At 35.3% G+C, this 132,004-nt stretch overlaps 1 protein-coding gene across 2 annotated transcripts; it reads right to left on the bottom strand.

Annotated features, from left to right (window-relative positions):
• Positions 1-25,538: 25,538 nt before the first annotated feature.
• Positions 25,539-131,541, bottom strand: LOC149780470 (uncharacterized). Of its 2 annotated transcripts, XM_089937426.1 has the most exons (9): positions 129,725-131,541; positions 101,015-101,116; positions 66,127-66,194; positions 51,922-51,984; positions 49,671-49,801; positions 45,636-45,687; positions 43,757-43,825; positions 41,879-41,898; positions 34,294-34,432 (listed from the first exon to the last, which is right to left on the bottom strand). In XM_089937426.1, exons 1-8 carry the CDS (start codon positions 131,223-131,225, stop codon positions 41,881-41,883), a joined length of 2,004 nt encoding a protein of 667 aa, XP_089793552.1. In that variant the 5' UTR covers positions 131,226-131,541; the 3' UTR covers positions 34,294-34,432; positions 41,879-41,880. The 2 variants fall into 2 exon arrangements, with proteins under 2 accessions (XP_089793550.1, XP_089793552.1); XM_089937424.1 differs by lacking the exon at positions 41,879-41,898 and having other exon boundaries at positions 25,539-34,432; positions 129,725-131,520.
• Between the last annotated feature and the right edge of the window lie 463 nt (positions 131,542-132,004).

The raw sequence follows: 132,004 nt of genomic DNA, 5'->3' as shown, positions 1-132,004 counted from the left end.
CAACTAATGATGACAGTGGGTAAATCTAGGTCATTCAGTGGATGCTGAGAAGATTTAATTCTTCTGAGTTGTATACTTTATTCAGCGATGGAATTCGTACAGTCAGTAATTCACTGACAATTTCTCCCTCCCTACTTATTGATAGGTATCTTACGTAATATATAATATTACAGTTCATTCCTTGAATAAATTTGGATGAAATAGCTCTTACATTTTAACCATGAATGGTTTGAAATTTCTCCCTCCGCATACAATGTGTTCTCTTGTGGAATAAAATAACTTTGGCAAATTCCATTTCAGTCATTTCCATTACAAAGTCTTTTGTTAGGGTGTAACTCATATATAATCTATTTCCAATCTTTTTGTTAGGGGAACGTTTCTTCCATCGTTATCAATGTTTTCTTTTGTGGGTTAAAATAATTTATACAGAATCCAGCACAACAAATGCCGACTTGGAAGTCCTAAGTAAATTACAATGGAGTGAATTTGCTGTGAAACCACCACTATCTTTTGCATGTGTTTTCTCTATTCTCTTGCCTGTCGTATAACAGGCACACGGAGTACTTGGTACTGAAAAGGTGTTGATTTGCTTTGACCTCCTACTTCAATGGTCAGTATGTTTTCTGTTGGTTTGAAATAATTTGAGTAATATCTTTCCAAGCAAGACTTTCTGAAGACCCAGTAAATATGCTCTCCTCTGGAATGAAATAATTTGTAAACTATATTCCCAATTTATGATAATCATGTCTTGATGGTCTTTACAAGAATACAATATTTGGGATAGAATCTTCCCAAACCAAAGCCATTTGAAGGTCTAGCTTATATTGACTCCTGGGGAGAAATAGTTCAGACTCTATTTTCCCAATTCAAGATTTTCTAATTGTTTGACCAATATGGCCCTTTCTGGAAAGAATGTATTTTGGAAAGTAACTTCCCAGTTTATGATATTTGTGGCAGTATGTTCCTACTCCGAAGGCCATATATAAACTCCTCTGGAATGAAATCGTTTGGAAAACATTAAATAGTTGGAACAGTATCTTATCTCTCAAGATCTTTTAAATACCAGTTTAACATGCTATCGTGTGAAAATGAATAGTTGATAATAGGTGAAAACTGTTATATGTACAAAGACCTGAGAAATGGTTACACATTCCCCAAACCGTTTCTCAAGAGTACATTTATAACTGCAGTCAGATTGTATTTACTCATATTATGTTATGTACAAACTTTATTTTATTATGTACTTTTTATCACTCGCATCTTTCCATGAAAATGATAGGGGAAATTAAAAAGCTTGTTATGTGTTTGAAGGCATATAGACGTGTGAAGCACGATAAAACTTAACTAAAATAGTGTAAAACAGTTCCATCTGTTTGTGTAATTCCCAAATAGGAAAATAGGTAATTCCCAAATAGGAAAATAGGTAATTCCTAAATAAGAAAATAGGTAATTCCCAAATAGGAAAATAGGTAATTCCCAAATAGGAAAATAGGTAATTCCTAAATAGGAAATAGGTAATTCCCAAATAGGAAATTGCAGATATTAAGTTGTACACGGCTTTTACATATTTCAAGGATGGATTAATTTACTTTATTAGGGTAAGGTTCACAATAGCAAAATTTTCTACAGATTCAAGATGCTATTATTGATTCTCTGTTCAATTGTCTCTCGGAACAACGTGACTGCAGCAACTCAGGGGCTGCCACTTCCTGTTTGTAGGGTATGTTTGAAGCATTGTTTTAATTTGATTTGCCATGTTCACTCCACTAATGTAGTTTTTGCAATGCTTCACAGCTGATGGAAATTTCACTTGAATAAATTTCCTACATTACTGTACTTCTAGCTACAGAATCATGAATAGTGATTGTGTCAACTGCACCTCTAGCTATATAATCATGAATAGTAGTTGTGTCATCAACTGCACCTCCAGCTATAGAATCCTGAATAATGGTTGTCATCAACTGCACCTCTAGATACAGAATCATGAATAGTGGTTATATCATCAACTGCACCTCCAGCTATAGAATCCTGAATAATGGTTGTCATCAACTGCACCTCTAGCTACATAATCATGAATAGTGGTTGTATCATCAACTGTACCTCCAGCTATAGAGTCATTAATATTGGTTGTTGTTAACTGCTCCTCTAGATACAGAATCATGAATAGTGGTTGTATTGTCAACTGCACCTCTAGCTATACAATCATGAATATTGGTTGTTGTCAACTGCACCTCTAGCCATACAATCATGAATAGTGGTTGTGTCATCAACTGTACCTCAAGCTTTAGAATCATTAATATTGGTTGTTGTTAACTGCTCCTCTAGATAGAGAATCATGAATAGTGGTTGTATTGTCAACTGCACCTCTAGCTATAGACTCATGAATAGTGGCTGTATTGTCAACTCTTGTTAGAAAGTGGCCCATTTTGTCATCCCTTGATGCTAATTACCGAAATAGTTTTGCCCAACTTGAATTGGTCCTTTACTTTTTTAAAATTCCTTTGGTGTTATATACTTGAGTGTCTTAGCTTATTTGATTACTATGCTTCGTTCCCCTGTTATTGGTGTTCACATTCAGTAACGTGTAACAGAGTTTTAGTGACACAAAATGCCTGTCAAAGTTGACTAACTGGTACATGCTTTCAATGCTTTGAATCAATATTCCAAGTATGCATGTGCCTAGCACAATGTTTCCAAACCTTCTTGCAGTGCACTGCTTGTCTTGGATTAACAGGCCTGATCTAGCTTTCATGTTTATGCAATGGAAAACTAAATCAAAGGCCTGTGGAAAAATTGAAGTGAAGCAAAAATGAAGCAACCCAGAGTTTGTGATACTAAAGCATTATGTGAGGACTGACCAAAGACAATTTAATAATGAAAATATACCATGTCAATTCACATACTTAAGGTCAACAAAAGAGAAATTTATATTAGTCAAGAAGAATGCTGTAAGACAAAATTATATATTAGCTGAGCATCATTTTTATGACACGTACATTAAGACCTCATCATTTCAGTGATGTCAAAATTGTCAAAAGGGACGCGATCAAAACATATCTGCTTGATCCAAACAAACCCCATTTGTCATAGTTTTTGTTGGTATTTATTTAAACTGATATCAGCAAATTCTCTACACACTCAGGTATTGTCTGTGCAAATCAAGACCATATACACATAAAAATCACTGGTGTATCAATTTTCCAGGTCTGAACACATTTATACTTTACTCTCAAATTTGGATTATTTGACCGCTTATAGCTGTCCGCTAAATTTCACCATTGATGTATCAACACTGACTTTCTATCTGCATTATGTAGTCTTGAACTGTCATTCACTGCATCAAACACTTCAATTTTTGCCATTGGACTAATGCATTAATAGGTCTTAATAAATAAAGAAATAAAGAAAGAAAGAAATACATTTTTCAAATGTACAGCATCCTGTATATTATACTTTCCCCTGGAATAAAAGATTTTGGCAGAATCCCACTCAACAAGTACACACTAAAAAGTTATATGTTAAACTGTGTTTCTGCCAAAATCATATTTTGGTTGAGCTGTCCTTTCTATCTCACTTTCACCACAGCTATACCAGGTTTTTAATCAAAAGAATCACAAGCCACCATGGACCACTTTTTATCCATTTTTTACGTGCAATACCTTAATAAATATCCAGCCTTTGGCCTTGAACTCTCCAAATTACAGTAATAATCTTATTGTGTACACGTCAACCATTGTGCAACTGTTGTTATGCAGCATACATCCCTGCATCTGTTCATGTACTGGTGGAACAGTTCCAGTCTCTAGTTGACTAGTTTGACCAATATCCAAATGCTGGTAGAATCACATGCATGCATGCGAATGGCACAGCATACATTATCTCTCCATAGTAATGAAAACTTGTTCATAAATTGCTTTCACATGCTACTTTCCTACATAACAGAGGTCAAGAGAAATAGTTTGGGCAATATTTTTACAACCAAAGTCAGTAGATGTCAGTAATAATAACAGTGTTAATAAAACCAATTTTTGCAGCAAAGTATGTTTCTTCAATAATACTTGCCACGTCATAACATGCTAGGAGTACGGGCATTACCTTTCACATCCACTCCTTTCAAGCTACAAAAGACATTCACATTTTTTTAATGTTTAGCATCAAAAATGCTAATAAGATTTTCTGCTTGCTGAGATAGAAGTGTGACGAGTGGTCTACCACTGCCATTTCCAGTTTTTTTTTTTCTAGCTTCAAAAGATATTCATGACATCTTTTAACTTGTGCTAATGGTTTCTTTTTAAGATGGAAGTCAGATGAGAGTAGTTTCCCTTTGATTGCGGGCATCGCCCCAAATCCTATTATTTCTGAATTACTAACAGGGAGAATGTGCACAATCTTCAAGGAATGCTACCCTACCGTGGGGATGGTGTGCCCATATTATTATTATTATTATTATTATTATGTAAGTATTATTGAAGAAACATATTTACTCCAAAGATTGGCTTCTTTGTTAAATATGTTACCTCATCATAATATAATACGTTTAGAACAAAGGTGTGAGTCAGGGGAATTAAATCACCCTACCCTGGTGTCTGCATTTTCAAGATAAAGGTCTGCTCTCCCTTGGATGGGATCCTGTTGTTAGCAACAAAATTGGGCATCGTCTTGATAGAAATAACAATTAAGATAGAACAACAGGTCATGTTGAAAGGCACACGTCTCACTGATTCGGCCTGTTGTAGCTAAGGTGACTAGGAAGCAGGTCTTTTACAAAGAGTGAACAAGAGAGGCTGTAAACAGTGGCTAGAAGGGTTTCTCATTCAGCTACATCAGAACACACTTCAGCAAAAGGCCAATGCTATTGGTGGTCACATTTCAGAATTGGCCAGAAGTCAGGGAAGGCTTTGCTCAGATCTATGTCTGCCATTTTGTGACAAAATTTGAAATAATGGAATGGTGCACCCTGAGTGTGATTGGAGCTAACTTTTCAAAATGCCATAGGAGGATGGTAGCTGTTTGTGGTACCTAGGACAGATGTCTCTGCTTGCACCACTTGTAGAAAAGTTTCCATTGTCCCTCATTACTTTTCGGATATGGTGGGCTGTTTTACCTGAGCAATTCTGTCCATTATCTACATAAAAGACAGACTGTTCTGTGTGGGCATGTTTAATATGAACCAAACATCTCTGGTCTGGGATGGAAAAGCTGCATTCACAGTTGTTTAAGCATATGGGAAGAAGACACAATTTTCCAGGAAATATCCACTGCTATTTTCGCAAGGTTATTGATCCATGATTTATACTCCAGTCAAATAATGTTATGATGTCCATCATTTTCACACAATAACTCAAGGTGTTGACTATCTACGTTTACCAAACATTGATTATGGATTGCCCATGTGGTTAGGAGATACTGTGACTGAGAAAAAGAAATATGGTTTCCTCACAATAACTCTTGTTCTTGCACCATCTACATTTACGAAATGTTGTGGATAGCTTGCACTTAAGGAAGAACTCTTTTGGTTTGGGGGATAAAATTCAAGGTCACTGTGATGGAAAGAGGGTTTCCACATAATAGCTCGAGTACTCCACCATCTTCAGGTACCAACCTTTTTGCATGGCTTACACTTAGGTTATGGGCAAACCCTGTCAATTTTGGCCTGAAAAGGTCAAGGTCAATATGTCTGAAAAAAGAACAATGATATCTGCACAACAACTTCAGTTTTCCATAATCTGTGGCATCCAAACTCGGGATAACTTCCTCCTGGTGCAAGAACACTTAATTTTGGAGTTAAAAGGTCAGAGGTCAATGTCACTGTCACTGAAATAATAAAAATGGTTCTGCACCATAACATTAGTTCTGCATAAAATGCCTCAACCAATCATTGTTGATGGCTTGCACATAGAGTAAGAAGACAATTGGTTTTGCGGTCAAGCGTCAAGGTGACTGAATGAAGAAAAATGGTTTCTGTACAATAACAATATATCACACTCCAGCACCCAGCCTTTTCTATGGCTTGCACTAAAGGCATGGAACTGTCGCTGAAGAAAGAAAAAAATGGTTTCAGCACAAAAAAATTAATTTAATGTACATAGTGGACTAATAAATACTGGACAGGCATATAATGTGTCATTTACAGTAACCTTAGTCCCACTTGAGGGGAACAATCAGGATTATTCAGAACTCTGATTATCTTGCTTTCAAGACTTTACAAATTGAACACACGTAGATGAGGGAAAAGGCATATGCATCAAGACCATTCAATTCAGATAAAGGGCCATGACTGCACAAGCTTTCAAATCTGAGACTGGAATAATGGTTGAGAATTTGGCACTCCACATCATCACAAACAGTTCCATATGAGGTCAACCCTAATGCATGCAGATTTGACTAAAACTCAAGAAGTTAATTAGATTATTCAGTGTGACTGATTCCATTGAAACAGTGATTCTGCAAGGCCACTGAGCCTGCCTGAAATGTAGCAGACTTGAATGCAAATATATTGATGAGACAGTCACAAACCAGGGGCTGGGAATTGGTTTGCAATAACCATCTGGTACATTTCATGATGTTCAAGTTTACAGAGCAAACATGAATATCCTATGCAGACAGTTTGGGAGCAGGAATTCTCCCATCCATTTGAGACAGGGGTGCTTCAAACAGACCAATGCTTTACTGTCCAGAAGCAATTTCCACGAATTCAAGATAAGAATATTAGTTATTTTCAACTGCTGAGAATTGAAACCATGTCTGATGTTCTTGAGCAATAAATAGATTTTCAAAATGGTGAACATGGTGGCTACATTTGATGTAAGATTTATTTAGGAATAACTAGACATGATATAATAACTTTGGATATCGACATAACCCTCCAATCAGGAGATATAACAATCACAAGGTTTTCGAGATGGATACTATGATGGCCATATTGTACTTCTAATCAGCACCATTTTCATTTATGCCCAACTAGACGGGAGGGGGGGGGTAGTTAAACTCTACGTCAATATGACCCTCCATCCAGGAGAAGTAGCAATATAAAGAGTTTATGATGGCTACCATGGTAGTCATATTCTATGTAAATTGGCACTATTTTCATTCAGGACCTACTAGACGTCATAAAAATCTTTCTGTGAAAATTCCATGTCAATATGACTTTCTGTTCAGGAGGTGTAGCAATTAACAGAATTTTAAGACGCTTGCAATGGTGGCCATATTGAATGTCAGCTTGGCACATACTTCATTTAGGACCAACAAGACATTGTAAGAAGTCTTTAAGTGAAAGACCCAAGTTGATATGACCATCGATTCAGGCTGGAGCCGCAGTGGCAATTAATGCTGGTATTGCTGTAAGGAGTGGAAATATACCACCTGTTTTAATTGAGCCTTTAATCGCACCCGCAGAGAGATTAAGTTTGATTCCTGTTTTTGATTGTTTAGCGCTGTTGAAGTGTTTAAGTTGACGTTCTGATAGTGATAATTTATTCTGACCACCTGTGATTTGATCTCGCTTTAGTCATATTTTCATTCCGCAGTTCTTTGTTGAATTTGATTGAAGTTTTTTTTAACTTGACCAGGATTCAGACTGACACTAACGTGGCTATATGACATTTTATAAAATACTCGTGTTTCTAAATAACGTGGATTAAGGTAATATATTAAGATTTTCAATTGGTGCATCAACGACTCTCGTTCGACCACTACGACCTTCAAGTAACATTGCTCTGTCACCGAGTATGACCGCAATTGCTCTGTAATTAACACCACCACCTGTATTTACACTGGCTCTAAAGTGTATATCAACGATAGATTGTTTTGATAAATAGAGATGCTCCAGCGAAAAGTAATAAATTGGATATCGATTTTTGAAATCATACTGTGAGATCTGCAAACCAGTATCCACATTTTGATCACGCCCCATAAGCGTCATTAACTGATGGTATACACGTGCTATACGATTTTGTTCATAATTTAGTGTATATTTTCTGCTGGTTATTGTTGTCCGTTTATCCGTTAAAAAAAAAACTCAGTAACACCCAATTTGTCAAATATCATACGGGAGTGAGTTTTTTGAGTTTACTCGATCATAATTCTGAAAAGCAACAAATATATGTCGCGGTGCAGAAACACTTTGCTGTGATGCTATGTGCCACGTAAATTGCCCGTTAACGTTAGGTTGTATACAATCCGTAGTTGTTGTCAACCATGCCAATAGAGACTTACCACCTGCATCCATGAAAGCTAATAATCGCTGTTCTTCTGAGATCGTTGGAGTCATTACCGGCATCCACAATGAAAGTTTTGTTAGTATTACCTTACCGGGATCACCAATAGGTCTCCAGATAGCGTTGTTGTAGGTAAACTTTCTCACAAGAGCAACTGTGTGTTCAGCTAGAAATATAACTTTTCTAACATTTCTGCAAAATCCAAAGATATGTGACAGTGGAATCGCGCATGAAAAATTTCTACGATTTTTGTCCAACATTGCTCGGCATGTTGAAAATCCTAAGTTGAAATTTTGATTAGAACCATGAACCACCGGCGCAACATCTGCGTCAGTGTTATCGGCAAAATTTCTTGGCCGTTTTATATCATACTGATTGTCCTCGGGGGCATCTGAATTGTCTTTTACAAACATCATTGTGGGACCAGCTGATCTTGTCTAATCATCAGAGTATCTTGCCAATCATATTACTGTTGTGGCAACGTCAACATCTTTCTGAATTGTCTCGATATTTTTTCCATCGATCATGTAGGTGGCGCTATCAAACAATGCCATGACGCCGTTGTTGACAAAACCAACTCGTACTTCACCTGCATATTCAGCATCATCTGTTTTTATAATTTCACCTTCTACCTCAATAAAAGACTCAGCGGGTAGAAAGTATCTGCTTGTATCATGAACTTGCAATTAAATTCTTCCACTCTGATTTGGTATTCGTGCGTCATAAGAATAAAATTGATAATCATGCATGGATTCATCTTTAAGGACAGGTGCTTCCAAATCAAATGCTGTATCGGATATACGTTTGAACATTTTATTATAATTATTTTCGTCTAGCACGTTGATATCTCGCTCGGGAAAATCCGCCTCCTGATATTAAGCTTGAAATATTATTCCCTGCTTCACTTGGTCCTTGATCCACTAGCGATGTCAGTTTCTGATTTGCAGCCTGATTTATTATTTTACTAACACTTGCAGGCATAAATTCAGTACTTGGTAATTTTACTGGTTGCTGTGGTCGGACCGCTTGCTGTCTGCGTAATCGTGTTAATCTTTCTTTAGCCGCTGTAAATGCTTTACCAGCAATATTGACGATTGCACCAGGAACTTTCTCACGAACAACGTCAATAGCTTTCATCGATAATTGTTTTACAATAGACGCTACTTTTGGAGCTAACCTTCTGAATAATCCTTGAGTAACATCACCAAGTCCATCTCCGTAAATCGCTGTGTAGGTTGGTAATCGTGAGTTTATTGCTCTGACCATTACAGGTCCATGATGATTACTGTGTACGATCATCTTATTTTACTGTCATTTATCTAATCACTGTGATAAGTCTATTAGTCAAGGTCGTCAATAAATTCATCGATAAGTTCCCGGTAAATACTGATGTCCATGATACCACCTTGAAATAATCCCCTACAAATATCAGCTGCTTCATTAATTATTTCCGAGAAATTATTACCAGCTCGTTTTTCTCCAACGAGAATTTCTAGTCGTTCTATGTCGGAGAGAATATTGTTAGGACAAACAACAAGACCACTTCCCGTAAAATCGCTATCAGTAGCGCCGGAAGGATCATCATGAGATTTTCCTTAGAATCTTTTTTACTTGATAAAAAGAGATAATTTCTTTCTCCGATTAATTTCTTTTTTGCTCAATTTTTCTATTTCTTGTCTCGTTTTTTCCATTTTTTGTTCCTTTTCTTTTTAAAACTCTTCAACTGCTTCCCTCCTCAATGAAGAAGGTAGTTGTTTTTCTATTTGTTGCACAGGCGGAGGAAGTTGATATGAAGATTCTTGTTGTGATGGAGGAGGTTTTTGTTGTTTTATTTCTTGCTGCGGTGTAGAAAGTTGTTGTTGTATAAATAAAATATATCTATCTATTGTATTAATAAAATAAATGTATATAGTACCACTATTTCTGGCCTGATGAACTCCATAGTGTATGCGATGCATCCATTTGTACCAGTTATCACGACCTATAACATCATTTGTATATTCGGATTTTTTTTAAAAAAAATTCGATTGTCATAACTTTGCACAGCGTACGCAGCTAGATTCCTTACGTCTTTAATGTTTCTTATGACGTTAATACTTTCTTCGGTAAATTTATCGTTTATATCAACTCTGGCCCTTGCTTGTTCTGTTTCTGGTACACGATCTTCGATATCTCCTACTCCAGTAGGAATTTCTTCAATTTCATCGATGGGAAGTGGAGGCTGAGCATCACCTATTTTAGCTGGAAGATCCCGTAAAATCGTTTTTTGTTTGTTTAGTTCGTTTTGCTATTTTTTCAGTTTGTTCAGCAGTTTCTTTTGATACTGGAAGATCCTCCTTAATGGCTGTTACGACTTTTTCAGTGGCTGTTGTAACGGGTTTAAATAACTGTTCTTTGCCTTCTGCGTATTCAACTTGGACCTCTTGCCGCGCCTGTAGGTTTTTTTTTCTGAAAGAATCTCTCACAGGAAGAAATTTCTTAATTGCTTCTAGTCGTTCTCGGGCTAATCTATATGTATAGGAATCAGGATGAACCATTATTATGATATAACAAATGATGATTTAATTACAGCAACAGAGGGGGTGTGACCTCAAGTTGGTTCAATTTCGTAATATTTACATTTATCTTGATAAGTTTTCAGTCCAGAAAAAAAAGATTTTTTTTTATATAACCCAATTAGAGAAACCTCAGTGTGGTTAGATTGCCTTGTTTATGGCTATTTGCGCCATCTTAATCTTGTTTTTTACGAAGGCTTATTTCGGTATTTGGACCCTTTAAAAAAGTGGTCTGTTCACCCCTTCTGCTGCTACATGAATATCCTTTCCAGACAGTTTGGGGGCAGGAATTCTCCCATCCATTTGAGACAAGAGTGCTTCAAACAGACCAATGCTTTACTGTCCAGAAACAATTTCCACAAATTCAAGATAAGAATATTAGTTCTTTTCAACTGCGGAGTCTGATGTTCTTGAGCAGTAAGTAGATTTTCAAAATGGCGAACGTGGTGGCTACATTTGATGTAAGATTTATTTAGGAATAACTAGACATGATATAATAACTTTGGATATCGACATAACCCTTCAATCAGGAGATATAACAATCACAAGGTTTTCGAGATGGATACTATGATGGCCATACTGGACTTCTAATCAGCACCATTTTCATTTATGCCCAACTAGATGGGGGTTTAGTTAAACTCTTTGTCAATATGATGCTCCATCCAGGAGAAGTAGCAATAGAAAGAGTTTATGATGGCTACCATGGTAGTCATATTCTATGTAAATTGGTACTGTTTTCATTCAGGACCTAAGATGCTTGCAATGGTGTCCATATTGGATGTCAGCTTGGCACAAACTCCATTTGGGACCAACTAGACATTGTAAGAAGTCCTTAAGTGAAAGACCCATGTTGATATGACCATCGAATCAGGCTAAGAAGCAATAACATTTCAAGATGGCTCCTATGGCAGTTCTGATAATTATCTTGTGTTGACTTACCATTTAGAAGAAATAACAATAACAATTTTCTTTAAAGTTTGTGAATACATGAACACATCTACCATTTTTTTCTGAAGATGATGCTCCTTCAAATTTTCAAAAATTAATGAAGATAGTTTCCCAGAAAGGTTTCATTTCATGCAACATTGTAACATAGTATTTTAGTCACTTTCTGCAGCTTGAATCACCATTCCGGTGGCCTAAATGGTTATAGCGTCCACCTTGGATGTGGGAGGTCACAGGTTCAAACCCCAACCGAGTCATATCAAAGACATAAAAATGGTACAAGCAGTTGCATCATCTGGTCCTCAGCATTAAGAGGTTAGTGATAGGACTGGTCGGCCTGGTGTCAGGATAATCTGACTGGGTGGGACATGATGCTACATGTCTGCGACATGATGCCCTTGTGCTAGACATCACTATCAACTGTCCATCTGCAGACATCGTAGCAATAAGACTGATTCTTTTTTTAAACTACGTTAAAAATCGAAGTTGCCAAAACACGCAGTTTGAATCAGTCACCAAGTTAAAAGCAACAACTTGAGAAAAGTTTGGGCCTTTACAAAAATATTTGTCAAAACTATCACAAGCATCAATTATAAAAAAAAAAAAACATGCAGCTCCACATTTATCTTTTTTGCTTCTTATTTGAGCATCTCTGCTTTCGTCAACACTTCGAACAATATAATTTGTTTTGGTAAATAGCCTCTGTAGAATAACGGTCCCTTGATGGAACTGACACTCTTCTGGATAAAAGAAATTTCCAAGAATTCAAGATTAAACCATAAGTACACGATTGTACCCCTCGTTGTTTCGTCTCTCGCGCGAGTCTATGTGTAGGAGTTAAAACAATCATATCTGAATTCTGAAATAATTCGATTGCTCGGGTCGTCTTACCAGAACCCCCAGGTCCGTTCAGATAAACCGTTTTATTTCTGGTTAATGGATCGTACACCGATGGTACAGAAGATAGCTTTAATGTTTGATATTTTTTATAATAAATATCTTTAATCGCAACATCAGCGGATTCGGAATAATCGAGTATATCCTCTTTTTTTATTCTCCACGAACCCCACTGTGCACAAGTATCGATATGTAGTTGTTCTAACAATCCTGAATATTTTTTATTGATATAAAACGAGTCCGTGGCAACTCTGACAGCAAACTTAGAAACCTTATTTATCATCGATAACAGATTTATCGAAACGTATGCGAGCATCGATGATCTTAAATGAGTATACTGAGGTGACTCACCGTCCATGTAGCTCACAATTGTACCTAGTTTAGTTCCATTTGACAAGAAAGTTATTTCTCGACTTATAAACGTGTTTTTCTTCGTTGTATCAGCGATTATAAATCTAACTCAGCATCGTCCATGATCAATCTTGCACAATGTCGGTTATGATCGTATGATCCTCCTTGAGTGAACTTGCCAATTATTTTTCTGCCAAGATCTTTCGTAATTTTATTTTCGTAAATCTGTTTTATCCGGATTTTCATCATCAGAATACTGTTTTTGTTGTGGTAACCAAACTTCGGTTTGTTTCCGATATGATATAATTGCTTCGCTGATCGTCAACGATATTAACATCGCACAATCAAGCATATATCGTAACAGTACTACTGGTGCCCACATTTTTTTCTGAAAAATGTTTTCCAAACCAAACATAACAAATTGGATGAAGTCCCATAGTAAACTCGAATGACTCGATACGAGCGAATCCAGTCAGGTCAAAATCCGGTAATGGTCCATTTATTGATACTCGTGTCATTTCATGCGTCGGATGACCGAATCGCTCAAAGTACACAGAACAATCTCCGTACCCGAGAAAACTTCCGGGATAACACGCGACCATATCAACCGAAATAACATCTCTGTGATCGTATTTAGTATTCCATAATCCACCGTGTCCGTATTCGACACAACTGGATATTATGTCATTGAGAAAATCAAATCTAGTTCGCTTCCACGAATTTTTCTTTCTAGCAAAATGAGCCGCAACTGACGGAACAGTAAAACAGTTGCTCAATAGTTCGTCAGTATCATCAGTATATTGCAGTGCAAGATTTTTCATTTTTTCGTGGAGAAGATCTTTTCGATAAATAACGCCAATAGGTCGTACAAACTGATCAAATTTATTTTTTCTTCCACGCAAGAACTCTGACATAACCATACTGACACAGGATCGTCTTTACTTATTTCGTTAATAAAATTAAACATGTCTCCGCGATAAATTTTAACAGTTCGATATCGTGGAAACACTGTTACTGCTCTAGTCCATGTGTGTGCGTTATGATCAATAATTTCGATCGAAGCACCTTTTGATTTATATTTTGATTCAAACAATATTTCTCCTGTTATAGTCGCTACGGTTATTGGGAACTTTAGTTTTTTCACTAGTTCAGCCACATCTTTGATTGACGCCCCGGTATCTTTAACCATTTCTCCCCAGGTGTTTATTATTTTACGTCTTTTATCCGTTAAGCCGTTTCCACGAGTCGAAACGGTAAAATGTTCTGTTACTCGTTCAGCCACACAGTTTATTTTTGAAAATTTCATCGGCGCCAGTTTATCAACGTTGGGTTTTTCATTTATCACATAGATTCCTTAAATAACCGCGGTCACAGGATACGCTCGCTCATAATACGGTTTGTCAGTGCCAGTCAATAGACCTGGTTTAGAATTATTACTTAGTACGACAGTTTTTTCACCCTTGTGCACAGGATCATATTTGTCACGGATAATCCAATTACCTGTTTCTGTTAGCACGACAAATTTTATTCTGAAAAGATATTTGCGATTATCAATGTAGTTAATGATAGTTGCTGCTCGTTCGTCATTCATCGTAGCGTCGATGACACCGTTACGTATAATCTTGAACGTTGACCATACATGAGATGCACCATCTGTGTAAAATTCTTTCTTGGCGCCGTGAATTTTATTAATCAAGCTTTTATTTTTCGGATCAACCAGATCTCGCATCGGTAGGTCGGGAGATACTCTGTCGAGATGAAATTTATCCACGCTCCAGGGCTTGATTTGGGATAATCTATCGAACTCGCTCATATTATATTTCAGACAAGTATTTAAATGAAAAATATTATATATAATGTCTCAGTGCAAATGGTTGATGATCGGCTCATTGACTCGTTGTAATAAATCCTGTAAAAATGAATTCTGCGGACAACATTCACAATCTGTTCGTAATGGTAGTTTAGGACCAATACCGTGTCTGCGATGTGGTGCTGGAGTGCGAGAAAAAACACAATTATGTGCTCGTTGTGGTGGTAAGCGGTACAGGGAACTTAAAAGGTATTATGATAAAAAAAAATAATGACAGTGATAGATCTATAAAATCCGTAGAGGACTATCTAACTAAGTTTTCAGACAAAATTATGATTTAAACAAATACTATTATTATATAAATGGAGCAAAATATGAACGAGTTTGTGAAGCATCCTATCATCAAGAATTACGAATCAAATCGTAATGGTGTCATCAGAAATTGTCAGAAAAAAGTACCAGTTGGTTATATTAATAATCATGGTTATCTATTGTTTACTGTTGGGAAGAAATCTTATCTCTGTCATCGATTTGTGTATGAATGTCACAAGGAGTTGATCAAAGACGGTCTTGTGATCGATCATATTGACGGGAATCCTCAAAATAATGATTTATCTAATCTTCAAACTGTTACACAGAGTGAGAATAGTACACGTGGTAATACTGGGAGATGTAAAACAACCGGAAAGAGGGCGGTAAAATCTACAAACATAGAAACTGGCGAAGAAATTATATTTCAATCAATGAATTTAGCTGCGAAATATTTTAATATTAATTCACCCTCAGTACAGAAAGTCGCGGAAAATATATATAAATCCACTTTTTCCAAGAAATATAAACAAAGAATCATGTTCCAATTTTGTTAATGAGATAAATCGTCAAATTACCTCGAATTATATTTCTTAACTATTTATTTAATATTTGGGTCTAGAGTGCACGAGCAGACTACTTACCTGAAGAAGGGGAATAACTCCGTTGAGCAACTCATGTAATTGAGTTACTTCCCTTTGACCGTGTCACGGATCCACATACGTGTTTACGATCGTAAGCGGAAAATTACTGTAATACATCTATTTCAAATTTGCGATGTATTCATGCATGTCAGTTAACCATTGATTTCAATGTACATGGGAGTTATTTGGATGTAAACCGCACTTATTTAATTTTGATCTGTCAAGAGCTGGCTAACGGGAAGAATATCAGTTATTTTCCGTTGTCTTACAGGAATAGTATCAATTATCTCCCTTATATCAGTGACTGTATTTAGCACAAAGAATATATTTATTATCAGTTTTCCTGTTTCGCTACGATGTCAGCAGTGTGGCAATTTGGTTCATTTTTTGATTACTCGTGTTATAGTGCTGCGATAATAACAAGTAGCCGAATCGTTCGGTTTTCCTGGTTCGCTACGATGTCTAAAGTGTGGCAGTTAGCCAGAACGTTCTTCTGGTACATATGTTATCCCGAAAAATAACTAACTTTTTAAATCTGACTGGTACGTTTTACCTGTATTCAGAACTGAGAAGTTTCACAGAAATAAAATCAATTATCTTCCCTATTATATATCAGAGTGACTGTATTTAGCACAAACAATATATTTTTTTATTATTATCGGTTTTCCTTGTTCGCTACGATGTCTACAGTGTGACAGTTAGCCAGAACGTTCTTCCGGTACATATGTTATCCCGAAAAATAACTAATTTTCTAAATCTGACTTATTAAGCAGAAATACGTTTTATCTGTGTGCAGGACTGAAAAATTGGTTATACTTATATATTAAGTAGAGCTAGAGAATTCTTCAGTGATGGTTAGCTATATAATAACTTTTAAAGCGTATATAATCAGATTAAGAACTGTGGCGCAAATGGTAGCGCAGCTGACTCTCATTCTGGGGGTCTCCAGTTCGAATCTCCTGACGGGCATATATTGTCGATGGTACCTATGGTAGGGTTTTTCCTATATAAAAATGGGGGCGTCAGCAGCCCATGTACATCTCACACTACGAGTGCGTTTTATCAGCCCCGGAATTTTCTCCTGGGGGGTGTACATGGCGCATAGACAATCTTCTGATTTCGTTTCGGTTAGAAAAATTCTCCGGAGATATGTCTATATGACGCCCCCAAAATAAACAGTAGCGTGGATGCATACGTCACATGGGTACCCACAAAAAAAAACATTCAGAAAGAATGTTGGCTAAAAGAAACGATCATGGGATGCCGAGAAAAGACCATAACAAAGGTCTCAACCGACAGAGTCTCTGGACAAAAGTCTCAAAAGTCTCATGGAGACACACAGGCCAGTGCAGGAAAACCCATGAATGATAACCGCTCATCATGCTACTGTTCATTTTTGCTAAAATTTATTTATTCTGAAATATTTTTTATTTATTCTGAAATATATATATTTATTTATTCTGAAATATATATTTATTTATTCTGAAATATATATATTCATTTATTCTGAAATATATATATTTATTTATTCTGAAATATTTTTATTTATTCTGAAATATTTTTTTATTTATTCTGAAATATTTTTTATTTATTCTGAAATATTTTTTTATTTATTCTGAAATATATATATATATATATATATATATATATATATATATATATATATATATATATATATATATATATATATATATATATATATATATATATATATATATATATATTCTGAAATATTTTTTATTTATTCTGAAATATATATATTTATTTATTCTGAAATATTTTTTATTTATTCTGAAATATATTTTATTTGATTGATTTGAGTACCAACCACCCCATCAAAACAAACAAACTGATTGATTTACATGATTTTAAGTACCAACCACCCCATCAAAACAAACAAAATGATTGATTTACATGATTTTAAGTATCATTTACCCCATCAATTTCTGAATAAAATATTTCAGATTATAATAATTATTTCAGATTATAATAGTTATTTCAGAATAAATAAGATATTTCTGAAAAATCATTAAAATTTCACATACAGATTCACTATCAATTCCTCTCCCCGTAGGTCAATTAAGTGTCTTATGTGGTCAGTTAGTTTAAAATTTATTCGTGTTAACATATTATTATGACACCGCAGATAAACAGGATTGGTTGGTACTTGCACGATCAAATCCCCAGGGGGTACTTGTGGTGCGAACGTGTATAAAATGTATCCTTGTTGAGCCTGATTTGACTTTCCAAGATCTATTTGATAGCTGCCATCGACTACATCACAAACGAGATTAACCGCGATTGTCGATGTTATATTAACTACTCCTGGTGAAACATGTCTGCCGCCGCCGTATGGATCGTTATCATGTCTGAGAACAAGCGGAAGTAGGGCTATTTTTCTCCATGATTCAATGACTTTAGGAAAGTTCTCATTAATAAGATCGTTCAGTAATTTTACTAGTTTGTCATCATTAAATCCTGGTATTACAAATGCTGGTAATTGTTGTTCAGTTATTTTGTAATGATTGAGAAACAACCGTTTAGGGGTCGTTGTTGTACGTAGTTCTATTTCATCACCGTGGAGAATTATATTCCAAATGACAGTTTTATTGACGTATCTAAGATCTGATATAACCTGATTTAGATGTTTTATCGTCTCAACGATTTGTTGTTTCCCATCATCACTGTAGTATTCTGTAATATCAGAAAAGAAATTTCGTAGTTTGTTGATTGATTGTCTAAATTCAAAATTAACAGGATCGAAATATGACTGAATAAATCCTTCATTGATGATTGGATTCATTTTATCATCATGGGTATACAAATGATCTATTATTTTAGAAAGCTGTTCACCATCAGGAGCAACAGTAAGAAAAGCAATTACAGTCTGTCTCCACGGGTATTTGCCTGGATATTTCGCAGCTGTTATAAATTTCTTTTCATTTATTGTAAAATCATCCCGACGTGGTTCTGGTGGTCCATGATATTCTGGCAGGATTTCAGGCCAACCTAGTACTGATCTTATCGATGATTGATAAATATCAACGGCGTAATCAGGAGAATGTATCTCAACCGTAGAAGATAGCGTCGGCTCATGAACTTTAATTAATATTTTTGCTTCTTTTCCCGTTATTGATTTTATTCTGCGCGCAAATTCTTCATTGATCTCTTCAATATCATAACTACCAGTTGGTATTCCAACAACGACCCAGTCAGGTGTTCCATCATCTTTATTTTTATTAGCAAAATACAAGCGAATTATTTGCTGGTGTATCATTAAATAATTTCGATCTGATATTTGGCCAGCTGTGATATACTCGTAATTGTGCTAATGCAATTTCTTTTACTGGAATCGCAGTTGGAGAACTGACGTTAAATTCAGGATTAATCGAACTTACTGAGATCATCGCTGTTTTCAACGGAGTTGTGTTTGTCACGATCTGCTGGAGTAGCTCTAGTGATGTCATTATTTAATATACTTGTGCCTTTAATACCAGCACAGTTGTATATTTTAATCATCGTTGTAAACTCAAAATCAGATATAATTCCATCATTAAGACCTGCTGATAACAACGAAGATAACTTCGAGTATGCTACTGTCGCCGTGTGCAACTTTATCATGTAATCTGATAATTTTTTATTCGTGCAAGTACTTATCTTTTTTGCAATGATATTTAATATACCTGCTATTGATGTTGTAGCTGAAATACAGATTGTTACAGCTATTGGTGCCATTATTGTTATCGTTGATAATAATATGCCGGTGGACACAATAACAACAGCGGATACTGAATAAACGATTACGTCAACGATAACTAGTCGTCGTCGATATTTCTTTATTTTTACCGTATATTGTTCGACTCGATTTTTTAAGTTCGTTTGCCATTCACGTGCTTGATTGTACCTATATGATACTGAGGTACTCATTATATTTTATACAGTAACCAATTGAGGTGTTTCAGCTACAAATTCTAGACACCACCAGAAAGATGCTGCGGTTAATTTCTTATCAGCTGCTTCGAGAATAAATACTTATTCGTTTCCGCTATTTAATATGATAGACACAACTCCAGAAAACCTGTCGGTGGAATGACGCCATGGGTACGTTGTAAAAATCTCGAATTTTGCAGCACTAAACACAGACAGCCTGTACACGCCAGTGACCGTTGCGGTACATTTGATAGTTTTATTTTGCTGTGACCATGTTGCAAATCCAGATGACACCGTGCATACGATATTGGTAATATGCCCGGGAGTTATTCCTGCTGAAATTTTAATCAGACTAATTTTGTTAACGATATCAGGAATTCCACGCACGACATCTTCTAATGTTTTTTTAGTTGTGTCTAGGTTAGTTTTGATATCAGAGAGTTTTATGTCAACGGCGTGCGGAGTGCCGAAGAATTTATCTATGGATTCATCGGTTTTTTGAAAATTTCTTTGAAATCTTCCAAAAGCGCCTACGTGCACATCATTCTCTGCCCGCAACGTGGATAATTTACCATCTACGGTATTGTAGTTGACGTCAACGTACTTTTTTGTTGAGGCATCTTCGTCGGATGTTGGATCTCTTAACACTGTTATCTTGTTTCCATTCATGCTGAGTTCACCTGTCATTGTGTCGCCGGTGTTTCTTACACGATTAGCAACGCCTTTTGCAATTTCATCTCTGATGGTTTTAAGCGATATACTTGAGTCCCTGATTCTACCGCCGTCAGTAAACACAGGAATGTTATCCGTGACCGCACCGAGTACTCGTCGAACTATATCATTCCATTTGTTATTGCTAGTTTTTAGTTTTCCGTATCGGTCCTGAAAAAGAACGACCTCATCTGGGTCAACTCCAGCCAGGTTCGTAATATCAGCGAGTTCATCTTTAGTCGCGTACTTCGACAAATCAATGTCGGATTTTTTTTTTCTTACTGGTAGAAGACGATCTTCCGTAAATATCAACCATTATAATTTAAGATCTGTTTAAAACGAAGCGGTTACTTGTATAGTCATGCACGACTTTATAAGGTGCCGCGGAGGACTTTGATATAGCGTCGAGTACATTAATTACTTCACTGCCACATATTGGCGGATCCGTCATTGTTTGTGTTGGTAGCGTTGAATACCAAACCGCTGCGTGAAGTGGCGCGACATACTTGGTAAACTCACGAGGTGGAGCTAACCCGTACGAATCAAAATAAACGATTCCACGTGGATCAATTGCGTATGCGGTCCAATGAGTACCAGGTCCTGAATTATCATCGAGATTAATAATACCTGTTTGAGCACTGTTTGGTCTGTCCGGTAATTGATCTCGCATAAAAACACCTCTGAAATTTTTTATTTTTAGTTGTTTAACAGCATCAAGTAAATCAAAATTTGATGCTGGAATCAACGAAGTGATCCTGGAAGCCTTAGACCTTTTCCCCAGCGAGATCCCGGTAATCTCAATCCGGTCCCTCTTTTTTTTAATCCTCGCCCTGTTGCTTTCTTCAGAGCCATTACAGCAGCGGTTCCAACAGCACCTAATGCGGCTGCTTTTGCTACGGCAGGTGCCGCTTCAGCAATTAATGCTGGAATATCCGCGAGAAGTGGAAAAATACCGCCTGTTTTAATTGAGTCTTTAACCGCACCCGCAGAGAGATTAAGTTTGACGCCTGTTTTTGATTGTTTAGCGCTGTTGAAATGCTTAAGTTGACGTTCTGATAATGATAATTTATTTTGACCGCCCGTGATCTGATCTCGCTTTAGTGATAATTTCATTCCGCAGTTTTTTGCTGAATTTGATTGAAGATTTTTAATCTGACCAGGAGTCAGACTGACACTAACGTGATGATATGGCATTTTATGATAATACTCGTGTTTTTAAATAACATGAGTAAAGATTTTCCACTGGTGCATCAATAATCCTCATTCATCCACTACCACCTTCAAGTAACATTGATTTGTCGCTAAATATAACAGAAACTGCTCTGTAAGCACCGTGAACAACTGGTGGACCAGTTACGGCAACAGGAGGTTGTGTTACCTGAGCTCGAAAGTGAATATCAACGACAGATTGTCTAGATAAATCAAGATGTTCCAACGAAAAGTAATAAATCGGATATAATGTTGTAAAATCTAGTTGTGATATTTGCAGACCAGTATCTATATTTTGATCACGTCCCATAAATGACATCAAACGATGATATGCACGCGCTACGTGAGTTTGATCAAAGTTTAACAATATATCTTCAGCTGGTTCTTGATGTCCATTTATCCGCAAAGAAACCTCATTAACTCCAAGTTTATCAAATATCATGTGACTACGTGTTTGTAAACTCATTCGCGTAAAATCCTGAAAAGCAACAAATATATGTCGTAGTGCGGAAACACCTTGCTGTGAAGCTATATGCCATGTAAATAAGCCATTAACAGAACTTTGGATACTGTCTGTGGTCACTGTCGTTGTTGTTGTTGTGGGGTTTAATGCCATTTTTCAGCACACGATAGGCCATATATGGCGGCCAGTATTAATGGTGGAGGAAGAACCCGGGAAAACCCCGGAAAGAACCACCGACCCACGAGAAGCTACTGGCATGCTTTCTCACATATCTACATTGGCTGAATCTGAGTGGTCACTGTCAGCTATGATAACAATGATTTACCGCCTGAATCCATAAAAGAGAGTAATTTTTGTTCCTCAGCAATTGACGGAGTCATTACTGGCATCCACAATGAAAGTTTTGTCAGTATTACTTTACCATCATCACCAGCAGGTCTCCAGAGTGCATCGTTATCATCACCCTTTCTTACCAGTGCAATTGTATGTCTAGCCCCGAAGATAACTTTTCTAACATTTCTGCAAAATCCAAAGATCTGGGATAATGGAATTGCGCATGAGAAATTTCTACAATTACCTTTTAACATCGATCGCCGTGATGAAAATCCTAAGTTGAATTCTGGATTAGAATAATGAACAACTGGCCACACATCAGCATCAGCGTTATTGGCAAAATTTCTTGGTCGTCTTATACTATACTGTCTGTAATCTGAGTGATCATAAGTGTCTTTGGCGAACATCATTGTCGGACCGGCTGATCTTGTATAATCATCTGAATATCTTGCTAGACCTATTATCGCTGTGGCAACTTCAACGTCTTTTTGAATCGATTCAATATTTCTTCCATCAATCATGAATGTGGCACTGTCAAACAACGCCATAATACCGTTGTTAACAAAACCGATTCTAACATCACCTCCGTACTCAGTATCATCTGCTTTTATAATTTCACATTCTACTTCAATAAACGCTTCGGCGGGTAAGAAATATCTACTTGTATCCTGAACTTGTAATTCGATTCGACCACGTTGATTTGGTTGTCGTGCGTCATAAGAATAAAATTGATAATCGCGTATTGGTTCGTCTTTGAGAACGGGTGCGTCTATATCAAACGCTGGATCGGATACACGTTTGAACATTTTATTATAATTGCCATGATCTAAATCATGGTCGCCTTGACTTGCCAAGGACACGAAGACCGCTTCCTGCTATTAAACTTGAAGCTACATTTTTTTCCGCTTCTTCAGATAATTCCACTAGTTTTTGATTTGCGGCTTGATTTATTATTTTACTGACATTTGCTGGCATAACTTCAGTGCTGGCCAGTTTCATTGGTTGCTGCTGTTTTCTTCGTACTAATCGAGCTAGTCTGTCCTTGACAGTCGAGAACGCTTTCCTGGCAAGATTACCAATAGCGCCAGGAATTTTATCACGAACAGCCTCAATAGCCTTCATCCCTAATTGTTTTGCAATCGGTATTGCTTTTGGAGCCATCCTTCTAAATAGACCCTGAACAACATCACCAAGTCCATCTCCGTAAATTGTTTTGTAATTTGGCAGTCGTGAGTTTACTACCCTGACCATGATCGGTCCACGTTGAGCAGTGTGTATAATCATTTTTATATACTGATTAATTAATTGTTTAGTCGCTGTGATAATCATCAGCAATTTCATCAATAAGAGAACGATAAATACTGCGATCCATAATACCGCCTTGAAATAATCTTCGACAAATATCAGATATTTCATTGGTTATTTTTGAAGAATTGTTTCCAGCTCGTTTTCCTCCAATCAGTGTTTCTAGTCGTTCTACGTCAGAAAGAACATCGTTAGGACAAGTAATGAGACCACTTCCCAAACCACTTCCAGTAGAACCTAATTCTTCTGAAGATTTTGATGGTTGTCTCATTTTTTCTACATCTTGTTTAAATTTTACATACCCTGGATCACTAATATCAGCACTCGATTTTTTAGACGCAAAATATAATGCAGGAAGCCAATTTCCAGGACCCATTAATCTAACATATTCAGGTTTCACAGATTTTCTCTGTTTTCATAATGAAACGCCAGCAATATTAACTAATTTATCTCGGTCAGTAAAAATATTAAGAGCTTCATCGGTAAACACATCTACAGGTTTAAATGTTTTTTCTGGTTGTTGTTGTTCTGCTTTTGATTTTTTAAGTTGTTGTTTTTGTTTATAAAGCTCTGTATCAATAAATATTTTAATTTTTCTAGTAATTTCATCGAATTTATTACTGCTGACTCGTTTTTTGTTGTAACGTATACGATATATCCATTTGATAAAATCTTTATCTTTTGTATTTTTAAAAGTGGGTTTTAAAGCACGGGATTTATCAAATATATTAAATGCTATTTTTTCAAGTAAATCATCTCCCTCAACTTTCATAATTTCTTCGATAAATTCTTCATTAAATTTTTTTATTAATTCAATGTTTTCTACTACTGGTTTAGACGCAAGTTCTTTTTTCACGTCGGCGATTTCAGTACGAATTTCACCAATACCCTCAAGTATTTCTTCATCAGGTTGAGGTTGAGCTGCAGCTATATCAGCTGGAAGATCTCGTAAAATCTTCTTTGTTTTTTTAGTTCGTTTTGCTATTTTTTCAGTTTGCTCTGCGGTTTGCTTTAATACTGGAAAAATACCCTTTTTCCTCTCCTTATCATCCTCCTCAATATCTCCCCATATAGCTTTTTCAGCAGCCGCTGCAGCTTTTTCAGTAGCTGTAGTGACGGGTTTAAATAACTTTTAAGTGTCTTCATACTCAACTTGTGATTGTTGCTGTGCTTGTAGGTTTTTTCTAAATGAATCTCTAAGAAGAAGAAATTTCTTTATTGCTTCTAGTTTTTCTCGAGCTAATCTAGCAGTGTATGATTTACTAGCCGGTGGCATCTATTAATATGATGATTAATTATAGCAGCAGAGGGGGCGGGGACCTCCGGTATGTAAACACAACTCTCGGTCAGGTACGTATTTACCTTATTTTTTTATTTATTTGAGAAGAAGCTTATACTTTAAGCAAATTAGGTTTCAGACAAGTGGTCTGTTCGCCCCCTCTGCTGCTCGCCGTTACAGGAAAACCAGCAGAAATGTAAGCAATTTAAGTACATGTACTTGAAGTTTAGTTACTCAAATCAAATTTTTTTTTTAGTTTTTAAAATTTGTAAGGGTTCAAAGCTGATGATCTTATCTCCTCATTATGACACTGTTGTTTTGAAATATAGAGTTGACACAAGGTTCCTAATGTGGGTTTCACGTAAGTAATTTGAGCCAAACAGTAGTCATATTGGACGTCAGAACAGCCCCATTTTTATTTAGGTCCAATGGCACCAATAACATTCCTGAATGGAGAGCCATTTGTCCCTATTCACCTACCACTATATGTGTCTGTGTGCATGAATGCACCTTCATTAGTACTTCACTTTAAGATCCAAAATAGGTAATTATCAGATCTTGAATAAAAAAAGAAAAACATATCTTTCATTCACTTTTATTTTCAGTAATTACATTTCAACAGGCATATTCTTTTTTTAAATTTAGTACTGCCCAATTTTCTCACCACTGAAAAATATAATGCAAATAATGCTGATACAGTGATGATGATTTGCATTCTTTTGCCTGCTTAAACAACGAACGAAAAACATGCACTGAAATGTCTCAATCGACACCATTGTCTCTTGTCCCTTTGACTTCATTTTACTGTGTAGTGAAATGAAAAAAAAAGCTAATGTTTAGGCCCATACAAAATATGAAACAAATATCAGCTAGAGGAATAGTGAACAATTTGCTCACATGAATATTTCTCACTGCCTTTCCTGTACCCTACCCCTACTCCATTATGGAGACAAGTTTAGTGTCAGAAAAAGTCCATAGCTTATGCATAAATAGTGCAAGTACAATGACTGGTCAACATGCATTTCTTTTGATGATGACCATAGTGTATACTAAGTTTCACAGCAATCCACTAAAACCTCAAAGAGCAGTTGCATTCCAAAAATTCTGTCATACACTGCTTCCTGGGGTAATTAAACAAAGGGCAATAACTCTTACATAACTGAAAGGGGCACAATGACTTGTCAATCTACGCATCTTTACATAGTGCCCGTATAATTTACCACGTTTCACAGCAATCCATCAAACACTACAAGACAAGCTGTATTCACAAGAGTATATTTTACACTGCATTCAGCTGCAGGACAAAACAGGCAATTTTACTAACAAAAATTCTCAAAGCAGTGTGGTTTGTGGATATGTGCATTTTCAGCTGATGACCAAAATATATACTAACTTTCAAGCCAATCCATCAAAAAACAGCAGGATTAGTTTCTACAAAATAACAAGAGTCCCATGAAGGTACTGATGCTCTACTGGATGAAATGAATTTCCAGGAATATCGTTTTTAACTGCTAAATGTTGAAACCATCTCCAATCTTCTTCAGCAATAACAAATTTTCAAATTAGCTGCTGTGGTGGACATACTGGACTTTAGATTGGCATCCTTTTCATTTAGGACCAAGTAGACATCATAAAAAGTCTTTTACTAAAAATCCCATGCTGATGCAGAGGTGAGTAGCAATAATGAGATTTCAAGATGGCAGTTACAATGGATGTCAGATCGGCACCATTTTCATTTAGGACCAAGAAGATACAAGTCTTTTAGTGGAAACCCCATGTTGATATGACCATCTGTTCCTGAGGAGTAGTGATAATATGATTTTTAAGATGGTCTCTACTATGGATATTTTGGAGTACAAACTGCACCATTTTCATTTCGGACCAACTAGACCACGAGATGAATGTGTGTGTCAAGTTTCATGGCAACCCTCTTAAGTAGTTTAGAATTAGTAGCGATATCAAACTTGTTATAATGGATGCACAATCATCAGATGACAGACAACAGACCATCCCATAAGCCCTTTCAGTATAGCTAAAATCAGAAAATTGTTATAACAAAAATCTGGGAAGCAAAGTGATTTTTCAGAAAATGACCATAATATTTACCAAGGAGCATGGCAATCCATCCAAAACTAGGACTAGTGGTTCTAACAAGGCTGTACTGGACTGAAGGATGGACAGACATGAGGATTACTATATACCCCCATCTTAAGGGGTGGGGTATAATAAACTTGATACAAATGAAAGTTTTCCTCATCTCTTTATTATCTAATTATTTTTCTGGGACTTGTAAGTATAAACCATTAGAGGCCCATTTTCAAAACATGTCCTTCACACAATTATTTCTTGTGCAAAACTTTTATTTTGAGTTATGAAAAGACAATGTTTTCAATCATAAAAATAATTACATTAAAGGAAGAGCAGTTATGCCAAAGAGTTGACATACCTTTAAAAAAAATAAAATATGTATACCCCCACTGCAGGCATTGAGACTTAGGCGCTAAAGTCCAAACATTAAAATATTTTATAGAATAAGAAACACTGTCATAATTACATGTAGATATGCATGCATGCATGCATGCATGTATGGAAGGATGTATGTATGTATGTATGTGTATGTACGTACGTATGTATGTACGCATGCATGCATGTAATGTAATGTAATTAAATTTGTGTCTCTGAGAAAGTTTTTGCATTATATTGCTAATGAGGTTTTCTTTAAAAAGTTCAAGACCCAAAAGCTAACAAGTGTGTTTCAAAACTCTTGCCCTAAAAGCTAATCAGGTCATCTACATACAAATGTCCCTGCCAAATTTCATCAGTCTCAGTTGAGTTATGATGTACAAAGTTCAAAATAATCTTTTCAAGGTTGAATTTGCATACAGACAGACAGAACTAAAATCAAAACCCTCTCTCTAACTACGAACAGTGGGGGCATAAAAAAAGTTCCAAAAACATTTTAACCTGCAAAGTTAGGAAAAAGAGACATTTTTTACAATTTCCCTATTCATTCCTAATGTCTTGGATATATTGTGTTTCACAAGTATCAAACATAATTCCAACTATCTGATACTGATTTTAGGTTGGGTTCCCTCAACAAAGTGAACTGATCTACATAAGAGAAAGAACAGTACTAAGGATTCAAAAATGACGAAAGCTAAAAAATTTATACAGATCATTAATATCGAACATTAAAAGCAGATCTTTAAATCGTCAAAGCAACCTTTCAAAACACAAAAAAGTCGCATTAAAAAATAAATAACAATGAAACTGTCATGATTAAGAACATTTATGAACTACTTGTATGTAGCTGAGACTAAATGACTCAAAACTAAGCGATATAAATATTGCATAGATCAACAAATGTATTTACAGATGAATCTGAAATTTAGCCATGTTTAACTGCAAAGCAAATGCTTGTATGTGAACAAACCTTTAAAATATGATAACATGAAAAACCATGAGGGATGATTGTTTCTTTGAAATGCAACTTTTTAATGACAAAAAAAACAACGTGCAATTCATCACTTGTGGCAGTCACTTTGATTTTACATATTTGATTTTACTCTTGAGAATATATATATATGAAATTTCCCATTAAAGATAAAAATTCATGTTTCTCAAAGACAATAATTTATTTTGTGCATGACTACAAAGCACTATCAATCGATGTTTTGAAGATTTGTGACTATATCTGTCCATCACAAGATTCAAGACCATGAAGGTCATATTTCCCTTATTTGAGAGACCCCTAAGAAGCTTATCTTGGCTTGATCTCATCAGGAATGTTGCTTAGTTACTTTTCTGTACTATTTTGCCATGCATGTGGTTGTAAAAGACAGCCACAATGGCTCAATGATTAGAATGACAGACTTGTGTTCAGAAGGTATTAGGTATCCTTCCCAGAGTAAAGGTAGCACAGTTTGTAGACCATAACACTCATAATCCAAAGGCTGCCAGTTTGATACCCACCCAGGCCAGCCTGGGTTGGATACCTTGATGTGTCCTTGGGAAATGCTCTTTATCAGCCATTTTCTTGGCATATGTTACCAATAATGTGTTAAAAGTGTTGTTACAACCAACAACCACCAAAATAAAAATTGATTACTTCCCTCACCAAACCAAGACAGCTACTGTGGTTTGCTTCTATGCAAGACTCTTTACTGTGATTATTTTGTCTTGATGAACAAAAGACCAATTCATCAATTTTTCCTGCAACAATACATGCTAAATCCCATAACAATTTAAAGTAAGCACTCTGCTGGAGAGATCTGCATCAGTTCCAATTTTCATAATCATATCCATCACACTAAGACATCCAGTATGGCTGCCACAGTAGCCATCTTGAAAATCTTGTTTTCAATACTCTTCATGAATCAAATTGTGTTCCGTATATTGAAACCATCCATAAAAGTTTAATAACCTAAAGATTTAAAAAAACTTACAATTCATAAATGTGCTGTCCAGATGCATGACATGCAGTTATGTTATGGAGAAATTAACAAAAACATGGGCATCTATTACAACAGTGGTTTTTCCATACTTATTGCAATGAACACGAATGTCTTGCACATTTTTGCAATCATATCATAGACTGTTCAATTACAGCCTTGAATATTTTTGTCATTGTTCAATTATAGGCTTGAATAATTTGTCATTGTTCAATTATAGGTTATTGCAAGTCCTAGAGTAAAAGCATTCAGGCCTTTTGTCTTGCTTTGTAGCTATGGAATGTTTAAACAATTGAGAAAACATCATGACCAAACAATCTTTGACATCTCTATCAACTGTCACCTCTGATTTAAACTTCCTTGATAACATCTTACTGACTGTCTGACAACAAAACAATATGTAAACTAGATCTTATGAACTTATGTCTACTTTGTCAAAGTGGGTTTTTTAAATAGTAATTTAATGTCTACATAAATTTAAGACAAGCTAATTTATTGATATTTGAAGCCTATGAACAATGTCCATTTGTTCAGAGTATGTACCAGTTACAATCTTTTTATCTACAAGATATGTCTGACAAATATTAGGATCTTAGGATCCCTGATACTTTTTCATCTGATATTTTTCTCACCATAATTCCTTTTCTGAGGATTTCCTATGTAATTCAAATATGTAAATACTTCAGGGTTTCCCGAAGCTTTTGTTTTAACATATTTGTTTACTTTTGGTAAGTTGTTTCCTCCCTTGAAAAAAAATGACAAAAGATAATGCAACACTTTATCTGCAAGACATCAAAGCCAACAATACACAAATTGCAACTAACAGTGATACCCATGTCTTAATTGACAAATAAAACCAATATTTTTTTGAGAAAATATTTTAAAATTTGTTTGGTTATATTTATTGGTGGATTGGCATTAATTGTTTAAATTCTGAATAAAGCTAAGTCACTTTCTGTCAAAACTTTATCTAAATTCTGTTAAGCTCTTGTTGCAGTTTTATGAAGTCAGTAAAAGTTTATCTATTGTAAGTAACAGCAGTCACATTTTATTGCAGAGTGGCATCATTTCATACAAACTCATCAGTCCTCTAGGCCAAAATGGTTTCTGTTAAATCCTGTTGGTCAGTTAAGAGAAGTCAATTTTTCTATTTTATAGTAACAACACTTGCATTTTACAGTAGATCAGTGTCATTTAAACAAATTCTGAAGATCTTCATACCAGGATGATTTCTCATAATGTAAAGTCTGCTGAGCAGGTTTTGATGTTGTTGTAGGGTTTAACGCCATTTTTCAGCACAAGATAGGCTATACATGGCGGCCAGTATTAATGGTAGATGAAGACCCCCGGAAAGAACCACCAACCCATGAAAAGCTATTGGCAAGCTTTCTCACATACCCACATTGGCCAAACCCCCCGAGAACCCATGCAGACAGCGGTGAGATGGCTGTGATCCGTAATGGTGAGCACTTTAGACCACTTGGCCACTCTGGGCCCTGTGCAGGTTTTGAGAAGTTGCTTAAAAACAGACATGTTGGATGATGGATCAGCATTTACCAAACAAACTGAAAATGGATTGATGCCAGATTACTCTCAATAAAATCATGTGCAAAACTGTCACATGGGTTGTAGTTTTTTTTTTTTTAAATTTTAAAGATGTAAATAAATGAACTTATGATGCACAATTATGCCAAAAGCTTAACTTGGTTCTATTATGGTCAGGTGAGTTAAAAATAAATTACCATTGAAAATACACCATAATTAGTGCGAAATATTTAGAAAAGTAGCACATTTCTAGGATCAGCAATTAATGTTGGTAAACTCTTTAGGTACAATGATAAATGGGCACAACATTAATATTTCTGATTTGCACTGAATCCATGGGCTATTCATGTTGCGCTTTACAGAAAATCTGTAACCAACAGTAGTCAACAGCAGCTACATGATCCTAGAAATGTCTGCTCAAGATTCTGGAAGAATCATGCTAAAAATACAACAAAGGCAATAAATACTTCACACAACCTAAATGAAATATAAAAGCTATCACAAAACAGTGAGATCTACATGTAAACTGTCAAAAACTGCATCAATATTTCTCAGTAAAATGTGATTGTTTAAGTGTATGCTAGTTCTTGGTAACAAGTCTTTCAGAATATTTCTTCAAAGCACTTAATGCAACTTGTATCTATTGATGTGTGCTCTGTGCTTCGAAAGCATGATTCAATATAATTAGTCATGATGGATTTGAATATGGATCACAAATAAATTATCTCCTGATTCAATATATTATGCAAAACTTTCCTCTAGCTTGAGATTGTCACAAAAGTATATTTTAGTTTTATACTTACTAAATAACATGCAAAATAATGTCAGAAAGGTCACTTCAAAATGATGTCCAAATTAAGAGAAACTTATTCCAAGGTAAGTATAATTATTCTAATAGTCTCTAAGGAAAATAATTATGAAAAAAACACCAAAAAATGATCGCTTAAACAAATGTGGTGCATACTTGTATGTCCATGTCAGAATCTTAGGTCACAAACAACTTTACCCATCAATGACAATACAATTCAAGTTTCATCCACAACGATGGTAAACTTTTATTTCCAGGAGACATCAATTTAATGGAAACAAATAAATGCCTCCAGTCTGGCAACAGAACATTTTCTTTCAGATTCTCTCCTTCATAGATGAAGTTAAAGATCATATAGATATAAAAACACAGAAACAGAAAATATAAGCAAAAGGATTTTGTATGGCAAAATCCTAAGTTGTATTTTATTGCCTATAAATTCTGTCCAACTGCAAACAGTGATGAACCCGATCTCCCATCATATTCTTCATATAATTCCCAGTAAATTGCATAAACCGTGATCTGCCTGTGCATTATGTGACTGTATATCAGAATCTACTGAATATGCTCTCATACAAGGCAGGTCAAACTGAAACAATAAAGACCCTGATCTGCCATCACATAATGCACCTACAATTTAGAGTCTTAGTCATTTGTTCTACTTGTTATTTCTAACCAACAGCATAGACCCTGCTATGCCAGTGTGATGTCAGATCTATGTCCAGTGCTGTTTGCAGTTGGTAGTGGTGCACTGTACACAGTTTAATAAATTACGGTAACAAGTACTAAATGTCAAGAACAGTAAAATTTAGTCATGTTCACAAGTTACTAAAAAGCTGACTGTCTAAAAATATTTGATATGTGAGAAAATTGACTTCATCAGTATACTGATCAATTTAATGTATACACCCATAACCTTATGCTTTTTGTAATGTACAGCATCCATTTGAAAAAAGGACGTAAATGGATACACAACAAAAATCTACCTGGTATTTCAACGAGTAACATCTACCAAATATGGTATAATTTTGATTTTATATTCAAGTTCAACACATGTTATGTTCTTTGTAAAAAAAAAGAAAAAGAAAGTACAACAGCAAAATACTATAAAGCGGATTATTGTCACAATTATGACAACATTGTGTGCTTCCAAACTCACTGTCACAATAATGACAACATTGTGAGTTTCCAATCTCCAGACATTTCAGTTTGCACTACTGTCCTTTAGGTATTATTTCCCATTTTTGATTTATATTTACATGTACCATTATATGAATTTTTCAAGAATGATCGATTTTCGAAGACAAATGATTGATGCTGATTATGGTGAATATAGACTCCTGCAAAAAATAACCTGCTATGAAAGAGCTCAAGATTTATGTACTTTAGTTCAATAAAACAAGATGAATTTTGTGTTGAGTTCTGTCCCCACCCCCAATGCCTAAACAAGACCTGGGCTAAAACTACTGAAACACAATGGAAAAGCTATGATTTACTGTACCATAATTAAATGCCCACATAAACGAGGACCGATTTAGTTAAATGAATGTGACAATTTTGATCCTAAGAAAATGTACTCATGATAATATTAACTTGAACAAGAAAACAGCCTGGCTGTAATCAGGCTTGAGAGGAAATAATGGAATGATGGAACTGAAGCCCATATCATGACACTTCACAATAAATAAAACTAATAAATAAGACACTGATACTGTATGCCATGAAGAGATTGCTTCTTGTGATTGATTTCAAGGACGCATTAAACATTCTGAGGAACTAGGACACAAATACGAGTTTGTCGGATGAATTATATGCAATGAATGTTTGCCTGCAAAACAGGAAACTCTTACTTATTGCACAAAAAAAGGCATGCTGTGAAATTTCAGCAACTTAATTCACATTACAAAATCTGCAGTAAATTCTTTTGGCGATAATGCAAAATAATGAGTAACTGTACTTCTACTGTTTTGCATTACCCTGTTAAAAGCGACAAGATTTTACCAAGTCTACCCCCAATAATTCATATTTTTGCTTGCAATAAAACATGCAATGAATACAGCAAGAAACATTCCCTGCATGGCAATGTTGAAAACATGATATTTTTGCTAAATTACTTGACATAATGACTCTCACACAAACACTTTCTGAAACAAAATGGAATTCCTTGCAGTTCATGAGAATAATGAATGATAATGGATTTACTTTCAATGGATCAGAGATCAGTGGTTGTGTACTTCAAACCATGTGGCTTTCCTGGAGGAAGAGGTGGTGGTGTAGGCGGTGGTGGAACCTGAGGTTGTGGCAATTTGATATACAGATTAGAGTCATACTGGTTACAATAGATACCCTGCTGATCTCCATTTTGATTGGATTCCTTAATGGACTGATGACTGGATCGTGGTGGAAGCTCAGGCTGCAAGCTTCCTGATGATGATGATGAACCTGAATGAGGAGGGTATGATGATAATGGTGCTGGTGTTATTGCAATACTATCCCGATGACTACCACTGGGGATTTTGTTCAGGATGTTGCATGTGTACGGATCCATGTAAAATTGCTCATCAGGATATTGCAGGTGGAGCCGGTTTATGTGACATTCATGGCAGAGAAGATGTTCACCTAGTGGGTAGCAGCGTTTATCAGGCTCATCTGTCAGCTGCATACCACATTCCTATAAAGCCAAAAAAAAAAAAAAAAATTTTTCTTATCAAAATGCGAGATGTGTACTTAGGTTTCAAACAAATGCAGCATACACCTACAAGCATACTACTTTTCCCAAATGAGTAATAAATCTTTGGATACCAGGCAAAAATCACAAATCATAATCATTGTGTTTTTCACAAAATTTCTAAAATTGCTCATATCTTTTTTCATATTACTACTACAATAAATTCTCACAATACATAAATGGCCAGTGATAACCAAGCAGCAAGTCTACCATTTCTATTTCATCCACTAACACACGGCAAGAGCCACACCTTAAAGGAATACAGACAAATTGAGCTGACTGTCACTGTTTTGAAATAAAAAGATCTGATAATTTTGAAAGATAGAATTAGGAGGAAAAAAATCACCTAGTACATCAATGGAAGAGAGCCAAAAATGAGCATACTCATGCATTTATATTTGTCAAGTAATTCTAGTTGTTTAATATGAGGATGGATTCAATAAGAAAATTCATACATTCACTCAGACATTTTAAGCATGACATAAACGGAATCAAACAAATTTGATGTGATTTTACTGCCACATTTTTTCAAATAACCATCATGGTTATTGTGAATTACTGTCTGTCCATCTGTCTGTCTACTCTTAAACCAGTAGGTGGAAATTCCCTAAACCTGGCACATATGTTGCCAATGCAATAACCACGTGCAAGACGAGTATGTATTTTGGGCCACCCCCTTCCATCAATGATTGTGACAAATTATATATTTAAAGTGCAGTGTTCATTCTAAGCTCTGCCACTGACCATTATTTTTAATATCTGGCAAATGAAAGATGCCTCTGTAGTGTCTGTAGGACACAAAGTCCCTAGAAAATAAAGATAAAAGATCATTATTTTTTAGCTCTGCTTTGCTGAACCAAGCACATATCATAAAAGCATAGATGACTATTGCTGAGTTTTCATTCACTGAATCAAACATACATCATTAAATCATAGATAACTATTGTCAAGCATACCTCAGGAAACAAATCACTACTGTTGAGTTTTGACTCACTGAATCAAGCATACTTTAGGAAGCATGAGTCACTATTGAGTTTTGACTCACTGAATCAAGCATACAAGGAAGCATGTGGTGGATGATCACAGACAGAATACCAAAAAAATAGCTGATGAAATTTTCTGCAAAAACCTTTCATCTTAAAAACAGAAAAAAGTGTTGACTCAGTGTCCAAATTAAAATTCTCACCCATGGGAGATGGTTACTTGAGCATAAGGAATTGAATTCCTGGCATGCAAGGTTTACACTTGAGCATAAGGAATTGAATTCCCGGCATGCAAGGTCTACACTTGAGCATAAGGAATTGAATTCCTGTCATATATAGTCCATGGCAGGAAAGGCTTGTGATGCAATATGCTTTAATTTTTGTGGATAAACAAGAAACAGGTACAGATATTTGTGATCCATAGTTTCTAGTTGACCACACTTTTTAACCCATAAGGGTCCCTTGGGTTAAACATTTTCCATTTCTGTAATGAACACTTCATCTACTTTTTTGTATATTTTTGTCCATACTTTACATACATACTTATCACAGGAGGACACTCGAGATACATTAATATTTTTTTTTTTCAATCCCTGGGTCACAATCTGGAAAGGGGTGGGAAGGAGAGAGAAAAATATAACAAGACCGTGGTCCAAATCTTGACCACACAATCAAAGCACTGCTGTCAAATGTGTGACCCTGACCCCAAGATAAAATGGGAAGTGTAGGCATGCTGCAACATTAATTGTCTTGGCTTCATAATGATTCATCCAATAAATGAAACAACTCCATCAAGAAGTTTAGGAAATACAAGAATATGATCTTATTGTTGTTGTAGGATTTAATGCCACTTTTCAGCACAAGATTGGCTATACATGGCCACCAGTATAAATGGTGGAGGACGAACCTGGGAAAAATCCCAGAAAGAACCACCGACCCACAAGAAGCTACTGGCAAGCTTTCCCCATGTAACTACACTGGCCGAATCCAAGACTCCTTTGTGATCTTAAACCCAGAAGCAAGAACAGTGTAGAATGAAAATTGTCTTTGCTTGTTCATGATTCATCCCAAATATAAATAAAATACATCAAGGTGTTTAGGAAATAAAAGCAAATGAAATCAACTTTAAAAACCGGTAACAAAAATTTTCTATGACTGTGACCTTGACACCAAAGCAAATGGGGTGAGTGAGCATATCAAACAATGAATCATCTTAGCTTCATAATGATTCATGCCAAGTGTGCTGAAAATCTATCTAGGGGGTTTAGAATATAAATGCAAATAAAAAAACGTTAACCAAAACCATAACAGACTGTTTGAACCACCGCTGTCTGAAAAGTGACTTCTATGTCTTGCTTCTCACTAATGTGGACACTGCAAAAATTATGGAGAACAATTGGGCAAAAATTATGGAGAGCTATGGGCAACAATTATGGAGAGCGAATAGGCAACAATTATGAAGAGCTATACAGCAACAATTATGGAGAGATAAGGGGCAACAATTATGAAGAGCTATAGGGCAAAAATTATGGAAAGCTATAGGGCAACAATTTTAAAGAGCTATAGGGCAACAGTGTAAGAGAGATACAGGGCAACAATTATGAAGAGCTATTGGGCAACAACTATGGAGAGCTATAGGACAACAATTATGGAGAGCTAGAGGGCAACAATTATGGAGAGAGATATAGAGCAACAATTATGGAGAGATATAGGGCAACAGTGTTAGACAGATACTGGGCAATAATTACGGAGAGCTATAGAAGTAGCTAGTTTTGAACAATGACAGGAAAGAATAAGGTTGATGGAGAAAAAGCTCCATTAGGAAATGATCAGGCTCTAAAGATTAGGGCTCTTTATATGTTGTGTCTAGTGGGCAGTGAAATCTAAGAAAAACTGCAAGCAATCAGAAAATCAACCAGTAGACACTGAGAACTATGGTAGATAAGCTGTCTATAGTTTTATGATATTACATTAGACCCCATTATTAATTAGACTCTAACAAACCTAACCCTTCTATCTAAAAGACTCGTGAATCTGGTCCAAGCACCCTGCTTAACATATAATTACAACAAGTAATTTGTATAGTTATGCTTGCATATATTTAATGCAATATCACATATACTTGCAAGAGGAACATGCAGCAATCGTTACAAATTCCTTAAAGAAAATTACCATATATACTCACTTATAAGCCATGTCTAAGTGCAAACTGCATAGACCCAGATCTGCTGTCTCATAATGCACTGGCAGATCTGGGTCTATGAAGTTTGTTAAGAATAATCAGTAGAATAAATAACATAAACCCTGATCTGTTGGCATATTATGCAATGACAGATCAGGGTCTATATTGTTAGCAGTTGGTCAAGACATGTAAATAGATATGGTAACTACTCTTATGTCATATCAACAATAAATACAAACAGTTATTCAATCAAAATGAGTACATCAAAAGACTGGTACTCCACCTGTGTATCTTAATGAATAAATTAGACTAATTTATTTATCAAATGTAAACATTTAACTTTACAATACAGTAACATATTCTCATTATTTATCAAGTCTTTTCCACGAATTTCCAAATATTTAAATAAAATCAATTAAATAAAATCTGAAATAGGAAGACCAAAAGAATGTTTTATGTAAACCACCACCAGAAGCTTTGCCCATAATAACTCCACTGCATACAGGTACATGTATACCATGTAACATACAAACTAAGAATTTCTTCTTTTCTGACCACAATGCTGCAATTAAATCAGTAATGAGTAACCTGTGATTCATTTCTGTCCTATAGAACACATCATGCAATATTTCAAAGCTAGTCTAAATATAGTTCTGACTAATATTAGGAGGTATTTTTTGTTTACTTCAATGCACTGTTTATTACTGGGCCACTCATACATACTTGCATGTCCTTTAAAATCTACTTGTGCCGCTCAATGAAAGACAGTATTCAGTATGACTCTTAAATTTCCAGTCTATATTTCAGTGTTGTCAAAGAAAAAGCGCTAAACTGCCTAAAAGATAGTTTAAATCAATGGTTTAAATTCACAAAGTGTTGTGTACATTTACATGGAAAAGGTATCGACTCTTATTAAAAGGAGCATATATAGTAAAACATCTGTGTCAATTTTAACTACAATCAGTCTTTTGATATCTCTTTAACAAGACTTGTAAACCTGATTATATTATTAGCAACCTTTCAAACCACACAAAAAAGAATTATTGGTTTTTGCTGAATCTTATAAAATGGGTTGTGTCTTTCAAGAAATTTTATAGTAATCAACATCTGTCTAATATATATTTAATTTCTTACTTGTTCAGGAAAAAGAAAAACAAATTCAAGAAATAAACAGTTTCTCCATAAGAAATCACAATGTTATGAATTTTAGTACATTTAAGGCCATAACAGTGTTACAAGCAACATTAAGTGTGGATCCAGTTTATGCATTGGTTTTGGTAAAGCTGGCAAAAACTTCATTATGAAATTATTAAACGTTACAAATACAGCTGTTATTTCACATTTTCACAACAAATATGCAGATTTTAACAAACACAAAACTCATTTACCCTCTTGGAAGAGATGTTTTAATTTACTGAAGTCTTTTTAAATCCGTGCAACACATTTGTTTGTTTCACGTTAACAAGCAAAAGCAAAAATGCTGATTTTATGAACTAGAATTATATTACATAGGTTGATGTGAAATGAAAATGAAGTCTGTTAGATATTAAAGCCAACTCGCAATGTATTTACTAGTCATCATTACATGGTTTGAATCCCATGTACCAGGTATACTCACTTATAAGTTGAGTCCAACTGCAAACAACACAGACCCTGATCTGCCATTACATTATGCACTGACAGATCAGATTCTATGTTGTTTGTTCTACTGAATACTCCTAACAAATTACATAGTCCTAGAACTGCCAGCATATTATGCAATGGCAGATCTGAGTCTGTGCAGTTTCCAGCTAGACATGTCTTATAAGTATACGTTGATTTGTACCCAAGCAATATGTCAGCAAGCACCAAAAAAAATTCTGAAAGTGGAAATTGTTTTGACAATAATGAATTGGTTAAAGTCACTTGTGGAGAGTTCCATTTTTTTTTACACATGATGGATTATTTTATTTAATGAATAAATTATATAAATGTACTGCCATGTAATAAAAAACCTTGTGATTTATTTTCCTTCATAAGCAAGTTCAGAAAATAAGTTTTATATCTCTTCTTCTAGGACTTCTTGAAAAAAATGTGCAGACTAGCCAGAGATCAAAACACAAAAAAATAATTAAAATTTACAAATATTGAACAAATTTTGCCAATGATAAATAAAAGAGGTGCATGGTATAACTGGTATACTGTTTTACTGCATTATTTTTTCTGGTGGTACAAACCACAGTACTTTTTCACTGTACCAGTACATCAGTAGTTTCCACCAGCCAGGAATGTATGGAAATTCCCGAAGAATATTGTTCTGACTTTAATGATATCAATGTGTTTTCATTATTTGTGGCAAAATAGTTTATAAAAAAATCTCTTTTTAAAAAAATGGTTTCATCTGTCATAAATTAATGGTGACAAATATAATTCTATTTATGATCCTTTAATCACATCTTTGAAACCTGTCACGTATGCCAACATGGTGGCCAAATTAACTGCAAAACAGATTCAGGCTGAATCCAAATTTCATAAAAATACTGGATTTAAAAACCAAACCAGATAAAAGACAAACAAAAACACATTATGTTTTAGTTATTCACTAGCATATGTGAATGTGTTAAGTATATGTATTCCTTTGTAAGACTCTGAACCATCCTACGATTTTCAGGAGTGCACTTGTTTTATGTCTGATGTATACATAACTTCTCAAGTCCACTAATATTTTCTCGTTTGTTGAGCGTTTAATGTTTACTGGACCTATCAGACAAATGTCTTGCCAGGGTGCTGGCATCATCATACTCAAAGTTTCCTTGCCTAACAGATCTTTACTAGTGTAGCAACAAAAATGTAGGTTTCAGTAAAAACACTTCATACTTGTATCAACAGGCACTCTAATGTCAGCACTGTTTTTTGTTATTGCATCAGCTATAGTATAAGGATGTAAGCTGTCATCCCATTGTAGTAACAGCTTTTATATCACAACTTATAAAACAATTAACATATACGTAGCAAATCCATCTACTTTCAGGTAATGGACATTTAATTATCAGAGGTGGGAGGGACTGTGATTTTCTTTTAAGCTGAATTTTTTTTCTTTTCTTTTATCTGAAGATAATTCATATATTTCCTAATATCATAGATATATTATGCTGCTATTCTGCTGTAAATCAAAGCAAGATATTTTCCAGTTACTGACAGACGGAACTAAACAAAAATATATCAGGCTCCTGCCTCACAACATTAACTTGCTGGTCCCTAATATAATTGTGATATACCATGGTACACAATTTTTGGCACTACCCAGCTCTAATCAATACATCTTCACATAAAACCCTCATTCATTAATGTTGTACCAGATAATACATGTTCAGTGCACACTGCAGCTACATACAACAGTATAAAGAAAATAGCTGCAAGGAAAATCCAAACCATATAATTAATGGATTTGATACTATCTCAAATATACACTTAAATTAAAAGAACAAATTTGAGATATTTCAAGTGGTTATGTTCCTTTTAAGTCAATGCTCTGGTTTGGAATTAATTTCTGCATTAGGGGACAATACTTTATTTAAATGTATGTAACACCCATCCAATTTTGTGATCAGCGTTGACTGAGAAGATGTGCTGGTTCAGTGGTCAAGGCATTGAATTCATGACCAGAAGGATACAGGTTTAATTCCCACCATCAGATCACCCTTGATTGGCAACCGGGTATGTCTTTTTACCATCAGATCACCCCCGAATGGCAACCATGGTATGTCTATTTACCAAAAGATCACCCTCGATAGGCAACTATGGTGTCTCATTACCATCAGATCACCCCTGCCTGGCAACCAAGGCATGTCTTCACCTGCCTAAGCACAATACAACTTCATGTGTTACAGTGCCATAAAACAGCGAACCAAACTGTTCACACAAGAATTTCAAACATACAGTGTCAGCCCTTATCTGCCAGTGCAATATGTGCTAGGAAATTTGTACTCTTCCACTTTATAAATGGACAAATAATGTACCCACATTTCTGTTCAAAATAATCCATGTGAATGCTACACAGTAACTCCTCCAATCTTCAAAATATTTTTAAAAAATCCAACCTTAAAATCACTATAAGGTGTCCATGGCATCCCAAAAATTATGTATTGCTATACACTACAACCGAGAACATTCCAAGTAAGTATGCACTCAAGTCAAGACAAAGGAGAGAAAAACGTGCTTTATATAGTATCTTTAAAATCTTACTTTCATCTCAGTCCAAGACCCTGAAATGAAGTGCAGACCTTTAGACTTCCGCAGTCACAATTTATCTGTTCTTACAAATTATAAGAAAATAACTTCTACACAATTACAATACAAATTTTGGCATTCATTTTTAAAATGAGACTGGAAGTGAATAAATGTATCATTGTAAACATGGAAATAATTATCCTGCTTCTAAAAGAAATACTAAAGAATAAAATCTTGTAGATATTTTATCATGAAGAATATTACTTTTGGATGCTACAAAATACTGCTTAGGGCTCTCAAGTAGCAGACAAGTATAAGTAAAAAACGTAATGTTGGGGACACCCAGACATCTGAAAAATCTGAGGAGGGTAAATACTGCCAGGGACACTCAAGCTTCACACCAATAAAAGAAAAAAATACTGCCAAGGAATCTCAAAGTATCAGACAAAATGATTAAAAATTTGTTGTTACTCTACAAACTCTTTGCCACCTCCTGGTGTCAAATATATAAAGTTGATGTAAATTTTATTTTTAAAAACCAAATGCATTCCCTAACAATGTGTCAAATATTAACTTCTGTGGCAAAGTGTTCAGACTTTTCAAGACACTGAGGAAACTGTTCGATGATACTACACTGAACCATTTCAGAGTTTTAAAATTAGATAACAGTTATAATTAAAGCAGCTCAAGTACATGTGTATAGACAGGTGGTAATGTAGTATGGATGTATTAATGTTTAACAGCCTGTCAGCACAGTAATGGCTATAGGGTACTGCTCAAGTTAATGTTCTAATAATATAAATATAAAGAATTGCATACAAACTTTAAAAGGATAAACCTTTCTAAAAAAAAGTAAACATGAAATACTGCAAGAAAAATAATAAATGGTTAAGATGTCAACATTCTGTAAAATGTACATAAAATTAAAATAAAAATTAAAATCCTTCAATACCAAATAGAAAGGTAAGTTTCTGTAATATTCTTTCAGTCTACATATAAAAACGTGTACATTCTGTAAAATGTAAATAAAATAAAAGATAATGGTTTTAAATATAAAATCCTTCAATACCAAATAGAAAGCTAAGTTTCTGTAATATTCTTTCAGTCTAATTATCAAAACATGTACATTCTGTCAAATGTAAATAAAATAAAAGATAATGGTTTTAAATATAAAATCCTTCAATACCAAATAGAAAGGTAAGTTTCTGTAATATTCTTTCAGTCTACATATCAAAGGATTTGTAATTCTTGGTCAATCATTTTCTAATCTGTAGAGGAATGAGACTAGTGTTCCAAAGATTACTGTCTCAACTGAGATATGCATTTTGCTATGCAGTTAAGAGGGGAACACCTATAAACATGTTACTATTCTGGTAACACAGGTGAACATGAACACCTGTAAATATATTATGTTGCTGGCACTTAAAAATGTTGCTGGAAATTAAAATGCTGTGGTACCCGTGTCTCACCATTAACAGGTGAGACAACCTATGTTATATATGAATGAACTATGAAACACATCTCAATACTTATCTTTACTTTTACCTTGTAGTAATTTAATGTTTACATTTATCTGGAAGGGTTTATCTTTGTATGTTTTTTTCTTCATTCTTTACATCTTAAAAAGTTGTAATCAGCACAATATAGTCATTATTGTGCTGACATGCAGTTCAACCCCAAGAACCTACAGACATACATACAGACATACATCCCAATATATCAATTAATTAATCAGTATCTATTTTCAACAGTCTGAGTTTATATGGAGAAAATTACATAAAGGTGTTTGTAAAAAGTGAGATAATTAAAATGCTACACAGCCTAATGGATATGTGTGGGATGGGGTGAAAAGTCTTTGTTCTTTTCTGAAATAAAGGTCTTGTATAAACTCACCTCACAGTGGTAACAATCAACATGATAATCTTTGTCCATGGACACCACCCGCACTGTCTCCTCTGTGCCCTGAAACATTAACTTTATATTGATACACATGAAGACATGGAACATTTTCTCATTGAAACACCTCCCATACTTGCCTAACTTGTGTTCTTGCCTTATCAAACTTTATGTTTGTCTTTACTACTGGGCATCTTGTCAGTAATTGCAATATAAATGTACCCAAATAATAATATCCCATTGATATACTGATGCATCTTATCAGTAATGAAATATAAATGTACCCAATAATAATGTCCCATTGATATACTGATGCATCTTATCAGTAATTACAATATAAATGTACCAAAATAATTATGTCCATTCGATATATTGATGCATGTTATTAGTAACTGCAATATAAATGTACCCAAATATTAATGTCCCATTGATATACAGATGGATCTTATCAGCAACTGCAATATAAATGTACCCAAATAATAATGTCCCACTGATATACTGATGCAGGTTATTAGTAACTGCAATATAAATGTACCCAAATAATAATGTCCCATTGATATACTGAAACAGGTTATTTGTATTTGCAATATAAATGTACCCAAATAATAATGTCCCATTAATATACTGATGCATCTTATCAGTAATTTCAATATAAATGTACCAAATAATAATGTCCCATTGATATACTTATGCATCTTATCAGTAATTGCAATATAAATGTACCTAAATAATAATGTCCCATTGATATACTTATGCATCTTATCAGTAACTGCAACATAAATGTACCCAAATAATAATGTCCCATTTATATACTTATGCATCTTATCAGTAATTGCAATATAAATGTACCTAAATAATAATGTCCCATTGATATACAGATGGATCTTATCAGGACCTAAATAATAATGTCCCATTGATATACTGATGCATGTTATCAGTAACTGCAATATAAATGTACCCAAATAATAATGTCCCATTGATATACTGATGCATCTTATCAGTAATTGCAATATAAATGTACCTAAATAATAATGTCCCATTGATATACTGATGCATGTTATCAGTAACTGCAATATAAATGTACCCAAATAATAATGTCCCATTGATATACTGATGCATCTTATCAGTAATTGCAATATAAATGTACCTAAATAATAATGTCCCATTGATATACTGATGCATGTTATCAGTAACTGCAACATAAATGTACCCAAATAATAATGTCCCATTGATATAGTGATGCATGTTTCTGGTACTAAGCTGAATGTCTGACCATGCAAAAATACAGTACAACTAACCCATTATGAAGTAATATTTTAAACAATGTGCATGTCAACTTTTCTCTTAACTCTGATGACTATTTTTGTTGTTATTTCTGTGGTAAAATCATATCAGATAAGGATGTTGTTATTTCTGTGGTAAAATCATATCAGATAAGGATGTTGTTATTTCTGTGGTAAAATCATATCTGATAAGGGCCTCTTGTTGAAGACCAGCACACATTGGTTTACCAAGTACAACCAGCTACTTGGTAAAAAGCTTGTTTTGCACATTTGGGGGAGGGGATGCAGTTGGGAAGTTTCCTAAATTAGCGGTATAAATGCAAGCAAATGTAGGTCACAGTTACCTACTACTTTCATGCCACAAGAAATGTTGCATGTAAAGTCATGAAACCTAGTGTGCACTCATCATGGATTACCTGTAAATATTTATGAATCCATGAAATGGTTTCAGAGAAACAAGTTCTATATACCAGTGTAACAATGCCACCTATGACTATAATAGCATCAACAAAAGGAATAATAACTCTGTCAGACAACTACATCTTTGCCTGTGTTGTACAGAGGAGAAGATAATCCAAATAATGATGCCTTACCTCCACTGGTGTAATTGCCTGTCCACATGCTGCACACTTAGGAGCATATACCCTAAAAAACCAAGAACTTCATTAGTATCAAATGGATAAGACAGAAACTGACCTATTTTGTTGGCTATAATAAACTTTATAATGATTTAACAATATGACTATCACTGAGTAACATGCAATGCTGTTGAAAAATATGATAGATATAATGCAGGCTGGGGCTGGGGGTAACCGCCACTGCAACTACTGTATGAAGAATGCAATTTTCATCTCCTTCCAGTTATGATCCAAACACATTTTTTCCCAACTTCCACTGGAAGCACTGAAAATAATTCTCTTTTTTTTATCAATGTATGAAAATTGCACTGTAATGATCATACAATGTAATACTTTCAGCATCTGTAATGTTACGTATAAGTTACTCAGAACTGACTTCATACAACTTTCACTGAGAAGAATGTGCAGACAAACCTCTACTGACACAGGCAGAAAAGCTCAGGCTAATAGCAATGGGTGCTTTACAAAGGTCCTACTAACTACAATATACTTAGAATGACCTTAAACAGCAGAAACAATTTGGGCAAACAAGGTAAGGAGATGGGGAATCAGAAGCCACAACTCCTCTAAATGATGTGGTAGAGTATTGGAAATCCAGTTCTTCAAGGTTTTATCAAAATAAATTTACATGATAAATCTGGCTGAAATCAAATATTCCTTCATAAAGTTATACAGCTATATAAATGACAAGGTCAAGGCTATAAATCCTCTACATGATAATGTTCAATGCAGGAAATTAAACTCATGCAAGATCTTGACAATAGAAAACTGCAAGCCAAAATCTGACAATACTTATTTACGGAATGCTGCCGAAATCCAAGTCAGCAGGATGGATAAGTATGAGCCATAACTCCTCTACATGAAGGAACAGAATGCTGGAAATACACTCATTCAGTGGCTCATTAAAATAAGGTTTCATCAATACAAGGCAACATTTTGAATCTGGCTGAAATCCAAAGACCTATCTGCATTGTTATGCTGCTGAAACCAAAGTCAAGAATAGAGGCAATAAGGAGCCAAAATAGCTCATGTAAATGGCATTAAAAAATACTGGAAATCAGATTTATTCAAGGCCTTATCAATAAAAAACAGCACATCAAAAATCTGGTGAAATCCAAAGAATCCTAGTAAAATTATGCTGCAGAAACCAAATTCAGCTGGATGTATGTATGTATGCACAGCGAAACCCTACTACAGCATGCTTTGTTCTAGCACAAAATCAGATATAACATGATCATGCCATGTCCACCAATATTTCATAAAAAAATATTTACATGAAAATATTTCAAAGTATGAAAATGTGTAAAAGGTTCATGATTATTTTGGGATAAAGATTATTTATTAATTCAAAAATAACACGGTCATGGCAGGTCTCCCAAAATTTGACATTAATTTCACCAATTTCTTGAAGTTTTGTACCAAAATAGACACAAGTTTGATTTAATAATTTTGGCAAAAATGTTTTGTATTCTTGAATAAAACAGTTTCTTGTGACTGCAATCTTTCTTTATAGGAATGTTTGATAAACGTTTCTATTTGTGAATATTTATTTCAAATGTGCCAGTAGTCAAGCAGTGCACTCTGTACTTAGTTTTTTTTTTTTAATGATGTCTGCTCATAAGTGTTAATCATATTATCATTGATCCATGAACAATAAAGCCCTTGCATCTTCTCTGTGTTTGTCTTCAATGCATTTTTTGTGCAATCACTGCTCAAACAAAAGCCAATATATGTTTGCTCATTAAACTGCATACACAACCAAGCACCAGTCAATGCGGTAGTTGATAGAAGATTCTCACTTGATTTAATAAATCACAAGTAATTACTTGTCATCAGAGTCAATCCCACAGCTAAACATTGTTCAAATTAAGGAGGAATAATTTATAAAACATCAACAACAACAAAAAAGCCATATACACATGGATTAGCAGTGTTTTTAGACAATTGCCACTCAATCAGTTGACCAGTGAATAATGTAGTCCATTCCCTATAAAAATGACTCCACTATTGATGAACAATTATTCATGCTGTTGTCAATGAAACAAACAGATGTCAAAGTGTTAATTTGTGTTTACTTACATGGGATAACAGTATACATGTAAACACAAAGCTTTAACAGTTAAAAAGAAGCTGGAAGCCCTGGATAGGATCAAAATCCAGTGTTAAACAAATACAATTTGGATGATATTTAGGTGTTCACAAGTCAACCATCTGAGGATGGAGGAGCAACTGAAAATTAACAAGTTCCCCCCCACCCCAACAAAGTATTCTGATTCATAGCAGAGAAATTTTTGCAGTATAAAATTTATACAGACACCATTTACTGACCTTGGGAAATGCACATGCATTCATACTCAACCTATGTGCTTCATCTTTCCTTGAGTAATTTTGCTATCATTCATTGTATTGAATAATGACAAAATAACTCAAATATTTTACTTGTGTGTGCATATTATCAATGGAATTGTTGTGGATTCACCCTCATGCATGCCACGAGATCAGCTCATGCTATACAGACATATATATATATATATATATATATATATATATATATATATATATATATATATATATATATGTATGTATGTATGTATGTATGTATGTATGTATGTATGTACCAATGCATGGTTCTCTGATTAAAGAAACATATTACATATGCTAACACTACATCTGTATTTTGTCGTTTAAATATGCATTCATTTACGATAGTAACTGTGCCAATGAAGCATGTAGTTTTTCACCCACTTTTAGTAAACCCACGCCCTCATTAAATTTTGGTGCAAGCATAAATTTTCTTCAGCTGACTTGGTTGGTTATAGCATGATTATATATTACGTATATAGTTTTACAGCACATCAGCATAATCCTGGCTATAGTGCAGAGCATATTAAGGCATTCAGCAAAACAAAGGTAACAGCAAAAAGTTTTAAAATCCCATTCATTTAGTGTAACAGCTCCAGTGGCCTAGTGGTTAGAGTGTCCTCAGATGCAGAGGTTGCAGGTTAGAACCCCCGACCGAGTCATACCAAAGACTTATAAAAATGGTACTAACAGCTACCTTGCTAGGCACTCAGCATTAAGAGTTTAGTGTTAGGACTGGTCGGCCTGGTGTCAGGATAATGTGACTGGGTGGGACATCATGCTACATGTCTGCGGCATGATGCCCCAGTGCTAGGCATCACTATAAACTGTCACACTGCAGACATCGTAGCGATATGACTGAATTTTTTTTATAAAGCTATTAAAAATCCAAAACACACACACATTCATTCAGTGTGAAATAAATAGATAACATATCAGCTAATTTAGTATACAAGCAACACAAGAGGTTTAAGTGAGGCATGATGTCACTAAACTGAGGACATCTGACCATTGGCCACACCCAAGAGCAGTTCGCCTAGAAATCTGGGTCAATAGGTTGCTTTCTCTATAAATTTATTCCAATTCTGTTGGTTGCACATGTTATAAAAACATATTGTTTCCATTTTTAGTACTTTGGACATGTCTGATAATAAATCAATATTATCTTTATGAATCTGAATGATTGACATACCAAGCTGCTTTCTTTCAAATTTGGACAAAATTCTGCTGAGCAGTGTTTGAGATGAGGTGATTTTTAAAATAATCCATTATCAGTAACAACTGTCACATTTTAAGTCAAATCAGCATCATGTGTCATATGTATAAAACTGAAAGCCTTTCATTCCAGAAAGCGTACTGCTAAATTTGATCCAATTCTGTTGATCATTTTTTGAGAAGCTGTTTAAAAGGGTTTGTTGATTTTTAGTGACAGTGGTCATATCTGATGATGGATCTACATTATTTGTTTAAATTTTAAAGACTTTCATGCAATGATGATGTCTGCCATGTTTGAAATTGGTACAGAAGCTTTTGAATAGCTAAAAATAGCAATTATTGTTGGATGTACAATGACTGAGACAAAATGGAAGAAGGTGAGCTAAAATATGAAAATGTCAATTGACTTTTTACCTGTGATAATCTTCCACACAATAGATCTTATTTTCCACATCGACTGTGAATGGCACCCCATCTAAGCACTCATTGCAAACACAACACCGAAAACACCCTGGATGATATGACTTGCCCATTGCTTGCAAAATCTGAAGCAAAACAAATAGATATTTATGAGCAATGGAATAGTAATGGTGGCCATATTTTATGAGCAATGGAATAGTAATGGTGGCCATATTTTATGAGCAATGGAATAGTAATGGTGGCCATATTTTATGAGCAATGGAATAGTAATGGTGGCCATATTTTATGAGCAATGGAATAGTAATGGTGGCCATATTTTATGAGCAATGGAATAGTAATGGTGGCCATATTTTATGAGCAATGGAATAGTAATGGTGGCCATATTTTATGAGCAATGGAATAGTAATGGTGGCCATATTTTATGAGCAATGGAATAGTAATGGTGGCCATATTTTATGAGCAATGGAATAGTAATGGTGGCCATATAGCATTATCTGTAAAATTTCAAACACTTTACACCAGAATGCAGAAGTTGCAATAACACGATTCTCAAAATGGCCACTGTGACAGCCCAACTGTGGTGGCCATAGAGGTTCTCCAAGCAGCAACATTTTCATTTAGGGCCAACTAGACCATGGGATGAATATGTGTGTGTAAAGTTTCAAGGCAATCCTCCATGTATTTTAGGAGGAGCAGCAAAGACAGACTTGTGCTAACAGACAGACAGACAGATAGACAACAGACTGTCACAACAGCTCATCTGGTCTAAAACCAGTTGAGCTACAAATCAGGAACAAAAAGTACGCCTGTTCAACAGTCCTCTGTGTAGAGACTAGATGGGTATGGCTGCCTCTAAAGATTAATAATCAATGGATCGCAATGAGATCAACCTTTGGACAAGTAAACAGTTTTGAACTAACGTGCAAAAACCATTATTTTCTTACAAGATTTACCATGGCCATGACCTCTGACATTTAGATTCTAAAATCTATAGATTTATTTATTACCCAAAGTGCAAGTCATCTAAAGTTTGTTCATGGAACTTACTCAAGAACAAATGCGATCCTACAGAAACAATTTTTCTCTTAAACATAATAACCTTGACCTTTAACTCTCAAATCAAAAGACCTCTTGCATACCTTAAGTGTAAGCTCTGCACACACCTTGGTCAAAATGCATGGTCTTGAATTAAAGTTATTAAAAAAATATTTTCTTCTTTCAGTCTGCGACTTTGACCTGCACCCTTTTGACCTTAAAAAAATCAAAAGGCTTTTTTTCTATGCAATGTGCAAGTCATCTAAACTTTGGTGAAGATAACTGGTCTAAAACTTAATTTTTTTCCAAAACATAAATTCAACCGGCTTCTTCCTTACCCCAACTGCAGACTATCATCAAAGTTTAATCTAGGTCCGTGATGAAGAACTAATGTTATTATCCTGAAACAATTGTTTTCCCTTTCAATCACTGTGACTTTGACCTTATACTTTATGGCAACAGGAGCAACAGACTTTTTCCTTACCCCAAGTGCAAGCCCACAACAAAAAATTGTTCTGGGTTTGTAATACAGAACTAGCATTATAGTGTGAGAATGTTTTTTTTCTGCTTTTAGTCATAGTGACCTATGACTTTTGACCTTTTGTCCCCAGAAACAATACACTACTTCCTTACACCTAGTGCAAGCCATCCACAAAGTCTGATAACTGTAGACTTGAGAACTGTCATTGTGCAGAAACCTAATTTCTTCTTTCAGTCAAATGACCATGACCTTTTGACTATAAAAAAATCAATAGAGTTCCTCCTTAGCCAGAAGGCAAGCCATCAAGAATGTTTGGTGGCTGTATATGGTAAACAACTTCTGAGTTACTCCGCAGAAGAAAAATCTTTCAACACTAGGGAAAACAACAATGTAATGCTCCCCACCTTATGGCAGGCCTGGCCTGGCCCTAGGGCAAGGCAAACGAGGCAACCATCCTGGGTCCCCTGCTTTCAGGTAATCAACTCCACAATGCATCGCTTGCTGCCTTGGGTGCCACGTGCTGCCTTGGGCCCCGCACATCCTAGGGCCGGGCCTGTGGCAGGCATATAAAAAGTATACAGTATGTACAAGAATAAATAAAAATTCCACTCACCCCATAATTGTATAGACATTAAAAATTAGGAGAGTGTTTAACTGTGTGACCAGTCAAGAGACAGCAAATGGATCATATTCTTAAAATTTTAAGTCAACTAGAGTCTATATACTAACCATTTCCATGATTAGATGGCCGCATACTACACACTTCTCTGCAGTCTGCTGGAAACCAGAGTACTGAAAAGTACAAAATAACACTTCATTTAAAATCAGCAATAACAACGTAACAAGCTAATATCTAAAAATGTCTGCCCCCCCCCCATGTTTCAACATCAAAAATAAATGTACATCATAGTATCCAATCATATATCTTGAAAGTACGGTAGTTTTAAAATGTCCTATACATATATAATACATGTTACATATATTATTATTTCTTTTCATCTAGTATCAACTTTGACTATGTTCTTTTTTATAACCTTTTATAAACTGTACATATAATTCTGCATTAAAAAAAAAAACGCCATCTATACTTGCTTATAAGTAGTCAAAGAAACTGCAAACAACAAAGATGCTGATCTGCTGTCACATAATGCAACTGCAGGTCAGGGTTATGTTGTTTGTATTACTGATTATTCCAAACAAACTGCACAGACCCTGATCTGCTGGTGCATATTGCAACCACAGGTCAGGGTTATGTTGTTTGTACTACTGATTACTCTTAATAAACTGCACAGACCCAGATCTGCTGTCACATTATGCGACAGCAGATCTGGGTTGGTTTTGCAGTTGGACTTGCCTTATAAGCCAGTATATATGGTATATACCAATACTCATTTCGGACATGAAAAATTTCCTCATGACGACGCTGAGTTTCTACTGAAATTCACTTAGAAGTCCATCTGCAAACTGCACAAACCCAAATCTGTCATCATATAATGTGCTGACGAATCTGGATCTATGCAGATTGTGCAGAGTAATAAAAAAAACAAATCTAATGGCACATTATGTTGCTTGCAACTGGACTCAACTTATAAGTGAGTATACACAGTAAGCCTACTGCTGAACATTCAATAGCTTCACTTGACAACTCTGAAAACATAAATCCAGGAAGACTTTGCAAGGATAAAGAGGGGAAACTATCACTTAATACCCACAGACAAGTGGCCTCTTTTATAGGCCATTCTGGCATGCCCTTCCTGTGCTTGTAATTAATGAAGGTGCCTCAATATTCCATTCCAATCAATTTTGAAGTAGTAGGTCTGTGTGCAACCAATCAAGGGTGGATACATTCTTTAATCCAGTTTTACTTGGGCAAATAGGCCCCTTAGCCTTTGAATACTGTTACTCAATTAGCTGGAATACAACCCTGTGTATGTGGGCTAGAAGTTGGCTAATTATTAAAAAACAAACCTCTCTGAACCAGTATATGTGTTTCTCTTCAATGAGATTTCAAAACTCTATTACAGTGCAATTGTTTATCATGATAAAACAGTGGATTAAAAAAAGTTCTGACTTGTACAGAATGCCTCTGCCTTTCTTTGAAAATATACCTATTACAGTACAAGGCAAAAATCTGAACAAAAATGGCCTATTAAGGAGTTATATATTAATTTTTATTGCATACAACCAGAACATAAAGTGTAGCATGAAATGTACGAATTTTGATTCCCAAACCTCAAACACAATTTTCAGTAATTCAAGTTAAGAGAGAGAGAGAGAGAGTAAAAAACATACACATGCCATGATCGATGTCTTTGCCCTAACTGAATAGCTTAATCTCACTTCAGGCAGTTTATGCTGTTGATTGTTACAATGTTGAGGTAATTAAAAGAAAAGTTGGTAAGAAAGCAACAACCACCTTTGCATGGGTTACTGATAACAGTTAGGATAATGTTAAGAATCCTTTGTGGAAGAATCTATTAGGCAAAATGTGCATGTCTAAAGTAGACAATGGGGAACAACCAAAATTCAAAGTTAGGTAAATCAAAGATATATGTTTTAGAACAATGGTACCGGGTAACTACTTTTTTTTGTCTTGAATGAAAATGTTCCAGCTACATTTATTAACAAGTACAGGCTAGTTCTTTATTAGCAGCAATGTTTCTTTCAAATCTGACTTTCACCATATACAATTTCAGTAGTTCATAAGTGTGGAAGTGTGATTCATTTTGAACAGCAAATGTACAGCTGTGAGTAAGATAAAAGCCATCAGCAAAGCAAGCAATGAGCAGCAAACTAAATTTTAGAACTCCTGATTGATAGTTTTACTTTTGCGAAACACAACAAAAACATGGAACATATTATTCTTCGCAAACAACATTCAACAGTAGGGAATGACCATTTAATTTTCAATGGAGAAGCTAATAATCTTCTGTTGAAATGGGATATTTTTCTGTCTTGCCTCATGATAATTTCTTTTTCAAAAAAAAGTAATTGATATTACAAGTTCTTTTCTCCTAAAAATTAAGAGCAAGATTTGTTCAAGCTATATGTGGGCAAGAAGTTGGCTTTTTTAAATCCCAGACCCAACCACCCCATTAAATGTTTGGTCCCTTACTCAGTCTGAAGCATAAAACATTCACCTACGTAGTAATATCACAAAGAATCTGGACAATGCATGAATGCAGACCTCAATCCAAAAGTGCCTAACTTGGGTGCCCCAGATGTTTAAAAGTGTATAAAATACTAAAGAGAACACATATTTTGTTTAATTTAAATTTGAATTCCTATCTATTTTCTCTGTTTCTGTAAGAAGATGATCAATTGTATGATATCACTGTTTTGGGTGACATCCTTAACAATGAGCGTTTTAGACCACTCGGCCACTCGGGGCCCCAATTTATGGAGGTAAAAATCCAAGCACTCAAATCTAACTTCCAAGTACATTATTTGATTTGTAATCCAAGGGTCATGCTATCAATACCCACCCAGACCACCCTGTGACAGCTGCCTGTGTGTCCATGGGAAAGGCACTTAGCTCTCATTTCCTCTGCATGATATTGCTAATAATGTGTTAAAAGAGACAGAGTAGTTCAAGCTGTTTCTCAAAACTGGTCCTAGTATGTATTGGGATAGAATGAATATATACACCCATGGTCACATTTTATACCAGTTACAGTATGTTATTTGTACAATGAAAATATAATGAAGATACTGTGACACACCCTAGGTCACATTTTATACCAGTTACAGAATAGGTTATTTGTACAATGAAGATATAATGAAGATAATGTAACACACCCTTGGTCACATTTTATGCCAGATTGTTGTTGTTGTGGGGTTTAACACCATTTTTCAGCACACAATAGGCTATACATGGCGGCCAGTATTAATGGTGGAGGAAGAACCCCGGGAAAACCCCGGAAAGAACCACTGACCCCCGAGAAGCTACTTTCATGCCAGATACAGTATTATTATATGTTATTTGTACAATGAAAATAAAAGATATACAGCCTGGGTCCCATTTTAGAACAGCTATAGTATATGTGAAAATAAAATGAATATACATACTGGGTCATTTTATACCAGTTACAGTATATGTGATGTGTACAATGGAGATTCATTATATACAATGTGTACGATGAAAATAAAATTAAGAAACACACCTGAGTTACATTTTTGAACAGTTACAGTGTATACAATGAGTACAGTGAAGATATAATAAAGATAAACAGCCTGGTTCACATTTTACACCAGTTACAGTTTATGTAATTTTGTACAAAGATAATATAATGAAGATACACACCCTGGGTCACATTTTACACCAGTTACAGTATATGTGATTTTGTACAAAGATAATATAATGAAGATACACGGGCGTATTTTATACCAGTAGCAGTATCTGTGATGTGTACAATGAAAATACCACCCCCCTATCACGTGTTATACCAGTTAAAGTAAATGTGATATGTACAACAAGCCCAATTAGCACTGTTAGACAGGGCACTGACTAGAGCTAGAGTTCAAACCTGTGAGTGCTGAGACAGAGGAGGGTCCTTGCCTTTTAAATTAATGAACCAGTATGCTCAATGAGTGAACTTGGGTTGAACCAGTATTTATTTATGTATCTGGTAAAAGAGAACTGCATTAACAGATACCTGGCATTACAAGCATAATTTCAGCATGACAAATAAATTCCTAAGTAAAATAACTAATTGCAAGTGTCACTGATGATACCTTTAAAAAGACCAACCATAAAAACAAAACAATAGCAGAATGTGTACATATTTAGAAACAAAAACAGGACAGCATGAACAGAAGTTCTGCTTAAATAAGAAAGTACTTTAGTGACAATGGGGGATGTAGAATTTATTACCATTGCTTTTAAAGTTCATTATATTAGCCACTGTGCTATCCAACACACATCCAAAGGTTCTACCCTGCCATTCTTTATGGCACAATTCAAACAGCATATAAACCAGAGTGGTACAGGCATTATTTATAGATAAATCACAAGCAATAACAGAAGCCCTGTGACATAAATAAACAAAATTCAAAACTTGTTCTGTTCTGAGTCTGCAGAAAGAGCAAGTTGATGTGGCACAGGGATATGTCAAGGCTGTCAAGGCGGGACTCAGGTTCATATACCATATCAAATTCTCTTCATTCCCCAACCCAGTACAAAACATGACCACAGCTGTGTATTTATTACATACCCCCATTATTATATTTTCAAAATATTTTAGCTTTTCAGTAGAAATGTAATTCAAAATGAACTGGGATTTATAAAAGTTTGATTCAATATGTCAATAAAGATCTATGCTTAAAATTGAATAATAAGCTGTATCAAATGCCATATGAAGCATATAAGATTAAATGAGCATGTAATAAACAAGGTCGATTCCTCAAAGCCAATCATTCACTTTGAACATAGCTGACAAAACAGAACAACTTGTTGAGAGAAAAAAAGAACACTAGATATGATACTGCCAACTGTTAGAATATTAAGTCTACCAAAATAACATCAATTTCTCTTAAAATGTATGGGATAAATCTTTAAATTGAAAATTATTCCCAATGAATTCTTTCCCTTAACTAAAAAATGTGTTATTTTTCAATAATCTTTTTTTCTTTCTTCTCCATGTTCTATTTTCAAACCAGAATGTATTGTGGTTGCATGAGCTCAAGATATAAACTTGACATCGACAGTCAAAGATACAAGTCACCAGAAGCTTCTTTTCTTGTATGGGTGTGCGATAACGGAAATGCATATAAACATCAAATTTGAAGATTCTAGCATGAACTAAATGAACTTGAGAAATAAACTTAAAACACAAATTTAACCCAAGTCAGTGAAGTATTATAGGGCTAAATATAGTTATTTCAGGTGGTATGGTATTTATATGTTTTAGAAGAGAAGAACATTCATATATAAATGTTCTAAATTCTCTTCATAAATTTATTAATTGTATGTATATATTATATGTGTACATTTTTATTTACTATTAAATTTAGGGCTATGATCCTGACTAAACATCTGCAGCCACTCAAGGGCAATGGTGTTATGTCACCTTGCTAGCAGAGGCAATCTGAAGCAAAGTCACTATAGCGGTGAGTGAGTGAGTGATATGGATTTTTAACAAAGCTTTTAAAAAATTCAGTCATATTGCTATGATGTCTGCAGTGCGACAGTTTTTAGTGAAGTCTAGCACTGGGGCATCATGCCGCAGACATGTAGCATGATGTCCCACCCAGTCACATTACCCTGACACCAGGCCGACCAGTCCTAACACTAACCTCTTAATGCTGAGCGCCTAGCAAGGCAGTTGTTAGTACCATTTTTATAAGTCTTTGGTATGACCCATAGGCCACCAGTAGCAGTCAGCTAAAGTGGTAGGAGTGTGTTTACAGACTTAATATAAAATCAATGATAACAAGTTTCCCTTAATAATTAAACATTTAGTTTAATCACCAATTGTTGTGAAATTTAAAGCTATATTAGCAGATATAAGGTGCTTAAAATAGAGTTAGGTAGTTACAGCTTAAATTGGAATTAATTAGCTCCTAAGGATACATTTTACAATTTCCCATTTAATATAATATTTTTGGAAATTCTAATATACATTAAAGATTACAAAAAAGTGTGTAGAATGGATATATGGCTCTATCTGGATTATATAGATAAGTGCACTTTTGGTATGCAGACTAGGGTCAAATAAAGGGTCTGCAATTGTACTTTGGACCTCGTGCATGATATAGGTATACTGCCTACAAGAGACACAAGTGAGTAGCTGCATCAACAGGAAGTAAATGACAACTGACATCTCTATGCTGCAGGCTTAGTATACTAATAATTCATTTTGAAGTGTGATCAGAGGATATGAATAAGTTGGAAACTTGATCCATGGACACTGGAATGAATTTTTCCCTGAGAAACTGAAGAAGAAGAAAAAAAAGCTTCCACAATTGAACCAGTGTTGACATTTAAGTCAGCAATCATAAAGGGAGACATCATTTTATAATTGGAATACATATCCATGAATTCACTTAATTAAAAAAATAAACCTAGAGCAGTTTGTTTTGTACGGCTTTTCATTAGCACCTGTCGAATTTTGTTTGGGGACTTCAGCACTTGTTTTTCATGTTTTGTCACAGAAGATCAATGCACTGCCATACAGGCCAGTTAATATGAGGTTCCAAAGGGGAAAAATGGCACTGCTGGAAAATGTAACTTGGCAATGAATGTGCTGCAGACACAAGGCACAGTATCAACAAAGAGAGAACCCTGTACAACTCAAAGTAGGCACAATTACTAGCAAGAGGCCCAAGCTGTGCTCATATCACTAAAAAAAAAAGCCAAAAAACAAAAATATCACTCACCTTACTTGCACAATTTAACACTTGACCGTTTTACTAAACAGACTATATACCAGTAGTACTGTAAGAACACTATGTAACCAATTGCCCAAGCTTGAAATGTCAACTATCTATTTTACTAAACTCTGATTACAATTCTTTCTAAAGATAAAGGCATACATAATATGCACAGTCTCTTGCCCATAATCATTGTAAGCCAAGATCATTTAAAGTTTACAGATGACACTTTCATTTAACTTTTCACACAAATTCAAAATATACTTCACAAAATGCGTTGGAGTTTTATAGGTCATGGATTTCATTACTCATGTTACTTAAATCTGGAAGTGTTTGAGGAGAAATGCATGTTAGCATACTTTCTTTTATTAAAAGCTAAACATGCAAAATAAAAATTCCAAATAATCTGTGAGCAACGGCACTGAAAATATGAAATGTCATAATATATAATGCACATTACATGTGATGACATAAATGACAAATGTTTTTAGGCATTTTAACATGGTAATACTGTCAAATATCAAATCTGATTTCACAAAACATACAAAATTTGCTTCCAAATATGTAAGAATCTTAAAAGTGGGGAAATACTCTCTGCAGATAAATTTATAAACTTGTACATGTTTTTACAACAAAAAAATTGTTACTGGAGCAAAATCAATATCAGAAACAAATATAAACACTTGCAAACAAATATCAATAATTTTGCACACTCCTATCCTTATTTACAATATTCCACACAGTTTATTCTAGCCCGCAATTGTGCATTGCCTCTAATAATATTTCTACATTGTACTTTTTCTTCAACTATAAATTATAAATTATTCATTTTAATACCCAAGATGTTTTATTTTGCTGATTTCTGTACATTGTTCAACTGAAATTGCACAATTCCTACTTTCTTCCTTTCTATCTGGTTCCCGTAATTCCAGCTAGGGGTTAAATTATGTAACCCCAAACCCAGCTGTCATTCGTATTAGTCAATATTAAGAGGTTATTGAACAATCTGTATAATGAACTTTTTATTATATACCCAAGCTTCCTTACAGTGTCTAAATGTATTTTTGTCCTGAATTAATAACAAGGTCTAAACATGTGCTATATATTTTATTGAATTTCTTAAATGCAATCGTGAAAATTAAAGAACCGAAAGATTTTTACAATTTTGATAACTACAGTGTGTATGTGAAATTAAATTTTTACAAAAGAAAAGTCTCCTGAAGAAAGAATTATTACTTTTAAGGTTCAAAGTTGCAGTAAATATATATATATACACGCACACACACACACACATATATATATATATATATATATATATATATATATATATATATATATATATATATATATATATATATATATATATATATATATATATATACACACACATATATATATACATACATATATATATACACACATATACACATTAAATCCTTCATGTGTAACTCGGGGAAGATACTTTCCTTAAATATTAAGTTGTCTTAAATATGCAACTGGATTGGGTTGCCCCAGCAATAAGAGTATTTGCGAGTAACTCTTTCTGTTTGGATTTGAAAACTTTTTAATGTACATGATTTCTACAATTTAAGATTTTACTATATAGTGCCACACTGCAGACACAGCAATATGACTAACTGATTTCATCTCGTCCATATCATTAATATCAAATTCCACTGTCAGTCTGACATTTGTTTATGGCATCATCACTGCATAACTTTCAGATACCTGTATGTGAGACATCTGTTTTTATTTTTTGATACATCACTGTACTGATTCACTGCTTTTATATTTTTGTTACCTGTCAGTTGCACATGATCACATGTATTGATGGGTTCCATCTCTCATAACCACTTTATGGTTGTTTTCCATTCAAAATGTAAAGTCTTTCTTCCAAACAGACCAGTCCCCCATACCATCTTTTTCATTAGTTCTCAAAATGAGTGTACCCCCAGAGGCAGAATTTTATATCAAATGATGGATACTGTTTTCATTTTGCCCAGACTGAGTGTCCGGCTGTTCATCAGGGAGTTGGGGTGACACTGCCAGTGGTCTTATTGATGATATAGAACAGGACTAGATTTACTAGACATCTTTCTGATTTGTTCACATGCCCTGCATAAATGCAAGAACTAAAGGTCCATTCATCACCTCATTTAATATGCATGAATTTTGCTCATTATCAACTCATTTTAAAGACTGATGATATATGTTTAATCAAAATTCGATTAGAAACTAGACTTAAATAATGGTAACATGCTCATCCGATCAGATACAAGATCACTTCTTTAATACAAAAACTGTCCAAGATCATCATGATAAAAAGCAAATATTCCAAGTGTGAACAAAATCTAATCTGAAAGAAGGACCCTCATCTGTTAACATTAGCTCAACCTATCCGAAGCAAGATCACCTCATTCATATGCATTTTATCTTGATCACAATCAAACTTGTCAGAAATCCCACTGAAATAAGCATATGCTTTAAGTTTAATGAAAACTCAATCAGAATAAGGTCTTCAGCGTTGTAACATATCAGATTATTATTATGTTTAGATTTCCCACATATTCAAACTCAGCTGTGATAGTGATGTTGTAGAATCGAACTCCAAAATTTGATCAAAATCAAATAAAAAGCATGGCCTCACAGCTGTACAATAAACTCACTAGGTCTTGTGATCAGACAATATAACATGCATTATTACTAATTAGGTCACTCCATCTCAATGTTGTGAATTTGAGAATACACACTGTGAAAAGAAGTGTTTACAACACATGAAGGTTTGTAAACTTCATTTCCTTCTTGGAAGTAGCACCAAATTGTCAGTCCATGCACTGAAAACTACTTTGCAATAAAAAAAAATCTTAGCTACAAGTAAAGCTTGTAAAGCAATGTCAACTATGTGTACCACGCTGCTTCTCCCCCATATTCTCTTCAGTAACGAAATTTACAACAAAGTCCCTATTCTCCTTCCAATGATTAAAAATGTTATTACCAAGAAATTCTCACAAAACACTGACCCATCTAAATGTAAATCAACTATCATTCATGTGGCAGAAAAGACTGGTACAAAATGAGGCAGCTTGCTTGATAGTTTCTTCCACCCAATGACATAAGTGCTTTGGTCTTCAAAAGGAACACTGCTGACAAAGAGGTACTGAGCATTGGATCAAGTACATAAAAGAAAAAAAAACATGAAACTGAAGGCACAAAGGACCAGCTCAAACCTTACCCTTTCAAAAATAAAGGGTTTTAAGCTTAATTAGCACTGACAGATGAAGTTCTCACTACAATGTTTCACCATTAGAGACAGATTATTCCAAGGTCAGCCTATTTTTAATACATTCCACCCAACTGCTGATTTATACTATTATTTTGACAGAGTTATGTCAATTGGCAGGCCTGGAGCTAGTGCCTGCCCAAGAGTGTTGCTACATTAACTCACCACTAGTAAAAAGAGTTATACAGATGGGAGTTTACCAATTGATCAATAAAAGCAGGGAGGTGGGGGGGGGAGGGGGTCAATGGAAAGTAATACAGCATTTTCCCTTTTGAATTTCGTCATCCTAAGGTAAAGACTTTGAACCACTTTAGGCTTTTCTGTATTAGCTTTAAATCTCAGCTAAATGAAACAAACAGTAGAGTGTTTGAAATAATCAGAGAAGCTCAAACAAGAAAACCAACCAAGATTAATTACTACTAGTCATCTTCCATATGCCACATTGTTTTCACAACACATTGCTTATAGCAAAAATCATAAGCAAAGATTTATCTTGAAAATGTATGGGGGGGGTGTGCAGCTAATTTTAATTATATAATACATACATGCTATTGCATAGCTTTGCTTTTCAGTACCAAAAGAAACCATTCATTTGATGTAAATACATCCTCCTCAGTGTGCAGAGTTATCAGTATGATACAATGCACTCATGCAAAGGTGTTGCCAATAATTTTCTTGAGGGTGATGTCCCAAACACCTACCTCCGGGGTGGGGGGATCAGGGGAGTTGATGGGTGACTACATTATTTTAAGGTATATGCATACCAAATTTGCGACAATATTTATCTGACAACAATATATAAAGTATCTGCATACCCAATTTAATTTGATGAGCTGGTAAATAGTCCTTCTCTGCTTATCATTCCACTTCTTCAAAGCCATGGGAAATAGGAAATGGTCTATAACACACACACACACACACCCCACCCCCTATCTCAAGTGATCAGTTTCTGATGTCAAGAGCAGGGTGAATTCTGTTTTGTGAACTACTTCCCCTCTCACAAACTGCTGTTTGTAATGAGAAAACAACTGCAATTTAGGCCAATTTAAACACATTAGGGAATTGGTCTTCATCTTGTTTGAATATAATTTTCCACAACTCGATCATGTTGTCCCTGGGATATTTTCTTTTGTAGGATTACATTAGCTGCAAGGCTGTATTTAGCCAAGTTTGCAATCTCTGAAGAACTTATGTTAACATGTGAAACCATTTTCATTAGTAAATGGATTATCTTTCTTAGATTTTTGACAGAGAATACATAGCATCCACCCTTTTTGGTTCTAGCCAAAATCATTTGTAGTTAATCAATCACCTGCCTTATAATTTCTGTTCCTTGTCAGCCTCCAAATCCATGTGCTGTGGATGAGGTGCTGACTATTTCTGTGTCTTCAGTTCATGCAACATCTTCAGTTCTCACTGGAACATGAGAGCTTTCCTCTTGCTTGATAGTATGACAACAGCAGACGATCTTACCATAAAGAAATCTGTTATGTTCCATTTTAACAGTCATAAAACTCATTGCTTGTTATGCTCTATACAGTTCTGTTATGGCTGATCAATGCAGATTGTTAGACCCCTCTAAGAGACAATTAAATTGGAACTTCATAATAATTTCTGCAAAAACCACAGCAGATCTCAATCATACAGATGCTTGTATTCCAACACTAAATCTACCTTTGTACAGCTTGGGTGAGATCACTGGTGAAATGGACAACCAAGACTTAATTTGACAAACTGTTATTTTTCATTTTTGTCTTTTAAGAAAATGAAACAAAAAAAATACAATGCATGTTGGGTACAGCAAATTGCGAGAACCACAAATAATTTGTGTGACCTTTTCCCATATGGTTCTCAGAAGCTTTTGTGTGAGTAATGATCTTTGTTGTGATAAACCCACAATCCTGCAGCCTGGCAGCATCTCTGCTTGTGCACGTTGCATGGTCCATCTTTTCAATAGACAATGATTATGCCAGGACACTGGAGCTGGGTGGGAGGAGGGCATCTGACAATAGCAACAAGTAAGAATTCCATAATTCAAACTTGTTTTACCTATCCACCCCCAAAACAAACTAAATTTTAATAGCAGCAATAATGTACTGTTGTTATTGCACAGCTTAATTGGAAGGTTAGGTGGGTAGGCTGATGCTCTTGTTAAACTTATCCAAAATGCAAAGAATGGTACTCACTGCCGAGAGAGAGGTATATGATATAAAGCTGATCCCCCATATTGGAAGGGCACAACACACTATCCCTTACGTGTAGGGAGTGGTGCACCACCTCCCATATCATAGGGAGCAACATGCTTCCTTTGACATGTACAGTGCACCAACTCCCTAGCCAGATGTAGGAACACACTGCTGTGGCTATGATATGTGCGATACATCATCTCCATAACAGGAAGAAGCAACATGCTTCCCAGGGGATGAAGGGAGCAGTGCCACCATCTCCCTCTCTGCAGGGAGCAACATGTTATTCAGGGCATGAGGTGAGTGGTGCAACACCTCTATCTTAGGAAGGAGCAACACACTGCATGGAACATGAGGAGTGTCTTACTCCTCCTTTGTGGGAGGGGCAATCAACTCCTCGAACATTCAGTCCTGGACCCAGGAATGCTCTTCCAACCTGAAGGGCCAAGCCTCTTGCACAACCCTGGGTGGAGGTGGGGGCTGCAAGAAAAAAAACCAGAACATTCCAAAGGTGAGAAGGAAAGCTCCCCCCCCCCATTGACAGCTGCAACTGAAATAAGCTAGATTCCAAGTTTCAGAAGGCCATAATACGTAAAGTGCATAACAAATATTTTTTCATGTGCACTTTGAGTAATTGATGCAACTTTTGTGTGTCCCAATGTATCTTATGGCCACAATGCCCCACATACTGTCCTGTAAACTCACCTGGTTGTATGCAGTGCATACTAAGTACACCCTGTGTATGCACGAGGTAACTATTGAATGACTTGTTGGAATATACCTGTCTTTTTCTTTTAGAAAAGAAAGACATTTCCCAATGCTGAAACTTTTATTAAGTGACAATGCAGACACACGTGCAACAACAATGCGAAGCTAGAGCACTGTCAGATATTAATATACATGCTGAAGGAAATCAAAGAAATTCACTGACTTTATTGGTGGCATGTCAGTCTATTTTTTTGATGAAGGAATACACTGGCCTCTATGTTAGGGAGGTTCCGTTATTATTCCTTTAACACAAGGACTTACCCATACCTTAGTTGCATATTGAAATTTAGAAGACTGTACCCAAACTCCTGAAGGTCCATTAAAGACCCGAATTCTAAAAGGAGGCAAAGGTTACTGGCATATGTACACTCGCTACAAATTTTCTCTGGTGACAATCTAGGCATAATGTCTTTACAGCATGGTGTCCTTAATAGTGATGACCATTCTGCAGATAGACCACATGAGATGTACATGCGGATTATGTCGTACTAGCAATTCTCTACCCTGTGGGAGGATTTATTCACATCAAATGGACAAAAGAGTACAGTGGCACAATAGCAATGGGTATGTGATTATGTGATTGCTGCTATTAAAAACATTTTACAAGATAGCATCTGTTTCACAGAAAGCTTTTGCTCACAATTTTACTCTTAGCAATCTTTCACAAATTCTTTGTAAATATACCACTGAAGAAAAATCAATTCACTTCAGCTGTTTTAACTGTCTGACACACAAAGCCACTGCCAGAAAGCCTAACATATTCTGCATGCCCATGGATACAGGCATCATCCAGAGATAAATCAATACATCCTTGCTGTTAGCATATCAAAAGTCAACTCCCTTAGCCAGATGCATGTGTAAGGCAGAACTAGGGGTGACTGTTTACAATGATATATGCTGATATTACATATTTTGATTTCATCTGTGGCTATTTCATGCAAAAAAAATTGAATCAGGATATATCGAGCAATATCCCTATTAATATTAAAAATATCATTCATGGTCACGATGGATGGAGGAACCAAACTTTTTTGCAATGTAATCTAAGTTCAAAAATCTAAATTACTGAGGTCTTGCATAAAAAAGTTCTAAATAACAAAGTGACTATTTCTCATTAAAACAAAATGCTACGTGTACACTGCACTTCTGCACGATATGCAGGGCAAGCTTCAGTCCTATCTTCTAGTACCAGAATCTACTTATTTATTTTCCAAAACTGACGTGTAGCTATCTGTAATGATGCATATTATTTTGGTGTACAGTGCTCGATGATGTGAGCTTTAATCCAAGGCCTGATCTAGTGCAATTCAAAAAAGTGCATGGACTTACCAAATAGTCCTCTTCACAATAAACTTTCCCATGAACATTGTAGAATGCTTTGCCCCGTAATGTCCTACCTGAAAGTAAAATTAAAAAAAACTGCCATTAGAAGAATGGCTGATAATTACAATGTTTGTACAACTGAGATTTATTTCTCAATATTAGGTAAGATACCATTATACTATTCTCCCCCATCTGAAAATGATATTAGTCTGAGTTAGTATCCTATCACTGGAGAACTAAAATCATGTCCAAAAACATAAATGTAAAATTACTGGGTTTTTTTTAATTGATGTGCCAAAATTACAAGACATCAAAAACTAATTTTGGGCAACTTTATGGCATCCAAAAACATGTAATATTTTACAATTTGAATCTCAATCACTATCACCCTTCTACAGCCAAGAACTAATTCACTAATTAATCAGTCCCCTCTACCAGTTATACCGGCTGCCATTGTGTGCTGCAAAATGGTATTAAAACCAAAACAACAACTTAATCAGTCTATATCAGGGGTGTCAAACTCAATCGCTCAGCGGGCCAAAACTCAAATCACACATAAGGTTGCGGGCCGAACAGGATAAACATTCAATAAGCGGAAAATTAACCTTTTTTAAACATTAATATAAATTAAAACAGAAAAAAGTTTTAATAATAAAAAATCATTGGCATACCCATTTTCGCTCTTATGCCAATTTGTCAGAGCTGGATGTTTAGCAAGGCTGCTAATTAGGGAATTTGATTTGCACTTTATATCGCAGGGCCATTAAAAATATTTTTGCCTAAAATTCTCTCTCGGGCCGGATATAATTGTACGCTGGGCCTGATGTGGCCCGCGGGCCTTGAGTTTGACACATGTGGTCTATAGCTTTGGTTTGGTTTGGTTGTTGTTGTTGTTCTAGGGTTTAACGCCATTTTTCAGCACAAGATAGGCCATATATGGCGGCCAGTATAACTGGTGGAGGAAGAACCCTGGAAAACCCAGGAAAGAACCACCGACCCATGAGAAGCTACTGGCAGGCTTTCCCACGTACCCACGCTAGCCGAGCCTTGGACTCGAACATACGCAGACAGAGGTGAGATGGCAGTGATCCGGAACGGTGAGCGCTTTAGACCACTCGGCCACTCGGGGCCCCGGTTTGGTTTGGTACTTAATGGTATAGCAACACAAGTAGGTTATTTAGTGCTATGGTAATTGGAGTAAAGTGTATTGCCCATGGAAACACTTATGGAAGGATTCAAACCAGCACCCTTTTGGTTGCAAGTCCAGCATGCTAACCATTTAGCCACCACAGCTCCCCAGTCTAAAGGTCATATTTTCTTCACATTAAAATTGAATTGGTCTAGAAGAAAATAACTTATCTAGTACCCAATGACGTTCTGAAGAGATATTTCTGGGCATGAAAATTGTCATTTTTCCAAAAATTTGTATGCAACAAAACATTTTGATGAAATTTTGTGAAAATCTTGATTTCTATCAAGCAGAAAATGTCGAAACTTTTTCAGCTCTTGACAGCTTTGTCTGCCAAGGATCTTGATCAACTTCATTCACCATCAACTCTTGGCATTTGAAACAGTATACAGTATACCACTGCTCTATCTGATTGGTTGCAGCTAAGGAAATTTATTAAATCAAATTGCTTATTATACAGACATTGGAAGATAACTGGGAATAATCATAACTTCCTCTACTAACACCAATATGTTGCATGTTATTTTCTCCAATTTAAATCACATATTTTTCTTGAGTCCAGAATTGTGGTACGTATATTGATTTTGCGGTTACAGGCTGCAACTCTTTCATCTGCAAGAGGACAGTTGTTAAAAACACAATTTAGCTAGTTACACATGTCGTGGGTTGATGTCAAATGAATTGAATCAACAATGTTTGACTAGTAAAGATGAACTCGTCAAACCACACAATTAGCATTCATTACCAACATGAATGCACAGCCTGTAGTACTGTATACATATTTAATAAGAACTGACAATACCTGATGCTTTAAAAAAAAATCACATTTTACTGAGCATGTAGTCTTTGTATTCAATTCTATCCTTCCAGTTCAAAGCATTACTTCACCCTGCACCTATTCTGTCTTCAAAGCTTGATGGTCCCAAGGCTACAAAAAACCTTGTTTGCAACCCAAGACAAATTGACAATTTTACATGGTAAGTTAATATCTGGTGTCAGTTACCCAAAATTTCTCTTATAATAGCAAGGACCCCATTATAAATTCATGAATATCTCTATCGCAAACAAGTAGGCTTATTGTACAAGTTTTTCAAGGCCTACTTGCAAAATCAAAATAATATGCATGCATCTAAGGATAAGAGAGGTATCCACTGGTACAAGTACTAAATGTTTCGGAGTATATGACTCAGGCATCTAGTGCAGAGTCACTAAACAAAATGACAAAATATAAAACACTTATGTCACGCTGGAGTACACAATGTTTGCCACCACTTCCTAGATCACATCAGCTTTGGATTCTAAAAAAAGCCTATGAGCTCTTCCATGTCACAAGAGATAAATAATGGAGGCATGAGCCACTGTGACTATTTATTTGTATAGTTTACAACTCAAAACAGAAAGGTATGTGTTCAAATCTTATATCAGATCAGCCAAGGCCAGCTACCATGAGTCTTTGGGCAGGGCAGTTAACTCCACTGGCCTAAGAACTAAATAACCTATGTCTGTTTCTGTGCCACAACTCACCAAACCAAACCTGTTCTTAAAACAACAAAAATCTCTGAAGCAGGTTGTCTGACAGCTACAAAAGAACATTTTTAACCATAAAACTTGTCCGTAAATTTCATTTTTGGAATCATTTGTGAAAACAATAACAAACACACTTTACAATAAATCATTACAAAAATGTACATGGAACCTTATAAAACATAGCAAACTTTTCTTGCATTGATAGCAGGTGAACAAATGTCCTCGATGGCCTTTTTCACTGTTGCATATTATTATGACAGTGATTACATTAAAGCCATTATACTCATGCATTAAAATAAATCAATGGTTTAATGAGAATAAAAAAATGCATTTATTTCACAGGTACTCTGCACCACAACGCCTTGGCAGGTGTCATTCAGTACACTTTACCTTCAATCCATTATAATCCAGCAAATATCTATGCGAGATCAACAACCGACATTGACTCATAGTCATAGTCAATAATCAAATAAATACTGTCCTCAAATCAATAAAGAAAAAGAAATTTGTGACATGATCTGTGTTCAAGTAGTCGTAAAACCAATAGCTTTGTACTACTGAAGACAGTTATTGATGACACTACATGTTCTACTAGTGCAAATCTTAAATGGGTAGCAAATAGCTAAACTGGTAGAGGTAATCCATGGGTCACAATTTCAATAAATACTCAGGTCAAGGGGTTTGGCTGCCTGACATTGCATTCCCCTAAAATGCACTTAGCTCTCATTTTCTTTGAATGATCTAGCCAATAATGTGTTAAAAGTGACATCAAAACCAAGACACACGAAAAAACATCTGACTAAAAAACATCTGAAACATTTCTATATTTTATTTGCTCTGGATAAGTTCCTAACACTCCTTGACAACTATAAAGGGGTACAACAGTCTTGCAAAACTCGTGTAAAACATTAGACAGATAAAATGGTAGACATATAAAATGGATTTTGTTTCTAATACCCTGTGCTCTGTAACTCCAATGGTAATTTACATCAAGATGACTGAGATATGTTAAGAAAGCTCTCCCTCATTATAACACACTTCCTTGTAATATACACCTGGATATAATGCAATTTCTGATGTAACACAATACAGCTATAGACAATGACAAAAATTATATCATTCTACCTGAATTTTGTCTTAAATGTATGATACTATGGGTCAAAAGAATACAAACTGAAACCAATAAATATCTTTTCTCTCCTTTTTAAAACATTATTGACAAAACTGCACAAATACCATCAGGTGAACACAATTTATTTTGTTTATATAAACAAACATTATTCCTATAAAAATATTTCAGTGGTAATTTGTTCATACCCCTTCCCCCAACACAAATATGCAAATCAATCAGCACATTTTCAAGCATTCTTTTTATATGATGTTATGAGCATAATGTAGTCAACAATTATGGAGGGGGTATATAACAAAGAAAAGCACAGCAATACGCTACAGACTACATTTGAAAAGGCAGATGAGGAGTTGGTCATCAAGCAACTGCCTATATTCTGAGAATAACAGTATATTAAAATAAAAATGCACAAAAGATCAGTTTTGAGCTACAATTTAAAGTAGGGAACTAAACCTTTCAGGCAGAACAATGGACAAGCTCTAACCATCTGCCTTCAGTGGGGTTTAATCTTCATTTCAAGGATTACTGATTACCTTCAGAGAGATTTCCAGTTTTTACCACTTCTTTTACCAAACATTTTGAAGCCTGAATCAGGAAATCTCCATAATCTGGGAGATCACATGTAGACTGTGGTCCAATGTAGAATCCTAGTGGATTCGAGGTCAAGTCCATCAAAGTCTTATAGTTTTCTCCATGATAAAGACCACAGTTTAGACCAATACCTGAGCTGTTTTAGTTTATTTAAAAAGGATATTTGATTCTGCTTTACAGTCAAATATGTCGTGACAGACCATCTTTTCTGCCAAGGAAAATGGTTTCTCATGCAGTTTGTCTCTCAAAATTCCAGCAGCATCACTAAGCCACACATCAACATCTCACACTTTCACTTCAGTAAGACATTATTTTTTATTTTGCTCACTGGATTCAGCAAATGTGACCATTATATCCAGTTTTATGTTCAAGTGGATGTACATTTTCAGGCCATTAGCTGTCTGTTATAAATTCAAGAGTTTGTATCTTTATGTTGTCACCGGTAAAATGTTTCCTCATGATCAGACTGGGTTCAGCCTGATTGAATTCCCTCTTGATAGGTTTGTGAAGAGAAATGAAAACCAGTCAATTTTATATGAAGCTGGCATTTGAAATAAAGAATGCAAGCATTATTTAGCATTCCTGAAAGGGCAAGACAGTAGTGATGGTAATCTCTCTATTTTGGAGGTTAATGTACTGTGTTTATCTTGGTCAAACTTGGACAGTCAACTTTCAATGATGAATGTAATGTGACTTCCAGCTTGCCAAACCAAACCACTGAAATGTCAAAATAAGATGTTCTCTATATGCTGAAAGCAAGAAAATAGTCCCACCCATTCCTTCTGAAATAAATGTTAAATGGGTCTGAATAATTCTGTGAAGATCAATACAAATCTTTAACACTACCCTATCAAAAAAGGTCATAAAACTATTAATGAATTTATCTGTGCATTAAAGTGCCATACCAGTGAAGCTGCATTTATTCAGTTTATTTTTTAGTAAATGAAAATACATCTTCGAAATAAAAATATTAAAAAAACAATTGAAAATTTTTCATTAATAACTGCACGGGAACCTGTTAAGCATTGCATTCACACCTGGTTACGATAAAAACCTACTGCCAACCACTTACGGTATTCAGTGAAAAACAAAGTATGATGTCACATTTTGAACACTTGTAAATTGTTGTTGTTGTTATAGGGTTTAACGCCATTTTTCAGCACAAGATAGGCTATACATGGTGGCCAGTATTAATGGTGGAGGAAGAACCTGGGAAAACCCCGGAAAGAACCACTGACCCACGAGAAGCTACCGGCAAGCTTTCTCACATATCCACATTGTCCGAGCCCTAGACTGAACACTTGTAAATAAAAGCTGAGAAAATATTATCATATCTTGGAAAAAAGTCATTAGAAATTCAACATGAAAGCTCCTGAAGCAAGTGAACTGTCAATGTCCTGCAGGTCTTCACCATTTGAAGATGGGGAGGAAATAAGCTTGGAAGAGTCTGATAATGGTGTTTAAGGGGTTGCCGGTAACCAAATTAATCCCTATCAGTTTGAACCATTTATTTCCAAGTCCAACAAATCCAGTGCTGCATATGATGATTAAGAAGAAAGACAAAACACACTGTTTGACAGACGATTCATGGTTACTTTTTTTCAATAGGTCTATGTATGTACAATAGTATAGATATATGTATCTGATGATATTTACAGTACTGTTCAACAGTCCGCTGTTCATTTACAAGTGGATTTTTTCTCCACCTGTAATACAGGCTGTATTGCATTTCAGGGGCAAAGATGTGTTTACATGTTGATAAGTAAAAGGTAAACTGGATCAAAGTTGTAAGCTTCAAAAACCTGTGACCAGATTTTTTATGTATTTTAACAGTATTTCAAATTTTATGGAGAGGAGGTTCTCTTGAGCACATCTCTGTTGAAATAAGCAGGATACAACCTTCATGATATTAAAATTGAATTTAAATACTGTATTAGAAGTTGAAATTAAAATTTTTAATAGGCATGCTAATAGCTGATTTTTATAAGCTATGAAATAAATCCTTTGTTCTGTGTGGTAAGCATGAAATTCTATTTTCTTTCATATCTAATTTAATTTTACGGTACTGAACTAAATGTTTGACCTGTTCCTGACTTTAGTCAGTTTGTGTCAGTGTACTGTGCTATTGATGTGTTCATAAATGTGGGATTAAATCTGACAAGCACAACACTATTGATTTAAAGAAGAAAACTCTATTTTAGGTGTAACTGTGGACATTGTTTTGGTAATGCCTGCAGCAAAGGAATGTGTATGTTGTTGTGAGATAGAGAAGGTCACAAGTGTCTGCTATGAATACCAGGGGATACAATGTATGTAACACACCATCCAGGGTTCAGTCCAGTTTGTCTAGACATCCATTTTTTAAACGTTGCAGATAACCAGCATAGACAACAATTTGGAGCATGTCCTGAACAAGGAAATGAAGAAATAAGAACGTTCGAGTAAATTTTCATGTTCTTTTGTTTTCATACAATTTTGTTTTCATGATCTACATATGACAGCATACTGTTGTGGTTATTAATATAGCAAATAAATGAATATATTTTTCCTGTCATTTTATGCCACCTTCATGGATTGAACCTGTTCTGGAGGCCTACACTGTCTAACCATTATACCACAGTGATACTGATAGATCATGCCAAAAAACAACACATATACATGTACAAATGTTTTTTATTTCATCATATATCAGAAAATAGAATGGTATGAAATATGGATCATTTTATTTTATTTACGTAATACAAAATAAAGATAATTTGATCTACAGCATTAATGCATATTTTATTTCAACTAAATTTTCAAATTGTTAGTTCAGACGATATTGGTGTACAACATGCAGATAATCTGTTCAGTGTTGTTGGAACTTCATGGGGAAGGAAGTGAGGATCATCATTCCATCATGTGTTGTTCGGAGGATCCAAATTGTTTCCTGATCATAACCTGAACTACACTGGCTTTCACGAGGCTGACAGTGAGTAAATGTACCAAGAACATTCTGAATGGCAATGTCCAAGTCAGGTCCTTCTCATACTGACTACATAATGGAGGTGGTACCGTACATCTACAAGAAGTTAGACTCCGTCATTCATGCAAGACACCTGTCCAATTCTGAATGCTGTTTTCATCAGACATTCAACATAATCTGCAAATTATAGCAATATGCATTGTATTATACAAGCCAAGAAAATGCAACCTTTTGTTGAACATATTACATAAATTAAAATAGGTTTCTCTGAATCTGTTTGCATGTTTTTATATTTTTTACAAGAGGTACAAAAATTTATGACCATTAAAGTTAAATCACTTTCAACTTTAAAAAATATTTCGCCTTTATTGTTTGAATTGAATAAAAAAGAAAAATAAGTACTTTCACTTTCTTATAACAGCATTTATGCCTCTAAAAATAATGATATAGTATTCTGTTAATTAATTACTAATGTATATTCTCCCCATATGTTGAGTCAACAAGCATGTTCCTGACAGTGCATTCCCCTCTGTTCCTCGTGTTCAGCAACACATGCAGTCTAAGACAAAACATACCTTAACTGAGAAAGTTTATCAGTGACTTATACCAATGGCTAACTTTCTCTGACTTTTTGAAACAGAGTCAGCCATGATATAATTGAACAATTTTTGAACATGACAAAAAAATCCTAACACAATATGGTTACATTTCTACTACAAACTGTTCTGTAGGGATTGTTATTAATTCGCGATGGGAATAAACCACAACATGTTTTTAAACTTCTATGTTTACAGTGATACACACATTAGTCCAACAGACAAATGTTTCAATTAAATATACATGTAGGCCTTCTGAATCTAGCAGTAGAAAGATTTTTTTAAATCTATTCATACAGTCAAATTAAGCTGAAAAAGGCCAAAAGAAAATTTTGACAATATTCCTCAAATGTTTATATTTCAGTTCTTGATTTATAAGAAATTGATTGCGTTTGTTAAATTTTAAACTATGGAGCAACCTTCTATATTGTCCAAAAGGAAATAATATGGTGATCTGCACTGTACAGAAGGAAATGATTTTGTGATCTACACTGTACATAAGGAAATGATAGAGTGATCTACAATGTACAGAAGGAAATGATGTGGTGATCTAAACCATACAGAAGGAAATGATAGAGTGATCTACAGAAGGAAATGATATGGTATTCTACACCGTACAGAAGGAAATGATATGGTGATCTACAGTGTACAGAAGGAGATGATGTGATCTACACTGTACAGAAGAAAATGATGTGGTGATCTAAACAGTACAGAAGGGAATGATATGGTGATCTACACCGTACAGATGGAAATGATATGGTGATCATCACTGTACAGAGGAAATAATATGGTGATCTACACCGTATAGATGGAAATGATATGGTGATCATCACTGTACAGAAGGAAATGATGTGGTCATTCATCTGGTGAATATCTTGTATATAATGATATGGTACTGGTCATTAAAAACTTACCCTTGCTGCTTCTCTGTTTGAATAGCCCATTTTCATTTTCTAAAGGTGACACTTGACAAGTTGCTTCCTCTGATAGCAAAAACATTTCAAGACTACACAGTTGATGCATTGGTGTTGAAGGTTCTGATACATTTGCTGTTACTTTGGGTTGGTTGTCAGTTTCCTTCACACAGTGGATACAAGGGACAGCACTGTCATTCAGTTTGACCTTCTTTGGTGTCCTACCCATAAGCTCAGCCTCAAATCTATGTCTAAATCATAAATGGGAAGCTTTCTGGTGTGAAGCAAAAGGAACAGAGGGTAGAAAACTCGGACCATCCCAGTTTGCCTTTTTGAAGTTTACAAAATCTGTCCACCTACGAAGTGCTTGGTTTCTCAGAAAGGAATGCATGGAAAATCAGTATTCCCACAATCTGCTGCAACACACCTGATGCCACAACACTTGCTTGTAACCCAGACGATATCCTCTTGGCATGATTATGATAATAAAACTTTCCAAACTAACTATTATGGAACTGCAAGATGTGCTCTGTTTAGGATTCAACAGAAACGTAAGTAAGATGCATGTTCAAAACATGTCAGGCGATCATCACACCAGAAAATGCTGAGAGATAAAATAGGTCCAATGTGTATTATTTATAGAAAACACCCGAGTGTGTGTCTCTGTTATGATGTCAAATTTTTATATCGGTTTTTATTTATATTGCTACCAGATTTTATTATCCATTTGAATAATACTGAATTTTATTTACTTTTTTTACACTGGTATGGCACTTTAAGCATGTGATCTCTAAAGGAAGGTGTCTCCCATAGCAGTGGTCTTTCAAGTTAGGTTTTGCTGCACAAGCAAAATAAAATTACAAAAAGTTTATATTAATTTACATAATAAGACTGTACACACACTGACTCAACAGAATTCTACTCCATGAAAGATTCTCTGACTACAATTTCTTTATACCTGGGTTGATTTCTTGTTGTAAAGTATGTACAACAAAAAAAAAGATACAACATTCATCAAGAAAACAAAGCACATATTTTTAAATATAAAACAAATTACCTTTTACACCTAATTTATCCGATACATCATATTTAAATGTATATTTCAAAGTTTCTCAAAGAATTACCTGTCACTGATGATACATAACTAGATGAAAAAGATAACCAAGGGATTGTATAATAATGTCATAAAGGCTACAGATTATCTGACTGGCATCAGTAAAGACACTGTGCCCACAAGCATTTATTCAGTAAGAGGTATTGACCTGAAGGAGTCATCAAGAAAGTAAATATAATTAGATCTGCAATTCTCTAACTGCCTGCCACTCTTGTACATTGTGGTGAGCCTAACTATAATCATCCAACCTCACTGTTAAATGAACCATTGGATACTAATACAAATGCCAAATGCTACAAATATATTCACAAACAAAACTCAGCCTCTTAGAAAATGTCAGCAAAATCTGGTTACAAAAAATAAATTTACTTCATCTACAGACAAAAGACTTGGTTAATTCCCAATCAAGACAATATAACATTGTCAAAATGGTTCAAATGAAAATGAGCCATCTGTAACAAACTGGTTTTATTAAATCTAAAATACAACGAAAATTAGATATTTATAAAAAAATTTCCTTATCGCCACTCTTTTAAGAGATAGTTCCTCACTTCCTTTGTGCAATGATTTGCCCAATGCACAGGATGCTGCCAGATTTTTAAGTACTTCATCTGTGAAATCAGAATAGTCCATACCATGATGCTCTCTGAGTCTCAAGTGTCAGACAGTAAGTCAAAGTTTTGGCAGTTTTCAGAAAGTTTGGAGATAATCTGGATACAATCAGTTTTCTTATTAACAGATCACATCACATGTTGATATAATTTGGACTTTACATAACTAATCTTTCCATAATGAAAAACTAGGTTCCCAGAGTCAGCTGCACAAAAATTTGACTGCCGTATAAACTGTTTTCCTTTTGTATCTACATAACCTAATTCATTTTCATTATTACCTACATAGTTTAACATCATTGTTTTGTATTATTGTTTTGAAAAATTAAAAAATCAAAGTACAAATGAAAATTGATAGACCAATGTACAGTACTTGTGATAGACTGAACATCACATTTGTATTCACCAGGGCAATGTCCGGACTTGGATACATATCTTTGTAATTACATGTAATCAGCCATATCTTTAAAATGGGGCAGTAGATTTGATTTTAAAAAATTACTATATACATTCATTCAAGGAACAAATGAAAATGTATGTGCCAGTGGGGAAGTATTCTAATTTAATAGCCGAGTTCACTGACCTACAAATTACATGTTATGATCTATTGGCTTCTATGTATGGGGCACCAATCTTGCTGAATTCATGGTTGCTACAAACCACAAACTGAATAATTGAACAAACACTTATCTCTGAAGACAACTGGTACCTCTTTCCCCAATATTAAGTACAAACAAAAATTAAGGTGGGGGGAGGGGTTCCACATGAAAACTGATACCCACAAAAATAAATTCACGGTATATTGGAATGACTATTTATGGTTGTAATTTAGGTGGGTACCATCCTATGTTCAAACTATGTCACATTGATGGCAGCCTGAATTCAGCGATTTTCAGGAACAAATAGTCCTTTTAAAAGAAATATGCTATTATTAGTTTTTATGAGATTCTAAAAGTTAATTTTAAACCACTGGGCTCAGTTTAAGGGTAGCAGTATCATTTTGCAGTAATTCTTTTGAACAGTTGATTAGTAGATACAGAAATGTTTCCATCAGAAAAAAAATGATATCAATACAATCAGAGGTGCACAATACTACTGGTATACTGGTTTACCAAAATATTTGTTTCTGAAGGAACACTTTCATTGTATTGGTACATTATTAGTTTCCATCAGTAAGTAATGTACAGAAAATCCTGCAATGTGGGTATATGAGAAAGCTTGCCAGTACTTCTCATGGGTCGGTGGTTCTTCCCAGGGTTTTCCCAGGTTCTTCCTCCACCATTAATACTGGCCGCCATGCATAGCCTATCGTGTGCTGAAAAATGGTGTTAAACCCAACAACAACAACAACAGGAATCTTGTTAGGGCTTTAATGCTATTAACAGCATCTTTTCATTATTCATGACAAATCCAGTTCAAAAATTATATTAACAAAACTGTAGCAACTGTCAAACATAAATGGTTGATATTACAAATATAATTATATTTATGATCATTTAAGCACATGTTTCACATGTGTCACATATGTCAACACCTGTGGCCAAGAGAATGCCGTGAAACATTCAAGTCAAATCCAACTTTCAGAAGAAGAAAAACTGAAATAAATCAGCTGTATAGTTTTACCCTAGTGCTGGCATGCTCAGCCAATCAAATGCAAGGCAGTGTCATTTATATGCATAATTTCAACTCATAATCACGCTCAATCAAGATCTTGATGGCACTCAGGCTTGTTTACCAAGTTTGATCAAAACCCTTCAAGATCTTGATGGCACTGGCTTGTTTACCAAGTTTGATCAAAACCCTATTTTAAAAAATACAGTCTCCAGAGTGGTAAATAAAACAGCTAATCTGATGCAACATCACCAGATAAATGTGTATGGGTTTTGCTTATTATAAATATCATCCAGCATCTAAATCATATTTGCCTACTCACTAATTCTGATAAAAGTGTGGTCAGAAACATACTCCGTCATGTTGTACGAAGCTCAGCCAATCATTAGTGTATGAAAATCTTCTTGTAACAAAACAATATAGACAACCTTATGCAACAACACTTCATTAATATGCAAGAATCTTGTTCACAATCAAACTCATTGAGATTTGGAGCATATAAGCCCGCATTCAAAGTTTAACTGAAATCTTGTCAAAATATGGACTCCAAAGAGCAAGATGGTTGATATACTATGCACATTAGATGGCATGGCCTTAATGTAAGCTCAGCCTTATGGCAATGTAATTTAAAAATTATATATAAAAAACCAAACTCCAAAACACATCTGACTTCCAAAATAATTTTTTTCAAATAAATCATGCACAAATTTACCATAACCTGTTTCTATTCGATATTCGGTATTGCCAATTGTCAAAATACACCATGAACTCAATAACAAACAATGCAAAATGTTTAAATGCAAAACTCCTGCTTTAATATAATACCAAACTAATAATTTCAAGTCTCTTCAAACTCAAACCTATGTCTGTATACACTAGAGAAATCAAGCAAGGAGGAGTGTTGATTGCAAACTAAAATGAAATGACTATCAAAATTTAGGTATCCTATATACTTGCTGACACTACACATATGACAAATCTAGGTCTATGCCATTTGTTAGGTGTTGGTGTTGGTGTTGTGTGGTTTAATGCCATTTTTCAACACACGATAGGCTATGCATGGCGGCCAGTATTAATGGTGGAGGAAGAACCCAGGAAAAACCTAGAAAGAACCACCAATCCAGGAGAAGTTACTGGCAAGCTTTTTCATATACCCACATTGGCCGAATCCAAGACTCGAACCCATGCAGACAGAGATGAGATGGCAGTGATCCGTAACAGACAGCACTTTAGAACACTCGTCCACTCAGGGCCCCCTCCATTTGTTAGAAACAATTAGTACAATAAATGACACAGACCCTGATCTTCCACACATTAAATGATGAAAGATCAGGGTCAATGTTGTTTGCAGTTGCAAGTGAGTATATATTGTAAGCATGTTATAGAACTAGACTGTCCACTTCTCAAGGCCACAGCATTCGCATTTTGAATGCAGAACAAGCAAAACAAATACTGACACCATAGCAGTTCAAATCACTATCATTAAGCCAGTCATTAACAGATGTTATGATTTGTAAAGTTGCTGCCCTGAGCTAATGAAAAATTGCTGATCTTTCAATCATTTTAATAACAGAACATATCCATCTACAGTGTTAACAGAAAAAATAGGGAAAATCCACTTATTGAAGATTCCACCTTCACCAAAAAAATATTTCCACTTGTGACATATTTCTTTATATATTCTCAAAAAATCATGGATATTTCTAAAACCATACTTTTAACTGGCACATAGATACTACTGTGCTGACATGTCATTAAATGCTAACACACACACACACACACACAAAATACAATGTTATATGATGGCATGTCCTGTCCAATCAGAAATTACACATGCATATACACCTCTCCCTTGCGAACTCATGCACAACAGGGTCAACAAAAAATGCACAATAAGCATGAGAGCAAGTTACTGAGGGACCTGCCATAAAGTAATTGATGCCATAATCGGGGTGGGGTGGGGACTGGGTTGTTTAATGACTGAATATCCTCTTTATAATCATGTTGGTAATATCTGTCAAAAAAAGCACTTCTTCTAACAAAACTGTTCTATGCTTTTCTGTATAATTACCTTTATTTTCAAGATACCCAAGATCATTAACATTATTCCAACTGGTTTCAACAACCTTCACATGTATGCAAAAACACTGTGTATTATGTCACTGCTTTAAGTTGTTCTTGATAATTCAATTTACAACCAAACAGGATTCCTGTTTTCAAAAACTAGGCACCTTTATTTACTGAAACGACCATCAACGTTGAAAATCGATTTTTTTAAAAAAAAACTCTATTAGTAAAACAGAGATGCCAAGATTTCATTTTAAGTAATAGTGACACTCCTTTTCATCCTTGAGGTGTGCCAATTCAGGAATTTTAAGTTAACTACAAACTCTAAAACTCACTCCTCCACAATGAACTGTATTTCTAAAACCAAGCTTTTTATTTCACCAATTATTCATTTTCCTGGGTTGCCTTGCTATTGTTGATCACATTTGTGAACGAACTGGATGATTTAAGGTGGTTTAATTACCATATATTATACAGCACATTAATATTTGTAACAGTGTTCGATTTATCAATTTAAATGAGCTGAATTGACAACAACCAGTTCTGTCAGCTAAAACTCTTTCTTTTTTCCAACCCTCTATAACTTGATTTGATACAAAAAAAACATAATGTGATAATATGAGCAGGTCTGCTTTTGATTCAGTACAACAATACAATTAATATTTCTGTAAGATATCAAATTAATTAGGTTCTCACAGAAATGCCCATAAACAGTTGTTATGGTAGACGGGCATATTTCTACACAGGAGGGCACATTGCATATTATAATGATTGCACTTAAAATGAACTAAGATTGAACTAATATATGAATGTCACTTGACAAAACTTATTTAACTGGTATTTATTATTATTAAAGTGTTGTTAGCAGTGACATGGACTGAAATTTCATTGAATGTTGTTATTTATGAACTAAAAATCTTGTTTGGAAAGAAATTTAACAAAATATATGATTTCTTATCAAATCTAAAGATTTTCATAATGCCGATAAAAATTTGGGTACTATCTACTGTTCTGGATGATAAAATAGGCGATATATCAAGGTTTCAGTTACCAATTTTTATTGCAATTTTCTTCACTTCAAAAGATAGCAGTCACTTTGGAGTATTTTCTAGCAGAAAAAAATGGAATCACACCTGATCCTGTATTTTAAGCGGGTTCACAAGTTATCAGGGCAAAGTTATTGAGGGAGCATGTAGTTAAGATTACCCTTTCTTTTTCTTCTTTACAACTTTTCACAAATGGAGAGGGGAGGGAGAGGGAAAAAGGGGTGACCAAACAAATGTGTAACTGCTACATCTTGCACAGTGTCACATTCTGCACTGAAACTGGAACCCACTGGAACTTAACTTAGCATCTGAGATAAGGCAACTGAGTATTTTAATATAGCAATACAGCATCTGAGACATAGCAACAAAGCACCACAGATATTGCAAGTCAGCATCTCAGATAAGGCAACTTAGTATTTTAATATAGCAATACAGAATCTCAGACATAGCAACAAAGCACCACAGATATTGCAAGTCAGCATCTCAGATAAGGCAACTTAGTATTTTAATATAGCAACAAAGCACCACAGATATTGCAAGTCAGCATCTCAGATAAGGCAACTTAGTATTTTAATATAGCAATACAGCATCTCAGACATAGCAATAAAGCACCACAGATATTGCAAGTCAGCATCTCAGATTATAGCTACAAAGCCTCACCAGTATTGCAAGTTAGCATCTCAGATAATAGCAACAAAGCATCACAGATATCACAAGTTAGCATCTCAGACACAGCAACAAAGCGTAACAGATATTACAAGTTAGCATCTCGGGCATAGCATCAAAGCATCACAGATACTGCAAGTTAGCATCTCAGATAATAGCAACTCTGCATCTCAGATATAGCAACTTCACATCTCTGACAATAGCAACTTAGCATGTCAGATATAGCAACTTAGCACAGTAGAGCAACTTAGTGTCAGATACAGCAATTGAGCATGTCAGATGTAGCAAATGAGCATGTCAGATATAGCAACTCAGCATGTTGTAATTTGGCATATCAGACATAGCAACTTCATATCTCTGACAATAGCAACCCTGCATCTCAGATATAGCAACTAAGCATGTAAGATACAGCAACTTAGCATGTAAGCTATAGCAACTTAGCATGTCAGACATAGCAACTTGGCATGTCAGATGTAGCCCTGGGGCTTCCACAGCTGAACAAGTGCATCTACTTCATAATGCACACTGCACACAAACACCTCTATAAACAATATATAATAATCTTTAAAAAAACTAGCTATAAATTACACCCAATTACAATTACATAACCTTGCACTGGTGTGTGTAATGGCCAGTACATGCTCAGTCTAATACATTTACTATTGGATATTGATTGCAAAATAGGGCATATAACTATGTCTGTAACAACTGGTCTATTGTAACACAGACAATTATGGGACACATATTTATTTCTAAATAATCACATTGAAAAACCAGGCCATTAGCCAATGCGTTAAAGTACCATTAAAATCAACAAGCAAATTATCCTATATATACAGTAAGTGGATTTTTAAAGAACTCCATAACCTAAATAAGGTCAAAAGGTTGGTTACTGTATTGTCTACATTTTTGTACACCTGTAATCATTTTCTTTGCTGTACAAATTATAGATAAAAATATTATTTATAATTTTCTAACTGGGAAACATGAAAAGAACAAGTGGACAAACAGTGCCTATAATCCATCTGATCTCAAGTTTTATAAAAATTCCACTTCTTTCAACACAACAAAAATACCATCATACACATGCTATTACCATACACAACCAGGTAATTTTTTTTAGATTTTTCTTATTTCAAAAGATTTTTTCTTTGTGATCCATAATTATATTGGCATATTATACCTTCTGCCTCAGGAGATTAAGTCTTCTTCAAGCAACTACGGTGAATAAAATGTGTCAAAACTATTGGTACTTTTGCAATGGTATCCAATTATCATTGCAAAGTTCACTGATGCCATGGTAATTTTTGCAATTACAATGATAAAAGTTACTGTTGTTAACAGTAATTTTTTTACTGATTCAACGGTTACAACCAGTGCAAGAGCAGATTTTGCTGTTGCAACACTGTATTTCATCACCACAACCCTAATTATTGCATTGCAACAATGAAAAGTACCATTACAACAGTAAAACTAGCAATGCTACAATGGAATATACAGTTTACTGTTCTATCAGTAATTTTCAATATTGCAACACAATAATTGGCATTACAACAATAAAATATATATGCAAAGAAATTAAAATGTATGCCTACAAATACCATTTTATAACTACAATGGCAAAACTTACCAATGCATCCAAACAATTTAGTACTTCAAATGATAACTGGATACCAGTGCAGTATCTCTCATATTGTTGCAACATTTCTGATTGTTTTGACCCTTGTTTAACACTATGCTCAACAGCAAATTCTGATCTATTGCACTGCTTCCTGTTGTGGTCAGCAGGAGAGATGATTACATGCATATCAATTGATGGATTTAAAGACCAGATCATTTCAAAGCAGATGAGGATAACAACAAGACTAGCCCCTGCATGTCAAGACCATAATCAATGGATTGTTGTAGAATGTGTGACCTTGAACCCAAGGTCAAAAGGCTAAAGTAGCACAATGCAGAATGAATTTATTTAGCTTTCTCATTTTACATTCAATATGTGAACTAAATCCATCCAGGGGTTTACGAGCTAAAAACAAACTTGAATGCATAGTTTCTACAACTCTGACTTTGACCTGAAGAGCAAATGAGTCAGAAAGCATCTCACAGAACAAACTGTTTTAGCTTCATGATGTTTCATCCCATCCATGAAGAAAATCCTTCTGGGGTTTTACTAAATACAATCAAATGAAAAAACTTTATCTGAAACCAGAACACAAATTTTCAATGACTGTGACCTTGACCCAAATGGTAAAGCAGCAAGCTAGCATTTTGCAGAATGAATCGAATGAGCTTCATAATCATTCTTTCCAAGTAAATTAAACCAAAACCATAGTGCAAATTTTCTGATATTATAAACTGGAACCTCTAGATCAATTATAAGTGGCAAGTGTGCATGTCACATAATGAACTGTCTATAATGATTAATGTCATATATGATGGGAACGTATCAATGGTTTTAGGAAATGTGCAAATGAAAACTCAACAACAAAAAAAGAAACTTAAATTGTTGACATCAATACCATCAAAAAAAAAGACTGATAAGTAATGATTCCCATTAGCATGGGATCAACAAAACACAATTATGAAAACAAATTTCACACAATAATATTGTGCCTCAAGATACACATTTTTATGCATGTACATATTTAAATTGATTTGTAAAAATATATTCAGAACTGATTATGAAGAAGACAAAAAACAGACTTTACAAATACAAGTTTTCCGACTAAAGTCTACTTGCCTTGGACGCAACCCATGACTGCATAACTTGTTCAGTAGGTGCCAGGCCCTTAGTACATGGTCAGGTGGTGGTAAAGAAAATCTGGCAAACAATGCAACTGTATACACCTGGGGAGTCAGACTTTACTGTGATAGGAAGTGGACTGGTTGCACTTTCACAGGGAGTACTTTTGACAAGTGAGATAAGGTGACAAAGAATTTTAAAAACAAACATTCGTTCTATCTTGAGCAGTTACATAAACCTACAAGAGAAACCAATGTGGTATTAGGACCTTCCTACACTTGGGGACAGACCATTTTATTGGGGGGGGAGGGAGGCAGTGACTTTCATTATAATTGGGACATGTTTCCCATTTATATCAACATTTTTCCCCAATTAATACTAATTGATATAATGGATTCAATAATTTTTCTTCTAAAACCTTTAACAACAACATTTTTTTCTAAATATATGGTCAGTCTTTTAGTATATTGTTGAGAAAAATCTGGATAACAATAAGAACCAAACCTGCAATACCATTAATTTTCCAATAACCACTGGGGTTTTTTTGGGGAGGGGGCCCTATAAATTATCTAAACTCCCAATCTATTCTATTTGGAATATTCAAGTCACAACTTGTGAATACAACATTCTCAAAAATTAGAATTTTGCAAAGCCAGCTAACAGCATTTCTCCAAAGATAGGTCCAGTCAAATTTTCCTAGTCCATTTTTATATGTAGACGTCATGTCTATGGCAGTCAGCAGGATAAATTGGTTCACAGGAAATCCATGTCTTGAAATACTGAAACCATTAACCTTGTTATTTGTGTAAAGATGTGACCCTACCCAAGCCCTGTTCTCGGGGAATAGGGAGATCCAGTGAGCTCAAATTTCCGTTTCTTACCACCGCTGTATGATATTTGTGAGGGATCTTAATTACTGCACGAGACTGTTGTTGTTGTTGTAGGGTTTAACGCCATTTTTCAGCACACGATAGGCTATACATGGCGGCCAGTATAAATGGTGGAGGAAGAACCTGGGAAATCCCCGGAAAGAACCAACTGACACTCAAGAAGCTACTGGTAAGCTTTCTCACATACCTACATTGGCCGAAACGGAGACTCAAACCCACGTAGACAGAGGTGAGATGGCAGTGATCCATAATGGAGAGCGTTTTAGACCACTCGGCCACTTGGGGCCGCTCACATGAGACTGAGAAGATCTCCTGTCCTGTGGCCACTTAACATCTCTTCACACTGACAGGGGCTGAGTGGTTCTAAACACCAATACAAGTTGAGCTGTGAAGTGGTGGGGCAGTTCCTGTGCTGCCTGCCTCCACCCTTCCTTTATTCTTCCACCAAAGCAACAGTGACTCAAACAGATGATCTGGAAAGGGAGAGTATGACAAGGTGTGAGAGATGTGGGTCACAGACAAGCAACACATATTAGGAGTAAACTGGCTGAACCCATCAAAGTACTGGCCATGGAATGGTAAGCATCCCTGGTCAATGACACTAGCAATCCTGGACATCACCTCACAAAGGTGACTATTGCTGGGTATCTCCATCGAGTCTGAAATGTGCCAATGAGGCCAAATCCAACAATGAAGGTGCAATGACATCCCAAACCAGCTCTGAAAGGTATGGATCACATTTGTATGCCTTATAAAACATGAGCAGACAAATGGACAGCTGCTATATCCTTATCAAGTGCCTGGAGATCAGTGCTGAAGGTGTCTATCACCTTAAGTCTATCTGATTGAGGAAGGAACCAAGAGGATGGCATATCTTGCTCCTGATCATGATCTAACAATTCTTTATAGTAGTGGTAGGGAGTGGAGGGCATTCTGATGTAGCCAACACCCTATAAATGTCCTGAACGGTGGCTTGAAAGCTCAACTTCAGCCCATTCCATGGTCAGATCTGAGCATGATGTGAAGGATGGTGGACCTGATGGAGTTCCATATAAACACACTGTGCATTGAGGCCCAGTCTGGGTCAACTTGCAGCTCTGGAGAAGATATACCAGATGGTATGAAGACTCATTTCTGTCCAAATGAATGTTGGATGGTTCAATTAGAGCTTGGATTATTGGAGGATAAACTGTATCATGTGATAAGTACAGACCTGGAGCTAAAAACTGGCGACACCTGGCATTGCCAAGGAGGTAATAGGCAAGAGTTATTGCCCTAAGTAGGGCTGGATTCGCAAGGTGGCAGGCTAACATTCCTAACGTAATCTGACTGAAGAACATATTCAAAGGAGAAATGATGTCACTCACACATGCAGATTAACTTGTGTATCTATATATAGTTATGATTTGTTATCTATATATACAGTTACGATTTGTATCTATATATACAGTTACGATTTGTATCTATATATACAGTTACGATTTGTATCTACATATACAGTTACGATTTGTACCTATATATACAGTTACAAATGCTCTTGATCTGTGATATTTCATCCGAGAACTCACAATGTCAAAGATGAATGTAAAACTCTCACACTGAAAAAGAAAATCCAAGTTAAAAAGTTAATACACTATTATTTATTTAAAGATGCATATTTAATCAGTCCTAACATTCATACCATTGGACTTTCCCTCCTGAATAAAACTGATTACAACCTCCCCAGAAGTCAAGTGAGACTCATGCTTTCCTAGACCGATGAACTATTTCATTGATCTCATGCAAACATGTTACAACTCCCACACCAATCAAAACAAGAATAAAAATGGCAAAGTTACTTCACTTATTTCTGATCACATTGGCAAAAAACAATATTTCCAACTCAACCTTTTAACTTTGTGACAGGAGGTGGCATGCTCATTTTGCATGTACGGTTCAGTTTCCCCATCATTATTTCTTGATTTCTTTACATTCTATATCTCAAGAGTTTCATAAGATGATCTTCCATATAAAGGACACCTTTCTATAAAGGTCAATTATGGTCAGTCCCCAAGAGTGATCACCATATATTGGTTCAACCATATCTTGACAGAATTCAGTGGAGCTGCAGTGACTAAGTGGTTACCATGCCAGACTCATGACAGAATGAATGATTTATTTAAATTTTTAGTTGAAAAAGTCATTAATGTAATAGTTTCATATTTTTTTTAATTTGTACTCTCAATATTGTTTCTGAAGGGTAAATCAATACAAGGTAATAGCTGATTTTCTATTTCATTCTCTTTTTTGTCTGTCTTGATTAATCTTGTGGGTATGAGTGAACTTTGTTTTTTCCTGTTCACATTGGTATCATTTCACAAGCTATCTTCATTAAACAAAATTATATGATGTGTACTGCTATTACAAAGGCATTACAACTACTGAGACTATAAATTTTTCAGTGTAAACCTAACCTTTTATGCTCCATCTTGAAGGAAATTTTCAATGAGTGCTTTGCTGTTTGAAAGTTACATCTATATTCACAAAAAGCTATCATGATTCTAACCCTTGATTTTCATTCAGAAATGTGAGAACAAGAATCTTTCATTATGCTTCAGCATAGAATTGGAAAATAATCACACTGCTGTATGTATATGATCATGTCTTCCAGCGTAGAACACCAGCAGTACATGGTAGCTCAATCCTGTATTAATCATGATGTTCATCTCTCTCATTTACTTTTCTGACCTTCTGTTGTGAGCACAGTGTACCCTAGTAGCAGAAATATCCTGATTTCTATTTGAACCAGAACATTCTTTCACAAAAATCAACATAAAGAATAATTGCAACACATTGTACAGACTTAACTGCCCAGCAAATATGCTGTTTCACAATGATCAGCAGAGCTTCAGTTCAATTAGAAATCGAAAAAGCCATTGCTGTATTTCTAATGGGTAAATGAATCCTTAAAGCTGAACCAAGAACTACTTGATTATTTTTCGTCCCCTTTGATTAATCTAGCCGATAAAAGTGGACTTTATTCTTTTACCATTTTACATTTGTATCTTTGTGCAAGCTTTCTGAAGTACATGTATGCAATTTGGACAGTATGAACTGCCATTATCACAGCTATTTCAACTGTACTTTGAAAGCTGACATGTTTAAATGCCATTTTAAGTTCACAATTTATTTGTCATATTTTTCAGGTAAGAAAATTGTCAATGGCTGTCTTGCTTCTTGAAATTTACATCACATGATTTTGACTATGACAATCAAACATCTTTAGAAATGCAAGGACAAAAATCCTTCATTGCTTTAGTGTAGGATAGGAGAATTACATTTGCTTGATCAAACTTTTATCAGTCACTAGGCTGTCTCATGTCTGATGCAAAATTCTGACCCCTGGGTTGAAATTACCTATAAGAACTAAATGCATGTGATTGTTTCTACTAATACTCACACAGCAGCTGGATCAAATGCTAAAAGTGCAACAATGTAAAAATGACTGCAACAATATTGTCAAAGTACAGCTACAAAGTTACAAGCTTTAAAAGCAGAAAGTTTTTTGGCTGTCTGTCTGAGAACACTATCTCAAAGTAAACTTGACAACAGTTTTGTGAAAGTGTGGAGTGGTTTATCACCAAGAAAACAACCTGTAATATTTATATCATCATCATTTAAATTCTTTTTGTGACTCAAGACAGGTAGGTACGGTACTCGGATGCAACAAATAGTGTGACTATATAATACTACAGGAAGTCATCAAATGAATTATATATGTATGTATGTAGGTGTGTGTGTTTGTGTATGTATGTATGTATTTATGTGTATGTGCACATGCATGCATGCATGCGTGCAAGTGTGCATGCATGCATGCATGCACGTATGTATGTATGTATGTATGTATGTATGTATGTATGTGGCTCAAAAGCACATCTGCACAATAATAGCTATATAGTGCTGATAGGTAAAATCATTAAAATTAGAAGTCCAATTTTTTTCTTCCTCTTAATAACCACTCATTTAAAATGTCCACAACCTTCTCAGCTTAGCATCATCATAGGAGGGGGTCCAAGGTGACTGAGTGGTCTATCAGGTTGAACATTATCACAGGGGGGTCCCAGGTGACCGAGCAGTCAATGGAACTTGCCTTTACACTGATCACTCACACATTTTACCTCTGTCCATGTTGGTTCAAGTCTCAGCTCAGCCAATACGGGCATGTGAGAAAGTTTGCCAGTACTTTCCTCTGGGTCAGTGGTACTTCCCAGGTTATTCCTCCACAAAATATACTGTCCGCCATGCATAGCCTATCATGTGCTGAAAAATGGTGTAAAAGCCACATAACCAATCATCATCAAAGGACACATCGTACAGACAAAAACTGACTATACTATTACAAATCATGAGATGTTTGCTAAGAATACTTACTTCCTATCCAACTACCCCACAACTAAAACAGTGATCGAGGCATCTTGGCTACCTGATATATGCAGTGAAACCCCTTTTATCCAAACTTTTGCGATCATGTAAATTAATTTAAAAAATCCCAAACAATCTCTTAAGAGACAGCTGTATAAATAAAATCTGGATGAAGGAACCTTCACTGTGGTAGTAATTTCAAACAGATGAAACTGATTAGCCCCACAAGAGGGTTTAGGAATAATCAGTAAATATCATTTCTTGATAGATATACTGTTGGTAAAGGATTTCAGGCCTCTCATTTTATAAATATCACACCATTTTCATTTTCAAATACCAAAGATTTCTAATCATTTGAGGAAAACCATCCAAACCCATTCAGTAAACTGCCTAAAACTAACTGTCTTGAGGATTGGAACCTATCACAAAATCAATCCCCGAGGTTAAAATATCTGAATTCTGCAATTTTCTGTAGAGACAGTCTTAACAATAATAAAATAATTTCATGCCTGAACAAAGACAGGACATTTCAAGTAAATACCATAGACTCCCAGTGTATTCATGTGGTGCTGATAATTTGATAGATATATAATGGGACAAATTCTCCCACTTTTAATTCTAGATAAGACACTCTGACCTTCGAAACAGAGTTAAGTCAGTGAACAGGTCTTACTAAACAATTTTAAATGACTCATTTGAAAAAAAATTCAAGCCTTAATCATTTGTAAATAGATTAATCCTCTCCTACTGTGCCAATCTGCAGCATGAGAAAGGGCACTTGAGTCGCACCATTTTTCACTACCTTAAGAACATGTCGTGTTCGATAATGGAACAAAAAACTTGTTTGTAACTAGAGGGGAAACATCTATGCTAAGCCTCTTGAACAAACAGCGACTGAATTCAAGAAATGTCGAGTATGCATAGCTTATAAAGACTGGAAAATACCTTGCTAGACAATGCCTCAAAAGTCCTTTACAGTGTACAACAGCTAATGAGATACCAAGATAGCTGTCTGATAAACTCATCAAAGACCATGATATGATACTGTATGATAAAGAGAAACAAATAATAACAAGGTCAGAACCTGCATATGGAGCCACTTTTATCTAGACAACTGAGAGACCAATCCATTTAATTTTCAGAGCATGGGGGCATGGTATTTTCTAAACAATATTTCTAGCCCCCAGACAGCTTGAGCAAGTTATTATTGCTGATGTTTTGATTAAAAACATTATATTCATTATAAAAAAACTTTATTTTGAGATAAATGGAGAAAAAATACCAATTCATATGAAAATTCCACCCCACCCCATAAAATTAAATGGTTGTTGCATTACAGCAAAACTTAACGTAAAATTGTTGATGCTGAAGTAGCCTACAATTAAATGATATGTCTTGCCTCTAACATGGGTGTGAAAAAAATGCCTAACAGACTCTCGTAAAACAGCAGGCAATAATGTTGTTGGAGTGTTGCAGATCACTGACCTTGGTATTTCTCAACTTTTCTCATTTTAATATATGAGAGTTGGGTGGTTGGGCAGAGAGATATCTTGTCTTCAAATTCCTGCCTAATAATACACAGATTCAACCATTTACCTATTTTCACCATCCTAAACTCTTAAGTCTCTTCAGTTTCCAGGATTCTGAATAGAACACTACCCTAGCACCGAAGGTCAACAAGGTCAATTATGTCTGATGATGTATTCAGCTACATGTATTCTTGAAGTTAAGGAAGATGATGTGAGACAACACAAGCTGACATCAGGTATAAAAGTGATGTCAAACTGTGCATGTGGTGTATTTCTCAACCTGCAGATTATACTTGACAGTAATGTCTGATGATGCATTCTCATTGTTCTTTGGATTAAATTTCCTGGCTCCACATCTTCTGCATGAATCAGTGAATGAGTCAAAGCAACACAGATCAGCTTCTCATGGAATCCATGGAAACCTGCCAAGCATCTTATTAGAGGCAATACACACCAGCATGTTTTAACCTGCTTGACACCAGAGCCCAGAAATATACACTGCCCCTGTTGGGTGCTTGCAATCTGTTTTAAAATAAACATTGATCCAATGGACATGCAAGAAATGACTATTTCTATACACACAGTCCATATGGTCATCAAAAGATTATTAAAAGAAACCAAAATAATGAATAACAATTACCAAAGAGAATTATGAAAATACAATATATTCAGTTGCAGAAGTGTGATCTTAACATATCTACTATCTTTTAAATCATCTATGTAAGAATGAGATCATAAATACATAGTGTCAAAACTCTTCAAAAATAAAATGCAATACTTCAAGATGGCACATTGTGGACCCCATCCCCTTATAATGCACCTTATCTCATAACATATGTATTTTGTCATGTTCTACTTAATACATGTATTTGCTTCTCTTGCCATGAAACAAACCTTTCATGAAGATATTTGCAATTTGAACTTTGTGCAAAGTGGACAATTTTTCAAACCAACTATCTCCTTCTTCAAACGACTGCATGATGCATCTAAATCCTATGTTCAAAGTATATAATGATCCAAGATGATCACAACATTGGCAATATGCATGGGAAAAAATCTGAATGAGCAACATAATAATAATTCCAGGTGTGACACATTATGATCAGCAGACACTGAACCTATTTTCTTCATCTTTCTTCAATTACAAAAATAAAACATTCACTGTTTCTGGTCACGATCTGAGACAGTGTACTACACATAAAAAGACACATTTACCTGAAAAGACCGTGCAATCAATACACTACAACAAATAGCAACTGGTCAACTTAGTCTAGAATGATGTCACACATAAAAGCAGAGATGTAGTCATGGGAGGTAATACAATCAGTCATTCATGGACAATCTAACTCTTCAACAATTTTAATGGTCAACTTCAGAAACTATGAACAAATTTTTAATGGAGAAATTTTTTAATCTACACATAATATTAAATATAAAGCAAGATTTTCCATATAACTGACTCTTAACAAAATACAAAACAAATTTTTGTTCCATTCACCTCTTTGATGTGTTCAACCAAATTCTGATCCTAAAATCTACTGATTTATTTTTTAAATAATAAAATTGACAATTGGACATCATATATTTTTATATAAAGTAGAGAAAATAGGCAGTCAAATGGGAACATACTCTAAATATTGTACTGTATTGTGTCATTTATGTTAAACACAATGACACACAAGAATTCTAAAATCTTGAAAAGCACAGAAGAAAGGAAAGGAAACCGTTCTCATTAAGCTACGTACACATGAGAGGTCTTGGAACCTGAAATCATGTAACTGGAATTCTTTGGTTTCACTACCTACAGATTTTATTGATAATAATTAACCTGATGAAAATCAGATCTCCACAGTCATAAATGTTTATCTAACACTGAATGCTTAAGGGGTCATGTTCCGGTGACCTATGTTATTACGACAATCACTAATTTTATCAGCCAATCAGTTGAAGTCTTATGTCTTCATGTTTGGCAGACTGAGAAGTGTGGCTGAAGAGCAACAATGTGTACCAACTATTACTTTCAAATTTTTGAAAACTACATTTCCATTCCATGCCCCCTTATGTTCCTGGTATGATCTTTACATACAGTGAAGATCTGATTTAATCAGATTGTGATAATATGTAATTTAATTAACTTTAACTTTAATAATATTCATGTTATCCATTTATGAATCATATTTTTTGTTTTGGACAAGTAATTTATTTTGATATCACAATTTTTTTTAAAGCATACATACATGCATGCATGCATACATACATACATACATACATACCTACCTACATACATACATACATACTGTATATTTTCTTTCAGAAGTAATTAAATTATGACTAAGCAAATGAATTCCTGGATAAGCTGCAGTAATTTATGTAAAGTACTGTCCATATAGCAAAGACTTATCACCAAAAGGTCCATCTTTTATCACATTCTTACAAGACAAAGATATTAGGCTTTTATCACATTCTTACAAGACAAAGATATTAGGAGAGTAATGCTTTCTGGAGGGGTTAGAGTCACATGAACTTTGGACCATATTGATATAAAGTTGAAGGACACAATATGGTGCAAAATCTCTACCAAAAAAAAATATGTTACATGTAACAGTGTTCAATCAATGTGCAATGGAATTCTCTCTCTCTCTCTCTCTCTCTCTCTCTCTCTCTCTCACATACCATCTTGGTACTGGGGGGAAAAGCTGATCACTAACAATACTTTGCCATTTTTATGGTTGAAACATGTTTCTTTGTCCCATCCATCACACCCAACTCCCCCTGATTGGCATCTATTGCCTGGATTATCAAATAAGTGGCATTCCACTTTGCCCTCCTGTCTGCAGGATAAAGCAGAACAAAGGCAGGAATCTGATGGTGTTCAGGAAAATCAACATTAAAACAAGTATTTCAGATAAATCTGGTAACCTTTACATATGGCTGTCCTTTAACTTTCAAGATAGGCCAAGATAAATGCTGTATTTATCCAATGGTATGTTTATGTTTAAATAGGAGCCAAACTCAATCTTTACCAATTTTTTTCCCAATATTTACTAAAGCTATCTTTGTTTGATAACAAGCTCTCTCACCCTATATTTTAAAGAAAAAATTTCTGACTGGCCCCAAGGTCTCATCACATGAGAAATAATACACTATAAAGTAGCTAGGGTAGCTTAGCTGGTACAGCATCAGGTTCTTTGTCCCAGTTCCATCACTCTGCCAGGTCAGAGACACTACCAGTGTCCTTGGGGAAGACTCTTGGCCAATATGATTAAAATCTAATCTCCACTGTCCTAGGAGAAAATCTTACAGGCATGTCCTGGTGACCTATGTTATTACCACAATTGCTAATTTTATCAGCCAATCAGATGAAGTCTTATATTTTCATGTTTGGGAGACTGAGCAGTGGGGATAAAGAGCATCAATGACAATTCTTTCTTTCATACTAAATTATGCATCAAACTGACTGAATTCGAATACTGTTTCCTTCCATCAGATTTTTTGCAAGGAGGTTCACAAAATAATTTCATTCAGCTGACCTGCTGTATACAAAAAGAAAATAAACCAGGTACAAAGTTTCAAAATTTAAAAATGGAGTCTTGAAACTGTGTTGTGAAGTTTGAGTTAACTCGTTAACTGATAGTTTTTGTCGCCGGAAATACGAGTATGAAACACATTTTGGAGGCTGCTTCTAAATACATCCAATAAAATCTGCGTCCAAGTGATTTCCATTTGGTCTTGTGCCTAGCTGTGTTAGAAACATCGTCATTTTTCATTGACTATTTTGCTCTCGCATGTGCAGAAGGGAAAAAGATGGGAGGTTTATTTGCGGTTTTTTGGACCCAGCACTTCTGTGTCCTGGCCACTTTTTGAACTTGAAACCCCAATTTATCCTACTTTTTGCAAAGGTTCACCTGTATGTGTGATGTTCAGACTGGTGTGCCTTTAAACTGAGGCCAGTCTAAAATCCGAACACAAAATCTGATTCCAACGACAGGAAAATTTTTGGTGCAATAAAACTGGGTCTAAAAAAATGTTTTTCCCTCTGTATTTTGCACTGCGAGTAGTGTGTGTGTATGTGTGTGATTTTGATTTTTAACATAGCTTTAAAAAAATTTCAGTCATATCACTATGATGTCTGCAGTGTGATAGTTTATAGTTAAATCTAGCACTCAGGCATCAAACATGTAGCAATCTGTCCCACCCAGTCACATTATCCTGACACCAGGCCAACCAGTCCTAACACTAACCTCTTAATGCTGAGCGCCAAGCAAGGCAGCTGTTAGTACCATTTTTGTAAGTCTTTGGTATGGCACGGTCAGTGATCGAAACCACGACCTCCCACATCCGAGGTGGATGCTCTAACCACTAGGCCACCGGAGCAGTTGTATTGTGAGTAGAAAGTCCAGATTATGATTAAATATTCAAGGACTAATCAGATTTTGTGTCATCATCAAACTTCACCCATTAAGCAAGTTAATTAATGCAAAACTGTTGAGCAGATGTGTTGCTATCTTTTATGAGTTAATGCAAATACCAACTTTTCTACGAGTAAAAGGAAATTACAGTCATTAAGACATCAATCTTAACAGATGTCCTTAACCACTAGCTTTGTAACAATCAGAAGAAATCAAGAAAGACATAAGCGAAACGAATACAGCAGTAAATATTTCATGATTTGCTTTAATTTTTTGCATGCATACCGGTATATGCAGTACTGTTTTGGGGCTAGCCATTATTTTTACCATCATCTGCTGAAGCATAGCAAGTTGTACAGTCTTCAATTCATATATCAAAGGTATTTAAGCTATGAAAAGAACATGTCAGATTTCAGATCTATGCTCTCTCCTTGGCTTGCAGTATCAATCATTCATCACACAACTCTATTACGAATATATTTTAATGGCATCAAGCCTGGACCAGTTTCATTGTTATTAATTTCAGATACTTTGTATGCAATAACGAAAAGGTGAATTCAAACCCTGACCCACATAGCAGTTCATGTAATAATACCGATATGGTCTACCAAGAAATCAAATGGTGACAATTACTCTATTCAAGTTAAGAAAATATTACTTAAAGTTTCAAGGCAAGAATTTTATATTCAACTTTGGTATGTGCCCAAGACAGACAGCAATATGAATCTGAAATACGGCAAGTCAACTATAATGGCAGTAAGAAAAAAAACTACCTCCAGTAAAATACAAGGCACTTACATTAAATTGCTGTGTTCCTTATAAAGAAACAAAAAAGTAAAAAATAGGAGCTACAGAAGATAGACTGTAGAATGGCTGGAGGAATATAAATCTAAATTTTCAAGTGTTACTAGTTGTAGAACAAGAATATTGATGCATTATATTTTTATCCAAGATGTTTCAAGCATAGCTTATTTTCTGCTATGAATAGTATGTATACAATTAATTATAAATTTACATGTTGAGCAAGTATGTATGTAAATATTATAAATCTACTTGTCCTTGAATAAGTATGTGTAAATACTATAAATCTACTTGACCTTGAACAAGTATGTGTAAATATTATAAATCTACTTGACCTTGAACAAGTATGTGTAAATATTAAAAATCTACTTGACCTTGAACAAGTATGTGTAAATATTATAAATCTACTTGACCTTAAACACGTATGGGTAAATATAATAAATCTACTTGACCTTGAACAAGTATGTGTAAATATTGCAAATCTACTTGACCTTGAACAAGTATGTGTAAATATTATAAATCTACTTGACCCTGAACAAGAATAACAGTTCGCTCTATAAAGACTGCAAAAGAGGCAAGCCCCTCAAAAGAACAGATTCTGTATTAGTCAAAAAATTATTTTTCAGGAATCCAAGATAAGACCATTTACCATATATACTCACATATAAACCCATTCACATATAAGCTGCTCCTGCCAACCCACCCCAAAAAAAACATTAAAAGTGCATGAACCACGCATAAGCTGACCTTTAAGTCGAGCCATATTGAAAATCTTGTTATCACTACTCCATCTGAAAGGATGGTCATATTCACATGGGGTTTCAGTACAGGAGGTCCTGGGGTTCAGATTAAGCATGTTATCTTGTTTTCAGTGATCAACAATAATATATACCAGCAGTGAACAAGAAAACTTAAGTTTAAACCTTGTCCAAAAGATCAGCCTTATTTCAGGCTTTTATTTTTCCTTAATTATTCACCATAGTGGCCATACTAGATGTCAGTTCATCAGAATGTTCATTTAGAAACATCTAGACATAAGCAGTCTTTGTGTAAAAACCAAAATGTAGGTACTACTTTTCATCCAGTGACTCTTTCCATTAGCAGGACTGATGGGGAGTTACAAGTTTTGTATGCAACAGGACTAACACAGGAAGTTTACATACCCGGTTCATTTGTCACCGAGGACAAACTAGACTCCTTGGAATGAATGTGTATGAAACATTTCAGATCGTTACCATTTTCATTTAGGACCAGTGTAAAAAGCTTAAGGACAATCTGCCAATTAGTTTATTAGGAGTGGCAATAACAAAAGATGGACATTGGACAGTGGATGACAGACAACAGGCCAAATATTAATAACTTAGAATTACATTCCAGAAAGAAATCAGGGTGAGCAAGCATGCCTAATAGTGGAGGCTGTATCATAAACTGCTTGAAAAAAAGATGCAGCAAGTTTGAAAACAATAAGCATAAAGAGACTGAAATTTCTTTAGGACATCTTTTCCATTTACCACCTATACCACAAGATGATGACCAATATTTTATTTTCATAACACGATCTAATGGTAATTTATTGTGTAAAATAGCCCTCTCTAGCAAAATGCTGAATCATATCCATCTTTGCAGCATACATCAATTATCAGCACACAAAAATTAGATTTTTTTTATAGAGTTAACATTGTATGTTTAAATACTGAGACTACGGGTGCATCTCTTACCTTTATTCTAACCAAAAGCTATTTGACTAAACTCTTTAACACTTACTTTCTTGAATTAGTACTGACCTCTCAGATAAAAGGAGACTGATCCCCACAATCATTAACATTGATACTTCTTTTAAAATTATAGATTTTCTATTTAGAAAATCCGAATTCCGAATTTCCATAGATTGCTATGTCATGATTGTGGTACAGAGGCAAAAACCAACAGCACTGCAAAGTTATACAGAAAAATGTAGATCAATATGACCTATTTTTTGCATGTGGCAAGTAGTTCCATCTGAGATTGTGCATGCATGTGATTTGGATTTGTAACGTTGCTTTTATAACTTTTCAGTCATATCGCTACCATGTCTGCAGTATGGAAGTATAGTGATGCCTAGCACTTGGGCATTATGCCAAAGACATGTAGCATCATGTCCCGCCCAGTCACATTATCAAGACACCAGGCCGACCAGTCCTTACACTAACCTCTTAATGCTTAGTGCCAAGCAAGGATGCTGTTAGTATCATTTTTATAAGTCTTTGGTATGACTTGGCCTGGGTTTTAACCCATGACCTCCCGCATCCGAGGTGGATGCTCTTAACAATTGGGCCACAGGAACGGTCATCTGAGATTAATGTACCAATAGTTTCATGATGGTACATACAAGAAAGTCACAGAAACAGAGCTAAATACAAAAACTGTAATAAATGAAGCATGAAATGCGACCTACTTTTGCTCACTGTTAAGCAGTACCATCCAAGAAGAAATTACCCACCAAGTTTCATTACTGTACATACAAGTGTTTGAGAAACTCACCTAAATGCCAGAACTTGTGCAAACATTGGAGCATTCCTGATAGTGAGTAGTTCCATCCCAGTTTAGCATGGATAAACTATCAAGGGGCACTGTATGCGACTCTGAGTGACACTGACTGCTGGGATTTACTTGGTTCGGGAATAACAAATACAACCAAAGTATTACATTCTAAGTTGTGCAACATTGTCAATATAGGTTGCCAACTATTTGGGATATTCTTTAAAAAAAAAACTAGACTCCAGTTACCCTGGCAAAGCTGACATAACAGAGTTACAGGGTATCACATATCTGGGCAGGAAGACATCAACCCCTACATCAATACTATCAGGGTTGACATCTTACATTGTTGTACTAACATGCAGCCAAAATGCCTATTCATCCTATCACTGTGTAGCGTATGCTGTATTTTCCGTGACATATCTTATATACATGTAAAATCTTGTGCACATATCACCAAGCTTCACTTGGCAAATACAATTTTCAACTTGAAAGAATGATTGGTTAGTTGTCTGTAACATTACAACACACATGAATGACTATAATATCCAGGCCATGGCAGTAGTATGTCTCCCTCCAGAAACAACCCTACAGATGAACTGGGTTGGTCTGCACATGATTACATGACAAGAGACATGCTGGAGGAGAGAATTATCTAATCCTGGACATTAAAATAAATTACACACATTCAACTTAATGTAATTTCCTGACAGAGAACAGAAACTTTGTATATAAAAAAAATATTTTAAAAAAAATTAAATTTCGTGCCATATGACTCAAAGTGATGAAATTTCTCAAATGGTAATTTATACTGCCATAATGATGGTAACAAGTGGAAAAGAATGGCAGCTAGTGTGCACGCACCTGGGTCTTGGATTCAATATTGGATCAGTCCAGAAGTCACCCTATGAGAGGATGAATTCTCATCATAAAGTCTAGGGTATTTTCTGTCCAGAAAAGATTAAGCAACAAAATAGCAACAGGTTATGTATTACACTACATGCAGTACTGATATTAAAATGCTAATGTTATGGCAATTTCTGTACATCTGACCTTTGATCCCACCTCTCGGGGATGGGACCCAAATATTTTACTCCTCAAGGAGATGGTCAACACAAAGGCAACCAATAAGTTTGGCATATTTATATTATGCAGTTTAAGAACATTTATTAAAGACTGACTCTTGGATGCACAAAAAATATAAACGGAAGCACAATATTCCCCTCTGGGATAAAAACAAAATACATTTAACCCATGACTTTCCGCAAAAGTTGCATTTCCAAGGGTGGTCACGTAACTCAAATTTTGGTTTCACTGACTTTAATTATCATTGACAAATATAAAATTCAGTTCACTTTAAAACCATTTATTTATCCATTTAAGAATCCTAATTTGGCTTGTTTTAGACAAACAATTTCATTATGAGTTAATCTTCACTGATAAAAATAAATTTTTAAAAAATTCATATGAAATCAAATCCTGCTGACACAAAATTCACGTTAAGCTGAGATACCTGCAATTCCTGTGTTGCTTGCCTAACAGGCAAGTGAATAATGACAAGAAGTAAATTATACTCACCACATGAACAGCACACAAAACATTTGGTGTGATACAGATTGCCCATCGCCTGGCAGGCTTCTGTTGCACCCGAAACCTTTTCTAAACACTGATAGCACTGACCTGAAAGTAGAAAGAAAAACAAAGTTAACATATACACAGGTAATCTTGATTATCTAACACAAATTATTCCCAATAAAACTTCTGGATCAAGGTAGAAGTTGTATATATTGATTAATTTCTAAGTTACTGCTATGAAATAGTCCCACCTGAAGCATCATTTTAAAGCAATTCTTTGATAAAATGATCCTGGAAAACAAAACAAAACTGTAATGACCAGTAGTCATCATTAGTGTGTGTGTGTGTGCGTGTGTGTGTGCATGTGTGTCTCAAACAATCACTAATATACAGTCTATTTTCATTACTCATAATGTTGCAGGTTTCTCCATACATGAATCTGATTGGTCTCTTTCAATTCTGATACAAAATTTACTATATTACTCAAGAGCAAAATTTCACTAAGAAGAAGCACCAAAAAAGTGAATAGTACACAATAATACCAGCTATTCTAAGGATTATTATTCAAAAGTGGAGATTTTTATATTGGAAACTAGCTCATACTTCCTATCTTTGAATAAATGTTACTCTACTGTTGGCTACCTAATCACATTGGTATTAAGGTAATGACAATGCAGATAACGCAACCAAAGCTGCCTTGCAGCTGACAATTTCCAAACTGAAAACCAATCTGCATGTTCTGTATACTTAGGAAAATAAATGGAATGAAAACATGACAAAGAAGCTTCAGATGATCAGACCCATCATTAGTGAGTGTGAACCCTCGTATACAACAAATCACAGATATTGTAGTCACTGTGCCGATCATGTATCAAACACGTATTTGTCTCACATACACCTTCTGATGGGGAATCTTGACCAGAATGTATTCCCTACCAGTGGAAAAGATTCTTACTGTAACTGAACCAATTACCTGCTAAAGAATTATAAATTTATGGGCTGCTACTTTGGTAGTACCAACCTACAGAGTTAAAAATACAACTTGACTCCTTTACCATCTTGACAGGGGCCTCAAGTGGCCGAGTGGTGTAAAGGGCTCACCGTTACGAATCACTGCAGTCTCACCTCTGTCTGTGTGGGTTCAAGTCTCGGGCTTGGCCAATTTGGGTATGTGAGAAAGCTTGCCAGTAGCTTGTCGTGAGTCAGTGGTTCTTTCCATGGTTTTCCCTGGTTCTTCCTCCACCATTTATACTGGCCACCATGTATAGCCTATCTTGTGCTGAAAAATGGTGTTAAACTCTACAACAACGACAACAACCATCTTGACAAAGTGTCGTTAAGCATAGTTTCAATCTTTAATTTACTACTCAGTGTTTAGGAGCAATGATACATCACATTAAAACAATGGATAGCAAGACAATTTTTTTTTTAATTTGCCCATATTAAAAGCGACATGAATTCTAATGCACAACTGGAGATGACTTACCCAAATTACCCCAAACTGACATACACAGGAAATGATTTGAATACACGTTTTTTTATTTACTTATGACTACCTTAAATTTATTTAGTTTAAGGTATTATAAGAAATGTTTCCACAATTTACATTTTTGCAAACGTGCCCTTGTTGAGAAAAAAACTGCTGACCTCGAAAAATTCAAAAATTTTGAGGACAGGTTATTTTTAGATTAGAATTTATGGAAAAGCTCCTAATGTAATACCTTAGGGCTTATGGTGGGAAAAATATAAATATTTAAAAATGGGACCAGTATAAATAAATAAAAATGTTAATATTACTCCCTGAAAATGCATTTGTCAAAATGCCTTGAACATAGCTACTCGTAGCATTCTTTACTTTTTGCATTACTTCATATTTTGTTTAATAACTTTACACTTAAGAAGTACCAAAGAGCCAATATTGTGCTCGCATACCATACTCTATATATTTAATAAATTTTACAAAATATATTTATCATTTCTCATCAGATATGTAAAAACATTCATCATGGGGGATTTTTCCCATTAAATTTGTAGCTTCATTAATTCAGTCGATTGTGTTTTAGGGCATACATAAATGGTGGCCTCAAACTATTCCAAAGTATTAAAGTAAACTCTGCATTTTGAACTGCTCTTATCTTACATCTTTCCACATAGAAAAAAATACCCCTATTGTAAGGACTTTCAATGTAGGTACAAAATGCCTGTGCATTTAGATACCATTTTAGAATGCAATTAGCCTGCCAAGGTAAGGCAAAAACCAATGCAGCACCTTCTCATGGAATGCTTGCATTTACAAACAAATTCAAAAGGGGATATTTCTGAATTTCCATCTTGATAAACCATGATGTTTCTATTCATCAACTGATATTTTAATGTCACAAGCCATCAGTAATGGAAAACACCAGAGATCAGGAGATCTGTAGTTTACCTGCCTATCACTATACCTGTGGTTTATACATGTACCACCAGAGCCCCAGCAACTGCCAACATACTTTACCCAAAATAATGTGAAGGGGGGGGAGTGAAACTGCCTAAATACTAATGCAGCTAGCATAAACGACATCCCAAAAGCTAGTGGGAAGAGTTGAGAGTAGATGGTTTGCCAATTAAAAGCCAGGGGGAGGAGCTGAAAGCAGATGGTTTGCAAATGAAAAGCTAGAGGGAGGAGCTGAGAGCCGATGGTTTGCCAACAAAAAGCTAATGCAGCTTCAGTGAAAACTCCATATCGGATTAACTATTTTAGTGCAATTTTACAGGCATATTTGTGATGTCAACAGGTGCTATAAAATTTGACAAGTTACCACTGAGCCTATGGGCACTAACTACATAATAAATCAAATTCATTTTAACAATTTTAAAAAGCAAAATAATTACAATGTATGCAGAAAAGTCAAGGCAAAAGTAGACCAACAGGTCAATTTTTCTTCCATATTTAAACACAACTGTATGCACCCAGGGCATGACCCAGGGGCCTCATTTAAAACCCTCATCTAATATGTGTTGACACTTGGGGACAGTGACGGAATAAGAATTCTAAGGTGCACTGGTTTCATGTCATATATACTAACTTGTAAGGTGAAGCCAACAGCAAACAGCACAGATCCAGATCTGCTGGTTCATAATGGGCCACAAGCCCTGGGTCTATGCAGTTTGTAAGGAGTAAACAGTAGAACAAAGAACACTGACCTTATCTGCAGGTGCATTATGCTATGGTAGATCAGGATCTTGGTTATTTGCAGTTTATTTGATTTATACATGTAAGCGAGCGTATACAGTAATTTAAGAGTTGTTTTTGTTTTTAAAATGACCTCATCCCACATATTGCATTCCACAGGGGCTGCACTGAAATTCAAATCATTATACTCATTAGCAAACCACCCAAAACTATCCAGGAGGATGATATATACTTTTTAAGATGGATGCTGTGGTTACTATATTGGATGTTCATTTGATTTTCATTTACTGGTAATATCTGCCTCATTTGTTTTAACAAATTACTACTGGAAAGAAGGACCTGAAAAATACAGACAGATGTGACTGTCAGTTGGATAAGTCAAAAGGAAAAAAAAAGAAATCTGATAAAGAGTTGCAATTAGTTTTTATAATACAGCTTAAATTAAAATAGGCATGTACACAGCCACTATACAAACAGGCTGAAGTAATAAGGGTATTTAACTGGTGAAATCTAAAATCAAAGTTCACACTAGAACAAGAATACCAGAAACAGTACATTACTCGCCTGCACTGTATTTAATAGTCCTCCATGTACATAATTGAAACTTTTGTGCAGAAACCATTTTCTTCTTTATTGTAGTCACCTTGATCTTTGACCTACTGACCCCAAAAATCATGTTTTCCCCCTTTACCAGCCAAGTGTAATCCATCAATAAAGTGTAATCCATGTGTTATACAGAACGGATGTTGTAGTATCATAATCATTTTTCTTCCTTCAGTCCATGACCTTGGCCTTTTACCTATTGACCCCAAAATTGACTGGCTTTTTCCTTATCCAAAATGCAAGCCATCCACAAGGTGTGTTCCATATATATATATATATATATATATATATATATATATATATATATATATATATATATATATATATATAAACATAACTGTTACTGTCTAGAAACCATATTTGGCTTTCAGTCAGTTACCTTGACCTTTTGATCCAAAATCAAAAGGGTTATTCCTTAGTCCAAGAACACGACATTCACGAAGCTCAGTAACTGTAGGTGGTGGTCAGCTCGAGCCATTGTAAAGAAATAATTTTTCTTCTTTCTGTCAGTGACCTTTGGCCTTTGTTTACTTGAAAATCTAAAGAGTTCTTCCCAAGTCCATACAGTTTGTAGTTGTAGATGAGTGGGTAACTTGAGTTATTGTGCAAAGACAGCATTAGTAGAAGACAAACTGATGGACAGAACGAAATTAAAACAAATATTCTCCACTGTAAGTACCTTATAGCTGGCATATAGAAAATAAAAATGTGCTAATGACCCCAACTTTACTGAATTTCAATAATAATTATTTCTCAAACCCATAAATTTCAAAAATGAATACATGCTAGCATGTACAAGTCTTTTCACAAAAGACAACTTAAAGGATAGACTTTCCTTGAACAAAACATTCCATAAACTGTTTCTTCACACCCAGACAACCTTTGAGCTTCATTTACCCAAGATAAAAACTAAGTTCCATTCTTGTCTTCCACATTCCAATGAAGCAATATGATAGGCCATTATGCAAGTAAGGATTCCTTGCAAATGAAAGTACAATATACATGTCCATTATGTAAATATATGAGTTGTGTTGTGTTGGCAAAGGGCTTTGACATTCCTTTAATGTTGGCTTTAGATGCCATACTAAATGTACCATAGTGATGACTGCCTTTGTTAACTCACATTCATGTAGTTGCTGAACATGCTCTTGAGGCATTTTTGTTACAATTCAATGATGGTTTTAAAAATGATGACAAATATCGAGTCAAAAAGTCAAAATGCAAATACTGTGAATTCATCCAAGTACTCATCCAAGTGCAAACTGCAGTGACTCTGATCTGCCATTGTATAATGCACCAGCTGATCAGAATCTGTGTAGTTTATTAAGTGTATGTTAATGTGGTTATGTAGATTAGTTACTAAATATTAACTGTTGTTTTAAAAATTATTATTAATATAGCTGAATTGAAAGCATTAAATCCAGACTAAAGAATGCTATGCAACTAAAATGTCATCAAAAAGCTTCCCAACGAAAATGATCGGTCCCTATGGACTTTTACAATGTTTGCCAAGTACTAAACTGGGTCAAGAAACAGGGATGTCGTCTATCATAAATAATAGGGTAGTTTTAAAAAATCCTCAACATGCACAGCTTTCATTGTGACATCACAGTGTGCAGCATTTAATCAGGTTTCTACAGGGCTGCCTTTAGGTTGACCTGGTCTAAGCATGTCCATGTGTTTTAACATTGACTTTTGCCATACATATTTCTCAGGGTGTGTAAATAATGACCTTCCAAAGGAATATGGATCTATGAGGATTCAAATAAATTGAATAATCGGCTGTAAAAAGTACATGTATTCAAAAAAAAATTAAAACTACACCCATTAGTGAAGTAGTTGGTACCTAATGCATACAATATATCTATGACATACTATAGGAGTTTTCAGTAAAACAACATGGCCTAAAATCTGCCAGCAATGGCTGATCAAGGTCCATGCTGTTTGTTGGTGGGTCCAACTTGTACACAAGTATCAATGGTCTTTTTGTGGCTATCCATTTTCATGGATGTGTGAAAAATTTCAGTTTCAATGGTACTTAATTCATGGACTGGTGAAGACTGTTGTTGTCTGTCAGAGCTTTAAATTATGTTTGAAACATCTACAAAATCGACATAAAAAATTGGTACCCAGCTTAAAAAAAGTGAATTCACAGCATCTACTTTATCGATAAAACAATAACAAATCTTTTAGAACACTTCTTCTAAACAGGTGCCAGCTGCAAAAAACAAACACATGTCCTCTTGTCCTGGACAAGTTAAATTTTCTTGGAAATGAGTGGTTGCCATGTGCTCATCAATGGCTATAAGCACAATTTTCATAAGAAAATGTTAACGCTGTTTACTTTCTGAATGTCTTGCAGCAGAAAATACTTCTGACCTATATCCAGAGCTGAAAATTACTGTGATATGAGGTCTGGGCCCAAACTCTTTTTTAAATGTGAATTTAATTAGTACTTAAATGTATTTATCTCTCTTCATATTTTTAACTGGTTTGTATCATGATGCAGGGAGTTTTCATTCATATCGTATAGATTACTAGATGATACCCAGATTAGAATACAAAACATCATTGATAGTTCAAGGTAAAATGGCACATTCAAACCTGCCTTACTAAACACCTCTATATAAAGGACACATGCTCATAACAGACACTTGAATTCTTATCTTTACTTGCACAGTTTACTTTTTGATCAAGGACATTTGTCAACAAAGGACAAAGATGTACAAGTCCCTTGAGAGACTTGATGGTTTCATAGTACCTGGTGGAAAGGGTCTATTCTTGGAAGCGCAATTGTGGAATCTGTGCTTATTTAGACACATTCATGCCAACGATCAACCAAATGCACAAAACTCACACCTCTATTCCCTTTTATTCGAACAAGGGGGTGATTCCCCACCCCACAAAGTTATAAAAAAACACACAGACCCTACAAGGATATGGGTTAATGTGATTAATTTAGTTTCCAGCTGCCATGTGGAGACAAAGGAAGCAAGTACAGGTAATTTATTACTCTGTGTATGACTCTCATCATCAACAATGGCAGCAGCAGTAAAAATGGAAGAATTCTGCCAACAGTAAGAGTTTAGCAGCAATTTGCTTTGATGCCACTATGGAATGTCATTAATGACAACACATCTCATAGGCCTCAAGACTGGCACTAGACCTTCCCAGTAATTACCATGATGGTGGGAGGTAAATTATTATTCTAGTGTACATATAGTTCTGAATTCTGGTTTGATAAGAAAATCTCAATTCAAATACAGAATTTACACTAAAAAAGTGTTCTGATCCACACTGTTCATTCCCTATTTTGCCAGTGGAGGGGGTGAGTAGAGCATGGGGGCCTGGTAAAATTGCCCTTCAGCGTGCATGTACAATGGACAAGTTACTACTATCATATACAACTACCATTTAACTCATTAACCCCTGGAGGTTTTTGTCATTTTCGCATGAAATGTAAGTAAGAAACACAAAAAAATTTGGGGGCTATTTCTTAATACATCCTAATGCAACGACTTCAAGAGATTTCCCGTTATCCTAATGCCTAGTCGTGTCAGAAACATCATTTTTCATTGGCTATTTCACTTGCGCATAAGCAGAAGGGTAAAAGCTGGAGTTCTTTTTATTTTTTGCTTAACGGACCCATCATTTTCATTATTGAGACCACTATTTATTACAAATGCCCATCTTATCCCACTTTTTGCAAAGGTTTCACCTGTCTGTGTGCAGTACAGACTGGTCTGCTTTAGATCTGAGGCCAAAAAGTATAAATTCCAGACATAAAATCGGATTCCAACCACAGGGCAAATTTTGGGTGACCAAAAAAGGGGTCCAAAAAATTAGGTTTTTGCCTTTGTATTTTGTAGTGCAACTAGAATGTCCAGATTATTTGATATCATTGTGGAGCTACATCTGTCAACCTTTCTGTAATACCACCCTCTTTAGTGTATCATACACGACTTTGACGCTACAGAGTTTGGCAGGTGGCTAATACCTCATGATGCAAAAACATGGCACCAGGGGTTAACGAGTTAAGACATCACATTCAAACTCAAGAAATATGTTGAGAGTAGGATGAATCGTAAACGTATTTATCTTCTATAGTTAATGGTCACTGATCCAATTCATTTCACATCAGTCCTTGACAAAATTTACAAAACTAGCTGACTCAGTTTATGTTGTAGTGCACATATCTGACTGGATGCAGCTGAAATCAAATGAACCATTCAGATTGCTTGTTACATTTATCAAGGTACCATTTATACTCGCATATAAGTAGAGTTCAACTGCAAACTGCACAGACTCAGATCTGCTGTTACATAATGCACCAGTGGCTCTGGATCTAGGAATAATCAGCAGAAACAACAGCATAAACCCTAATCTGCAAGCACATTATGCAACCATTGATCAGGGTCTATAAAGTAGCCTCAACAGAAAACACTAGCAGTTTTTCAAATTTAAACTATTCCCCCACACAAAGATCATGTAAGCTGCCATACTTAACATCTAATATCCAATCCTACATGTAGAAAATCTATGGCAATGGATATTGCATCCCATTGTCCTCCCAAATTTTCAGGGACATGTAAAATTTCAAAAGGACAAAGAAAAATGCCAGACAGAGCACCAGTAGTGGTACAAACAAAATGGATAATCTAAGCTGCCTGAATGGTTTTGATGCCCTAATTTTTGTCTGCACTACACTATCAGCCTTTCTTTGGACATTTGTAGTATTGTTATAAATGATTAATCAAGTGTGTTAAGTAACCCATAAATGCATTTCGATGTATGAATACCCTGATCACCTGAAAAGGGCTGCACTATGGAATTTTCCATCTGGCACTTGGTATTATTTAGCTTAAATGTTCACTCATAATAATACACTGTAATTCTAATGTTTTCCAAATTATTTTTCTTGTCAATGTATTAATTTATTAATTAAATAAAAAATAGTGTACTTGCAAGTTTTTCTCAACTGAAATTAGTTCATTTTTTTCCAGCTTCAAAAAATATTTTACAAATATGCTTCAAAACACAGATCTACAGGTATGTGGTCTAGCCCACCTGTGTTGCACATGGGACAATGTAGGTCTGCCTTTATGTGTTTATCTACATATGCTGTAAGAGATACAGACTATGGGGAATGATTGGAATGTGGCTTATGGCTATGGACTAAAGCACAATGTACAAGATTTCTAACTTGTTCCTGAAACTGTGGGGTTGGGAGAAAGGCTATAGGGAGGCATCATGGGATGATGATAATGATGCAGATGATGTATAAAGGCAGCTGTTGTTGTTGCTGTTGTTGTCACTGCAGATGCTCTATTATTGCTTGGTTTTGTTGATTTGGAGATGATGACTTTGTCTCTCTTGTGACATTTGACTGCTTACGTTTACATATATTTAGCCATGTATACATTGTTTGCAACATTATTTTAATTTAAAAGGTAATTTTCATTTGGAAAAAAAAATCATCTGAATATATTACACGAAGTTAATCAAGGTGAAAGCCAGAGTAGCTTTAGTAGAGTGTTGGAATCATAATCCAAGAATTACTGGTTATATACCCACTCAGGGTCAGCTGCCACAATGAAACAGCACTAAGTTCCTAAACACTTGGAAACAGTTTTGCATAATGTACATTTGCACTGGAATTTTTTTAAAAAACAATATTGGCTTTTTTATCTTCTTCAAAAACATTACTCAAAGCAAACCCATTTTTTCCCAATCGTTTGCAGCACATGTTTATAAAAATAACTACAACAATTAAATCAACTACAACTGGCTATCAGCGACACCACAGCAACAGACAAGAATAGTTTAATACCAGATTATATAGCTGGCATGACAAACAGACATAGGTGACAGATAAATCAAAGTACCACTGACAGGTGCCCCTAACCAAAACAGGTGATTTATTTTTCAAAAATTGCCCCGTTTACTTCAGTGGAAGTTTTTCAATAGCCTTAGTCATTCAATGTATATTCACAAAATTCTTTGGTTGTGATATGTTAAGCACAAATCATAGAGGGACACCACCATACCAAAGAAGCATTACTTCCTTTGTAACATGACTCATCCATACCCTATCACTTTAAAACAATCTGAAAGTTAGAAAACTATTACAAATGTCAACACTTTCATCTTGTACAACTTCATTAATTTCAAAAGATGAAATTTTAATTGAAATATGATACTTACCTACCTAATATAAACCAGGTGAACTTTCTCTATTTTGCTAAAGGTAAGGTGTTTGGATACAAAATTGTTTTTTTTTCATAAATAGCTGTAATACCTACAACCTACACAAATTCTTCAAAACATATTTAAAGAACCACGTCATCTTAGCTAGCTGTCTGTGATTCGAACATAGCAAATTAACTACAAATGATGTACTTGAGTGCCTGCATAAAAGCTTATAAGATGTCGTTACTATCCCATATTTCTTATAAGCTTATGCGTTGTAGTGTGTGTGGGGGGGGGGGGGGGCACAGGACCTAGTCAATAAAATTTACTAATAAAGCTAAGCATGATGAAAACAGTGTCAGAGAAATGTGATGAACTACTAACGCACATCATTACAAGCCATATTCAACAGTTTATTACACTTTTTCACCTGTGACTGCCTGCATTATGATTTCCTCAATTCTCATGGCTATGCATAAATCTACTTAACCAATCACTAAGTGCAAGCAACATTATCTGACAATGTTGACCCAACATGACCTTTCATGCTGTTTGAATGAGCCAATCAATGTAGTGATAACAATATTTTCAACATGACCACCGATGTAGTGGTAGTACGAGTCAGTCTGCACCATTTTCATTTAGGACCAACAAAAAGTCTTCTGATTTGGACTAACAAAAATAACTAGATTTTCAAGAGGGCTGTCATGGTTGACATATCAATGTTTTCCTCCTATACTTATATGCAGCAGTATAAAACAATATCAGAACATTCTAAGGAAGGTTTACTTAAATTGTCAAATGTATTCACCCATGACATGTCTTAAAAACCAAACCTCATCACAATATGAGCTAGAAAAGAAATACAGAAAATAAATCAGAAGTTAAGCTAGGTAAGGTATGCACATTGTCATAGGTCTTCATATGCATGCAAAGAGCCATCAACTGCCACATGCAGATGGTTTGAAAGGTTGACCTTTCGAGTCTTTTCGACTGAATAGCATCATTTTAGAAACTGTATGATGTGTACACGTTAAAAATTTTGGTAAACATTGCAAACTTATTCCATTCTGAAGGAGTAGTGATAACAAGATTTTCAAGATGAATACTGCAGTGGCCATATTGGGTATTAAAATGGGACCATTTTCATTTATGAGCAACTAGACATTAAAAGAAGTCTTTTGTGTGAAAACCCCAGGAATAACAATAACATGATTGTCTAGATTGCTGCTGTACAGCCATATGTGAAAATCTCATCAGAACCAGCTAATTTAGTACCCACTAGACATAAAAAGTCTACGGTAGTAACAAGATTTTCGAGATGGATGCTGTAGTGGCCATACTGGACATCAGACTCACATTTTTAATTTTGCTTTTTTCTTTCTTTCTGTGCTTGTTGAAAAGACTTGGAACATGGTGAACCAGAGATGTGGCCAGCATTTAATCTAAAGGGGGAACTCCTCACTTTTCACCAAAATTTAGAAGAGGGGTTGAAAAACTAGGGGGTGGCAGGTGAGACAGTCAGAGTTCAATATATTAAACTCTAAGAGAAATTCAAAATTTCAGTCCCTATATCTTCCTGCTCTAAATTATTACAGCTCCATTCAAATCAAAATCAAAAAGATGTCTCCTCTAGTTGTATACAAATTAATCTGTTGATTGTTTCTGGGCTTAACCTGTTCCTTATGTGTGTATGATCATGGTTCAGTGCTGAAAACCTTCCACAGTCTGCTATTTGAAAGAACATATGTATAGCCAGTTTAGCCAGCTTGAACATGGTGGGAAACTGTTCCTTCATGGTTGTTATGTATGATTCTCCACAGCTCAAATGCACTGCCTCCTGTATATCTCTGCTATTGAATAAGATTTTTTTACTAAAATGACCCCTGCCAAAGACAAAATGCTTTAACGACAGATTTCTTCTCCTTCATACTGCTGTATTGGGGTTTTAAGTCCATCAATGCCAGTCTGCTTGCTCAGAGGTATTTTGATTAAACATATCCATACTTTCTAATTACTTTTTAAATTATTTTTTATACAATGTATGTTAACCCTTAGACTGCCATGTAGTTCTGTAGTGCAAGATTCCCTAGAAAAGAAATGAACATGGCACTCATTTCAAACAGTCTGTATTTTAATCAGATGTACAGCAGATTTACATTCAACATCTTTTGGGGTTCGAAATCACTCCAGGGTGAGACACTTTCCCAGTTCCAATAATCTGGCATGCTTCAATACCATAAAAATCGCTGTCATCACTATCATCAGCCAGTATTTGCTGACAAAATCTTCATCTGAAGATGAACTATGCTGCAAGTCTGCCAAATGGGATTTTCTAGTTAGTCCATATTTTAAACGAGCATTTGTAAAACTTTCTTGACGAATGAACGGTTAAAACTAGGACAGAATATTTGTTCCATCGTGCACAAGGTGCCTGTCAAATTAAAGAACCATTCATGTCAAGCCAAAGTATCCAGATATGTAAAGAGTTGGCAACCTCAAAAAAGATATGTTTTGACATTTGCTACAAGACCTCTAAATAGCAGCATGATTTGTGTCACGACAAGCACTTTATGGGTTAACACAGAAATAAAAGTTCCACACTAAGCAGAGTACAATTTTATAAGCACAACTTCAAACTAATTTGTGGACATTTTGGAGCATCAGTGCTCTCCAAGTGCACAATTCTTTTTTTTATGCACATATTCACATGCCTAGTCCAATAAATCAGCCCTATAACTGTATTGATACTGATGGACTAATTGTGGGACTGATGTCGCCTAGTCATAACATTGAGGTTTTGTCTGCAGACAGATCTGCTTTGTGAACTCCCGAAAATTAGTTTAAATTATGCATACATATCAGTGAACATTTTTGAAACTTACCAGTATTTATTTCTTCTCGAGTAATCGTCAGTTGAAGGGTCCTTTTGGCAATATGTACAGAGTACTTTCGGATCCTGTTTTACAGCTTGTAAAGCAACACAGAATAACGCAACCCTAATTCCTTTGGCAATTTTAAATTTTGTGGCTACATACGGCAGTTACCATGTACCGGTAAGTGTCTAACTGTACAAAGACAGATTTGTATGCAGCAAAATTGCACGTTCTGATTTAACAGGAGACATCAGACCCACAAATAGTCCATCATTATCAAAACAGATATTCTGGCAGGTTGATTTATCAGACTACTGTGTAACCTGGCAGCATTTCTGTCAAACATACCTTCTCAACCACCATAACAAATGTTGTGCATTCTGATTGGATACAGGATCATTAGGAATTCTATTGACTCATGAGGACAGTCCTCATGATACGGCCACAGGATGAAGCCAGTTCCACTGAATAAAATTTTTGCTCATTAACCCATCTTCCTCTGCAGACTCTGGCTGACCTCATTTTGGTACCAGAAGGCTATTCATACTAGGATGACTGCTTGTGTCAAAATTATTGGAACTTTGTAAAAACTGACTTTTTTAAAATAAAAAAACAGCTATGTCAGAGCAATCCAAAATCACTAAAACAATGTAACAGGCTGGTGACATCACTGACTGAGAACCTACTGATCATGAAAAAAGATATTCTCTAATTCTTTACAATTCACTCACTTGTAGCTCTATTAAAGTACAAGTTAATCTTGATCAATGATAAGCTTGCCACATGGCCAAAGTAAAAAAAATCAAACTTCTTGATGACTTAGTTGCCTAGTAGTCAAGATGCAAGGCATAAGCTTGCAAATGATACAGACAGGTTAATTTATGTATGCCATTCTACAACGTATTGCCTTTCTTTATATGCAACCTTTCAAATTTTACTGTGCTTATAAGACACAAGGATACAACCTGGAGAAATGGCTTGGCCTCTTTTGAAATTTAGCTAAACAAAAAATACACAGAAACAACTTTTAAAAAAAAGATGTAGTAATTTTTCTTGCAATGTACTATTTTAATCATTCATATGGCCCAGTTTCTCCATGAAACCTGCGAATTCCTATCTAAGTATGTAGTGTTCCTTCTTAATAAATCATGTCAAGAACGTCAATACAGACTTCATTCCATACTGAGTAAATACATAGCCCCTAGTTCAAGAGGGATCTCTCTGGATATATTTAAATCCAAACTGAACCACTGTTTTGATAACCCAACAAAATTTACAATCTGCCAAATGCACTCAAGTTAACAGTGTCCCATTAATTTCTGTCAATAAACTACTTTGAGCAAATAGTAGGCCTCCCTTAATGCAATTAGAGGAGCCATAAAAATATATCATGGTATATGTGAGGTTACCATATACTGGGGTACATTATAGGTAGTATTGGTATTAGAAATGTCATAGACCCATGACCTTGTAAATGGGATCATGCCATGGCATATGCCCAGGCTTCCAAGCTATGCACTTGGGGCATGGTCTGACCCAGGGAGCAATACTGCATCACTAAATGTATATTTGCCTCGTCCTATCCAGACAGTGTAATAAGGAGCTTAGTTTCCATTAGTTGCCTTACTAGCAAGTCCCCTACTCCTGATGTGAGAACAAGGAGTGTATTGGATGCACAAGTGCATATATCTCCTGAAGTCTACAAAATATATGTCATACATTATTCCCTTGATAAGGATGTTCAAGTTTACTCATTTATATGTGATAGGAATCATGTATTCTAGGAATTTCATGCTTTACTTCTCATACAAACTGTGAGAGTTGTGTTTATTTATATGTCTGAAATCATATGAATCATGGAGGCTAGGAATTGATATTACTATGCGTGGAAATGTAATGATAATGATTGCCTAGTTAGCAAAAATTGTAGTTTAGACAAGTGAATTCCATTAATTCATTTGCAGAATTAAGTTGTTAATTCTTTTAACACAGAAAATCGTTGAGTGCCAAGCATCATTTAGTCCAGTTAGTAATTTTATAGCCCACAGTAGGGCACATACAGTTTATTGTGTCTAGATTATGTCAATTCAATATGGGCTATTAAGCAGTCACTAGAAAGAGACATTAATTTACTGACAACAAGGTGTATATCAGCTGTCAAGCTGCGAAGTGACCCATAATAGCCTTAGTTTCTGTTGAATTATTACAAGTTTATTACTGAGATAACAAGAGTAGGGATATTGTGTGATCCGAGAAGTAAAAAGGGCTAATATTTAAAATGCATATTTTTTTATTTATCCTAACGGGGGTGAGGGGATAATAGCTCCATACATGCACCATACAATTGGAAATGAGAGCAGACAACCAAGTCATTAGTTGATGACCCAGACAAGGTTATAGAGTCTCAGGGATAGAAGGAAAGGGAATATGGTGACTCTGACCTGTCACCAATGTTGACCTTGAAAGAACCAGAAACAACCAGGTTATGCAGAAATGCCATGCAATTTGAGTTCAATCTATTACTCGATTTCATGATAAAATTTGTCTTATTGGTATAAAAAGAATGCCTAATTGCCGTTTTTATAGCATGGTAATTGTATTTCTAAGAGAAAGTGTATCATTCAAATGTTATGTTCAATTTCACTATGTTTATGTAATTGATTAAACTTATATGTTACATATGGGGCTCGTGTTATTCTATTCTATATCTCTGCTCAGATCTTTGTTATTCCATCCATTAATTTCATATTTTATTTAATTATTTACTTGATCCAGGCAATAACACTGGTCAATCATCCTCAGGATAACGATAACCAAAAACCGTCACCCAGCCGCCTAACATGGCATATATAACAACAAACCAGTATTCATAGTAAATGAAGAAATAATAGGCAGTGCAACCCAGTAATGAGAAGGACTCAATGAACTGAGAACTCCATGAATGACTCACAGGTTACTAAAAGTCCTTTTCTTGGAAAGGGGGAGAATTAGAAACATACACTCAGCAATGGTATTCCAAGGCTCAGGATCAGCTACAATGTACATAAGAATGTAGCAAACAAAAGTTGTAAAAAGTTGCTACAATGTAAGTAGTTCCATTGCCACCATAACACAGCTAGACTCTTAATTAGTGCATTAAATAAAAGTAATAAATATTATAGTATAAAAATAGCTAATGAATTTCACTACAGGCAATAAAGTATACACCTTTCCCTCAGTAACTCACAACGGCAAATACAATGGTAAGTCACAGGGGCCAGAGATGGCAAGAAAAACAAATTTCAATCAAAAATATTGTGGAGGGAAATAGTGTAAATGCATGTTACTTGTAGATGCAGCTTTTCTTCTGAAACTAATTTACATTATATTGTATGTATGCTTTACAATGTAAAAAAAAACGTAAACTGCTTAAGTAGTCTTGCACTTAGACCTTTGCATGGGAATTTTTATAAAATAAAACAGGATGTACGACTTGAGAAACACTTCCCGCTTTCTAGTATAAACAGGAAATTTTAAGTTTTTCCTGATAAATTTTTTTTTTATGCATGAAAGGTCTCAAACAATAGTTGTCTAAGTACATCATGTACACACATCTAAAGTAAACAGGGCTGAAAGAATCCCACCAGTAATTTGTCAACTTGCATAGACCAAAGATAGTCAAAGACTGCAAAAAAATTAATACTTTTCCAATATACTGGTAAAATCATAATATTAAGACCGTACATAAACATACTACACACACGCTTTCTGGTGTTTTTAAAGCCAAAAAAATAAGCTCATGTGTGTTTATACAATAAAAACAAAGCCAAATTAAATATGCTCATTAGATGATCAATTTGCTCCAAAATTAAGAATATGTAAAAACTTTCTTAAATTAAACTATTCATTCATGGCTGACAGCTTGTACATAAGAAAACATTACAAATACACACACATATAGTTCTATAATGATAAATGTACATTTCACTATCTTGAAGCACACATCAAAAACAAACAGACATGACTGACACTAATTTAAAAAATAAGCACAAATGCGTATCATCCACATTTTTAAGGTACTTTATGTAAGATGACATTATCAGCAATGGACTCCTATTCGAAGGGTTGCGGGATAAATACCCACCCAGACCAGTCTTGGTTGGCTGCCTCAATGTCCTTGGAAAATGCACTTAGCTCCATTTTCTCATCATGACATAGCCAATAGTCTGTTCAGTGCTGTTAAAACCAACCAAACATCGAAGCAGCTGTACTTACCCATCCACTGTTCATAGCGTTAAGTATCAGTTGTGTTATTATTCTGATTTACAGGATTTTTTTAAAATTGTTTTGCCCTGGCTTATTTGAAGACACAATGTACATGTACAGAGAAGATTCTTCAAAGTATATGCATCAAAGAGTTACAGCAAAGCTCAGATTCTCCATCAACATTCATCTGACCAAAATGTTCCACTATAAACCTTTTTCCCCCACCACTGCAGCCTACAATAAGATTTCACCTTTTCTAATTGATACGCACAAACATGCTTAACCAATCATTACAAGCCCAAATATAATTTTCTGTTAACCCAACATGGCATTCAATGCTGACTGAATCTACCAATGAAAGCTTCTCTTCCAAACAGTCACTTATTAATCAATGAATGGGTACTAATATGTTGTTGTGTTAGGTTTTGTTTTATTGCATTGTTGATGCAGGGCTTGTGTTTTGAAATGCACAATTGCTCTTACATTCCGCCGTGCTTCTTAAATTGCTTCAGGAAGAGCGATCCATTCTCTCCCTAGTCTTGCTGTTCAGAACAAAGCTTTCCAGATGTTTCCTATGAGAACTTCTCAATTTTTGTCAAAGATTTCATGGCAGATGCCTTTCACAAATACTTATATGTTTATTGATTCTGCCATTTTGATATATATCATGTGCTGTAAACTATGATGTGCCAAAAAATTAAACGACGATGTAACTATTTGACGAAAGCGAATAACTCTCAACACTACCAGGAGAGCCGTTCACAGCTTTATTGCATTATACAACTCACGAGCCTTTTTGATGACATTTTTTGGTTATTGGTTATTGATGAGAAATGAAGAAATCTTAACAAGCATCATAGTTGAACAAACGGGCATAGGTACTCTCCAATTTCTCTCTAGAACAAGAAGGGACTGATACTATGTCGGGTAAAATGAAAGAGTTGTGATAAGATTTACTGTGGTGGCCATCATGGACCTCAGATCAATTGCATTTTTATTTTGAGCCAAGCAGACATCATAATAAGTCTTTTAGTGAAAACCCCATGATGATATGACCATCAATGTAAGAGTGACGAGATTTTCAAGACCACCCCTGTGTCAGATGTACTGAACCCAAATTAGCACCATATTCATCTAGCATGATTATTTGTCTTTTGGGGAATTTTAACACAGCTTTTCACATAACCACACTGGCCAAGCCTGAGACTCGAACCCATGCAGACATGAGGTGAGATAGCAGTGATAAGGCAAGGGCAAGCACTTTAGACCCTCTTCTACCTGGGGAATCTCATTCAATTTCTAAAAATGAGGTAATTTTTCTGAATATAAGAAGGATTTACTATTGGAATACAGAGCTTTAAAATAAAATGTACAATATTCATCCATTCTGTTTATTTTGTCAGAGTGATTTAAAAAAAAAATAATAATGATATGCAATCATATACACCTAAAATAGCCCCAGAATGCAGTTCTTTGTTAGCACTACTTGCAAAACCCTCACAATCTATAACCAGGTAAAAGAAATGCATCATTGCTCTTTTCATCAGATATTAAAAACATTAAACTCAGTTATAACACTTTGCTTTTTACACATAATAGTGAGACGATGATTGGAAACCATAACAAAAAGATTCAAGCATTCGTAACTGATGAGATACATGTATCATCTGTTCCTTCCATTAACTTGCTTACAAAAAAACTCAAGATTTTTCTGATAGCCTTCAGGTATCCTATTTACAATAAACCTTTCAATTTACATTCTTTGTGATCCAGAAATTAAGAAATGGGTTGAATAAAAAAAGATTTAATGGGCTTATTTTAGGGAAGGAAGACAGCCCTGGATTCAATAGAAAATTACCAACGCAGATCAAATATCTGACATAAATATTCCTTGCTTGGACAGAATTATTAGATTGGAAAAGAATTTTATTGATTGCCTTCATCAAGTGTCTGTTCCGTACAGGTTTGTCAACAATACACTGGTAATTATAAAATGGTGACCTTTCCATCTTACCAGCAAGTTTGCAAGATTTAAATATGCAAATGATTTGCTTTCATTCTTGGGGGTTTACTGACAGCAAAACTAGTAACTGTGTCAATAAAGATGCACTTGTAACATCTGCTGTTGGTAGACATGCATGTCATGGTAATATGTCCAACTGCATTATACTGCCTAGAAAATATGTTACGAGCAGACATCAGCGACTTCTGTTAATAAATGTGCTGACAACAGCTATCATTCACCCAATTTTTTTAATTTTTATTGGAATGGATTGCCATCTGGGAATTCTGAAAGTTTTTGGTGATTTTGGCAATCACTAGTAATGACATGGTTGTACATACAGTATCAGTCCATAATACATGTCTGGTGCAACACGTAAGAAATGTAGTTGTATGGGGGGGGGGCTGATTTTAATTATGTAATATTTACCCACTGATATTGCATAGTTTAACCTTTTTCTGAATAAAAACCTTGATTGTTTGATGCTAATACATCCTCCCACTGATTGGAGAATTGCTAATAAGACTTGGTGAGCTTGTACCCTCTTGGATGCCCATGCATCAAATGGTCATCTTTTTAAATGATTTTTGTCAGTACATCAGAGTGAGGTGGGAGAGGGCATTCGGCAATAGTGATGGGTAAGTATTGCATAATTAAAATTAGTTTTACCCCCAAAGAAATCATTTTAGCAGCAGCAATAACTTATCCATCAGAACTGTGTAGCTGAAGGTGGATAGGTTGATGTGCTAGCTGATCAAAAGCAGAGAAGAGAATGGAATGTACTCATCATGGGCTATTTTGTGAATAACGTGAAACGCAAAATGTTCACTACAATCATCAAGATGTTAACCAAGTAGTTACTGCGATTTCAAAACATGCATGGAACATATGAACTTGAACTGAGAGCATTGTTCATACCAATACCAATACCTTTGTTTAGTCAGATACCTAGTTGTGCTAGATGCGTTTTTCTTTGGCTGTTTTGCTCATGTTGGCTGTTTTGCTCATGTACGTGCTGATAAAAGTTGGAGTTTGGTGGGGAATTTTTTGTTTGCTTATTGGATTCACCATTTTCATGTCCTGGTCATTTTTTAAAACTCCAAATCCCCAACTTATCCTACTTTTTGGGAAGGTTAACTTTACTGTGCGGGTTTCAGACTGGTCTACCTTAGATCTTGGGCCAAAAAGTCTAGAATCCTGACACAAAATCGAATTCCGAGAACAAGAGACTGTTTGGGGTAAAACAATTTGTGCCTGAAAAAAAGGTTTTTTTTCCCTCTGTATTTTGTAATGCGAACTAGAAAGGCCAGATTGTTTGCCATCATTGCAGAGCTACTTCTGTTTACTTTTCTGTAATACCACCCACTCTGGGGTATCTTTGATGAGCTTGACGCTACAGAGCTTGGCAGTAGCGTACAACCTGATGATGCATACACATGGTGCCAGGACTTAATAAGTAATCTGTTTTGCAACATCTAAATGCATTAAAAGATTTTTGCGCTGTGGTCCAGCTGTCTCATTGCCAACCCCTGCACTATTTCTCTATGGTAAAAAAAATCACATTATTTATATATATATATATATATATATATATATATATATATATATATATCCCAGGCTCTGTACATGTAGATAAATCTGAAATTAGTTCATTACCACAGAATGTAATGGTGCATTAACTCAACCTTACCTCATCACTTATGTTGCCATTTACAAATCAATAAATTTCAAGTTAAACAGCCCGTTACAAGCACATGATCACAAATACATGTATCTGACAATGCAAACTGTAAAGATTCAATTCAGTCACACGATGATGAAAATAAGAAAAGAATAAATGATATTTAATAAGTGTACCTAGTTTTCTGACACCCAAAAGCAGGACAATTTTATTACTGTTGTTAATCACCCTGACATCTTCCTTTAGGGACAGATCATTATTTTTTTAAATTACACTGCTCACTAAATAGCAACCATGAAGACCGCCTATTGTTAGTACTGAAATAATCTCTGTTTGACAGTAAGCATATATATTTCAACAGCTTTGTAAGAAGGCAAAATTACAAAAGCACTTCAAAAGATGATAGGAATGAACTACCCTTCCGATACAATAACATGCAATGAATCTGACCCTGGCATACAATAACTGTCTGATGGGAATTGACACCTATACCAGAGGACTATGGAAGTATTCTGCACCTGTACGTGAGATAACCCATAAGTTATTTGGTAGAATGTTAGAAATACAATATTAACCCATCAACTGCATTTGAAAGCAATCCGAGTGGAGACAACATTCCCTTTATCACCAACAAAACACAAAGAAGATGACTGAACCATGCAAATCAATAAGGGACACATGGCTCAATAGTTATGTTTCACACCTGTTAAATCATGACGGTACTATGTACCAGAAAGCTCTCTGACTAATTTGCACACATTTCTTTTTAAAACTGGAAAAGCATTAAGGAATAATTTTGCCATAAAAGCTGAATGTAAGCCCACATGGTTTAGTTTACTTAAATGGCAAATGCTTTTCTTAAAAATTCTGAGAACAAAGTCCATATTAAATAGTGTTTTGAAGAACTATTCCCTATTTCAATCATGTACTGTTTGCCGTAAATAAGTAGTAATTACTGAACCCCAACAGAGACAGAAAAGCATTAATTCAAACCTGTAAATTGAAACCACCTGGACAAAACCCACAACTGTATTTTTGTGCAGTCAATATCAGTACTAAGAACGTCTGAAATGCAAAACCAGTGATGCAAAAACGAGAGCAGCTTAAACCTTTTGGCCTCCAAACATCTGCCTAAAACTTGGCATGTTTAACCTATATTCTCCACACAATGGAACAGCATCAACAAAACTGCAACAGAACCAAAATAAAGGAAGTGAAACACAATGAACCTTTAACACTGCTTTTGTTGCAATCATATCTACCCTCCCCACTTTTCCAATTACACCTGGGTTCCCAATTGCAGAATTTCTGGAGTGTGCACTGTACAAGTTTAAAATGAAGTCAAGCTCAACCAAATTTTTTCTGGCCCAAGTATTAAATATCTACACTTCACATAAACATATGCAGAAGACTATTAAAGAGAGTTTACATGTAAAACCCAGTTTTCACCAACGTAACAATTATTTACTTGCCCAGGTTTCTTGGCCCACAAGTTTCATTTAGGAAAACTCAAGTGTTTAATCAATGTTATTTCTTGTCCACAGAAAGCTCACAGTTGAATTCATGAAAAGAAAGTCACACATTAAACATTCCAGACTTTAATTGCTGCTAAATATTACTTATATTACACTGTATATGTTCATGTGCTACCATGATAATAAAGTTTTGACATAAAAATGCTTCTTACTTACTGTCATTGTCATATGGTTTCAACGCCATTTTTCAGCACAAGATAGGCTATACATGGTGGCCAGTATTAATGATGGAGGAAGAACACAGGAAAGAACCACCGACTCATGAGAAGCTACTGGCAAGCTTTCTCACATACCCACATTAGCTGAGCCCGAGACTCGAACCCATGCAGACAGAGATGAGATGGCAGTGATCCATAACGGTGAGTACTTTAGACCACTCGGGGCCCCTTCTTAGTTATTAATTTCTTCTGTAATTTCTGAGAACATTACATTCCAGACAGATCAGAATGAGAATATTTATAAATTCTTAATGTATTGTTTTAAGTTGTTACTTGATGAATTTTGAGTACATGATAAATGGACACATTTTATATATATCTTAACCATACAGATACTATTGCTGGAGCTATTTTTATTCATTATGTAGTTGAAATAGATTTACATTCATTATTATCCAGATAATACAAGAAATCAGTTAAATATCTAGCGACTGTCCATCTGTTATGTGATTAACAAGTTAATGACAGCAATGCTCTGATGATCTATATTTGGAAAGGAAAACTGACATGTGTCTTCTAAATGTTATTTTATAGAAGACAAGACGCAAGACAAGAGGTGATGTGAGGTCTCGCTAGGATTTTAAAACTATGAGTCCCACCAGTTAAAGTTGCAGTCCCCTACCAGAAACATATTTGGCATACATAAAGTGGCTAATTTTCCAGATGAGTAGAACCAGTGGTTGCAATTGAGTTTAATTTTCTAACTTCTTTACACCACTGACATATAACTCTTGTCTGTCCATTAAACTCTAGAATATGAGTAAATTATGTCAGGCCAAGGAAAGGTCTTACTCCATGCACTAAGCAAAGCACCACACATAGTGTAGCAATAACAACGTAACTAGAGGGCGCTTCAGTCAGGCTGAGTGCCACCATCTTACTATTTTTGTACATAGAGGGTACCCCTCTTTATGGGCCTCTCAAATCATTGTAGAAATATTTGTAAAATCTTGTTTACCTTTCTGATGCGATATTTTTGTTTAGATCGTCTGCCAAATTAGTTCAAATAATGATTAATTAGTTCTCAGCCGCGTTTGTCTGTGTGCCATATAAGGACATTGAGGTCTTGTTTGAAAACATAAACAAATCGTAGTAAAAATACGGCTCAGTTTGAGTCAGAAATTCTGCGCATTAAAGTAAATACGGTTTATCAGCAGCTTTGAAATTCCACCAAGAACCCATTATTCGCCACTTCACTGATAATAGCATAGCACAAAATATCCAAATACGGTCTGGCAAACAATATATATCACGGTGAGGTTAGTGTAACCATGCCAATTTATGTTATCGTGTAAGGGCTTAATAAATTCAAAATAAGCCAAACTTCTTTTTAAAACACGATTATACTTAAGTAGTAGATTTCTAAACTACCGGTATCTGTTTTTCTGACTTTAGTGATGATTTTTGTGTGCTCCATTACATGATATGGGATCAATTCGTAGCCTCAACCACAACAAATAATGTTGAGGCTACGACATCATAACTAGGGATGCCAGTATTAGTGCCTTTCTGGTCACAGTCAGGTTAGAAATTATAAATCAATGATTCAGTTGACTTAGTTCTGTGCACTTTTTATCACATTAAATATTTTCGTTATTGAAATCGGTGGCGGAGGGGTACAAACTATTGTCAGATTATAGATACATAAATCAAATTGGGTAAAAAGTTAAAGGTCCACAATGAGAAACGGGGACATTCCACCAACTGGAAACACATTTATAATTTTTTGTTATTTGCCAATCAAATATGACTTGACTTCCTACAGTTAAAGCTTCACAGCACATGTTAATGCCATTTTTTTTGTTGCTCGCAATTCAAGAACAACAACTCTACAGTGTATGCATGCGCATTTTGAAACTGTTTATATGTGTGTTACATATTTCCTGAATACTTTTACAAAAGGCATTAAGCAGGGGTTTTTCTTAACACATCTTACCCATGTACCTAGGAAACAATGTTTTTCATAGCCAGAAGGACTATCAGAAATTTACTAGTTCTGCTAATCCTCACCAAATTGGCTTTAGGAAAACTTTTAACTAAAGAACTTGAAAAAATGGGAAAGAAAGCCTCATTTTAATACTAAGTCAAATTCCAACGTTTCAACCCTCTAGGGGGCAAATAAACCTTAGAAATTTATTTAGTTGACTCTGAATAAACTTAGCAGCATAAAAAGCAATTTCAAATTTTATCTATGACAGCTTAAACAAATTATGAAAACTGCTCATCCAGTAGGAAATTTACTAGCCATATGCTAGTGGTCCACTGCTAACTTCAAGCCCTGCACAGACTCAAGAGAATATACAAGGTTATGGTAACCAGGCTTTTAAAATATTCATATAACAAGTTTTGAAGTACAACGTATAAAGATATTTCTTCAAGTGACAACACACTAAGTGTTATTAAGAAGAAAATAATATATAACGAAACAAAACTTAATCTTTCCCAACAGGAGACTTGACCGATGCAATGCAACTCTTTTTTCAAGGCCAGCTGTACTGAATACAAAAATATACAAATGAATAAATATTCTAAAGATGTGCACTTATTTCAAATGCCTAGTGGATACATCAAAAAATTATACACTTAATTAAAATGTTTGGTACTGAAACACACCAACAGTTTCTGAACAATTGTGGCTAACTTATTTCAATCTTCATTATCCTGTCTTACTTGTTTTATATATATATATATATATATATATATATATATATATATATATATATATATATATATATACACATATATATGTGTGTGTGTGTGTGTGTTTGGAAACAAAATGCTTATCTCTGACACCAGTTTAAAATGAGAGAAAAAAAGGAATGCATAAACTGTTAATATGGTCTAAACTGGTTTAGAAAAAACTGATTAAAAAGGTTACTTGAGGACAGACAGGGAACTTCAAGGGATACCTACCAACTAGCAATCTAAACAAACTCAGATCAATACCTTTCTAATGACCCTTGATCACCTGGCCATTGTTCACACTTAAGGTACAATAGTATCTAAACAGTTTATTTTATAAACAATGCTCCAAGGGTTTAAAGCTTGGCTAGTCTCAAGGTATTTCAATTAGATAAGTTACATTGTGAATACATACTCAATTGTAAAGCCTGATTAAGACATGTTTTGTCTAGTTCAATACCACTATAATCTGCATAAATTGCTTTAACTAGTGTAATGAGTAATACTGTCAAAACAGTATGACTCATGATGAAAATGTAATTACTCTAATGGATCTGTGTCATAAATTATTACATGTACATGCTGTATTTACCGAGAAAATACAAGGTACTAATTTGTGTATATTGTTGGAATGCCACACAAGCCAAAACTGCAAATAAAGTAAAACTGCCTATATATAAAATTCATGTCTGCTCTTTGTCATGTAATCACAATCTGATCCATTTTTCATTTATATGTGGGATCAGAGTGAACCATGGATAATCATACATGTCCCAATGTAACTTTTAGGTCAACGTTAATTCTTCCATCTGAAAGGACCACGTTTCATTATTTGCACAACGTTTATGAGAGTTAGCAGGCAGTACACACTTTCTTTTGTTTAGAAAAAAATAAATAAAAAAGAAATAAACCTGAACTGCAACAGCCTGCAATCACCAATCCCCATGCTTTATACTGCACATACCAAGTAACACACACACACACAAATCAAACAGTGACAAAGGGGACAAAAGGCAAAATTTTGTAGCACATATCTGTATTTATTATAATTGTTTTCAAAGGATATAAGTATGCCCAGGAAGGGTCCCAAAACTTTATCCAAAACAAAAAATCTACACACAAAAAATCCAGTGATGCTTACAGTAACACGCTCAACCGCATGCTGCAACCTGCTCTGGGACACTTGTTTTCACAAGCATTACAGAAAAGTAATTTTAATTAATTTAAGTTCCCTGCCTTATCCAATGTCAAAGAACTGTTCTGTGGCTCAAAATAGGCTTGGAAAGATAAACAGAACCATGCTTGTGGACTGTCTCTTGTATCATATATCAGGATGTTGGTATTGATATTCTGGTCACTTGTGACTACTAGCAAAATATATGATGTTTTACATTAAGCAGATGCAATTTAATTCACGGATTGTTGGTTCCTAAAAAAAGTAATCGACATTACACATTACCAGTCTGGCTTAAAGTCTGTAAGTGACTGGTCTAATACACAATGTGTGCAATCAACCAAAGGCAATGATGTACATACCAAGAAGATGTAGATATGAAAACATACGTGCAATTTTTTATATCTACGAATAAATTACTGGAAGCTTAAATGGCATCAACACTGATATGGTAAAGGGTATTATTACAATCCAATTTGTTCAGTAGACTACCCTATAGCTGGGGCCCCGAGTGGCCAAGTGGTCTAAAGCGCTCTCTGTTACGGATCACTGCCATCTCACCTTTGTCTGCATGGGTTAGAGTCTAGGATTCAACCAATGTGGGTATGTGAGAAAACTTGCCAGTAGCTTCTTGTGGGTCAGTGGTTCTTTCCGGGGTTTTCCCGGGTTCTTCCTCCACCATTATTACTGGCCGCCATGCATAGCCTATTGTATGCTGAAAAATGGCATTAAACCCCACAACAACAACAACCCTATAGCTACTACTGTATTTACAGTATTTATTGGAACAGGATAAAATAAAAACAAAATTCCTGTCTCAGAATTTATAGTGAAACTTTTCTCATCTAGATAACATGTCCCAAGACTTAAGAAATGAAATAAATTGTACTTAATTTGCAGCACCCCACAAAGCAAGTTACAATAAAATAAGACAAATGCTTAAAACGAAAGAAACTAACCTTGTATTGTTATAATTTATTCGTCTTTTTTGTTCTTCATGGGAAATTAACAAAAAACATGTATTCACAAACTCTATATAACATATATGCGTAATAACACATGGCACATCGTTCATTTATGTGAATATAGAAAAATGAATTGTGTTTGGTTGTCCTCAAAGGTTTGAATATGTCATCAGACTGAAAGGCAACTGCCATTCAAGCATGACAGGTGAAAGGTGCAAAATAACCAAGAATGTGTTAAATCCAGGTTAACAACATGACAATATCTTGCAAATAAAAATCATTATTAGAAATACATTCAAGTGCAAATAACAATATTTTAACTAGCATGGTCTACAAAAATATTAAAGTCATTGCTGTATATACTCCCTGCAGACATCATTGCTCATTTGTATTAATCATAATTATAGATGGCAAACAAATAGAAGCCTGGGTGGTAAATAGACACACCTGGTAGTGAGTAATAAACTCACTTTTTGAATTTACCAGTATGATACCAAATGCAAAGGTTAGTTTATTACAAAAGAAAGCTGACCCCAGATGCTGACTTTGGATTCTTTTAAGTCTGCAGATACATATATATATATGCGAACATCAATGACCCAGCATGTCCCTGGAGATTTTGAGAAAATAAAACAATTCCATTAGTTCATGAAAGCCAGAAGAGAATATGATTTTGACACCAATATGACAACTAAAACAGACAAAACTGTGATGTGCTTTAATCTCATTCCTGAGCAGACTTTCTGTAAAAAGGGGGTTAAAAGTTTAAGAATTTGCATAACTTGTGCAGATTAAAAAAAACATCTAACTTTAGTCTTTACAGTTTCTGCAGCAGGAGATTTGTTGCCTCCAATGATAACTTTTCACAGCTTGGGGACCATAAAAGGTATTCAGGCATCAAAAGGATGGATTGTATATGTGCAGAAAAAGGATTGCATTGAGACAGTGATGCTGCAGTGGATTAAAGAGATTTATCTCAAATACACAGTTTAACAGATTTTTTTTACAAACAAAACTTAAGTGCATTTTTTAACATGGAATCTTCTATTGACTTAAAAATTTAAAAGATGCACCACAACTTACAACTAAAACAAATGTATCCCAGAACATGAAGTGCACATAACAGTAACTGAAATATTAATTTATGGTGTCCCAATAAACACGTTTTGAGATGTATAGTAAATATGGTTAAGTTAGATGCAGCGCACCTCATGTGATATACAGCATAACTTTCACACACTTTACTATTACAAAATCTTGACATTTAAATTGGTACTGTTGCATACATTGATGTCAACCCTGGAAAAGAGACATCATTTCAAATCCTGCAATCTTTAATTCTGGGAGAACAAAAATATGCTCACTTACCAAAAAAATCTCCTTTGTGTAACTTCTCCATTTCATCTTCAAGCTCTTGGGTAAGTACTGCAATCTTTCTTTCTGCCTCTGAGGGCCCTTTTAGCGGTGGTGTCACCTGGTAGGGCATCTGAGACTGGGGCCGCACTGTTGCTGATGGTGGTGTTTTTGCAGGTGACATCCTATTCATTGCTGGCTGGCCAGGAGAATTAGGAATGCCATGATTAATATATCTTGGAGGAACATTCCTCGGAGGCAAACCAGGTGGTGTTTCAGTAATATGGGGACCATGATATGGAGGGGGAGGTTCCCTAGGGGCTGGCGAAGAAGATGTAGAAGACCTCCGACTTGATGAGATTTTCATGTCATTTTCAAGCTGCTGTGTCAAAACTGCCAGTTTTCTCTCTGTGTCAGATAAACCATTTTGCAGAGATTGAGGCTGTTTCGGAACACGAGCTGGTAGGGCAGGTGGGGGTGAGACCTGAGGATTCTGAGGATTTCTTGGAAGACTGGAGGTATTGGCAAACATAGTTGGAATACTTTGGTTGTTGCCACTTGAAGTGGGATTATATGAATGTCCATACTGATTCTGGCCCTGTATACTGGCGATATTTACATGGTTCATGCTGACAGACACCTGAGGCGGAATGATACGAAACCGAGGGTCTGTGTTGCTGGGTGGTGCTGGTTCATTGAACCTTTCACTAAAACCTGGATTTCTTGATAAATTATACAGGCTAGCTTGAAGTTGATGAATATTATGTCCACTAATAAGGTGAGAACCATCATGGGGATTAGCCAAACTTGATCTTGGACTGGGAAATTTGTCATACAATATGCCACCTACCCCAGCCAGACTGGTTCGAGGACTGGAGTTTCTGGAGTCATTAAGTGAGACAAGACTTGACCGATTGCTACCAGCACTTGACCGTGGGGCATTCATAATAGTATGTCTATAATCATATGGAGGAGGGGGTTGTATTGCTAGACTTGTTCGTGGACTTGAATTTTTCGAATCAGCACCTCCACTACCAACACTAGATTGTGGGCTAGAATAATTTGACCCTGGCCTAGTTAATCCATGAATATGATTAGGCATAGACTGTCCTCCATTAAAAACTTGTATTCCTGGACCAGAAGCATAGGGGCTCGCAGGGGCAGGGTAGCGGGTTCCACTTATCATTATACCCCTATCTTGTGTCACGGAGGAAACAGTGCTCCCACCACCAACAGTATGCTGTTGCTGAGAGCTAATGTATAAGTTACTAGATACACTTACACTGTTAAAGCTTGGTGGGGTCCCCCCAACCATGTGTTTACCGTTCGGAATCATATCCACTGATGACGTACCTCGAATTGTTTCCGCATTGGAGAAACCTGGCAAATAAGATTTTGGTGTTGTATTGTGAGAGAAGTTGATCTGGCTTTGTTGTTGAACATTAGCCATTAAAAGAACGTTGTCATTATCTTGTTCCTTGCTGGTTTCACTAACAAACGATGGGAACTGGATCATCCAGTGGACGAAAAATTAAGATTGTTTAGAAAAGAAAGATCGCTAGGAATCCACTTCTGTGTATAATAAAGCTATTTTAAATTACTATAAAATCCATTGAATATCTTCTTCATAAAATATACATTCCATATCCAGAGAAACCTAATGATAACAACAGACTCGAACACCACAAACAAGTCACTTTAAACAACGGCCTGTTCACATTATTTGTCTACAATGGAAGAGCAGAAAGTTAGTATATTTCTCCGCAGTTTTGAGAACTACTTTAATACATACTATACTATTATATAAGTAGTACTTTCCTGTAACTTTCATTAGTATCTTCACGATAATATTGGTATACTCTTCCGAACTTCTAAATTCTTTCCCAACTTTTGTACCGATATGCTGCACTATGTTTTAATGTGCACTATTTTTTTGTAACAGGTGCTTTCTAATGCGTAGCCGGAAGTCAGCGTAATGCCGCATTCCGTTAGAGAGAGGGCAACTGTGTTAGTCATAGAGAATGAATCCAGGTATCAGACGAGTCGGGAACTCGTCTATTGTTGAAAGAATTATTAACCTCAGGAAATACGAGCGTCATTCGGCCGGGACTGAGTGCTTAACTTTTCTTGCTGTTATTTCATAGTATCTCTTTTTATAAATTTAATTCGTCATTAATTTTGTTTCGTCCTCTCTTTCTCGTTCACTCCTTTTGAAAAACAGTGTATTGTTTTCGTTTTGCAAATCATACAAGGTACATAATGCAGCATTTCGATACTTTTTCATTATTACATTGT

Source organism: Sinohyriopsis cumingii, chromosome 16, assembly GCF_028554795.1.
Source record: "Sinohyriopsis cumingii isolate HCF-2022 chromosome 16, ASM2855479v2, whole genome shotgun sequence".
In the NCBI taxonomy this organism is placed as follows: domain Eukaryota; kingdom Metazoa; phylum Mollusca; class Bivalvia; order Unionida; family Unionidae; genus Sinohyriopsis; species Sinohyriopsis cumingii.
The sequence above is the reverse complement of the archived record's forward strand: the minus strand, read 5'-3'. Positions and strand labels throughout refer to the sequence as shown.

Coding starts and splice junctions, on each gene's coding strand:
- LOC149780470 (XM_089937424.1), bottom strand. CDS start 131,225: ATGATCCAGTTCCCATCGTTTGTTAGTGAAACCAGCAAGGAACAAGAT. Junction 66,195..101,014: donor TTTTGTGTGCTGTTCATGTG/GTGAGTATAATT, acceptor TTTTACTTTCAG/GTAGGACATTACGGGGCAAA. Junction 49,802..51,921: donor GCCATCTAATCATGGAAATG/GTTAGTATATAG, acceptor GTTTTGCTTCAG/ATTTTGCAAGCAATGGGCAA.